This window comes from Copadichromis virginalis, linkage group LG7 (assembly GCF_057382275.1).
Source record: "Copadichromis virginalis isolate Kocher_CV1m ecotype Utaka linkage group LG7, C_Virginalis_male_GT1.1, whole genome shotgun sequence".
In the NCBI taxonomy this organism is placed as follows: Eukaryota; Metazoa; Chordata; class Actinopteri; order Cichliformes; family Cichlidae; genus Copadichromis; species Copadichromis virginalis.
Window position 1 is genome coordinate 28,804,521 of NC_140624.1, and position 140,653 is coordinate 28,945,173.

The 140,653-nt window shown below is 42.7% G+C and overlaps 10 protein-coding genes and 1 long non-coding RNA gene across 23 annotated transcripts in view; 4 read left to right on the top strand and 7 right to left on the bottom strand.

Annotated features, from left to right (window-relative positions):
- Positions 1-20,920: 20,920 nt before the first annotated feature.
- LOC146705252 (uncharacterized) lies at positions 20,921-22,280 on the top strand. Its single transcript, XR_014921319.1, has 2 exons — positions 20,921-21,176; positions 21,894-22,280. It is a non-coding gene; the product is annotated as an uncharacterized LOC146705252 (long non-coding RNA).
- On the bottom strand, positions 21,326-32,699 carry LOC146705253 (sepiapterin reductase-like). Its single transcript, XM_085462898.1, has 4 exons — positions 31,962-32,699; positions 22,611-22,901; positions 21,924-22,134; positions 21,326-21,664 (listed from the first exon to the last, which is right to left on the bottom strand). Exons 1-3 carry the CDS (start codon positions 32,281-32,283, stop codon positions 21,944-21,946), a joined length of 804 nt encoding a protein of 267 aa, XP_085319024.1. The 5' UTR covers positions 32,284-32,699; the 3' UTR covers positions 21,326-21,664; positions 21,924-21,943.
- Positions 24,507-30,625, bottom strand: LOC146705254 (uncharacterized). Of its 2 annotated transcripts, XM_085462896.1 has the most exons (3): positions 27,600-28,919; positions 27,302-27,442; positions 24,507-27,151 (listed from the first exon to the last, which is right to left on the bottom strand). In XM_085462896.1, exons 1-3 carry the CDS (start codon positions 27,832-27,834, stop codon positions 25,914-25,916), a joined length of 1,614 nt encoding a protein of 537 aa, XP_085319022.1. In that variant the 5' UTR covers positions 27,835-28,919; the 3' UTR covers positions 24,507-25,913. The 2 variants fall into 2 exon arrangements, with proteins under 2 accessions (XP_085319022.1, XP_085319023.1); XM_085462897.1 differs by lacking the exons at positions 27,302-27,442; positions 27,600-28,919 and adding an exon at positions 30,463-30,625 and having other exon boundaries at positions 24,507-26,951.
- A 2,069-nt stretch (positions 32,700-34,768) lies between the features above and the next one.
- Positions 34,769-46,186, bottom strand: LOC146705255 (excitatory amino acid transporter 1-like). 2 transcript variants are annotated; one of them, XM_085462899.1, is made up of 11 exons: positions 46,127-46,186; positions 45,815-45,931; positions 44,406-44,548; positions 44,193-44,330; positions 43,099-43,303; positions 42,975-43,017; positions 41,005-41,285; positions 40,666-40,899; positions 39,107-39,301; positions 38,901-39,035; positions 34,769-35,778 (listed from the first exon to the last, which is right to left on the bottom strand). In XM_085462899.1, exons 3-11 carry the CDS (start codon positions 44,542-44,544, stop codon positions 35,568-35,570), a joined length of 1,581 nt encoding a protein of 526 aa, XP_085319025.1. In that variant the 5' UTR covers positions 44,545-44,548; positions 45,815-45,931; positions 46,127-46,186; the 3' UTR covers positions 34,769-35,567. The 2 variants fall into 2 exon arrangements, with proteins under 2 accessions (XP_085319025.1, XP_085319026.1); XM_085462900.1 differs by lacking the exons at positions 45,815-45,931; positions 46,127-46,186 and adding an exon at positions 44,664-45,061.
- A 4,852-nt stretch (positions 46,187-51,038) lies between these two features.
- Positions 51,039-54,155, top strand: LOC146705256 (stanniocalcin-like). Its single transcript, XM_085462906.1, has 5 exons — positions 51,039-51,170; positions 51,688-51,830; positions 51,915-52,022; positions 52,384-52,487; positions 53,607-54,155. Exons 1-5 carry the CDS (start codon positions 51,059-51,061, stop codon positions 53,902-53,904), a joined length of 765 nt encoding a protein of 254 aa, XP_085319032.1. The 5' UTR covers positions 51,039-51,058; the 3' UTR covers positions 53,905-54,155.
- A 1,115-nt stretch (positions 54,156-55,270) lies between these two features.
- Positions 55,271-77,399, top strand: LOC146705257 (uncharacterized). 4 transcript variants are annotated; one of them, XM_085462904.1, is made up of 14 exons: positions 55,271-55,431; positions 55,701-55,876; positions 56,268-56,409; positions 56,525-56,778; positions 56,974-57,098; positions 61,151-61,317; positions 61,412-61,535; positions 61,938-62,134; positions 63,799-63,943; positions 73,376-73,512; positions 73,607-73,730; positions 74,418-74,608; positions 76,084-76,231; positions 76,988-77,399. In XM_085462904.1, exons 5-14 carry the CDS (start codon positions 57,017-57,019, stop codon positions 77,062-77,064), a joined length of 1,392 nt encoding a protein of 463 aa, XP_085319030.1. In that variant the 5' UTR covers positions 55,271-55,431; positions 55,701-55,876; positions 56,268-56,409; positions 56,525-56,778; positions 56,974-57,016; the 3' UTR covers positions 77,065-77,399. The 4 variants fall into 4 exon arrangements, with proteins under 4 accessions (XP_085319030.1, XP_085319029.1, XP_085319031.1 ...); XM_085462903.1 differs by lacking the exon at positions 56,525-56,778; XM_085462905.1 differs by lacking the exon at positions 56,525-56,778 and having other exon boundaries at positions 56,268-56,310.
- Positions 77,400-81,239: 3,840 nt separating this feature from the next.
- LOC146705258 (fibroblast growth factor receptor 1-A-like) lies at positions 81,240-103,571 on the bottom strand. Of its 3 annotated transcripts, none has more exons than XM_085462909.1 (17): positions 103,428-103,571; positions 93,788-93,916; positions 91,461-91,565; positions 91,210-91,382; positions 91,006-91,129; positions 90,673-90,863; positions 90,382-90,526; positions 90,098-90,300; positions 88,630-88,775; positions 88,177-88,298; positions 87,783-87,893; positions 87,490-87,680; positions 86,282-86,404; positions 86,128-86,198; positions 82,495-82,632; positions 81,978-82,083; positions 81,240-81,480 (listed from the first exon to the last, which is right to left on the bottom strand). In XM_085462909.1, the coding sequence occupies exons 1-17, from the start codon at positions 103,543-103,545 to the stop codon at positions 81,385-81,387; spliced, it is 2,292 nt and encodes a 763-aa protein (XP_085319035.1). In that variant the 5' UTR covers positions 103,546-103,571; the 3' UTR covers positions 81,240-81,384. The 3 variants fall into 3 exon arrangements, with proteins under 3 accessions (XP_085319035.1, XP_085319034.1, XP_085319033.1); XM_085462908.1 differs by lacking the exon at positions 103,428-103,571 and adding an exon at positions 94,046-94,184 and having other exon boundaries at positions 90,110-90,300; XM_085462907.1 differs by lacking the exon at positions 103,428-103,571 and adding an exon at positions 94,046-94,184.
- A 2,355-nt stretch (positions 103,572-105,926) lies between these two features.
- On the bottom strand, positions 105,927-111,560 carry LOC146705259 (uncharacterized). 3 transcript variants are annotated; one of them, XM_085462911.1, is made up of 4 exons: positions 111,506-111,560; positions 110,830-110,913; positions 109,939-110,041; positions 105,927-109,024 (listed from the first exon to the last, which is right to left on the bottom strand). In XM_085462911.1, the coding sequence occupies exon 4, from the start codon at positions 107,294-107,296 to the stop codon at positions 106,268-106,270; it is 1,029 nt and encodes a 342-aa protein (XP_085319037.1). In that variant the 5' UTR covers positions 107,297-109,024; positions 109,939-110,041; positions 110,830-110,913; positions 111,506-111,560; the 3' UTR covers positions 105,927-106,267. The 3 variants fall into 3 exon arrangements, with proteins under 3 accessions (XP_085319037.1, XP_085319039.1, XP_085319038.1); XM_085462913.1 differs by lacking the exon at positions 111,506-111,560 and having other exon boundaries at positions 105,927-108,470; positions 108,875-109,024; positions 110,830-111,074; XM_085462912.1 differs by lacking the exons at positions 110,830-110,913; positions 111,506-111,560 and adding an exon at positions 110,474-110,519.
- Positions 111,561-123,736: 12,176 nt separating this feature from the next.
- LOC146705260 (BTB/POZ domain-containing protein KCTD9-like) lies at positions 123,737-130,646 on the bottom strand. 2 transcript variants are annotated; one of them, XM_085462915.1, is made up of 12 exons: positions 130,483-130,646; positions 130,230-130,351; positions 129,881-129,924; positions 128,576-128,669; positions 128,146-128,204; positions 127,948-128,076; positions 127,807-127,874; positions 127,637-127,732; positions 127,219-127,368; positions 126,798-126,903; positions 126,560-126,693; positions 123,737-124,871 (listed from the first exon to the last, which is right to left on the bottom strand). In XM_085462915.1, the coding sequence occupies exons 1-12, from the start codon at positions 130,528-130,530 to the stop codon at positions 124,755-124,757; spliced, it is 1,167 nt and encodes a 388-aa protein (XP_085319041.1). In that variant the 5' UTR covers positions 130,531-130,646; the 3' UTR covers positions 123,737-124,754. The 2 variants fall into 2 exon arrangements, with proteins under 2 accessions (XP_085319041.1, XP_085319040.1); XM_085462914.1 differs by having other exon boundaries at positions 127,948-128,204.
- Positions 130,647-131,426: 780 nt separating this feature from the next.
- On the bottom strand, positions 131,427-136,754 carry LOC146705261 (E3 ubiquitin-protein ligase MARCHF5-like). 3 transcript variants are annotated; one of them, XM_085462918.1, is made up of 7 exons: positions 136,700-136,754; positions 133,716-133,785; positions 133,112-133,311; positions 132,796-132,926; positions 132,557-132,728; positions 131,978-132,144; positions 131,427-131,862 (listed from the first exon to the last, which is right to left on the bottom strand). In XM_085462918.1, exons 2-7 carry the CDS (start codon positions 133,751-133,753, stop codon positions 131,719-131,721), a joined length of 852 nt encoding a protein of 283 aa, XP_085319044.1. In that variant the 5' UTR covers positions 133,754-133,785; positions 136,700-136,754; the 3' UTR covers positions 131,427-131,718. The 3 variants fall into 3 exon arrangements, with proteins under 3 accessions (XP_085319044.1, XP_085319043.1, XP_085319045.1); XM_085462917.1 differs by having other exon boundaries at positions 136,657-136,738; XM_085462919.1 differs by lacking the exon at positions 136,700-136,754 and adding an exon at positions 134,030-134,373.
- Positions 136,755-137,226: 472 nt separating this feature from the next.
- Positions 137,227-140,653, top strand: part of actr1b (actin related protein 1B) — a 6,393-nt gene continuing 2,966 nt past the window's right edge. Inside the window, exons 1-5 of the mRNA XM_085462916.1 lie at positions 137,227-137,445; positions 139,055-139,119; positions 139,208-139,283; positions 139,974-140,099; positions 140,187-140,311. Of these exons, the coding sequence (XP_085319042.1) occupies positions 137,398-137,445; positions 139,055-139,119; positions 139,208-139,283; positions 139,974-140,099; positions 140,187-140,311 (440 nt within the window). The 5' untranslated portion in view covers positions 137,227-137,397. The remainder of the gene's footprint in view (positions 137,446-139,054; positions 139,120-139,207; positions 139,284-139,973; positions 140,100-140,186; positions 140,312-140,653) is intronic.

The window sequence follows — 140,653 nt, forward strand, 5'->3', positions numbered from 1 at the left end:
GTGTGAATGCTTGAAAAGCATTCACAGTATTGTTCTTCTAATTAGTGTGAATGCTTGAAAAGCATTCACAGTATTGTTATTCGAATCTTTATTATTATTATATTTTATTCTGTATTCCGTACGTTTTTTGTAATCCTACTCCTTCAAAACCGTTCAACTTAGAAAAACCATTCAAACACCGTTAGATTCCTATTCTTTTGGACAACACTGCTTCTATTTTTCATATTTTTAACATTTATATTTTTAATTTTATTCAACTTTATTCAACAAAAATTTATAATGTATTTCAATGGGGAGACCCTTCAAATCCTCATTCAACTTACTCATTTTTAAACTCTTACTACTTCCACATACATTGACATAGAGCCACCATTCAAACTTTAAAATGAAGACAAGACATTCAACTATTCAACTTGTATTTATCTTTTCAATATCTATTATACTTTTTCTTCAGTTCCAGTTTAAGTTTCATGATGTTTTTTCACCCGTTTCAGAGTTTATAATGGGTGTGTATGGGACGGAATGTTGGGGCTAGAGTGAGAGAGCTCAACTGCTAGAGTGAGAGGAGCAAAAAAATTAATCTTAAAATCTTTTTTAAAACTGCTGCTGTGTCCACAGCGTTTGCTCTACAGGTATGATTTTACCCTCAAAACGTAGCCATGGCTGTCCTCTTTCATCCAATGTGTTTACTATTGTCCTAGGTGTTATGGTTCTTTCATAAATGTCACCAATGCACAGCCTCCTCCCTCCAACTCTTCCATAGACTCTAATGTTAAAATGGCTCAGAAGGTTCGTTTGAAAATCAGAAGAGCATGGTGTCTTTCCACTGTCACCACGTCCATATAATAAACTCCACAGACATGAAAACTGAGAATTTGGTAGACTAGAAGCTGCTGTCGCTCACGGTGAAAGAATTTCGTCAATACGACTTTTACTTTTCATTTGGGAACGATTTGTTTCGGCCTGACTTTTCTGTTCATTTTAAGGAGCAAAAGTGAGGTGCATGTCTGTGTCGTGTGTATGGAGCCATTGGGTGCAGTCACTATAGCAACCAGGCTCACACCTGCCTGCTTAACGAGCTCTCTCTCTCTCTCTCTCTCTCTCTGCCAAGATTTATCTTAAACACTTCTCTTTCAACTGCTGCTGTGTCCACAGTGTCACAGCCATCATTTTACCCTCAAAACGTCGCCATCGTTGTTCTTTTTCCAACATCTTGTCTTTCAAAGCTCAGAGATGTAAACTTTTTAAACTGTGTGGGTCCAAGTGGAGGGATCACATTTTAGTCATTCAGTGATTCAAAGAATATGACCTTTTAATATTCTTTCAGATGTTTTCTGACTCTAAATGTTCTTTTCTCATTTCTTAGGTTTTTCTAATTTACATTTAAAACATTTTCAGTTTTTTTCCAACTCCTTCTTCTGTGTAACCTTCAGCTTTTAGCAGTTCAGCACCTTTGTTTTCAGGTTAAATTCGTTTTTTTTGTTTTGTTTTTTTTTTAATCTCATTCAATATTTTTAACTCAAAATTCAGCAATTAATTCATTTCAGTGCATACATTCAGATTCAAGCATTCACACTGCAGTTTCTTCAGAAAATGCACTTTCTAGTCTTTATTATTATTCCATTTTTTTATTATTATTATCTATTCCGTACGTTTTTTGAAAGCCTACTCCTTCAAAACCGTTCAACTTAGAAAAACCATTCAAACACCGTTAGATTCCTATTCTTTTGGACAACACTGCTTCTATTTTTCATATTTTTAACATTTATATTTTTAATTTTATTCAACTTTATTCAACAAAAATTTATAATGTATTTCAATGGGGAGACCCTTCAAATCCTCATTCAACTTACTCATTTTTAAACTCTTACTACTTCCACATACATTGACATAGAGCCACCATTCAAACTTTAAAACGAAGACAAGACATTCAACTATTCAACTTGTATTTATCTTTTCAATATCTATTATACTTTTTCTTCAGTTCCAGTTTAAGTTTCATGATGTTTTTTCACCCGTTTCAGAGTTTATAATGGGTGTGTATGGGACGGAATGTTGGGGCTAGAGTGAGAGAGCTCAACTGCTAGAGTGAGAGGAGCAAAAAAATTAATCTTAAAATCTTTTTTAAAACTGCTGCTGTGTCCACAGCGTTTGCTCTACAGCCACCATTTTACCCTCAAAACGTAGCCATCGCTGTCCTCTTTCATCCAATGTGTTTACTATTGTCCTAGGTGTTATGGTTCTTTCATAAATGTCACCAATGCACAGCCTCCTCCCTCCAACTCTTCCATAGACTCTAATGTTAAAATGGCTCAGAAGGTTCTTTTGAAAATCAGAAGAGCATGGTGTCTTTCCACTGTCACCACGTCCATACAATAAACTCCACAGGCATGAAAACTGAGAATTCAGTAGACTAGACATTGCTGTCGCTCACGGTGAAAGAATTTTGTCAATACGACTTGTACTTTTCATATGGGAACGATTTGTTTCGGCCTGACTTTTCTGTTCATTTTAAGCAGCAAAAGTGAGGCGCATGTCTGTGTACGTGTGTATGGAGCCCTTGGGTGCGGTCACTATAGCAACCAGGCTCACACCTGCCTGCTTAACGAGCTCTCTCTCTCTCTCTGCCAAGATTCATCTTAAACACTTCTCTTTCAACTGCTGCTGTGTCCACAGTGTTAAAGCCATCATTTTACCCTCAAAACGTCGCCATCGTTGTTCTTTTTCCAACATCTTGTCTTTCAAAGCTCAGAGATGTAAACTTTTTAAACTGTGTGGGTCCAAGTGGAGGGATCACATTTTAGTCATTCAGTGATTCAAAGAATATGACCTTTTAATATTCATTCAGATGTTTTCTGACTCTAAATGTTCTTTTCTCATTTCTTAGGGTTTTCTAATTTACATTTAAAACATTTTCAGTTTTTTTCCAACTCCTTCTTCTGTGTAACCTTCAGCTTTTAGCAGTTCAGCACCTTTGTTTTCAGGTTAAATTCGTGTTTTTTTTTTTGTTTTTTTTTTAATCTCATTCAATATTTTTAACTCAAAATTCAGCAATTAATTCATTTCAGTGCATACATTCAGATTCAAGCATTCACACTGCAGTTTCTTCAGAAAATGCACTTTCTAGTTATATTTTATTATTTTTCCGTACGTTTTTTGTAAGCCTACTCCTTCAAAACCGTTCAACTTAGAAAAACCATTCAAACATCGTTAGATTCCTATTATTTTGGACAACATTGCTTCTATTTTTCTCATTTTTAACATTTATATTTTTAATTTTATTCAACTTTATTCAACAAAAATTTCCCATGTATTTCAATGGGGAGACCCTTCAAATTCTCATTCAACTTACTCATTTTTAAACTCTTACTACTTCCACATACATTGACATAGAGCCACCATTCAAACTTTAAAACGAAGACAAGACATTCAACTATTCAACTTGTATTTATCTTTTCAATATCTATTATACTTTTTCTTCAGTTCCAGTTTAAGTTTCATGATGTTTTTTCACCCGTTTCAGAGTTTATAATGGGTGTGTATGGGACGGAATGTTGGGGCTAGAGTGAGGCAGCTCAACTGCTAGAGTGAGAGGAGCAAAAAAATTAATCTTAAAATCTTTTTTAAAACTGCTGCTGTGTCCGCAGCGTTTGCTCTACAGGTATGATTTTACCCTCAAAACGTAGCCATGGCTGTCCTCTTTCATCCAATGTGTTTACTATTGTACTAGGTGTTATGGTTCTTTCATAAATGTCACCAATGCACAGCCTCCTCCCTCCAACTCTTCCATAGACTCTAATGTTAAAATGGCTCAGAAGGTTCGTTTGAAAATCAGAAGAGCATGGTGTCTTTCCACTGTCACCACGTCCATATAATAAGCTCCACAGGCATGAAAACTGAGAATTAGGTAGACTAGACATTGCTGTCGCTCACGGTGAAAGAATTTTGTCAATACGACTTTTACTTTTCATTTGGGAGCGATTTGTTTCGGCCTGACTTTTCTGTTCATTTTAAGCAGCAAAAGTGAGGCGCATGTCTGTGTACGTGTGTATGGAGCCATTGGGTGCGGTCACTATAGCAACCAGGCTCACACCTGCCTGCTTAACGAGCTCTGCCTGCCACTGTACCAAGATTCATCTTAAGCACTTCTCTTTCAACTGCTGCTGTGTCCACAGTGTTACAGCCATCATTTTACCCTCAAATTGTCGCCATTATTGTTCTCTTTCCAACACCGTATCTTTCAAAGCTCAGGCATTTAAACTTTTTAAACTGTGTGGATCAAAGTGGAGGGATCACATTTGAGTCATTCAGTGATTCAAAGAATATGACCTTTTGATATTCATTCAGATGTTTTCTGACTCTAAATGTTCTTTTCTCATTTCTTAGGGTTTTCTAATTTACATTTAAAACATTTTCAGTTTTTTTCCAACTCCTCCTTCTGTGTAACCTTCAGCTTTTAGCAGTTCAGCACCTTTGTTTTCAGGTTAAATTCGGGTTTTTTTTGTTTTTTTTTAATCTCATTCAATATTTTTAACTCAAAATTCAGCAATTAATTCATTTCAGTGCATACATTCAGATTCAAGCATTCACACTGCAGTTTCTTCAGAAAATGCACTTTCTAGTTATTATTATTATTATTATATTTTATTCTGTATTCCGTACGTTTTTTGTAATCCTACTCCTTCAAAACCGTTCAACTTAGAAAAACCATTCAAACACCGTTAGATTCCTATTCTTTTGGACAACACTGCTTCCATTTTTCATATTTTTAACATTTATATTTTTAATTTTATTCAACTTTATTCAACAAAAATTTATAATGTATTTCAATGGGGAGACCCTTCAAATCCTCATTCAACTTACTCATTTTTAAACTCTTACTACTTCCACATACATTGACATAGAGCCACCATTCAAACTTTAAAACGAAGACAAGACATTCAACTATTCAACTTGCATTTATCTTTTCAATATCTATTATACTTTTTCTTCAGTTCCAGTTTAAGTTTCATGATGTTTTTTCACCCGTTTCAGAGTTTATAATGGGTGTGTATGGGACGGAATGTTGGGGCTAGAGTGAGACAGCTCAACTGCTAGAGTGAGAGGAGCAAAAAAATTAATCTTAAAATCTTTTTTAAAACTGCTGCTGTGTCCACAGCGTTTGCTCTACAGGTATGATTTTACCCTCAAAACGTAGCCACCGCTGTCCTCTTTCATCCAATGTGTTTACTATTGTACTAGGTGTTATGGTTCTTTCATAAATGTCACCAATGCACAGCCTCCTCCCTCCAACTCTTCCATAGACTCTAATGTTAAAATGGCTCAGAAGGTTCGTTTGAAAATCAGAAGAGCATGGTGTCTTTCCACTGTCACCACGTCCATATAATAAACTCCACAGGCATGAAAACTGAGAATTCGGTAGACTAGAAGCTGCTGTCGCTCACGGTGAAAGAATTTTGTCAATACGACTTGTACTTTTAATTTGGGAACGATTTGTTTCGGCCTGACTTTTCTGTTCATTTTAAGCAGCAAAAGTGAGGTGCATGTCTGTGTCGTGTGTATGGAGCCATTGGGTGCAGTCACTATAGCAACCAGGCTCACACCTGCCTGCTTAACGAGCTCTCTCTGCCACTGTGCCAAAATTCATCTTAAACACTTCTCTTTCAACTGCTGCTGTGTCCACAGTGTTAAAGCCATCATTTTACCCTCAAAACGTCGCCATCGTTGTTCTTTTTCCAACATCTTGTCTTTCAAAGCTCAGAGATGTAAACTTTTTAAACTGTGTGGATCAAAGTGGAGGGATCACATTTGAGTCATTCAGTGATTCAAAGAATATGACCTTTTAATATTCTTTCAGATGTTTTCTGACTCTAAATGTTCTTTTCTCATTTCTTAGGTTTTTCTAATTTACAATTAAAACATTTTCAGTTTTTTTCCAACTCCTTCTTCTGTGTAACCTTCAGCTTTTAGCAGTTCAGCACCTTTGTTTTCAGGTTAAATTCGGGGGTTTTTTTTGTTTTTTTTTAATCTCATTCAATATTTTTAACTCAAAATTCAGCAATTAATTCATTTCAGTGCATACATTCAGATTCAAGCATTCACACTGCAGTTTCTTCAGAAAATGCACTTTCTAGTTAGTGTGAATGCTTGAAAAGCATTCACAGTATTGTTCTTCTAATCTTTATTCTATTTTATTTATTATTATTCTGTATTCCGTACGTTTTTTGTAATCTATCTCCTTCAAAACCGTTCAACTTAGAAAAACCATTCAAACACCGTTAGATTCCTATTCTTTTGGACAACACTGCTTCTATTTTTCTCATTTTTAACATTTATATTTTTAATTTTATTCAACTTTATTTAACAAAAATTTCCCATGTATTTCAATGGGGAGACCCTTCAAATTCTCATTCAAATTCCTCCTCTTTAAACTGTATCTACTTCCACATACATTGACATAGAGCCACCATTCAAACTTTAAAACGAAGACAAGACATTCAACTATTCAACTTGTATTTATCTTTTCAATATCTATTATACTTTTTCTTCAGTTCCAGTTTAAGTTTCATGATGTTTTTTCACCCGTTTCAGAGTTTATAATGGGTGTGTATGGGACGGAATGTTGGGGCTAGAGTGAGACAGCTCAACTGCTAGAGTGAGAGGAGCAAAAAAATTAATCTTAAAATCTTTTTTAAAACTGCTGCTGTGTCTGCAGCGTTTGCTCTACAGGTATGATTTTACCCTCAAAACGTAGCCATCGCTGTCCTCTTTCATCCAATGTGTTTACTATTGTACTAGGTGTTATGGTTCTTTCATAAATGTCACCAATGCACAGCCTCCTCCCTCCAACTCTTCCATAGACTCTAATGTTAAAATGGCTCAGAAGGTTCGTTTGAAAATCAGAAGAGCATGGTGTCTTTCCACTGTCACCACGTCCATATAATAAACTCCACAGGCATGAAAACTGAGAATTCAGTAGACTGGACATTGCTGCCGCTCACGGTGAAAGAATTTTGTCAATACGACTTTTACTTTTCATTTGGGAGCGATTTGTTTAGGGCTGACGTTTCTGTTCATTTTAAGCAGCAAAAGTGAGGCGCATGTCTGTGTACGTGTGTATGGAGCCATTGGGTGCGGTCACTATAGCAACCAGGCTCACACCTGCCTGCTTAACGAGCTCTCTCTCTCACTCTGCCAAGATTCATCTTAAACACTTCTCTTTCAACTGCTGCTGTGTCCACAGTGTTACAGCCATCATTTTACCCTCAAAACGTCGCCATTGTTGTTCTCTTTCCAACACCGTGTCTTTCAAAGCTCAGACTTTTAAATTTTTTAAACTGTGTGGATCGAAGCAGAGGGATCACATTTTAGTCATTCAGTGATTCAAAGAATATGAACTTTTAATATTCATTCAGATGTTTTCTTTTTTGTTTTTAGTCTAAATTACTTTTCTCATTTCTTAGATTTTTCTCATTTACATTTAAAACATTTTCAGCTATTTTCCAACTTCTTCTGTGTAACCTTCAGCTTTTAGCAGTTCAGCACTTTTTGTTTCCGGGTACAAATTTCTGTATTTTTCATCTCATTCAACATTTTTAACTTAAAATTCAGCAATTAATTCATTTCAGTGCATACATTCAGATTCAAGCATTCACACTGCAGTTTCTTCAGAAAATGCACTTTCTAGTTATTATTATTATTATATTTTATTTTTCCGTACGTTTTTTGTAAGCCTACTCCTTCAAAACCGTTCAACTTAGAAAAACCATTCAAACACCGTTAGATTCCTATTCTTTTGGACAACACTGCTTCTATTTTTCATATTTTTAACATTTATATTTTTAATTTTATTCAACTTTATTCAACAAAAATTTATAATGTATTTCAATGGGGAGACCCTTCAAATCCTCATTCAACTTACTCATTTTTAAACTCTTACTACTTCCACATACATTGACATAGAGCCACCATTCAAACTTTAAAACGAAGACAAGACATTCAACTATTCAACTTGTATTTATCTTTTCAATATCTATTATACTTTTTCTTCAGTTCCAGTTTAAGTTTCATGATGTTTTTTCACCCGTTTCAGAGTTTATAATGGGTGTGTATGGGACGGAATGTTGGGGCTAGAGTGAGGCAGCTCAACTGCTAGAGTGAGAGGAGCAAAAAAATTAATCTTAAAATCTTTTTTAAAACTGCTGCTGTGTCCGCAGCGTTTGCTCTACAGGTATGATTTTACCCTCAAAACGTAGCCATGGCTGTCCTCTTTCATCCAATGTGTTTACTATTGTCCTAGGTGTTATGGTTCTTTCATAAATGTCACCAATGCACAGCCTCCTCCCTCCAACTCTTCCATAGACTCTAATGTTAAAATGGCTCAGAAGGTTCGTTTGAAAATCAGAAGAGCATGGTGTTTTTACACTGTCACCACGTCCATATAATAAGCTCCACAGGCATGAAAACTGAGAATTAGGTAGACTAGACATTGCTGTCGCTCACGGTGAAAGAATTTTGTCAATACGACTTTTACTTTTCATTTGGGAGCGATTTGTTTCGGCCTGACTTTTCTGTTCATTTTAAGCAGCAAAAGTGAGGTGCATGTCTGTGTGCGTGTGTATGGAGCCATTGGGTGCGGTCACTATAGCAACCAGGCTCACACCTGCCTGCTTAACGAGCTCTGCCTGCCACTCTGCCAAGATTCATCTTAAACACTTCTCTTTCAACTGCTGCTGTGTCCACAGTGTTACAGCCATCATTTTACCCTCAAAACGTTGCCATCGTTGTTCTTTTTCCAAGATCTTGTCTTTCAAAGCTCAGAGATGTAAACTTTTTAAACTGTGTGGGTCCAAGTGGAGGGATCACATTTTAGTCATTCAGTGATTCAAAGAATATGACCTTTTAATATTCTTTCAGATGTTTTCTGACTCTAAATGTTCTTTTCTCATTTCTTAGGTTTTTCTAATTTACAATTAAAACATTTTCAGCTTTTTTTCCAACTTCTTCTTCTGTGTAACCTTCAGCTTTTAGCAGTTCAGCACTTTTGTTTTCAGGTTAAATTCGGGTTTTTTCTTTTTATCTCATTCAAGATTTTTAACTTAAATTCAGTAATTAATTCATTTCAGTGCATACATTCAGATTCAAGCATTCACACTGCAGTTTCTTCAGAAAATGCACTTTCTAGTTATATTTTATTTTTCCGTACGTTTTTTGAAAGCCTACTCCTTCAAAACCGTTCAACTTAGAAAAACCATTCAAACATCGTTAGATTCCTATTATTTTGGACAACATTGCTTCTATTTTTCTCATTTTTAACATTTATATTTTTAATTTTATTCAACTTTATTCAACAAAAATTTCCCATGTATTTCAATGGGGAGACCCTTCAAATTCTCATTCAACTTACTCATTTTTAAACTCTTACTACTTCAACATACGTTCACATAGAGCCACCATTCAAACTTTAAAACGAAGACAAGACATTCAACTATTCAACTTGTATTTATCTTTTCAATATCTATTATACTTTTTCTTCAGTTCCAGTTTAAGTTTCATGATGTTTTTTCACCCGTTTCAGAGTTTATAATGGGTGTGTATGGGACGGAATGTTGGGGCTAGAGTGAGGCAGCTCAACTGCTAGAGTGAGAGGAGCAAAAAAATTAATCTTAAAATCTTTTTTAAAACTGCTGCTGTGTCCGCAGCGTTTGCTCTACAGGTATGATTTTACCCTCAAAACGTAGCCATCGCTGTCCTCTTTCATCCAATGTGTTTACTATTGTCCTAGGTGTTATGGTTCTTTCATAAATGTCACCAATGCACAGCCTCCTCCCTCCAACTCTTCCATAGACTCTAATGTTAAAATGGCTCAGAAGGTTCGTTTGAAAATCAGAAGAGCATGGTGTCTTTCCACTGTCACCACGTCCATATAATAAACTCCACAGGCATGAAAACTGAGAATTCAGTAGACTAGAAGCTGCTGTCACTCACGGTGAAAGAATTTTGTCAATACGACTTTTACTTTTCATTTGGGAACGATTTGTTTCGGCCTGACTTTTCTGTTCATTTTAAGGAGCAAAAGTGAGGTGCATGTCTGTGTCGTGTGTATGGAGCCATTGGGTGCAGTCACTATAGCAACCAGGCTCACACCTGCCTGCTTAACGAGCTCTGCCTGCCACTGTACCAAGATTCATCTTAAGCACTTCTCTTTCAACTGCTGCTGTGTCCACAGTGTTACAGCCATCATTTTACCCTCAAATTGTCGCCATTATTGTTCTCTTTCCAACACCGTATCTTTCAAAGCTCAGGCATTTAAACTTTTTAAACTGTGTGGATCAAAGTGGAGGGATCACATTTGAGTCATTCAGTGATTCAAAGAATATGACCTTTTAATATTCATTCAGATGTTTTCTGACTCTAAATGTTCTTTTCTCATTTCTTAGGGTTTTCTAATTTACATTTAAAACATTTTCAGTTTTTTTCCAACTTCTTCTTCTGTGTAACCTTCAGCTTTTAGCAGTTCAGCACCTTTGTTTTCAGGTTAAATTCGTTTTTTTTTTGTTTTTTTTTAATCTCATTCAATATTTTTAACTCAAAATTCAGCAATTAATTCATTTCAGTGCATACATTCAGATTCAAGCATTCACACTGCAGTTTCTTCAGAAAATGCACTTTCTAGTTCTTATATTTTATTATCTATTCCGTACGTTTTTTGAAAGCCTACTCCTTCAAAACCATTCAACTTAGAAAAACCATTCAAACACCATTAGATTCCTATTCTTTTGGACATGATTGCTTGTATTTTTCTCATTTTTAACATTTATATTTTTAATTTTATTCAACTTTATTCAACAAAAATTTCCCATGTATTTCAATGGGGAGACCCTTCAAATTCTCATTCAACTTACTCATTTTTAAACTCTTACTACTTCAACATACGTTCACATAGAGCCACCATTCAAACTTTAAAACGAAGACAAGACATTCAACTATTCAACTTGTATTTATCTTTTCAATATCTATTATACTTTTTCTTCAGTTCCAGTTTAAGTTTCATGATGTTTTTTCACCCGTTTCAGAGTTTATAATGGGTGTGTATGGGACGGAATGTTGGGGCTAGAGTGAGGCAGCTCAACTGCTAGAGTGAGAGGAGCAAAAAAAATAATCTTAAAATCTTTTTTAAAACTGCTGCTGTGTCCGCAGCGTTTGCTCTACAGGTATGATTTTACCCTCAAAACGTAGCCATGGCTGTCCTCTTTCATCCAATGTGTTTACTATTGTACTAGGTGTTATGGTTCTTTCATAAATGTCACCAATGCACAGCCTCCTCCCTCCAACTCTTCCATAGACTCTAATGTTAAAATGGCTCAGAAGGTTCGTTTGAAAATCAGAAGAGCATGGTGTCTTTACACTGTCACCACGTCCATATAATAAACTCCACAGACATGAAAACTGAGAATTTGGTAGACTAGACATTGCTGTCGCTCACAGTGAAAGAATTTTGTCAATACGACTTTTACTTTTCATTTGGGAACGATTTGTTTCGGCCTGACTTTTCTGTTCATTTTAAGCAGCAAAAGTGAGGTGCATGTCTGTGTACGTGTGCATGGAGCCATTGGGTGCGGTCACTATAGCAACCAGGCTCACACCTGCCTGCTTAACGAGCTCTCTCTGCCACTCTGCCAAAATTAATCTGAAACACTTCTCTTTCAACTGCTGCTGTGTCCACAGTGTTACAGCGATCATTTTACCCTCAAAACGTCGCCATCGTTGTTCTTTTTCCAACATCTTGTCTTTCAAAGCTCAGAGATGTAAACTTTTTAAACTGTGTGGGTCCAAGTGGAGGGATCACATTTTAGTCATTCAGTGATTCAAAGAATATGACCTTTTAATATTCATTCAGATGTTTTCTGACTCTAAATGTTCTTTTCTCATTTCTTAGGTTTTTCTAATTTACAATTAAAACATTTTCAGCTTTTTTCCAACTTCTTCTTCTGTGTAACCTTCAGCTTTTAGCAGTTCAGCACCTTTGTTTTCAGGTTAAATTCGGGTTTTTTTTTTATCTCATTCAAAATTTTTAACTTAAATTCAGTAATTATTTCATTTCAATGCATACATTCAGATTCAAGCATTCACACTGCAGTTTCTTCAGAAAATGCACTTTCTAGTTTCTTTTTCATATTGTTCCTGAGTGAAATAATTACAATTTTTAACAAAAGTAGAGAGAAAGTTACTTTCAGAATCTATTTCTGGATCTATTATATTATGCTCCTTATATTCACAATCTAGATCAATTACTTTCTGTTGAAGAATTGATTTCAACGTGTCCATGTCATTTCCTGGTGTAATTGATACATTGGTGTCAGTTATACTTGTCCAGATCCTCCATGTTCCTCACTATCAGTACTTTTGCCTCTTCTGGTGTCCCGTTTAGCTTAATGAAAATCTTACAGTTTGTTACCCATGTACGTTGTATTTTACCGTTCTTCTTCAGTTGCCTTGCCTTCCTCGCGATGTCTGCGTTTTTTCGTGTCAGATGCTCATTAATGAAAACGTCCGTGCCTTTCAGTTTGCGTCCTTGTTTCAGCTGTGCGACCTTGTTCTTCCGATTGACAAATCTCATAATGATGGCCGGCAGTCTGTCACTCCTCCTGGGCAGTGAGTGACATACTTCTATGTGCTCCAGGTCCATCTCTATCCCCTTGCTTTGGAGGAAGGACGCCACCTGTTGCTCTACCGAGCGGGTCTCCTCGTCGCTGGGCTCCCCGACGTTCCCGGCCACCGCGCGCGCGTACGAGCGCGGCTTGATTTTAATACCGCTGATGACCACGTCGTTCGTACGGGTGTACTGCTCCAGCTCATCCACCCGCCGCTCGAGATCCATGATCCGTCTGTCCTTCTCGGCATTTTGGAGGCGTAGCTGTTTTACCTCCTCCAGAAGCCCCAGAAGCAGCTCCTGCTGTGCCCTGACTGCGGCCACGTCTCCGCACAGCGCTCCGAGGGAGGTTTTAATGTCCTCAACCTCCTCTGGTGTTGGGCCTTTCTTGGGTGGCATACTGAAGCGAGAGCACGAGGCGGCCACCACGAGGGACCCGGAAGCGGAATTTCTGATGATGGCGCCTGGCTAGGCCTGCTGGCTGATGGTGGAGCCTGGCTGGGTCTGCTGGATGTGGCCTGCTGGCTGATGGTGGAGCCTGGCTGTGGCCTACACCTGCGTGGGATCTCCTCATGAGCATATGACTGTACCCTGGATGATGATATGTGAGGAGCTTGAACTTGATTCGCTAACAGAAACTAATTTGATGCTGGTGCTTTGGAAGAGAGGGACCATTATTCCTGTCCAGAGTGGCAAGTAACTTGCCACTCTTATTATATGAGGAATAATCTCAGGGAGAAAGTGAATATTATCTCTATCCCCATTTGCTGCAGCAAGTGACCTGCTCTCCTCACATATTTCTGTTACCCAGTGTCGTAGGTCAGTCTGGATCTCATCAACTGAATCCACTCTCTCACTTTCCTCTGTCTGTTCATCTGGAATGATGATGGAGTCTTGAGCAATTTGGGCTTTCAGGTATTTCTTGCACCTTTCTGAAGGAAGAGGGGCTCCAGAACTGTCATCACCTTCTGCCTCACTGAGGGCCACAACAGTGATAGCTTGTAGGAGCTGTTTTACATGGTCCAAGCATTGTGACTGAAGAAGTTTTGCTAATGACCTGACAAAGAAATGTTTAACACGTTGTGTTTTCTTCTTCAGGCAGTCCCACTGGCATATAATCTTGGTGCAGTGCTTGAGACTTGAGTCTGAGTGTTTAACCCATTAATATGTACTGTACAGCACTTTAGTCCAGTGTACTGAATGTCTTTAAAGTGCTTTAGAAACATTTTTTTTTAAGTTTTCTTGGATTTGCAAATTTGCAATTGCTGTATTTTTGAAAATGTTTAACACTGAAAAAAAAATCCCTTTGATCCAGACAGTTAGCTATATCATGTATTAACTCAGTAACTAAAACCTCAGGATTTTAAATGTAGGCTTACCTTGTTCAGAAATCAGATTTAACATGCTGTTCTAAGAATCCTTCAGACACAGTAATGCCAAATAATACTTTTTTCTGCCAAAAAAAATGTGTATTCGATGCAAAAGACTGCTAGCGTGTTCGTTTTTCAAAACGTGTTCTTGGGAGTGTAAAATGTTCAAATGTAGTTTTCAAAAAAGTTTTTTTTAATCCACTCTAAAAAAAAATCCTCAAGCATTTGCATCGTAGTTTTATGAACGAAAAGCGACTGAAGTAAAGAAATTGAAGTAAAAAACAAACAAAAACAAACTAGACTCATTACAAATTTAGCTGATTAAATACAATAAGAAGAGTTTTTTTCAACAGAACTTTATTGAACAAATGAACACACAAAGCGAAAAGTCGTTTGAAAAAGACATTTTTCAGCAGTAATACCATAAGAGCACATCTCAGAAACCGCAGCAGCACAAACGCTAATTTTACCTGCACAAATCAGCACAAACATAGCACTAAAAAAGTAGACAATTTTGGTCTGTTTTGGAGCAGTCTGGGGGGATGGTGACCTTTGAATGACCTATAAAATAAAGTTTAATATCTCAGAAACCGCAGCAGCACAAACTCTAATTTTGCCTGCACAAATCTGCACAAACGTAGCACTAACCGCTCCGCCTATTTGCCTTTACGTTTCAAGTGGGTGGGGGGTCGACCCAGCAGTTTCACTCTGCTTGGAAATATCTGTATACCAGGCACGAGCACATGTTCAGCATCTTCAACACTGCTAGTAAAATTGTTAACGATCTGGGCCCTATTTCAGGAAGCCGGTTTAGAAAACTCAGAGTGAAAAACGATACTCAGGGTTGAGTAACCCCGAACTGTCCAACTCGGAATATTCGGTTTCAGAAAGGCTGATAACAATTAGTTCAGTCAACGTGGAGTTGCTTTAACCCCAAGTTAAACGCGCGCACGAGGATACATAAAGCCCTGATTAGTGGAGCACAGATTAAGCGAGTCACCATGGAGACGGAGGGAAAGAAGGCGCGGTCAATGTATTTTACAGCGCTTGAGGCCGAAATTCTGATGGCAGCATATGCCGATAACATGCAAATCCCGCGGAAAAAAAGTAACACAGCCTCAGCTGCAAAAGAAAGGGAGCATGCATGGCAAAACATAGCCGACAGAGTCAATGCGTGAGTGTTAATTTAAACATTGATCTAGGGATTTCCACCCATTTAACACGTTATTTTATTACATTTTATTTTATATTTCATACATTTTATTTTGTGATGTGATGTGAGCGCAGGTGCAACCCAACAGGCCCCAAACGTTCCTGGCAGCAAGTAAAAATGAAATATAAAAATATAGTCCAAACAGGTAAGGTGTAATTGTATTATGAGCCATAGTGCTTGGTCTGTTTGTCCGATGTAAATCAATTGCAGTTAGAGGCTACATTAATTTCCCCTCTGTAAGCACTTATTGAAATTATCTGAGCACATTACAAGTACATATTTGCTTACTCTGTGTGCTCAAATGTGACCCGTTATAGCCAACAGAAAAAAAAGCGGAGGCCCGAAAAACAGGTGGAGGTCGTCCACCACCACCACTCACAGAGGCTGAGCAGTTGGCTTCCACATTTGTGATAATGTTGGCAGCATCACATATGATCTTCACAGTGCAGAGAACACAAATTAGCATCCATTACTATAATGAAATAATTTGTTAGTTTGAAATGCTACAGGGAACTATGTACCTGCACATTAATGCTGTGGAAAGACTTCCTGTTCACATAGTCTCCTTCATTTACTGAAGGAGCAATGATTGGAATGTGAGTGCCATCTGTACAGCCAATCACGCCTGGGAACCGTGGGAATAAATGTAAAATTTAAGTAGTAGTCCAAGTATCACCACATCATGAATTAAGTTTTGTTCATCCTGTTACCTGCAATTTTGTGGAATCCCTCTTTGATGAATCTTGTGGGTCTATGACCGGGGAACACCACAAACGAGTACAGGAGACGTTTCAGTGCAACTGTAACATTCCTGACTGCCCAACAGACGGTAGCCTTGGAAACGTGCTCAGCATCGCCAATATTATACAGAAAGCTCCCGTTTGCAAAAAACCGAAGTGCAATACAAATAATATGTACAGAACTGAGAGGATGTCCGCGATGTGTCACATGAGCAATATTAGGCCTGAGGATGTTATTCAAATAAATTATAGATTGTGCTGAAAAACGGTAACGTTCACACAGGAAATCATCAGGAAATGATAAAATGTCCGAACGCGCTCTAATCACTCTCTCCCGGCGGAGAGCTCTGCGGAGAATTTGGGCTTCACGATCTACTGGCTCTTCAAGGAAGGAGCACGCCATGTCCGACACTTCCTACTGTCAGGTTTCCGACAAAGGGGCGGAGACAGTCAGGGTTAGTTGTAGTAAACCTGCTAGGGGGCAGGTTAGCTTCACGGAGTGTGTCGTCATAGTAACTCACTCAGGCTTCATCTAAACTCGCTTTGTGAAACCGAAAACCCAGAGTTTTCGTTAACTCAGGGTATACTTACTCAGAGTTTGCACTAAACCGGCTTCCTGAAACAGGGCCCAGGACTACTTAGGACTTAACCAAGACAGAACCAGAATCAGAACTAGATGATAGTAGCACTAAAAATCATCATAGACCTGCACTACACTTATTTTTTAATTCTACTAAAGTCCACTATTTAGATTGAGAAAAGTTTATATAATTATTTAGCCTTGTTGTGCAAACAAGCCTGCATAACTTAATAAATATAGAATTTGAAAAATAACAAACCTAAAAAGAAACACTAGGTACCAGATACATGAGTACCTATGATACGGTGATACTTTTGGTAAACGACCATTTGACTAACATGTGTCTCACCTGCTCTTGTTCCCTCTCTCTCCCTCTCTCTCCCTCTTTGTGCTGACAATCATCAAATATACAGTTGAAACCAGATATTTACTCTTCAGATAAAAACACTTTTTTAATTGTAACATCAAATCAGACTAAATGTTTATTTTTTTAGATAAATATAAAAAACATATTTGTTAACTTTAAGAGTAAAGAGAGAAACTGTCTGTATTTCTTAATTGCAAATGGCACCAAATTGTATTCAAAAGTGAGCCACACTTATGGAGCTCCACAATTCTTTTCCTGGTGTTTTGGTTGACATCTCTTAATTTTCCCATGTCACAGAAACAGGCTCTGTGTTTTGCCTTATATGCATCCACAGCTGTGCCACCAATTTACTCACATGGACTCTACTAACCTATCAGAAGCTTCTTCAGCTCAGAATGGAATCGTCTGGAGTTTCTTATTAATTAACAATAAACTTAGTGTACATGTACTCCTAAATCTGATGAAAGTGATAAAAAAAATAGACAGCTCTGTCTCTCTTTATTCTGACATTTAACTAATTCAAAAGACATTTCAATATTTATCTAAAACAAAAGTTTACTCTAAATTGATGTTGTACAGTAAAAATGTTTTATGTTTTCTCCCTAAAGTGTATGTAAATATCTGGTTACAAATGTGAATATCCTGCTGTGTACTGAAATCCCTCTTATTTTGCATAGAAATATACTGAACAACATACAAAGCATAATATATAAAATAACATTTACCTGAGTTTTTTCTTTGAAAGAAGCCTCTAATGTCCATTCTTATATTTCAGTACATAACTGAAATCGATTTAGTCGGGGAGGGTAAGAACTGAAAATATGAAATAAACACACGTAAGCTAAGACTCTCTAAAGAAACAGCATTTGTTCGGCTTTTCATTTCGCCATTTGTTGATTCGCTTGAAGAGCAAGTAACGTAATATTGGTCAAGTGATCAGTTTGACATCAATCTTTCGTGATTCACCGTCATATTTACATTATCTGTACGGTACGAATGATTTGCTTTGGTAACTGGTCAAACTTTAGCTCTCCTTAGTATGGCTGGCTCCGTTTCTCAAACAGCGCACTCACAGGCAGCAGCTGCCCCGCCCCCTCGCTCAGTCGCTTAGTGCCTGAGCTCGGATCATACCAATATCAGGGGGGATTCACGCACAGTCGTAAATTCCCACAGTGTGCACTATGTGCTTCGAATATTGTGTGTACTTTTTGTTTTATATAGTTGTCAGCCAGGCATCTAACTATGAAAAAATTACACCCCAAAAGACCCCGGGCTTCTGACAAAACAACCCGGGCTTAAGCCCAGTAAGCCACCCCCACGCTCCGCCCCTGGTCTGCATCACATGTATTCTGGAAGTTCACGTCCACACAGGGTACCCAACCCTTTAATCCCTGTAGGTCACTCTGTGGGTGGAAGGTGGGATGATGTCACGCAGGGCTGCACGATTAATCGTTAGAAAATCGCGATGTCGATTCATACTTATGTGCGATCTCATTTCCAAATGACGATTTAAAAAAAAAAAAAAAAAAAAGACGACAACGACGATTGTACCGCATTTTGATCCAGGACGTAATCTGCATGAAAACAAGGCTCACTCTTCCTGCTCAACAAATGACAAGGGCGGAGCCTTATACCACGTGATACAGAAGCTGTGCCGTGTGATGCTAAAATTAGCAGGGAAAAAACAACGGAGAGCACGTCAGGGATGACGAGAAAGTGACAGGAGAAAATCCGTCCCGGTCAACCACCCAAACATCAATAACGGGAACCTTATACAGCGCTTCCCTATACCCGTCGAACTCCCGCAGGCACAAAGAAATTACGGAGGCTATCACTTATCACCTGACCAAAGATATGGCTCCCATCAACACTGTGCAAAACGAGGGATTTAGGAAAATGATCAACACCCTAGACAAACACTACACAGTGCCGTCCTGCAACTGTTTTTCTATTGTTGCACTACCTGCTCTATACACGCAGCGTCCAGCAACGGAGACGGAATTTCAAGCAGTACAACATTTTGCGGCAACAACAAAACCTGAGACATTTGTTGTTTTTATGTTTATTTATTGTTTTTATGTTCAGTCTCAACTGTTACGAAGTTGATGTGCAGTTAATAAGTGCAATAAATATTTATACTGGAAATATTTATACTGGAATTTATACTGGAATTTATACTGTATACTGGAATTATTATACTGGAATTTATACTGTATACAATAAATATTTATACTGGAAAAGAAAATCGTGAGAGAATCGTGATCTCAATTCTAAGCCAAAAAATCGTGATTCTCATTTTATGCAAAATCGTGCAGCCCTAATGTCACATCTACTTTCAGGTTTCTGCAGCTAGGTGGATAGTCAGCTGTTTTCTGTCCCGATGACAAACAACGTTTCCTCCGCCATTGGAGGAAATGTTGTTTGAGGGTCGTCTGGCGATTCCTGCAGACGGTGATCGGCGCCATCAGTGGAGAAACTATCATGCCTGGTTGATGATGATTGAGGTGTCCTGCTGCTGCAGATAATAATCAATAATCAGTAAACCCCCAAGCCCCACCATGACGTGACAAACGCATCTGTGTATGTGTGCGCGCGTGTAAAGTTAAAGTTGCTGCTCGGGGTAAACGTGTTGAGAAGAATTACAGTCTAACTCAGAACAGCAGGGGAAGCCAGTGAGCAGCTGTCATTAGCTGAGTACGTTTAATCAGGTTTTTATGCTGCGTCTGTTTGTAGGTTTGAAGGTGAACATGTGGAAGAACCCACACTGAGTCAGTGAGATCCAGATGTTCACCTGGGCAGATGTTCAGGAGCAGCCTGGTCAGCGGTTTGCCCTCGGAGAAGGCATCAGAGAGACTTTGTGATGTTGGAGATCTGCAGCTATCGATTATTTTGGTAATGAAGTAATTGGACAAGGAACACTTTTGTCTTCTTAATGAGGAATAATAAACATTAAGAGAAAAAAACAGAATGAACTGCTCTTTTCTATTTTAAAAACGGCAATGTTTTAAAGTTTAACTGTAAACAATATCTATGAAAAATTGTTTTAATTTTAATCTGTTTCAGATTACAATTTAATTTAATTAAACATCGACTTAAATGCAAAATATATAAGATATATACACAACCTTAACTAGGCCATTAAAATGTACCTTTTCTCTTGGAAGGCTTTATGTTAATAGGAGGCAAGTTTCTGTTGTGATGGTGTAGACATGAATAATTCAGTGTTTAACCTAAAATCCTTCCGGTCAGTAGCTCACAGTTTTACTAGCTCACATTAATTTTTATTGTCTTGTGAAAAAAGCTTTTATTTTTTAGGTTTTTCAAAACAATACAATATTATATATTTTTCCACTTTTAATCTGAAAAATGTTACAAAGCCTTCAAATTAATCTGGTCTAGTACACCCCACACCCTCCTTTAGACTCACCCTTGTTTGCTTCCATTTAAAATATGATGGCTCTATGATTTAAACATGCATCAGGCTAAGTTCACAGCTCATCTCCAGATTTCAATAAAACTTCTGGAGCAGATTTGTCTTTGTGTGAAACAAACTGTGTCAAAGTTTACTGGTCGGGCGCTCCTGCAGCGGTCTCTCACTAAAGGGTTTAATGGTGGTCACAGGAACAGCTGCTGTTATCTTTCACTTCGCCTGAGCTCCGCCTCTTTGCTCTTTGGTGTGTAAACAGACTTTGCCTCCACATTAAACTGTGCCAGAGTCCTCACCACTGCCGCTGTGGTGTTCTCAGTGTTTCTGGGTAAAACTGTATTACTCGATAAATCGTTTCAGGCTTACACATGGCTCATTATTTTTAAATTATTTATTGTTATTTTGTATTTTTATTTTAAAATGAAATTTTCCATTATTAGTTTCTTTATGGAGAGTCCTGTGTGACCCGACCAACGCACACACTGTGTGTGGGTCGCACACAGGACATCAGTCAGCTGACAGTCATGCTTTGCAGTCACACTGAGGTCAAAGGTTAGTTTGGAGCAGAGAATATAGTGATCAAAGTGGAATAACTCTGCTGGGAAGACAAAGTAGTCACAGCTGTGAACAGGTGACAGGAAGTGCTCCTAGCTAAAAACCCTAGTCAGACTTAAGCCCAGCTTTGCTACCATATCAAGACGACTCATTCATCATCTTTTTCGTCCTGTAATGACAACGAGGAGGTGGAGAACACCTGAGCTGCAGCCATTCCTGTTCTCGGTCGTGTTAAAAGTACCTGCACTCACCTGCTGTAGTTGAGCGTGAAGGTGAGTGTGGTCAAGGGCTGCATCTCTGCTGTTAACCTCAGGATTTGATCACTTCCTGTTTGTGTGATGCTGTCTGAATAAAGAGTTTGTAATTTATGGAAGAAAACAAACAAACAAACAAACAAACAAAAAAACAACAACACACAAACTGACCACACAGCTACTCTCAGATTTATTTCTAACTTGACCAATATCAAGTTTACAAAAGTGAACTCATCACAAAAGAAGTTACATGTCAGATGCACCAAGCAGCACGAACACCAAACGGATCCACTTAAAGCTCTTTAACAAGTAAGGCACCTGAAAACGGCTTCAACACAGCACGGGAATCAAGATGTGATGAGATCATCACAGGGAACCAGCATGAGATATCAGCGCCCTCTGCTGAGGTCATGCTGTTGCCATCTTTTTATACAGTCTGTGGAATGTGTATGGGTCGACCCGAGCTTACGTTAGGGCCTGCGCCGATGTCATCAGGAAACTGTGGGCTAAAAGAAAAAGAAAAAAAAAAATCAAGGAAAAAAAACCCAACAACAACAACAACAACTAAAAAAACATGAACATTTTGCTCAGAAACCACACACGCAGCCAGCACGTGGGCAACGTGACAGTGTTTATTCAGCCCAACATTTTAATTTTGTAGAAGCTTTATCTTCTTCCTGTTTATTTTCTTCCCTGAACTTTTCACTGTTTTACTGAAGCTCTTTCTAACCTCAGGTTATAGTGAACCAGAACAGCGGGACGCACCTGTGCTACCTGCTCCGAGTCTACAGGTCGTAGACATCGACGTGAGCACCGGAGGTGTAGCTGTCCTCCAGAAGCAGCTTCATCAGCTTGGCGCAGGACGCCTCACAGCTCAGCAGCTTGCCTTCGGCGAACTGGTCACTAAAGAACTTCCTGATGCTGGGGTCAGCTGACCTGGAGCGAGCCTCCACCTGCATGGCCGTATCCAGCGGTCCTGGAGTGGTCACAAAACAAGAAGTGATGACATGGACAGCATGAAGCCTGCTACTGCTCAGCATGGCTAATGAATCATTATGACAGATTTCTTCAGCTCGGTCTGGTATGGCAGGCCAGAGAGGTCAAAACTAAACCGCTTTCAAACCCCCCCCCCCCAAAAAAAAAACACATTTAAAAACATTTAAAACTTATTTTAAAATTTTAATTTTGTCCTTTTTCACAATGAATTCATTTTATTTTGTTTACAGTCTGAATTTTATTTTTTAAATTTTTTTTTTACTATTCAGCTAAAAGCCATGGAAGTATTTTATTAAACCCACATTCGTAATCTGTGTCCTCACATCCTTCAGTTTGATTTGAATTTTGACCCTTTCAGCCCTCCATACTCACATCTGAAGTATTTTGCCTTCAGTGAGCTTCTTGTCTTTTCATGGAAAACCGAACCAGCTCAGCAGGCCACGCCCCCTGCCTCACCTGGTGAATAGCTGAGCACCCGGACGTCCGGCTCCTCCAGTGCCAGCACCTGGAACATCATGTCCCGGGCAGCCTTCCCAGTGCAGTAGAGTGCCCAGGATGGGAAAGGCTTGATGGCGCAGAGTGAGCTGATGTTCACCACGGTGCGCCTCAGACCTGGGCGCTGCGGGAATGCCTGCAGCACCCGGGCGGTGAGGCACCAGGCGGAGCTCACGTTCAGCGACAGGTACGAGTCCACCTCGGCGAGGTCGCTGAAACTCACAGCGAAGCGTGACACGTCACCCAGAGAGGCTGGAGGAGGTGAGGTAATGAAGGTCAGAGGTGAAACCAGCATGAATCACAGAGGTTTAAAGAGTTCATGCATTAAAACATCAGGAAGCAGAAACATTAAAATTCATTTGGATTATTTAACAAAATCAATAACAACATGTTCAAAAAAAAGTGATTAGGAAGAAGCAAAAACTTACAGAATCCCCCCAACATTCCACCCTTTAGCATCCAGTAATCATAACAGGGACTTGATAAAAGACTATGAAGAGGGGGTTTAAAAGCAATCAATTTTGAAATAATGAATGGCATTTTAAAGATTAATTGGCTCCGATCTTTCTTAAAAAATAATAATGAGATCTGGTTCTTGATACCATCTCTTATTTTCAACAAAGTTGGGGGGATCCAATTCCTTTTAGTATGTGATTTTGAAATTTCTAAACTACCCATAAAACTTTCCAAATTTCATCAACAAGTTTTGTTAAATTGGAAATTAATGTTTAAAAATAACTTTAGTCCCCACAACGTTACATTGTGGAATAATAGGGTGATATTGAATCGGGGGAAATCTATGTTTGTGGAAGAATGGATGACAAAATAAATTTGGTCTGTGACACATAATGGATGGAAATGGACATATACTTGAATTAAACAGGCTTAATGAGAAATATGACATGAGTTGCTCGTTCGAGTTCTATAAAAAGGTTTCACAGAATATCCCAATAGTCCTTGTAAATACGATAAAGAACAATTTTTCAAATATAGGGCTTTGGAGTTGACGTCACGCCGCAATGCATTGTGGGAGCGCAGCTCCATTTTGGGGGTCTACGATCCAAACAAACACACTGTATTGGAACGGCGACTACGACAAGAAACATGCTTAAAAGCAGCTCGAAAGAAAACGGATGGTATAGAGATCGATTGCGTCCAGAGGCGAAGCAGCGGTATTTGAAAAAAATAGAGTGCATCGCAAATCTGGACCCATACGACATACGGCAGTGGAGTAAAGACCCAGACGACTTACCGCCACTGTCCTACCCCGATATCTTCACCTATCTTGTTTGTGGAGTAAGTGCTTACACTGCGAACCAGTTTCGTAATTACAAGTCACTGGAGGCGCACATCCAATTTACAAATGGCTGGGTGCAAGATTTGGCTATTTTCAAGCCGCCAAAATCTGAGTACGTCGTCATTCATACCAAGGTAAGTCAGCTGGAGTGCATCGAGTGACATAGCCATTTTCCACCCCCCACCATAATTAATGTTATACCTCTATCATTGAACTGCTAAAATATCGTTATCATATTATGTGCCCATAATTGTATAGTAGATGCAAATTAACACATTGATAATCGGGCAAATTATTAACGCCAATCAGTGTCCTCCCTGTCTCATTTCATTTATTGTCTTTACATCAACCTTGTCCTTGCATGTTACAGGTACTGCACTCCCAAAGATTGAATGAACCTGCATTACGACCATGGGTAATTGTAAGCACCACAGGGAAGGTCGAAACTGCACACTGCACCTGTATGGCCGGAGTTGCTGAGACCTGCACCCATGTCGCTGCACTTCTGTTTAAAGTGGAGGCAACAGTGAGGATACGTGGCACAAAGACAGTCACAGATGAACCAGCTTACTGGGTTTTGCCAGGGAACACAACCAAGATACAGCCAGAGGTTGGCCATAACATTGACTTTACATCTTCAGCAGCACAAAAAAAGACTCTTGATGAAAATATAAACGGACCGTCTGTGGTGAAAGGCAGAAGAAGCCGTCGTTCAAAAAGAAAGATTCCCTCTGCTACGTTTGAGGAGTTGTCACCAGTGTTAGACACACTTCAAAAACACAATAAAGCAGTGTGTTTGTCTGGATTGGAGAAATACTACACATCACACACTGTACAGTCATCCACATTACCACTGTCTCTGGCGTGTTTGCACAGCACAGGTGCACAGTCCCTTGGCCTTACCGAGCTACAACTGCACTGCGTAAAGTACATAAACACAGCAAAAGTTACTGAAGAACAGGCAGAAGCTATTGAGGTACGCACAAGACTGCAACACAAGAGCCCAGAATGGTATGCTTGGCGTGCTGGGAGGATCACAGCTTCAATGATGCACGCTGTGTTTGCCACCACTGTAGAAAAACCCGCCATTACTGTGATTAATCGTGTTTGCTACCCTGTTAACTCTGTCTGTAATGTGCAAACAACTTGGGGACTGGAGCATGAACAGGATGCTCGACATGCCTACACCCAGACAATGTCAGCATGTCACAAAAACCTACAGGTCCGTATGTGTGGTTTTCTTGTTAACATGGCTTTTCCTGAAGTAGGAGCATCTCCTGATGGACTAACCACGTGTGAATGCTGTGGGAAGGGGTGCCTAGAAATTAAATGTCCATTTAAATATCGATGTGACAGCATTCAGCAAGCGTTGAATGCACATGACAAAGACTTCTGCCTCGAGTTGACAGCAAAAGGACTTAACTTGAAGAAGACACATCGCTTCTACTCACAAGTGCAAACACAGGTCTTTGTGGCCAACGCAAAGCACTGTGACCTCGTGGTATGGACACAAAAAGACATGGCAATTTTACGCATCTTCCCAGATGTGCACTTCTGGGAATCACATTTAAAGAAAGCTCAGGAGTTCTTTCAGAAGGTGTGCCTTCCTGAACTTGTAGGAAAACATTTCTCTAAGCGAAATGCAGCCCCGAGTGGTCACAACGTTTTTTCTTCTGGTGTCTAGTTTTTTGTCAGAAGTGCATTGAAATATGTATAACTTGATTTCAAACGTGCAGCACTTACCATGTACCAATTGTCAAAGTGTGAAATAAAGAGTGCAAAGCAGTTATTTGTTATCTTGCTTTTATTATAACGTAATTTTAGTGAAACAAAGAGTTCAAAGTGATGATAAACTTTCGCTTATAGTATACAGGTACAGAAATGGTTACATAACGCAATGTCAATGTGTTCATACAGTCACACATACAAAAAACTAAAAAGGTTTTCCTTTTTTAAACAATTATTAATTAACAAGTACAAGTCTCAATTGTGCCTGGTTTCACTACCACACTGGGGCACATGTTAACCAAAACACAACACACCCTCACAATTTTATCAAGGAATGTAACGTCTTCACCCTCACATGGAAGAAGAGAACGGATGGGCATGGTAGTATGTAGCATTTTGAATTTGTTGCGCAAACTGCCAATTACTCGTTCAACATGGATTCTTAGGTGTGCAATGGCTCGTGTATTTTCTATGTCCTTGGCATCTAGTTGACAGAAGCCCCTTGTAAATGCTGGGATCTTTACCTCCGCACACATCATTCCCACCGCATCTCTGATGTCAAAGCCTCTGTCAGCCAAAACTACATCCCCTGGTAACAGCTTGTTAAGTATGCCACATTGCTTTGTGATGTGTTTATCTGATGCACGGCCCCCCCACCCCTTAGAAATGAATGAAATTGCACCTTGTGGAGTAATCCCGATCAGATATTTCATGGTGTGTGTACCCTTGTAGTGTGAGTACGTTTGAGCACGAGCCTTTAAATTAGATGGTCGTTCTGTACGAATTTCAAAACAGTCTACAATGATGGCTACACGATTTCCAAAAGTGTCCGTAAATTGTGGTGGCATTGTTGCTTGCAAACAGTGCCTCTCTGGCCAGTGTACAAGTATTCCAAAGCGGGCATACAACACGTCAATTGTATCAGAAAAGACAGAAGAAAGAGTTTTGTGGGAGACATTGAATAGATAACTAAGATGCTGAACAGGAAGATCAAGTCTAAGTCGCATAAGTGTGAGTAAAAGCATTTGGAAATGTGACAGTTTCTTTGATGCTGGTAGGAAAACTTTTACATTCTCGAGCACGGACATAAAAATAGCAAAACAAGTAAAACCGGTGTAATATTTCACTTTTTCCGTGTCACCCTTTAAAAAGTTTTCATTCAGCTCTGTCTTGTCCAACTTTGATTTAAGCTTTCTGTTCTCCTCCAGCAGCCGGTTTATTTCTGCTCTGCTCTGTACACAGCGCACACAATCATTTGTCAGTTGTTGATCTTCTGTCTGTTTCTCTCTGATATCAATGTTTTCTGCATCTGCACCCGTTACCTCTGCTTCTACTTGTCCAGCACAAATTTGGCCCTCAGCCAAAATAACAAGGTTGTTATGGTGTTGCTCTTCTGTGGTGTCCATCTCTGGCTGCTCTTCTGTGGTAACTTCTGCTGAGGCTTCACCTTCACACTCTGCTGCTCCATTGTCAAAGCCTGTCCAATAAAAAGAGTGCAAATACACAAGGGAAGTTTTAAATGGTTTATACATTAAGGCCGTATGAATACTCAAAAATGTTTGTGTTAATTGACTAAGATCAACTTTTAAAATAAGAGACTGTGGCTGGGCGTGCGGTTGTCGTTTACCTCCAAATAGTACTTTATTTTGTTGACGTTGTGTTCGCCTCCTGTGACGGTCTGAATGTGATGTTCGGGTTTCGGAGTGCCCCATGTGTAGCGTTGGTACCCAGTCTGGATTTGTTTGATCCATTTCATAGGCAGGCTTCCCTACAGTTGTGCGAAACAATTAGCGAATCGTTACATAGCACATATGTCTGCAAAGTCACTCCATTCGATGTTTGATCGCAATTTCTATAACTTCCGAGACCACCAACGGTAATATTATTCAGCTTTGAAGTGTGATAAGAACATATTTAGAACTTACCGGAATGAAAATGTCGTGAGCACACCAGCTGATATCTGGAGACGTAACAGAACTTGATATCAACTCGTCTCACGGCTGCTATCCAGGCTAGACGCCTTCGTTTGGTAACATCCGATACATGAGCTCCTTCATGTTGCTTCCAGGTTGGGAAAGCATAAAAAGACAATCCAACCTTATTCCCGTGCCGGTCGTAAGATCGAACATTGCAGCCGAGCACACAGCAAGTACGAACCATGGCTATGCTATCGCTTCTAGCTTGGACCCCCAAAATGGTGAATCGGGCTAAAATCCTTTCCACGCCCACCCCCGTGACATCACGCTCCAAAGCCCTATACAGACTCCAAATTTACATAAAATTAAACTAGATGGACTTGACTTGGTTAATGAAACATGCAATAATCAATTTAGATTATAACAAATCTGAGATCTCGTTGATCAGAACCAAATATTTAAAATTTCCAATTCCCCCAAATTTAAAGAAGTCCATTTTAGAACTACAAAAAATATTTACCCCTCCAATGAATTTATGAGAGACAGATTTAAATTTGTGTTAGACAACTGTTATATTTGTAAAACAACTTTGGAAACAACAGAGCACATGTTCTATGGATGGGTGACAATCCAGAATTTATGGAAATCTCTCCATGTCCTAAATATTGATTTTTGGTCTTTTCAAAATATTCAAATTGGAGTAATCCTTAAGGACAAAAATAGTGAGTTTTTAGTTAACAATCTCATTATTATAACTAAGTATTACATTCATAAATGCCGATATGCTAAATCCCCCCCTTCATGGCCTGCTCTTAAAAACGAACTCTCCCTGTTCCGTAAATCTCTTAAGCTAATAAATAAGCCCCAAGCAATCAAACTGCATAGATTTTTAGAAGAGTTTGATTTTTCTTAGCCCCTTATTTAAGTTATGCGTCTTGTTTATGGAACCTCACTTTTAGAGATTTTATGATCCCCCTTGTCTCCTTTATTTCTGTTCCTTGTTTTTCCATTCTTTTTTATTGTTATTTATTTATTTTTGTATTGGTTATTCATCTTTTTATATTATTATTATGTAGATGTGTGTATAAATGTGTACGTATGCATTTACACACACACACACACACACACACACACACACACACACACACACACACACACACACACACAGACCGCGAAGGCCGGGTCCTCCGAAGGATGCAGCCGACGTTTCGGGACACAGCTACAGTCCTCCTCCCTGAATTTGCCTCCTCACTGGAGGTTTGAATTCCATTCCCTCACATTTAAGGCATTCATGAAATATTAACTACAAACTGATACAAACGTGTCGGTCACGTCATCTAAACCGCAGACCAGGCACGTGCAGAGGGGGGGGGGGCTAGAGGGGCTTGAGCACCCGCCCCTTTCCTGATGGGTGCCCAAAGTGCCCTTTTGTTGAGGCAACTTTTTAAAAAAAAAATTAATTATTATTATTTTTTAATGTGTGTGTGCGTGCGGAGTCCTGTCTGTGCCCCTCAACAATAATATTTAACTATTAATCACAGTTTTGCTAAATAAAAGGATCTGGCTTGCATCAGTCACATGATCACATTTAACCAATGATCGCCCTTGACGGCAGAACGCGCTGGTTACGAGCCGGGAACGAGCTCACAAAGAGCACGCGCATTTTTTCCGGTCCGGAGCTGTAGGAGAAACACAAGTTAACTCAGAGAAACAGACTGATGCGACAAAACCAGTAAGTAGGTGTACAGCGTACACTGTAGTGTATAGCACCCAGGAGTATTAGCTTATTAAGTACACGTTGGTAAGCTGTCTTGTTGCAACTGACGAACTGAAACAAACGAGCATGCTGTGTGTGCAACAGCGCGACAAACATTACCTGTCCTTTTATTAACTACACAAGTAGTGCTGGTCATAGCTGCTGGCTACCTGTGTAAGGCTGTCATGGGTCTGTAGCTCTGTCACCGTTTTAGGGAACATATTTAGTTTTAAAGTATTTAGAAACATATTTAGTTTTAAAGTAAGTTACAGGGCTTTTCCTGCCTTTCTGGAGGGATTATATTTCACTAAAAAACGATCTAATATGCATGTCCACATTAGGGCTGCCACAAACGATTATTTTGATAGTCGACTAGTCACCGATTATTTTTGCGATTAGTCGATTAATCAGATCATCATCCATTGGACGTAAAACGTACAGCTTATTGCACCAGCAGCATCTGCTCATATATAACTATCATTAGCTTACAGCTTTAAGTGTTTAAGGTCTGTGCTAACTAAAAATAAAGACAAGATGATAGTTTGTTTCAGTGAAGTTTAATAAACTCCTTGCTATCTAAAATATAACAGGACACCGGAGTATATTCTCCAGCATCTCACACTTCTGATAATCAGTTGTCTGCTTGACGTTTATTCAGCTGTGTAAAAACTATAACTTTAATCTCAGCCAAACAGATTTACTCAGGAACAAATAAAATACTAAAAAAAAAGCAAAAAAAAAAAAAAGCCAAACAATAACATTTTTAAGTTATCTAAGTGACTCATATGTTTAACCTGAGTAGCGAAAGACGGCGGTGGGTTTGAAAACAATTTGCCGGGAGTCCGGTGTTCTCACGGCTCTAGTGACCTAGCCCCCGGCTAGCTATCGAGCTAGTGGGTAACAGACGTCTCCGAAAACGTCGGAGCGCTTTTGAAAATATGCGGTGTCTTGATAAACTGAGCAGATATTTGAGGTTTACACAGCTACATTCTCGCCTGAAAATATGTTAAACGTTTATTTTGTGACCCAGAAAGAATAATAAGAGTAATATCAAAACTAACTAGCTGCCGCCATTGTTGGAAACTGAGCTGGGCTGCGCTATGAATTCTGGGACACAGCTGCTTCTTCGGGGTTTAACGGCAGCTGGCATCCTTGTACATGCAGTGCTGCCATCTTCTGTTTCAATCCGTTATTACACTCTTAAATCCCACTACATATTCCTGCGTCTTTTGTGATCTTACAAAGCTTCAAACGACGCGTCGACTATTAAATCAGTCGTCGACGATTTTGATAGTAGACATAATCGTGACTAGTCGACTAATCGTGGCAGCCCTAGTCCACATAATAATTATTATAATTATAATATATTAAAAAACACACGCTGTATTTTAAAGAACATACATTAAGAAGCAGATTATATAAGATTTATATTTTAAATAAGACAAAATTTGGATTTTACAGCAGTAAAATGATTGTATCTCTACAGTTTAAAAATGTAATAAGCTTTGCCCTGCACAGAGTGGATAGTGAAACAAATGGAATCATCATAATGACATTATTTCATATTTATTACTTCCCTCTCCTCATTGCTTTATTATTGTAGCTCTAGTAATAATAAAAAAAGAAAAAAAGATTCTGGATCAGCACCATGATGCCCATAGTATATACAGTATTCTGAAGAAGGTCTAAAATGTCACTGTGTGTGCGTGCATGTGTGTGTTTTATTTAGATGAATTTAAAAAAAATATTACTCATGATATAACATTGTCCAGACATGCCTGGTAAGGACATGAGGAGGAAACAGCAGGAGCTGTGTGAGGCTACTAAAGGCAGTGCTATAACATTTTTCTGTCATCATTTTATTATAGATTAAGTGTAAGAGTTGTTAGGTGTGGATAATTAGATTATAGTTTATTGCAATAGCAAGTTGTGCCTTGTTCTCACATAGCAAGTGGAGAGTGATATATGAAATGATGGGATGGAAGGAAGAAGAGAAGCAAAGAGTGAATCACAGGCAGAGCCTAAATTATTTCTCACAGTTTTTGTTGCCTTATGGTTCCAAGCGCTGTCACCAATCTTTGCATTTTGTTATTATCTCATGACACTTGTTTAATCAGCTACCATCTCTCCTATGGACTTTTTAATGTCTACAGTCTCAGATCAACACAGCCCTGCCCTCCAGCACTATCAGCAGCAACCTCTCAACAGCAACATTGTACCCATCAGGTAAAGCATCGGCTACGTTTGCTTTGCCTTGTTGCCCATATTAGATTCTTGATGAATGTGTGTTGTTGTTATGCAGCCTGGTTCAATGTGCCCCTTTAAACCTCTCTGCACAGCCCTGCCGCAGACCACATAACTTCACTTCCAAAAACAAACATTTAATTTACAAAACTGATTTTGTTTTTCTTCCAAGTCACTGAGCTAATTTACCACAGGCAGCGAGACAGGCTGCGCATCTGATTGGACGAAGTGAGGGCGTTACAGGTGCCTCCTCTTCAGACATCACTTAGCAGCACAGCCGTGTAATAATAATAATAATAATAATAATGATGATGATGACTTTCTGCCAAACACACACTAAACACACGTGACTCCACGCAGCCCGTCCTCACCTGCGTTGTTGACCAGCATCACGTGATCCATCTGCTCGATAAGCGCGTCTTTCGCGGCTCTGATAATTGCCTCTAGCCCCTCCGTCCGACCCACGTCAGCCACTACGCTCTCCACCCTGAGCCCGGCTCGGCCCGCCTCTGAGGCGGCCAGCTCTGCCTGCACATCATGAAGGTCCTCACCGGAGCGAGCCGCCAGCACGAGTCCGGAGCCCGCCGTCACCAGCCGTGACAGCTCCCGGGACACTGCCCGGCCGAAGCCCCTGGAGGCCCCGGTGATGATGCACAACGCTCGGCCCAGACTCGCAGACTCCGCGGAAGACATTGTGGTTAGTGATGGGACGTTCTGTATCGAGGCTTCGGAGCGTGTGTCGAGTAATGGAGGGGGCGTTTCCGCGAAGCGCGTATCGAGGCTTGCTTCATTTATGGGAGGAGCTGAAAATGATGACGTCCGAAGCCTCGCTGCCCGGCTGTACCACGTGACTGGTTCATGAAGCGGTTCGAACTTTGCCGCAAATAATCATTTTCCATACTGCCAGCATAAATATACACAATATACTGCCATCACTACACTATAGGTGTTTTACACACTCCTTTTGTTGTTGACATTTACAGGCTGTGTGCAAAATGCCACACTCTTCAAATTCATGCCAGCTATTATTTTTACGTCCAGTAGGTGTCCTGCTAGAGCAAATGAAGCTTCATGAAGCTTCGCGTTGGGGTGAACCAATTGGATGAAAAGCTTCAGTGCTTCATGGGGCTTCATCTGCCCATCACTAATTGTGGTGATGATGATTCTTCTTCTCCTGGGCTTATATGGCTTCAGTCCGGCGGCACTCTGGCGCCACCTCTCGGCTTCATCTGTCTGCACCTTGAAAGAGTTCATTCACTGAGGCGCGTGATCCCCCCCCCACACACACACACACGATGACCCGGAGTCAGAGTTATGAAAGACGAAGCTGAACATCATGAGATCATATATGAACGGAGTGCTGAACACAAGCTCACGTCTTTAAAGTTTCACAATTATTAAGATTGTTATTATTGCACATTTCCAGTTTGGACCCAGAGTTCACAGTGCAACACCCTGTCAAACTCAGAGTATGATGGTGGCTAGTTGCAGTCCAAGATGAATGTAAACAGCTGCAAAACTAACTTTTAGTCTGTATTTGTGACTGAGTAAATAAAACAGAGACAGAGCAGTGGCCGGGCTCTGTGCGTGGACGTGCTGCAGTGTGTTGAAGCACAGGAAACAGGTATACGAATGGCTACAGACCAAACCTGTAAGTCACAGGTTGCCCCACCCCAAATCCTACCCGCACTTCCTGTTCATCTCTGACACAGGTGGGATCTGCTTTCAAAAGAAACTTCCTGTTTTTTTCAGGCTTTAATCAGCAACTGAGTCCAGAAACAGCTTACTGAGGTCATAGGTTAGCTGAGCAGGACTCTCATTACCTCATTAATTTCAGAGGAGTTGCTTCCTGCTGGACATTAGGGAGAGTGGGTCAGGGGAGGTCAGTTCATCTTCTGTATACAGGCTTTAGGCCCACACTCAGCAGCTCCAGTGGGAAACATCCCTCTTAGTTTGGATTTATTATTATTACAGCTTTGAAATTCATATGAGTTGTTCGCACTAAAGTAAAAAGCACCATCACTTCATGTGGAGACCCTGTCGGCGCCAGCTGCGGTTGCAAGGCTGGAGCCGATCAAAAAAACACCCTGATGACGACTGTGTTTAGACTGTTCCCCCCATTCCATGCAAGGCCACCTGGGTTGGGTGGAAGACTGTTCATCCCCCCTCCCTTTCCAAACGCCTTCCATGCTTATTCCTTTCCGATGCTGACGGTGGATCAAGGAGACCAGCGCACGCAGGCCCGGATGTACTGTCTAAATCGACTGTCTCACCCTTTACCCACCCCTGTTGCTTCTCATGTGTTTCTTTGGTGTATTTTTTTCATGTGTTATGTGCAGAGGTGTTTTTTTCTGTTCTCAAACTGATCTCCCTGTTGGAGCTCAGTCTGGGGGGAGTTATTTTTTCTCCTTATCTTTCCTCATGTGGTGCATTTTCCATTGTTATACCTCTCTGACCTGTCTTCCCCATGTGATTTTTTGTGTAATGTATGTATGGTCGGAGGGTAAGATGGCGCCGCCATTGCATGCAATAGGTCGGCAACCTTATGAAATTATGAAATTTACCCTTGTGGGACTAATAAAGGTATATCAAATCAAATTACGAGACTCGAGCCGGTGACTGAAGGACTGCAGACTTATCTTCTGAAATATGGACGGAGCTTTAATCCAGGAGTTTAATCAGATCCTGCAACCTCTCTGATGGCCAGCAGGGGGAAACAGGAAGTTTATTTTGAAAGTGACCAATCAGAGTCAGAGAGCAGCAGGAACGAGGAGAGGGTTTATATACTTCCTCAGGCCAAATTTTTTAAATATTTATTCATACAGTGCTTTATTCTAATGATAATGAGAGTCGGTGTAACGAGGGCCACACAACACTTTACAACACACCCAGCAGCAGTTAAGAAGCATTTAGCAGAAAGCCAAAAATATGCCACAGATGAAGGTTTGTGAGATGTTTTTATAGTTGTTATAGCTGCCGGCTGCTCGTCCTGATTAGTTACGAGCTTCCTCATGATCGTCAGTTTGTGTCTCCGGTTTGCAAATTGTTCCAAAACCCTCAATGTGCATGACACACTTCATTTGACACGCATGCAAACAAAGCAGCCTTTGTATTTCATACCACACAGATTTTATTATTTCATGTTCCATATTTCAGATGAAAGGACACAGACAGGAAGTGATTTGCTCTGTTTATTTCACTGAAGTCAGAATAAACAAAACACCAATTTACAGCTTTATGATGAAATCATTAACGTTAACACGTTTATGTTTCATGTCTAACGTACATTAGCACTTTATAAAAACCTCAGTGAGTCTTGCTGACTCACACACAGAGTGCAAAGGTTTAGGTGTGTGCATGAGGCGGTATCACTAAGCTATAAAATAATAATAATAATCACAATATCAGTATGCTAAAGTCAGGAAGATAAAGCAACTCTTTTAGGATTTTAAATTAGGTCAAAATCACCGACTATATGTAAAAGATTGGAACTTCATTCTTGGTAACAACCAACAGGGAGCAACTCTTGTTTCACAGATGTATGTATTGATATGCCCCTCCTCCTCCCTTCACCTTTGACCTCAGTGAATGGTTTATTACCGAGTCGTGTTTAATAAATCGTGAGATTAATGAAGGTCTAGAGTCAAACTAGTGATGACTGTTTCTATCTTTTTATACAGTCTGTGACTGAAACCACAGAGTGTGATTATATTTTTCAGTTTAACAGATGAGCTTTGTCCCCACTTCCTTTTATTGGGGGTCCTTTTATATGGCCGACGCCCAGCCTGTAATTAGAGCAGCAAACACAAGTCGGACACTAGCTAACTATGTGACACACTGATGGATGATGTGGTTTTGGCCTCTGGGATGGACCAGTAAAGGAATGTTAACAAAGCCACGATGTGAAGTCATGACAGTAGATCCGGTCCCCGCTCTGGGAGTCGGGAACCCTACATGCGCACCTGCCGACCTCAGAGCTACATGTTGGATTCGCTGTGGCCGCGTTTGTCATTCTCGAAGTCGCTGTCCTGGGAGATGAGTTTGTAAGGTTTCTTTCTCTCCTTCTCCTCCAGCACTGAGTTTCCCATCTCCACATCTTTGCTGCGGAGCTCGTGTCGGGACAGGAACTCGACAATGCCAGCGCCAATCGAGTCGCCCAGGACATTGGTGGTAGTGCGCAGACGATCCCTATAAGAAACCAGAGGTCAGAGGGCAAAGACACACAAAGGGCGAGCACGTGTGCTTTCAGACTGTCCATTCAAAGGAAGAAATCTTTAAAAGATCCACAGAAACACCTTCATTAATCTCCTGATTTATAAAACAATAATTGTGTTCTGGAAGCCTGCTGAAAGCAGAATAAACAGTTTTTATTCTGTGGAAATGGATGCTGCAGAGGTTGTTCCTGTTCGGAAACACTAAGCTTTCTGGAACTTTGTGGATTTAATCTTTATCACAGGTCTACAGTCTGTGAATGAGCTTTCAGAGCGGAGCACGTGAAAGGATTGGCCTACTTTCAAACGTCCTGCACACCTCTCTGAACTTTCTGCTTCCTGCAGGCTTCCATACGCTCTCATTACACAGACGTATGAGTGTCTGAAGCTGCAAACAGCAAAACACGGAGAACACCAGTTGGTCTGAGAGCCAGCTGGTTTTCTGGTTAGGGTATAAAAACAGCAACCACAGACCAAAAAGCTGAACATAGCAGCTGAACAAATCTTAGAAATATGGTATCTAACCAGATTCTTACTCTGGATGGCATTACCTTGGCCTCCAGTAACGCTGTGAGGAACCTTGGAGTCATTTTTGACCAGGACATGTCCTTCAATACACGTATTAAACAAATATGTAGAACTGTTTTCTTCCATTTGTGCAATATCTCTAAAATTAGGAATATCCTGTCTCAGAGTGATGCTGAAAAAGTACTTAATGCATTTATCGCATTTATTACTTCTAGGCTGGACTACTGTAATTCGTTATTCGCTCTTCCCTGAAAAGCCTTCAGCTAATCCAAAATGCTGCAGCAAGAGTCCTGACAGGGACTAGAAAGAGAGAGCAGATTTCTCCTGTATTGGCTTCACTTAATTAGCTCCCTGTAAAATCTGGAATTTAAAATCCTGCTCCTCACATACAAGGTCTTAAATAATCAGGCCCCATCTTATCTTAATGACCTTGTAGTACCATATCACCCTATTAGAGCACTTCGCTCTTGCACTGCAGGCTTTCTTGTTGTTCCTAGAGTATTTAAAAGTAGAATGGGAGGGAGAGCCTTCAGTTTTCAGGCCCCTCTTCTGTGGAACCAGCTTCTAGTTTGGATTCAGGAGACAGACACTATCTCTACTTTTAAGATTAGGCTTAAAACTTTCACCAGGCTGCTGGGGGATTCCCATGATGCACTGAGTGTTTCTTCTTTACGCATCAAATGTTAATAGACCTTTCTGCATTTAATCATACTTGTTTTTACTCTCTGGCTCTCTTCCACAGCATGTCCTTGTCCTGTCTTCCTCCCCTCACCCCAAACGGTGGTGGCAGATTGCCGCCCCTCCCTGAGCCTGGTTCTGCTGGAAGTTAAAACTTTTCCTTCCCAGTGTCACCAAAGTGCTTGCTCATAGGGGGTCATATGATTGTTGGAGTTTTCTCTGTTTTCTTTGTATTATTGTAAAATATTATACTACTACTAATAACGCAATATAAAGTGCCTTGAGGCAACTGTTGTGATTTGGTGCTGTAAAAGTTGAATTAAATTGAATTGAATAGATGGTTGGATGGACAGATGAATGGATGGGCGATAGATATTCGGACTTTGTGGCATAAACCAGGATAACTGAGCAGAGTTGGCATATCAGGCTCTTCACGTCCTTCTGTTCCAGGTGGAAAGTCCTCCTGAAGCATCCTAGTTAGAGCAGAGTTTTTTCTTATTACCCCAGTTAGCTGAGTAATTTCAGGGAAGGGTATTCTAATTGAAACGATTAATTTGGGAAACCTAATTATGTTTCTATGTTAAAACTCACTGCAAAAATATTTAATACAAAAGGGAAGATGTGGAGCGAGACTCATGGGAGCGGGAAAAATGTGTCACTAGGTGGTTGTAGACATGGAGCTGTATTTGACCTTTAAATGAGAGATAATTCATGTACGGGTACTTTACACAACAGCGTTTATACTTGATAAGACTCCTTTCACATTAGCACTGAAAAAGAGTGGTTTCAAAAGCGAAGGTTCTGGAAAGCTACTGATTACAGAGTGGTGAAATAATGTTATTGTTAAGGTAACATCAACACTAACCTCCCTGTGGATCCAATCATCCAGGTACTCAAATCCCACAAAGCTGATCTTGTTCATTAAACAGTTTGTTAAACAGTAGCTTTATTGAATGTATGTGTATGCAATGTTTTCTAATGTCGTCTACTGTAAGGATGTCTAACTCACATTACTTGATGGATCACTTTGATTTTAAATGGATCACACCAGTGAAACTCGCCTTTCTGTCAGTGTAAGGAGGTTTACCTGCGCGTTTAATGCCTGAAATATTTTAGTATAAGAAAAAGAAGTGTAAGTTTAACAGGATGTCTCAGTTTTTCTGCTTTTCTGCATGATAAATAAAAGTGGCCGTAGAAAATGAAAGAAATATGCCACAATGCAGCTTAAATTGTAAGAACTAAATGGGTAAAACAACAGAGAAGGTTCTGCTAGCTGATTGCCCAGAGTGAGCTGTAGTGATCAAATACAACATTTTTCGTAGTTTCTTTCTTTCTGTCTTTAGTACCATCATAAACACCTTGAGGCAACTGCTGTGATTTTGCATGATATGAATACAATTGAATTGAATATAAATTTGAAATTTCTATCGTAGATGGTGAAAAACAAGATGTTTTCTGATAATGTTTATCTCTTACTTAGATACTTTGGTGTAGTATGAATGGCCATATCAGTAGGAAAGGCTGTGAAACTTGTAAAACATATGAAAATACTGTTAAAAGTCCAAAATCTATGCTTTCCTTCACATTTTCCAAAGCCATCCAGTGGCCTTGTGTTTAAAGGCCTTGGTCTTGGCGAAGCATGTGTAATGGTCCGAGTACAGAGCCCCGTGAAACACCAAGACTCTCTGTTCAAACTGGAATCTGTGGGATAAATCGGAGTCTAACCAGCACAGCGGAGGTCCTTTAAGCACTAAAACAGTGAAGCCACCGGCGATGAAGACAAACACAACAAAGTGCTGATGAAGATCAGCACTTGTGAAGGTCTTGTTGCCTACATTTACATGATGAGTGAGCTGGTCTACCAACAGTGATTACCAACAAGAAGGTACTTACAGGAACCAATCAACTGCAATGATGAGAGTGATGTCATCAGTGGGAAGTCCGACGGAGGTCAGCACAATCACCATGGTAACCAGACCTGCCTGAGGGATGCCGGCAGCACCAATGCTGGCTGCAGTTGCTGTGATACTTTTAGAAGGAGAAAGAGACATAAATCCACAGAGTTTGAGTATGAAGACGCCTGTTAGGACTTTAGTTACCTGATGGTGATAATCTGTCCAAAGTTCATCTCCATGTTGTTGACCTGAGCAATGAAGATGGCTGCCAATGCTTCATACAGTGCGGTTCCGTCCATGTTGATGGTGGCGCCCACGGGCAGCACAAAGCGAGTGATCCTCTTATCGATTCTGTTGTTTTCTTCCAGACATTTAAAGGTGACTGGCAGCGTGGCCGAGCTGCATGATAGCAGAGAGGAGGAGGATTTTAAAGCATCCAGAGAAACAGACAAAAGTGTTTCAGACACACTATTATAGTGCTCAGCACCGAGAGCGGGTTCATTTTTTACGCCTCATTTACAGACATCTCTAGTTGAAACAATAAATGTGGTAAAAATAACGGAACATGTCAACAAGAAGAACAAGATCGTGTTTTAGAAAGAGGTTTTCACAGAACAATAACCAGCTCATATATCTACGACAACAGCTGCAACTACGTACTGCTCCTGGAACTAAACCATTTACTGCAACTACAGCAGCAAAACAACTGCTGACATTACCCAAACCACTGCAACTGAACAGCAACAACACACCCTACAGCATGTAGCATGTCAACTAAACTGAAAACTGCAACCAACCACCTACAACCAGTTAACCAACTATTCAACTAAACCACCTCTGAACAATGACGGCCATACTGAGATAAGTTGCTTTGGATATGCTACTGTCAGCTGCTGTTAGCTTCTGTTAACTGCTTTTAGCTGCTGTTAGTGAAACAGATTTTGCAGTAGATTTAAACTTATTGCACGCTGAGCACATTAGAAGGAAAGTGTCATTTTTAGTACATCTGATCCTAACATTAGCTAGCATGATGTTAGAAGCAGCTGTTTTTGTTTAGCTGACTCATTTTCAGCTGTCTGGAGATGGAAGGATCATATATCTAATAACCACATCCACAAAAACGGGAGATGTCCTTCCACAGCTTCCACAAACCGGTGCCCGCTCCTACGTAACAGATGAATCTTAAGTTTATGAGAACAGATCACTTTGTCAGAAAATCTAATTACGGACTAATCAGTGCATATTTATGAGTATAGTATACTTTTTTTGTAAGTAACCTCAAACATGAACAAACCTTGACAAAGTTAAAGCCTGAAAACTAAATGGTGAGATGGAAGACATTTATTTGGATCTTTGAGGGCCCTCAGATATGAATTAATGTGTGATTGACAGAAATTATTTAAGATGAGTTTCACCCAAACGATCCAGTTTACATGTACCTGAAGTCCATATAAACTGGACCATCTTAGTTGTAGTTTTTTAAGTTTCAGCCACATTTGGCTCACTCATTAGACAACGAAACCAACCAACGCAACTTACATCAACCATTACATCTACAGCTACAACTACAGCTGTTTACAACAATGACTGCAACTAGAATGCACCAGTTAAGGTCAAATATTTCTGTCTTTTGAGTAACTTGGCTCATCTTCTCTGGCAAAAGTATATTTAATGAACAAAAAGAAAATTGGTGTGTTTTGGTGTTTCTGTCAATAGAAAACACCAAAACTTCCATTTGTTGAAGTTTGGTAGAAGTTGCTCACCTGGAGGAGGTCCCCAGAGCCGTTACCAAAGCTTGCAGGAGCCCTGCGATGAAGATGAAGGGGTTCTGGCGAGTAATGACAAAATAAAGAGTGGGCAGAATAAGAACAGCATGGATCATCAAGCCGATGATGACCGTGATGGTATACATGCCCAGCTGGCCACCCATCTGGGTCAGATCGTCCATCTCCACAATCTTTCCTGCAATCAGGAACAAGATGCCAATGGGGGCATACCTGAGAAGAAGTGAAGAGTGGTGCGTTACTGCAGATAACTTTCATGGTGGACAGGGAACTGCTTTTTATTCAAAACATTTCCCAGTGAAATCTCAGATGTTTTACCACATAATGATGGCGACCAGGCGCATGATGGCTTCGTTCAGGCTGTCAAAAAAATCCCGCAGGAGCTGGCCCTGCTCTTTCATGTTGCCAATGATTAGACCAAAGCACATGGAGAAGACCACCAGCCCGAGAGCATTGACCCCGTTCACTTGACCTGGCACCGGGATAACTTCCTCTCTTGTGATCTCCATGGTCTCCTGGGTGCCGTTGGTTGAGTTAAAGAGGGTGTCATTCACAGTCACCGTCACATGAACTGTTCGTTTTCCATATTTGGTTTTGAACTGGAGAATGGGAGAATTAAAGGAATAAGGTTAGACGAGCGGAACAGTTCAGCACGCAACAAATCAGAGAGTTTAGATGTAAATGGCTTAAAAGTGTTTATATTGTTTTAAAAATAGGCGCAGTAATATTACTCTGACGTTGTCTCGTCCACCATCATTTAGTAACCAAAAACGATGCATTTTATTTCTTCTTTGCGAATATTTGATCAATATTTATTGAGAAACCATTTGAACTGATTGCTATTCTCTGTCTAAACAGCATCAACATCAGCCTGTCTACAGCTCAGACTTAGCCATCAAATCATGACCGTTTTTTCCAGGAGACCAGGAGATAACGTTATTCAGGAAGTATTACTAGAAGAGAAAAAAAAATCAGTAAGATTTATAATTTCTATTCAAAGCCCTTCTTCACCATCACAAGTAAACCCTCTGGGGTTTGAGTTTGGTTAATGTGCACCCGTGTTTAGAGAGTTTTAATTTTTAGAGGGAAAAATCTGCCCCTAACTGCTTTTTTATCTCATATCAGGATTAAAAATGGACTCCAGTTTGAGTGTCCCTGTTAAGCATTAATTTCTCATCAGGTTCCTCTTCCGAGTGAGCGTGGTTTGGTTCTGATCTACTGATAATCAAGACCAGCTCTTATACAAAAACCTCTCCACCGTCAACATCTGCACAACTTTTATTTAGAAACTTTTTGCAACCAGAAGTTGTCTCTCTCTGTAAAATCAATGAATCTCGGAGTCTCTCACTGATGGATCATTAAAACATGATTGTACACGCGTGTCTTCAACCCCGCTGCTTCAGCAGCAGCAAAACATGCCAGGTTACAAAAATCGAGGGGTGCACGACCTGCAGAAACAACAGTAAACCAGCAGCTTCATCAGTGGATATGAGGCCACTTTTGTCGTACGGCGCCATTAGCCAGTGTGAGAGTGGTGAAGAAGAGCAAGAAGAGTTCTTTAACTTTTCTCATGAATGTAAATGTCAATTATTTAAATGAAACTTTTTAAACAAAGCTAAGTGTTTTTTGGACTGCTGGTAAAGTCATCTTCAGTGCTTTCACTTAAAAGTGTACGTCACTTTAATGTTCAGGCTGGATCTGACTGCAGTGCATACCAGCTCAGCCTGATGGCACGGTCAGGGAGGCTGTATAAAGTGAGACATTCATGTGAATGGACCTGAAATCACAGCACAGCCATCGTCTCACTTCTGTGTCTGCTGATTTTGTCAGATGAAGCTCTGAGTTTGACATGTTTGGAGCTGTTCTGTTGTCTCCTGGAAACCAGTGAGAGGTAAACTTCTGCACCTCAGCATCTCTATGTGAATGAGAGGGTGAAGAAGAGGTGAGAGGTGAAAAGGAGCGAGCTGTGGGTTCATTTCGGGTTCATGCTGAAAGATTCTTGGAGCTGTAATCGTTCAGTGAGCTGGAGTTGGCAGGAAGGAAAATTTCAGACCCAGTGAGAGCTTCAGGGTGACATCAGGTTAAAAAGACTAGTAGCATGTCAAGTTTCATCAGTGCTTAAAGACTGAGCTTTGTTCAGCTGAAATTTCCAAGCACTCTGTACACACCAACATGTAGTTGGAATAAACGATCTATGATCCAGCTGGAGAGATTAACATGCCAACATTTCTGTTCCAGTGATAACAGCTGCAGGAGCTAGTTTACCAGGTATAAAAGATAAAGCTCACCTGTTGCGTGCAGGCTTGGACCAAGTTTGGTGGGAACATATTTCTGAAATGAGAAAACAGGCCATTCTGAGACAGCGTGGACTAACTTCAGTTAAAACTGTGACTGCATCACTGTTGTAGCTACCTGATCAGGTCCAGGAAGGCATCGGCAGGACTGACTTGCTCGATGGTCTGCTGCTTCCCAAACTCATCTTTAGAGCCTTTTCCCGGGTGGATGATGAGCACGATGATGATACCGATGAACACTGCGATAATGGTTGTGGTCATGTAGTAAATCACGGCTCTCATGCCCATCTTTCCTGAGGCTTTGCTGTCCAAAGCTGCCATTCCTGATGGAAAGAGGGCGGGATATGTTTGATCATTAACACAGTTTTTCCAGATCATAGTAGGAATGTTATGAATTAATCGTCTAACAACATATGAGTTTAATGGATGAACATTTGATGGTTTAAAAAACAAATCCTGTCAGAGAAAAACAGGTATTCAGTGAGAGAGGAGAGGGATGACTTATTTTAGTATTAATGGTTAATGGTAATGACTGACTTAGAATTCAGCTACATATTCCAACCCTGGAGGTCGATGCTTGGTTACAGCAGAAAAAAAAGTTCAATTTTGCCTCTTTTGTTAGTGAATCAGTGGGAACCTCTTCATCACCAGACCGGGCTGAAGGCTGACTCTCAGTGAGTATTAGTTTGTAGGGACGACCTCCCTCTGACCCACCTCCATCAGCTCAGCTGGGACACTGCTGATCTTTTCATGGTGTGAAAATTACTACATTTTGTGTCTGTCAGGTTATTACAGCCCAGCATGTACAGTGATTATGTTGTGAAGTCACACAGTAATGCACACCATCCATCAGTGCTTACCTGTAATGTAAAGAGATTTTCACAATCCTCAAAGATTTCTTGAGGTGAAAATGCTAGGAAAATGATTTTAACATAACCCAAACCCCACCTAACCCAGAGGGAGCTTAGTAAAACCAACAAAGCGTTTAGGCCTAATTTAGAGGTAACAGCCAAAGTCCTGACGGTTTGCTGATGATGTTAAGAGGTTTTAAGGAAACAGCTTAATAACAAATCATACCGAGGTTAAAGGTGAACGTAGCTGATGACACTTTACAGCAGTTGTCGCCATCACAGTTACAAACCACTTTTCTGACTGGTTGGTCACCATTTCTTTTCCAAACTTGGAGGATGACCACTGAGCTGTGCACTGTACCTGTTATTAGACTGGAGATCAGCAAAGGCAGGACCAACATCTGCAGCATCCTCATCAGCAGCTCTCCAGGGAAGGAGAAGTACTTCACTTCTCGATAGGTCATTTTGTAGGGGCGCAGCGCGAATCCGAGAACGATTCCTGCAGTCAGAGCACGTTCCTATTAACAACTACAAAACTGAAGAGATGTCTCTGTTTTGCAGCAGGTGTACATACCTACAATAACTGCTCCAACTGTGAAGAGCACAAAGGAGTTCTTCTTCAGGAAGGCCTGGACGTCCTCTTTAGAGATCTCCTCCACTTTTCTCTTGGCCTTCATGGTGCGAATGTGAATGCTTTCCCTGATGCGCTGCATCCTGCTGAAAATATGAAAAATGGAAGCATGATGTCTCTAGGTTCGTGAACCAAGATGGTTTCAGAACTCACCAGCACTGAAGCACTGGCTCATTACTGAGGCTTCCGTCAAGGATCCACCTTCTTATATTTTCACCAGGCCTGGATCAACTCCTCAGCCCATACGCTGCTGTGGGTGCCAGTGGTTGTCGAATTTCCTTCACAACTCGTTTCCATGCATTGCGATTGTTGGCGATTGTCCTGGTCTCGTCGAGATTTATTCTGCGATCTCCGATGTCATCTTTGAGCTGTTTTAGCCATGTTTTCTTCTGTGCCGTTCGTTGGATTCTCCACTGTGTTGGTCGTTTTACGCCAGAGGAGTTGGGTACTTGGGTTTGTTTAATATCCAGCCCATTGTATAGAATTATTTCCCTACTTCGAAACAACTAAATATCTTTTAACATAAAAAAATGCAAGGTCCCAATTAATGTGTGAGATTTCATCTGAGAGGTAACATGATCTAATTTCTAAAACTGTGCCTGTGCCACAGCATGTGGCTGAAACACAAACTGCCCCAACCTGAGACGGGACACCTATGACCTGATAGGTGCTGAGAGGGGAACCCTGTCACATCAAAAGCCTCAATTATACGTCTGTGATCTTGCTTGGGTACGAGTGACGTAAATGTTGTCATCTGATCGTGAGTGTGAGGGTCTGTGTGTACTTCCCACTTTGGGACCACAAACTCATCTTTGGAGAATTTACAGTACAATTCATCCCAGGCAATGGACATCAAACATCAGATAAGCGGCACTGAGACTCCAGCTGCCATGTCCGCAGAGTAATCAAGGCAATATTCATCACTGATGATAATCTGAATCCCTAACTGTTCTCCCAAGGCTTCAAAATCAGATGACAGAAAACATAATAACTCTATCAGACATAAAAGACATATTTTTCCTAGACCCAAGTACTTTTTTGCTCCAAAGTTAGGGTGACTTAGCCCTCTGAAGTATTTCTATTACCATTCTGTATTTCATTATCTCTTTCCTCTCTGAGGTCTAAGTTATCGTCAGTAATGACCATCCCCAACCCTAACCCCGGGAGATAATAATGCATCTCGTTTTTAATTACATTTTTGGCAATTAGAGAGCAAACAAATTAATTATTCCAGCTGAAATTGAAAAAGTTTACCATCGCATGAGGAAAGGTTAAGGTAGGGTTACCATCTATGATGGCTTAGATTCAGGCGTTTTAATCCAAATCAGAGATAGATGCTGCTCTTCACCTACCTGTTGGGTGTGGCGTTGGCCCTTCAGACGCTGAGGTTGACCCGGCAGGGAGAGAAAGCAGCAGAGGGACAGAGAGTCTGAACGATGAAGCTCCTCGGTGTGGGAACCAGAACTCGACTGCAACCAGAAAAGACAGGAGGGGGCATCCAGAGGAGGGGGGCGGGTGAGATAATGATCCTCCCATAATAACACTGTTAGCCCTGTGACACACTTTCAGGTAAAGCCCAGGTGGATGAAAAAGTTTCTGAGAAACATCACAGGATTGTTTCACTGACACATTATCTGCCTTTGAAAGTTCCAGCTCTTCCTCACCTCCAAACGCTCTTCCTCACCTCTTCTGCACTCCTCTCCTTCTTCAGCTTGAAGTGTGACTTTGATGCTCGGTTAGCATCCACATATTTATGTGAAAGGATGCCAATCAAACAATAAGCCGCACCTCCCTCGGGACGTGGTATAGTTTGAGGTTACTCCTTGGAGTAAACGACGCACCACAATTAGCTGAACAAACTGAAGCTGAGATGAAGAGCGACCTGACTGTATGGAAACATGTTCCTGCGGGAGGATGAGTATAATTAGTGAAGAATACCCCTGAAATCAGGTCGCCTAGCCTCCTACAAACACTGTTCCCCGGTCACTGTGGCAGCAGTGAATGAAGCAGGAACATCGGCCTGTGACAGCTTTACTACACTCGCTACTATTTTTAATACTGCCCTTCGATACCTAAAAACAGGCTGAGCTCAAAGCAGGATCTGACCGACAGAAACAACAGCATCAGCTGATCATCTCAGAGAACCGGCTCTGATCTCTGACACGATGAGGTTGTTAGTGAAGCTGGAGGCGAAGCTTCGGACTGCAGGCTGGGTTTACTTTATGCTGCTCTTGTTTCTCAGACCGAAACTTCTTCATTAAAGCCAGAAACGGTAACATCTTGTGAAAATTGGTTTCATTTTTAGATCGCTGTCAGAAACTCTTCATCCAGTTGTAATGAAACTGGAGTCGTATGGATCCCACAATGTGTGACCTTTGACCTCTACTCTGGCCATGGAACTCACACTAAATATCTTTTTTGAGGTTTGACACACACACACACACACACACACACACACACACACACACACACACACACACACACACACACACCATACTGACAGTTAACCCCGCCTCCCTTCATTGCTGTGATTGGCTGCCCAGTATGCCACCCTGCCCTTAGACTTGGTGTTTCTCAGCTTACGTCACTTCTTCTCGTGCTTTTTAAATGTGTGCAGTAACAAAACGTTGTGCTGTGTTTCTTGTTAGATAAATGTTTTCAGCAGGAAGTGAGTTAAACACCTGAGGATGATGATGTTAGAGTGGGGGGTTGGACACGTTTACCCTTTGATGGTGCTCGGACCTGTGCAGAGGACAGATGAGGCTGCAGGATGTTTCCTTGATACCGAGCTTCATGCTTCATATCATATACTGTGATGAAGATGAGGAGTTCTGTATTCAGCAGGAGCTTCGTCCCTGAACATGATCCTGACCCCGGGTTCACCTGCATCGCTCACACTGCATCAGACAGGAAGCGCTTACACACAGAGCAGCTGCTGCTGTGAGTGAGGCTCAGGTAGAGCGGCTTCATAAGAACCTTTTACTCCTCCTCCTCTTCATCCCTGCCCTGAATGAGAACATCAGACTGTGTACAACACAAGAACAAAGCTTCAGACAGCAGACAGTTCACTCTGACCTCTGACCTTGCTCTCTGTTTCCTGGGAACAGAGTGAGAAAAGAGTGAGCAAAGCCTGAAAATTCACACACCCGAGTTTTTGTTGAACCTCCTGACAAATGAAATATAAACCTTGCACCTGTTTCACATCTATGGGCATTTTTGTACCTTTTTAAAAACTTTCCAGAAAAACTTATTTCAGTTTTTCTGAAAAAGAAATCACACTGCTGATGCGGAAGTCTCCATAACTCCCCCAAACTCTCCAAAGCTCCCATATAAAATATAAATCTCCTGGTGTTCAGGGCCACGCTCAGGTGAGGGGCTGCTCTCAAGTGCTGCCGTTTTTATGGCAGCAGGTTTTCCGTGGGGGGAGTTGATGAAGCATGATGGGTGCAGATGGTTATCAGCACCTTTGACCTCCGTGCTGATGAAGTCAGCAGAGCCGTGCAGGTTCACTGGTTCCTCTGGTCAAGCGTGCCTCCATCTAAACGTGGGAGCTGATAAGACACGTCGATTTTTCCACACCACCCACAAAACGCTGATGAGACAAAGAGCGAGTTTAACTAGATCCAAAAAAGAGAAGCCGAGCACTTCAGACGAACAAGACGAGGAGCAGAGACCTCTGATCACCTGTCCGTGGTTTCTGCTTTTATGGATAATCAAATAATGAAATGAAGGTCTTTGTTTTCACTGGTTCTCACTTTAAAGACATGTTTCATGATTGCTGTGTATAGGTTTTTTTTCCCTTGTGCTTTTCTCGTCTTTAACAAAAGTTTAATTATTGATTACTGAGTGAAACACATCTGACTCTCATTATGATGCATCAATTATCAACCAAGTTAAAATGGTTTCATGAGTTTTTAGATGAGATTCTGACATTTCTGTGGATGGCACACATACCTATATTTAAATAACAGATCTGGCAATACATCACGTTAAACCAGATGTTCTCCCTCTCGCCCTGGTACCGGGGGCACTGGGATTCAAACAATTAAAATGCATTGATACGCTTTTAAGCAGAAAACAGTAAACTTATTTTAAGACAATCATGCAGAAGCTCTCAATGTGGTGGGCTACATTTGGCCTGCAGCCTTCAGTTTGAGATGTGCTGTCAGGTAAGGACCTATAATAACACAGAGAAACCAAGAGCAAGAGCTTGGCGACAGCGGGAAGGAAAAACTCCTTTCAAGCAAGAAGAAACCTCCAGCAGAACCAGGTTCACGAGGGACGGCGACTGGCTGCTGGTGAAAACAATAACATGATTGATTTTATACACAAAACCTGATTAAATATAATTTCCTCATCAACAGCACATTGCTTATTGAAATCTGATTAGATTATCAACAGATCACCATAAAGATACACAAACTTGGGCCCACTTGCTACATTTGCCAAACCTGTCAGGAACCTTGGTGTAACTCTTGACTCAGCTCTGACTAAATCTCTGGTCTGCTCCTGTTTTTATCACCTGAGAAACATTGCTAAGCTGAGTCCATTGTATCAGGCTCAGAATTAGAAATTGTCATTCATGCATTTGTTTCATCTCGTCTGGATTATTGTAATTCTTTGTTTACTTGTTTATGTAAAGCCTCTTTGGAGCATCTGTAAGTTGTTCAGAACGCTGCTGCAAAGCTTCTGACCAAGTCCTCCAAGTACTTCCATGTCACACCCCTACTGATCCAGCTGCACTGGCTCCCTATTAAATTCAGAATCCACTTTAAGGTTTTGACCTTGACTTTCAGGGCTCTGCATGGACAAAAACCAACATATATCAGTGAACTTTTACATCCATACATTCCCAGCAGGTCCCTGAGGTCATGTGATCAGGGCTTGCTGGTTGTCCAACACATGAGGCTGAAAACAAAAGGCGACAAAGCTTTTGGAACTGTGGCCCCCAGACTGTGAAACTCTCTCCCTTTGAGCCTGAGATCTGTGGACTCAGTGGTCGCTTTTAAAAAACAGCTAAAAACTCATCTTTTTAAACTTGCTTTTGGTTGATTTTTATTTTTATGTTTTAGCTTCTGTGAAGCACTTTGTGGTTTTTATCTTGAAAGGTGCTATATAAATTAAATTTTACTTTTTTATTTACTTTACAGCAATCACACACACACAAAGCACGGATCCCATGTACAGGACATGCCGATCCGATACGGAAACTGGACATCTCACAGATTCCCAAAGTCCAGATTCCATCGCTCTTCAATCAAAATTCACTGAACCAGCAGCAAAAGTAGATCAAAACTACACTACAGGTCAACACCCCCCCACCCCCACCCCTCAAGAAAGCCTAATTTTTACCATTCAGTACTAAAGCAATTTCAAGTTTCACAAATTATGCCAAAATGCAAAACGCTCAGCTGTGTCTAATAAAACCTCTGTCATCATTAATAATAAGTTACCAGTAAAAATCTGTTTAAATAACATAAAGGTTAATAAGTGTCAGGTGAATGATGTCTTTTTTTAAAATAAAGTGCTCATAAATGTTTTCATGTTGTTTTAAACTGAAGGAGAAAACAGAAAGTAGGCTAAGCTTCAGCATCAGGACGACCAGGACGGGACCACCAGACGCCATTCAAAAATCTGCGAAATGTACCTGGACAGACCTGTGAGCAAGTACTAAGTACTTTTACTTTACTCCAGTTCTCGATCCTAGTTTGTGTGTGTCGGTGTGTAAGTGCGTGCTTGTTTGTTTTCTCTCACAGGAAATCTGGAAACGTGACTGGAATTAAACACATCCACTTCCCACGGTAAAGATAACACATCACAGTCACGTCACAGCAGCAGCATAGCGAAACCTTCCGCTTTAATTCCACCGTTAGTGTTAGAGTGAGCGAGGCTGACCTCGTGAATGTGACCTTATCCCGAGTTGATAGGAGACATTAGGCTCGTTTATCCTGATGCTTTTATTCTGATGCGTCACACGTGAGAACGTGTTGACATGTAAACACAGGTGAACCTCCGGATGTTGATCTTCGGTGTTTAGATTCAGGGTTCAGGACTACCACAGGCACAGGCTGTCGCTGACCTGCCGGGAGTCCGTCTGAGTCTCCAATATTGAAATAATATTTATTTAATATTTTTGCAGCATTGAATTAAAAGTATGAATGCAGCAGTGCTGGTGGAGGGTTCGGCTCATTTAACCTTCCACAATGTGAACAGCTGTTCGCTCCGATCAGTTGACCCCATGTTATCATGTTAAAGCTCTGCTGTACCTGACACCATATTCATGTTCAGGTGTGCTGAGGTGACACTTGAGCTCAGGAGAGTTTCTGTCACATTAAATCAAACCTGAAGTCCAAACTTTATGCGCTGAGTTCACTGCTGCTCGGAAATTCCTCCTCTGCGTGTGGAAATAACCAATTAACTCCGCAAGTTCATTACTCCTCAATAAACCATTAACAGCCCCCCCAACCGAAACCTTCCGCTCTGATTGGTCCGAGCCCCGCTGACTGTGTATAAATGCAGGAGACTCAGCTGGAGACAGCAGACACACAGCACGTTCTCCTCCTGCTGCTTCATCTTTATCCTCAGTGTGAGGCACCATGCTCCGCGGCTCCGCTCTGCTCCTCCTCCTCCTCTGCTCCTCCTCCGCCTTCGAGCCTCTGCCGGAGGAGGCGGCTCCCCGCCGGGCCCGTTTCTCCGCCAACAGCCCGAGTGAGTACTTGTGTTACTGCACTCACAGTAGTCTGCTACAAGTACAAGTACTGCAGTGAACGCATTAATGTTTGGAGTCTGTACCTGATTATTACCGGATCAATAAGCTGATATTTGATCGGTTATTGGCTTTAAATCTTCTAAACACAGCAGCAGGTGTTCTTCATCCTCTCACTTCTGTCTGTCGTTGAAGTATTATTAGCATAAAAACTGTCTTTTAAAAGAAAGCTGAAGTTTGATCAGCGACCATTAATGGACTCATGTATTGTTTTTTGAAGGGGTGGGGGGGTGATCATCTCAGTTCCAGTATGGAGTACTGATAACTTTAGAAAACTTCCTGCCCTCCCTATTTGTAAAAACATAATTTATGCGTCACTTTTTTCTATTCAAATCATATTTTCCTTCCATTTGTTTGCATCATATTCAAGTCACATCTGTCCCATATGCGACTGCTTGATGGGTCAATCATCTGGAAAGCTCTGTGAGTCCAGTGTGAAGCATGTTTGTGTGTTTGCAGCTGATGTGGCCAGATGTTTGAGCGGCGCCGTGACCGTCGGCTGTGGGTTCTTCTCCTGTCTGGAAAACTCCACCTGCGACACCGACGGGATGCACGAGCTCTGCGAGCTGTTCCTGCACACCGCCGCAAGCTTCAACACCGAGGTTAGTGACTTACTGTCCACCTGTCCTCCACCTGTCCTCCACCTGTCCTCCACCTGTCGTCTGACCTCAATGTTCTCTCCACAGGGTAAGACGTTCGTCAAGAAGAGTCTGCACTGCATGTCTCAGGGAATTTCGGGCAAAGTCTTCCAGTCCATCCGCCGCTGCAACATCTTCCAGAGGATGATCGCTGAGGTTTGCCAGCTCACAAACTTCTATGCTGCCTTATAAAAATCACTTCAGTTCTTTTTTATTTAGCTTTTGCTCATGAAGTTAAAGCTCCGTATTATATAGATATTAAAAATCCCAAGGAATGTCTCACAGCAGCAGCTGGTGAAGGTGGGGAAGACAAACTCTCCTTTAACTGGAGACAACTCCAGCAGAACCAGGCTAACCTGTTCAGTGTCTCCATCAGTTTATATATGAAAACACCTGTATCACTGTTAGCTTTAACCCCATCCTTTTAGTGTTGTAGCATCCTGTTACCTCTGCAGGTTAGAGGAGAGGAGAAAGTGCTTCTATGATCCTAAGTCAGTGTTTGTCCATCTCATCGAAGGTTCAAGAAGAGTGCTACACCAGCCTGGACATCTGCACTGTGGCTAGGACTAACCCTGACGCCATTGGAGAGGTGGTGCAGGTGCCTACTCATTTTCCCAACAGGTGAGCACCCAGTACACATACAAAATGGTGAGGCAATGCTCGCACCTGCTTTAGAGTGGAGATGCTAAAGCAATAGCACGATAACATACATGGTACCTAATTTAGCTTCTTAGCATGTTTTATAAATCTATAATTATAAAATTGGCCTTAAAGTAAAGTTGCAGCTACACCTAAAAAGTACATGCTACTGCCCCTCAGCTAGTTTCTGGAGGATGGCCAGTTATAAAAGGGGGACATTTAGGGAGGAGTTCTTAGAGAACTTTGGGCTCATACAGTAAATTTCAGTGTGTGGTTTGACAGACATGGTATTCAAGAGTCCCATCTGTCCTCTCACGTGCTGTTGCATGGTACATATTTGCTGCTGACCACTGTGTTTTCATACTGTACATTTTTACTATATAGTTTACTGTGGACACTGTTAAGTGGAGCCTGGAGTAAAACCTTCATGTGATGTTTGTATAGTGGTGGCAATTAAAAATATTGTTGTAAGAACGTAAAAATATCTTAAGAACAAGTTTAAGAGGAATCATTATATTAGCTCCTGTCTCTTTAAGAACTCTTAAAAAAGCCCTTTTTCTTCTGATTGGACACCTTCCGGAAGCCTGCTGAGGGGCGACTCCTGGTGCTTGTGAACTGTATTACTCACTAACAAAGAATTCGTTTTACATTAAAGTTATTTCTCAGTTATAATTTGAGTTTCATCTGGAAATTCCAGAACTTTCTTTTTCTTCTTACAGTTTGTGATATTTGTTCAATTGTGTTATTGAATTAGATTTTTTAAAAAAAAATTAAGAATCTAATGTTCAGACGTATTCTGTGTTGTGTTTTAGTATTATTTAGGTAATGATTTCAGGCTTTCATCTTTGATAGTTTTTGATATATTCATGTTCAAACATGGCCTCAGTCTCAATGTGCAGAAAAAACAGGCCTGAAATGGGTCGACGGACAATTTTTAAGAAATCTTCAGCCGTTAAAAACTTTTTTTGATGTATGAAACTAAACTTTTACACCACTTATTATAAATGTTAAAATTTTGTACTGTAAAATTTTGATGCAAATCTGAAACTGTCAAGCAGAAGGCCAAGGTCTGAGATGAACATGTGTCTGTTTGGCCTGCAGGTACTACAGCACCCTGCTCCAGACGCTGCAGGCCTGCGACGAGCAGACGGTGGTGGCGGTGAGGGCCGGGATCGTGTCCCGGTTGGGCCCCGACATGGAAATCTTCCTCCAGCTCATCCAGAACAAACCCTGCACCGCAGAATCCGGCTCAGCCGCCTACAATAACCCCTCAAGCTGGAGGAACATGCCCGTGTTCAACATCCAGCCGGGCTTCAGAGGCCGAGACCCCACTCACCTGTTCGCCAGGAGGTCCGTAGACAGCCAGGAGGAAGAAGACGGAGTTAAAGCCCACGAGTAGTTGACGCAGCTTGATATAAACACACAGCCAGCCCTGACTACACAAACATCAGTCCAGCCACCGACTGACTATAAAAGCAACTTATTATTATAATGCATATTTATTTTTATTAAGTTAATTTATGCAGGAGGACAAGAGGCCGCGGAGGTGAGGAGATGCTCTCACGCTGGCCGTGGAGCTCATTTACTCCGTGTTGCTCATCTGTGCTGTCTCTGGTTCTGTGTTAGAAATAAACAATGTGATGTGATGGCTTTCGGCTCCTGTCATGTTCTTGTATGAATCCGACTTCCTCTGGGTGGGCGGGGCTTCAGTAGAGTGACAGTGCTGAGCGTGGAGAAACATGAATCGTTCTGGGTCAGTTTGAAACCTTTTATTGACACTGGAATGAGTTCAGGAAGGGCAACAAAAAATAGAACCTCAACTTAAAACAGAGGCCATTGAATAAACTAGAACAAAGCAGAGCTGCAAACCTGAAGCTCAGCTGCCCGACAGTTCAGGAGGAATCGTTATTGAGCTAAGATGATGCCGTTCAAAATCACAAAGCAACAAAGCGTGACACGCAACAGCCGGCCATTTTTATTTATACAGAATGTTTAAAACAACAGAAGCATGTCATGCAGTGCCATTAAAAAGTGTTTATGTTTATTCAGTATTCACATTTAAAGCTATATAGATTCATTCAAGTTGAAATGATTGGTGATACCGGTCCTGTATTTACTGTTTATACGATCATTCTCATGTAAGACCCTGCAATTCACCTTCAAACAGCTTAGAAAGGCCCTGGAGGGATCTGATTGGCTGCAGGGCAGCCAATAGGAAAGTGGAGCAAGCCCAGAGAGCAGGAGGAAAGCAGCACAGCTCACATTCAGATAAAATACAGTAAAATATGTAACATAAGGTCAAATGCGGTGGTATTTTTACTTTTATTTAGTGCTCCTTCACACTCCCAAAGACATCTCTGGTATTAGGAGGGAGCGGACGTGGGATCAGGGTTTTCTGATCAAATGACAACGGCTCAGAGAAAACTGTGAAGCTGCTCCCAAATAGGAAATGACTCACAGAAATGTAGAGACCAGCAATCACAGACAGTCAGTGACGTTCAGCACATACGAGATTAAAAAAAACAACAACTCTGCCAAAGCAAAGTGGGCGGGTCCCAAGAACTCAACTTCAAGGCGAACAATTCAAGCAACTACCAATGAGGGCACAGGATACTGGTAACTGACACATGCTAGTGTCTAAAAAACACACTAGAGGAAGCTTCGATGTGTACTTCCTGCTCCTGCTCAGCGTGTTCCCTCTGTGTTTACCTTCCACTCCTGGAATTTCCAGTATTCTCCGCTTCCTTTGGATTTTGGACTTTGTTTTGTCTGTTTCTGGATTTGTTCATGTGGATTTGACCTTTGTTGTGCTATATCTGCATTCGTGGCCCTTTGATGATATTAATCCTGCTCAAAAATGTAAAAGAATACCAGCGAAACATTTTAAAGTTACATTCTTAGGTACTATTGAAGTACTGTGAATACTGTGAGTAATGCTGCTTTAATATGATGTATTTTTAGTGTCATAGTTGCCCCCACCTGCTGTTATTGAGGGAGCAGCTGTAACAGTCATAGGTTTTGCATTAAAATGAATTTACAGTTTTGTCCCTATTAGTGAAAACGCATAAAGTGCACTGTTATATAATGAGTGTATTTAATAGAGACCGCCTGGCAGATTGTGGTCACTGAGTAAACAGGGACTCCAGAGTAAATATGACCTTGTGTAGGCGTTTCATCTCCGTGTTTCTCTTACAGTAAATGGACGACCCTCGTCCCGCCCTCAGGGGGCATCTGTAATCACACCACCAGGGTTTTAACCATAACTAGAGCCGCTGGTTCAGGCGTAGACGTGCTACGGGACACTTCTGTCGAGGTTGGAGCCTAAATCCCAGGACAAACTAACGTGTCAGTCCTCTCTGTTTCCACTGACGGTGAGTCATCTGCTGCATGAATGACTACAGGTACCACTGCTGTGACCTTTGACCCCACCAGTGCTCAGTCAGGCTGTTTGCTTTTGCTCTGCTCCATCATTTAACTAAAAATAAAATATTAAAGTTAGATGAAAGTGAAAACAAAGTGAAAGCTATAATAAATTTAAAAACAAATAAAGAAATACACAGTGAGTCCAGCTTCTCTAAATCATGCCATAAATGCCATTTCTGTGTTGTGCTGATAATGTTATATATTCTTATATTCAATAAGGAATTAAACATATGTCACACAGAGATGTGGCTTTCCGCTTTCATTAAACCAGGGTTATTATGTTCTAATATTTATTATTATTATTATTTTATTTAGCTTCAAGTTTCCTTTTTATTTCAGCTCTGATGGAGTTTGTTTGATTGTCTGGTTATAATCACAGACGGTAAGTCTGTCAGATTTAAGACATGTAGAACAACATAACAGTAACCCAAAGACTCCAGTGGAGATCCCAGCCACACAAACATCTGCACGAAGCCTCTCGGTAAGTTTACTGTACAATAAAAATAAAATAAATACAGTAAAAGCAAAGAGATCAGTTCATATCAGTGAGAGGTTAAACAAAAGGAGATGATTCAAAGGCCTCTGACCTTCAACAGCCAGCACACTCTGATCCTGTTAACGAACACAGATAGACTGAACAGCTGTTTGCACAGAGGGTGAGTGGAGCGCCCTCTGTTTTCAATGATGCTGCAGATGTGTTACAGTCACCTAAAGTCATCCTGTCTTCCTTCTCTCACCCCAACCGGTCGCAGCAGATGGCCGCCCCTCCCTGAGCCTGGTTCTGCCGGAGGTTTCTTCCTGTTAAAAGGGAGTTTTTCCTTCCCACTGTTGCCAAAGTGCTTGCTCATAGGTGGTCATATGATTGTTGGGTTTTTCTCTGTATCTATTATTATAGGATATACAGTACAATATAAACTGCCTTGAGGCGACTGCTGTTGTGATTTGGCGCTATATAAATAAAATTGAATTGAATTGAATTGAATTGAATTGAATTGAAGACTTAGTGACATAATGGTGGTTGAGTTTGGTTTTGTTGTTGCTACAGAGTGCTCAGAGTGTGGACGTCCCTGTAAGTTGATGCTTAGGACATGATGCGTTTCTGGTCCCTGCTGCTGCTGGTTCACTTCTCTCTGGCTCAGTCTGGTCTGGACTCAGAGTACACAGACACAGGTAAGAAGCGTCATGGGCGCTCTGTCTAAATGTGCTTTTGCTGACAAGCATTCTTCAAGAAAAACCATCCCAGTGTTTGCCACCTACCATTGTTCACTCCCAAACACAAACATAATGAGACAGGCAGGGCTGGACTGCGACAAAAAATCGGCCTGGGCGTTTTGACTAGAGACCAGCCCACCAGGTATTATAGGAAAAGCCATAAAGCCTTTGAATGAAAACAAACGCTGTTGTGACAGTGATGTACAGTCTTGTTGGTATATGTATGATTTCTATACATTTTACATCAGATGAAAACTTTGGTTGTAAGATTCAGATAATTATTTAATAAAAGCGAGACATTTTAAATGAGAATAAGAAAGAAAAGTATTTCTTTGTGCCCCCCTCTCCCTGCTAATGCCCTACCTGGCCCCCAGGCAAAACTTTGCCAGACCCGACCCTGCACAGTTACCAGCCGTCAGCTACAAAGGATCCTGGTGTTATTTGTCTCTCAGAAACAGTTCATAACTTCCCTTCAACTCATTCTTGTCACCTAAAAGGTAAACCTGTTTCTCCATCACCTGTTCAGCTCTGATGAGTCAGTAAGGACGTCTCCTGGTTTCATCTTCATGTTTCCCTCTTACCACATATCCAAACCGATATCATGACCAGCAGCTTTACAGCTGTGGCTCCAGCTGATACTAGAAATTAATATTAAATAAATTCTAACAACAGCTAATCAACCTTAAACGTGCTGCTGTTGTTTAGCTCGACATCCGCTGGTTTCCTGTTTCTGGCTCAAAGTGAGCAATAAACAAACAAGAGAGACGATCAGCTGATCATTGATCAGTTTCATGATTGAAGTAGCAACAGGAGAAGTAGTCTGCGTTTAATATGGCTTTTGTGTTGTTAACATGTTTAATGTTATGTATTTTCTTCTATTTAATCTCAAAAAGCTCCTAAAAACAGTCAGTGATCACCAGAGGTGGGTCGAGTATCCAAAAATTGTACTCAAGTAAGAGTAGCATTACTTTAAAATATTATTACTCAAGTAAAAGTGAAAAGTAGTTGTCAAAAAAGTTACTCAAGTAAGAGTAAAAAAGTACTTGGTGAAAAGACTAATCAAGTAGTGAGTAACTGTTTGAAATGTCCGATTTGTTTTATAAATAAATGCTATCAGACAAACAAAAATAAATAAATATACAAATTTTAGTATTTTAAAAAGGAATGTATGTAAAAACATCAACAAATTAAGGCACAACAACAGTTTTTTACAACATAAAGCTATTTTCACCAATACCTACGGTGAATAATTTAAATAATTAAACAGTGCAAACCATTTCCAGTGACAAGATAAACTTTATATTCATTTTTGCTCCAAATGGCACAGCAGCCTCAGAGAAAACATTAGAACGATGCATCTTCAACATATGCACATACAAGGCAGCTCAGTTTACCATAAATTGTATGGGTGTGCATCTATTTCTGCATATTTAGCAAAAATGTGCCATTTCTTCACTCACTCAGTGAGGTGATGGTTAAGCTTCAGCAGCAGTTTGCTCTCAAGGTTCTTTCTTTGAAGCTGTAACTGTTTAGCAGTGAACAGGAATCCTGCAGGACTAAGAAGTCCTTCACAAGCTCCAGATGCAAGAAGAGCTGTATTGATTTTGATCAAAAGCTTCTTGATGTGGGGAAAGCCATGCAATAAATCCACACCTCCAGTGAATGGACATGAAAGGTACCTCTCCAGCTCCCCTGCTTCTGGCTTTCCCAACCCCATGGATCCATCATATTGTACGAACGTGATAATTATGTATATTGTAATAACGTGATATTCTATCGTTCAAACGTGAAATGTATATTGTTAGAACAATATACTTTTCACTCTATATCACGTTATAACGTGATATAGCTCTATACATAACTATATATACATATATACATACATATAAATATACATAACTGTTTTTGGGGTAAATAAAATGCAAGTAGGGATTGAAACTGCAGAATTAATGAATGCTGGAAATGCTAGCACTTGATATAGTGTTTTGATTTTGCTGCCACTGGTACCCACAATGCAATGCGTGAAAGTCACTTGGTCTGTCGGTCCAGCCCGTCGATCTCTATTCTTCCCATTCCTTGCTCAGACGAGCTGTCTGGCAGAAATTGAGGAAGTCTTTTGCTTTCTTGGCCATGCAGCTCTTTTCAGCAAACTACCACTTTCCCTAACAGCCGCATTAGGGGTGGGCGGTATAAACGGTATTCGGTAGAAACGATATGAATTTGGCCAACGGTAGAGATTTTGACTATTCTGCTCTACCGCAATAGCGCATGTTGATGGTGTCATCAAGCTGCGCCTGTTATGGTCAAAGCATCACAGCGGTTGCAAGCAATATCATCTGCAAATTATGCCAGGCGACAGTAATAGCGAAGAGATGAAGCACGTTTTCGAATATGAGTAAAGCCAAAAACTGCGCTTCCTCCACAACCGTACTTTTGATTCATTAATGTTGAATTCTCTCACAGCTGCTCTATTCCTATGTTGCTGCAGTATATTAATGACTAACCTCGTATTGTGGATGGATTATCTCAGTTGTTCTCCTGACTGAAGTTTGGTCTTTTTACAGCATCCTGCCATGCGATTGCATTTGTCCCTAACCATTGGGAACCCCCACTTTTATCGAGTGGGAAAAAGTTAGCTTCACTGTGTTTATGTTATGCTAACATAGCTGTATCGCTAGCGATCACGTAGCACATCATTATATACCAGCTAGTCCAACTTCAGTAACCCTAAAAAAGTCACTGCTGTTTAGTTTTCTGCCTTCATTTATGTCGGGAGTGAAAGCAGAGCTGTGTGTTTACATTTTTTCAAAAATCTCTCAGTCAGAACATGCTATATCATGTTTAAGTGGAAACTAGCGAGCTAACTTCCTGCTAACTTCTAACTCCGTTAAATTTAATAAATTCTATTTTCATGGATGCCTGGATGTTAAACTTAATTGTTACACCTGGTAAAGCATCAACGCTGATCATTTTATCAAAGATGAAAGAATTTAGACAGTTTTTAACTCTCAGTGATGCAGCAGTGTTCTTTTGACTTTGGGACCTGAAGTGGAAAGTTTTGGACCCAGATTACTCCGCGAGGCTCCTGACTATGGTAGCCATAATGCTCAGACAATCCATCAAGTGGTGCGGCTTCGTAGCTTACCAAATTGGTACTAAAACATTTTTGACAGATTTTTAAGTGACATGTACCACATAAAATTGGTTCGAGGTCAGTAAGCACAACCAGAATTCATACAGGCGCAATGGATTATAAGATGCACTGTTGATTTTTGAGAAAATTAAAGGATTTTAAGTGCGCCTAATAGTGCGGAAAATACGGTATACAGAAGAAAAGAAGATATTGCTAAACATATTGTTACCGCACATGCTTCAAATTATACCGCAATATGGATTTTAGGTCAATTTGCCCAGCCCTAAGCCCCATCCACATGCACCTTCACTCTTTGGTTTAGTCTAGTTTTGAAAGATTATGCCAACTCTTATAACTAACTTTGTGTGAAACAAATGTTATTAAATGACCAACTTACCAGGTCCCAGATACAATAAAAAGAACAGAGGAGGCAAACAGATGTTCTGTGGTTATTTGTTTATTGCTTGACTTGAGGCAGTGCTTGGGGATCAGGAAAGGGCTCCGAAGCTTGACTGAATGTCAAAAATGGGAAAGCCTCCAAAGATAAATGTTCAGATACAGCTCTTGTTGATTCTTTGACTGTCCTGTCTCCTGTCCCAGAACTGGGACCTGGGATGGCACACTACTGGAAAGGCCTGATGTTTAATTGGTATTGGCTCGAAAGCTCTGACTTATCCAATAGCAATACATCTTTCAACATTTTTCAGTGTCAGTAAATTTATTTATCTTCAAACACTTCAAACATTTATCACCATAAAATGTTTGAATTGAACAAGGTGGACACTGGGAATGTCTCAGTAATAATGGAAGGTGTTTAGTGGCAAAGAGTTCTTCACTGTAAACTGATGAGGTTTACCTCGTGGTGTCTCCTCACCAGGGATGGCTCCACAGTGGGTACAGCCAGAAATGAAGAAGCTCTATGCTGCGTTTGTCTCCAACATGATAAAAATGCAATGCAAAGCAACAGGACACCCGGTTCCCGCAATACAATGGTACAAGAACGGGAAACTGTTCAGGAGGGATCACAGAATCGGAGGCTTTCAGGTGTGTTTCTGGCTGTAAAGTGGAAATTGTAGAGGCACAACCAGATTTTAAACTTTACTTTATTTTCTGTCTTTACCTGTGCTCAATCTTTCAGATCAGAGAACACACGGGGACTCTAATAATGACGTCATTGGTTCCCTCAGATAAAGGGAACTACACCTGTTTGGTGGAGAATAAATATGGGCGCCTCCAACACACCTACCAGCTGAATGTACTTGGTAAGAGAGATTATCTGGCACACAGGGTCGTAATGTTAGTTTAACATAAAATGACAGAAAGGTCTCGGTCCAAACCAGTCTTGTTATTTTTCTTCAGTGTCCTTCCATGAATGGGTAACAGTATTCATGTCACCCATGACATGAATACTGTTACCCATTCATACTGATTGTGAATGGTACTGTGACCGATAGAACCAGAACACTCAAAAGTTCATTATTAACATTTTGCTCACAAACTGTTTCACTGCTAAATGTAAAAAGCCATTCTAGACTACAGTTAGAAAATCAATCCGCAGGTACGTCCTCCAGGTGTTACTGGTGACATGCTGTTCTCCTCTCTGTGGATATCTAACTCATTCGCAAAGATTACCCCTGTCTTCATCTCCAACCCACCTGTTTCAGAGCGTCCTAGCAGTCCTAGCAGGCCCATCCTGCAGCAAGGGCTGCCGGCCAACCAGACGGCAGCTGTTGGCAGCGACGTGGAGTTTGTGTGCCGCGTTTTCAGCGACATACAACCTCACATGCAGTGGCTCAAACACATCATCATCAACGGCAGCAGTGTGGGACCGAACGGGCTGCCCTATGTTCGTGTTCTTAAAGTACGTACCAACACCACCAAATTCAGCTTTAGACCAGTTTTAGTAATTTTCTTTTGTTAGCTTTATTTTGCTGTGTGACACTCTTTACATCTATAATGAAGGAGGATAAATCTGATCTCTGTCAGAGCCCTTAGAATATGTTTCGTGAAATAAGCAGATCTTGGCTTAATTGGCTAAGTGATGAGGGTGAATTTGGTAGTACACACCTCTCCAATTAGAAGGAATACACTTTGTATCCCGGTGGTTTTCCCAGTGCTGGGAATGAGAGGTATATTGCGTGTGCATGTCATAATAAAGCTGCTGTGGCAGAATATACATCAGAAGTCCCCAAAATTTGCAATTTGTCTTGAAATCTTTGTTTTTCCTACATGAATAGATGATCCCAGTAGTCTTGGCTCGAGACAGGTGAAAACCCCCCCACAACACTTCTGTCCTGCAGTAATACCAACTGTCCACTATTAGCTGGCATGATGGAGTAACGAGTCAGTCATGTGACCAAAAACTATCAATCAGATGTGCAAATATCTGTGCAGTTATGAACAAAAAAAAATAAACAAACATAAAACCAAACAAATACGAAAATATATCATTATGAATATGAGCAGCTTAAAAACAGAAGAAAACCCTGAGATACATTTCAAAGAAATACACTTAAATTTGTTAAACATCATGACATAATACAAAGGCGCTTGGCACCCACTGCCTAGTACCCACTGCCTAGTTTTAGTCCACAGCATTCTTAAAACCGCCTGCTCCTGTAAGGAGCTGCATTGGGATCCCTTTCCCAGCACAAGACTAATCCAGGAGGTTGGTCTAACAGAGGAGGTTGCTAAGATAGTGTGAGATGAAGGCACATAATCTGCTGCTCCCAAAGGAACAGATCAAGAAAAAAGAAGACTTTCACTCAGGTGTGTCAACCTCTCATAATTTCCAGCCTCTGAAAACTGTGTGAACAGAACTGGGTAAAGTTGGGTTTTTTTAAAAGACATTTGCAATAACAACATATGGGAACATCACTTTTTGAATCATTGTTCTAACAGCTTACTGCCATTCAGGAAGCAATGTCCTGCTGGGAAAGCTGTTGAATTATGGATGAAAGCTGAGTTAGCTGACTAGACCTCCGATTCATCAGTCCAGTCTCAGCAACAGGAAATCTAACTGAACTGGAAATAAAGCTGAACCAAATCTTTATGCTTCAATTTATGATTTTGTGTTTTTAAATCCTTATATTTTCTCAGATTTGTGACAGGTATAAAGTACCCCCACACACAGCATGACACATTAACAGGTGTTTTATTTCCAGCTGTTTCTGACACGCTTACATGGCTTTAAAGCTGCCTCCTCCGGCTTTCAAACCACACAGCTCAGACAGGTGATGAAGAGCAGCTGTGTGGGTAAGCCTCCCCTGACACCACACTCTGAACCCACTTCTCCACCCCCCTGAAATCACTCTGATTTTTCAGAGTGATCTTAGTCTCCTGCACTAGACTGTTGAAGTGGTAAAATTAAAGTTTGCATCCATGAACTGAATTCACTGACTTCGTGAGAGATTTAAGTTTGACTTTTGAGTTTCAGTTTGCTGATGGTGAGGAATTTAACTCAGCTCTGACCTTTGAGGGACACTGATGAAGGATGACACAGATTTTTGTGTGTTTCTCTCTCAGACTGCTGGTTTGAACACCACAGACAAAGAAATTGAGGTGTTGACTCTGAGGAACATAACCCTGGACGATGCTGGAGAGTACACCTGTCTGGCTGGAAACTCTGTTGGGTTTGCCTACAGATCTGCATGGCTCACTGTCTATGATGGTACATGAAGATCTGTACAGGATAGAATACAGAGATATGATGTCAGATCTCTCCTTCTCTGTTAATATTAATATATTGAATAAATATTTGTTCTATGATTCAATGAAAGTATTGAATGAGGGACACAAAATGTTTAGAAGTTGTCAGATGACAAGCAAAGAATCTAAACTGGTAGTTAACCAGTTAATGTTAGTTAATGGGACCACTGTTCGGGTTTGCTCTGGCTTACATGGGTTTTTGGAGACCGGGGCCCTATTTCAGAAAGCCGGTTTAGTGCAAACTCTGAGTAAGTATACCCTGAGTTAATGAAAACTCTGGGTTTTCGGTTTCACAAAGCGAGTTTAGATTAATTCTGAGTGAGTTACTATGACGACACACTCCGTGAAGCTAACCTGCCCCCTAGCAGGTTTACTTCTACTAACCCTGACCTTCTCCGCCTCTTTGTCGGAAACCTGACTGTAGGAAGTGTCAGACATGGCGTGCTCCTTCCTTGAAGAGCCAGTAGATGTTGAAGCCCAAATTCTCCGCAGAGCTCTCCGCCGGGAGAGAGTGATTAGAGCGCGTTCGGACATTTTATCATTTCCTGATGATTTCCTGTGTGAACGTTACCGTTTTTCAGCACAATCTATAATTTATTTGAATAACATCCTCAGGCCTAATATTGCTCATGTGACACATCGCGGACATCCTCTCAGTTCTGTACATATTATTTGTATTGCACTTCGGTTTTTTGCAAACGGGAGCTTTCTGTATAATATTGGTGACGCTGAGCACGTTTCCAAGGCTACCGTCTGTCGGGCAGTCAGGAATGTTACAGTTGCACTGAAACGTCTCCTGCACTCGTTTGTGGTGTTCCCCGGTCATAGACCCACAAGATTTATCAAAGAGGGATTCCACAAAATTGCAGGTATCAGGATGAACAAAACTTAATTCATGATGTGGTGCTACTTGAACTACTACTTAAATTTTACATTTATTCTCACGGTTCCCAGGCGTGATTGGCTGTATAGATGGCACTCACATTCCAATCATTGCTCCTTCAGTAAATGAAGGAGACTATGTGAACAGGAAGTCTTTCCACAGCATTAATGTGCAGGTACATAGTTCCCTGTAGCATTTCAAACTAACAAATTATTTCATTATAGTAATGGATGCTAATTTGTGTTCTCTGCACTGTGAAGATCATATGTGATGCTGCCAACATTATCACAAATGTGGAAGCCAAGTGGCCAGCCTCTGTGAGTGGTGGTGGTGGAGGACCTCCACCTGTTTTTCGGGCCTCCGCTTTTTTTCTGTTGGCTATAACGGGTCACATTTGAGCATACAGAGTAAGCAAATATGTACTTGTAATGTGCTCAGATAATTTCAATAAGTGCTTACAGAAAGAAAATTAATGTAGCCTCTAACTGCAATTGATTTACATCGGACAAACAGACCAAGCACTATGGCTCATAATACAATTACACCTTACCTGTTTGGACTATATTTTTATATTTCATTTTTACTTGCTGCCAGGAATGTTTGGGGCCTGTTGGGTTGCACCTGCGCTCACATCACTTAACAAAATAAAATGTATAAAATATAAAATAAAATAATATATGATAAAATAACGTGTTAAATGGGTGGAAATCCCTAGATCAATGTTTATATTAACACTCACGCATTGACTCTGTCGGCTATGTTTTGCCATGCATGCTCCCTTTCTTTTGCAGCTGAGGCTGTGTTACTTTTTTTCCGCAAAATTTGCATGTTATCGGCATATGCTGCCATCAGAATTTCGGCCTCAAGCGCTGTAAAATACATTGACCGCGCCTTCTTTCCCTCCGTCTCCATGGTGACTCGCTTAATCTGTGCTCCACTAATCAGGGCTTTATGTATCCTCGTGCGCGCGCTTAACTTGGGGTTAAAGCAACTCCGCGTTGACTGAACTAATTGTTATCAGCCTTTCTGAAACCGAATATTCCGAGTTGGACAGTTCGGGGTTACTCAACCCTGAGTGTCGTTTTTCACTCTGAGTTTTCTAAACCGGCTTCCTGAAATAGGGCCCTAACAATTAGTTCAGTCAACGTGGAGTTGCTTCAACCCCAAGTTAAGCGCGCGCACGAGGATACATAAAGCCCTGATTAGTGGAGCACAGATTAAGCGAGTCACCATGGAGACGGAGGGAAAGAAGGCGCGGTCAATGTATTTTACAGCGCTTGAGGCCGAAATTCTGATGGCAGCATATGCCGATAACATGCAAATTCCGCGGAAAAAAAAAAGTAACACAGGCTCAGCTGCAAAAGAAAGGGAGCATGCATGGCAAAACATAGCCGACAGAGTCAATGCGTGAGTGTTAATTTAAACATTGATCTAGGGATTTCCACCCATTTAACACGTTATTTTATTATTTTTTATTTCATTTTTTATTTCATACATTTGATTTTGTGATGTGATTTGAGCGCAGGTGCAACCCAACAGGCCCCAAACGTTCCTGGCAGCAAGTAAAAATGAAATATAAAAATATAGTCCAAACAGGTAAGGTGTAATTGTATTATGAGCCATAGTGCTTGGTCTGTTTGTCCGATGTAAATCAATTGCAGTTAGAGGCTACACTCATTTCCCCTCTGTAAGCACTTATTGAAATTATCTGAGCACATTACAAGTACACATTTGCTTACTCTGTATGCTCAAATGTGACCCGTTATAGCCAACAGAAGAAGAAGCGGAGGCCCGAAAAACAGGTGGGGGTCCTCCACCACCACCACTCACAGAGGCTGAGCAGTTGGCTTCCACATTTGTGATAATGTTGGCAGCATCACATATGATCTTCACAGTGCAGAGAACACAAATTAGCATCCATCACTATAATGAAATAATTTGTTAGTTTGAAATGCTACAGGGAACTATGTACCTGTACATTAATGCTGTGGAAAGACTTCCTGTTCACATAGTCTCCTTCATTTACTGAAGGAGCAATGATTGGAATGTGAGTGCCATCTATACAGCCAATCACGCCTGGGAACCGTGAGAACAAATGTAAAATTTAAGTAGTAGTTCAAGTATCACCACATCATACATTAAGTTTTGTTCATCCTGATACCTGCAATTTTGTGGCATCCCTCTTTGATGAATCTTGTGGGTCTATGACCGGGGAACACCACAAACGAGTACAGGAGACGTTTCAGTGCAACTGTAACATTCCTGACTGCCCGACAGACGGTAGCCTTGGAAACGTGCTCAGCGTCACCAATATTATACAGAAAGCTCCCGTTTGCAAAAAACCGAAGTGCAATACAAATAATATGTACAGAACTGAGAGGATGTCCGCGATGTGTCACATGAGCAATATTAGGCCTGAGGATGTTATTCAAATAAATTATAGATTGTGCTGAAAAACGGTAACGTTCACACAGGAAATCATCAGGAAATGATAAAATGTCCGAACGCGCTCTAATCACTCTCTCCCGGCGGAGAGCTCTGCGGAGAATTTGTGCTTCAACATCTACTGGCTCTTCAAGGAAGGAGCACGCCATGTCTGACACTTCCTACAGTCAGGTTTCTGACAAAGAGGCGGAGAAGGTCAGGGTTAGTTGAAGTAAACCTGCTAGGGGGCAGGTTAGCTTCACGGAGTGTGTCGTCATAGTAACTCACTCAGAATTAATCTAAACTCGCTTTGTGAAACCGAAAACCCAGAGTTTTCATTAACTCAGGGTATACTTACTCAGAGTTTGCACTAAACCGGCTTCCTGAAATAGGGCCAAGGTCAGTTAGTTCATAAACAGTAAAAACATTGAGTGTCACGGCTGGGGCAGCAGTCGTGTGGTGTTACGAGAAAAGGACCCAAAATGCAGGTACAGGCTAGGGTGCGAGTGAGTGTTTATTTAAAGTGATGGCGAAGTACAAATACAGGAAATAAGGAACAGGGAGATACTAAAACCTAGACTGGGAAAAACTAATAAACAAACCTGAAAACATAAGGACACGGGACGATACGTGGAGATGACACGGAGGAAGCAAGGCAGAGAGACGTGGAGAAACACTGAATAACAGAGACAAACTGACAAGGAACACAGGCAGGCACACACTATAAATACACACAAGGTAATGCGGGAATGACACACCAGAGGGGAACACAGCTGAACCTAATTAGACACGACAAGACACAGACCTTCAAAGTAAAACAGGAACAAGCTGTTCTACAACACTAACTTAGGGGCACGAACAGAGCACAGAAGGGAGAACATTAAAACACTAAACACAAGAACCAAACCCTAAGAACTAATACAAAATAAGAATTAACACAAAATCAGAAGAAACTAGAAAATAATAATAAACTCAAAACGCTGGGTCACCGGCCCAGGACCATTCCATACAGTCTGATAAGGTGTGTCACCCTATTTCATAGAAATATATGCATTTCCCTGTTAACCTCTCAACATCCACCAAGTAATTCGCAAACCACCTAAGTTTATGGGTAGGGGTGGAGTTTGTCAAACGCAAAATCTGGAACAGGCCAGAGTTAACTCAAACCCCACCTTATAATAAGGCTGTTGAAACACAATGTTACACAATACAAAATCCACAGAGCAATGTGCAGAACAGGATTCAGAGTTTACAGGGAGGAACTAGGATAGCTTAACAGAAGCTGAGGCAAAGACTGAGGGCCGAGGACCACTCTGAGTATACAGCAGGGCAACTGGGAGAAGTGAAAACACCTGGGGAACAAGAACAGGGGTCCGTTCTTCGTACCTCGCTAAGTGGATTTGATTGTTGACGATTTCGCGTGATCTTGGATCGTTCGGTTCTCCGAAGCTCATCCGGGACTTGCTGTCATAGCAACAGATCCATAAGCGTAAACCTGCTCGGGAGCAGGTTTACTTTATGTAAACAGGATTAGATCGCGGCCACTCAGGTATGTCCGCTTCATTTATATGAAAGCAACAGCGATATTTTACCACTGTTTGTCCATAAATATATATTATCAATGTAACTAAAGATAATGCAGTATTTGATTCTTTTATTGATTTCATACAGATACATACAGGTCATTTCCTAAAAAAAGGGAAATGTACTATTAACATTCTATTAGGGGAGACCGGGGATAGTTGTAACGTGGGTCAGTTGTAACACTTCCAATTTCTCCAATCAGGGCTAAGTTTCAAATGATGTGACTCATCCTGTACATGCCCAATTCAGTTCTGCTATCACATGTGAAAAATCAGCACATTTTGTCAAACACAGACAATTTAACATGAAAAAAAGTAAATTGTATGCCAAAAAGTAAGTTTTTCTACTTTATTTCAATTTGTAATAGCATTATCTGCTTTGCAGTTAAACTCATCAAACTTAAATTGTGTTATTTGTATGTCTATGGGGATATATTCTGTGTAGGTCTTTAGTGCTAATGTTTTAGCCGTTGGCTGTAATGTTAGCTAGTTCATGGCTATAGGAGTCTGGGTCAGTTGTAACAATAATGCAGATGTTACAACTTACCACACTATTACTTTAACTTATATTAAACAAGTTGGGGCAACGACATCAGCAGAGAGAGGTTCACTGGTCGCTTTTGTATATGCGGTAATGCCATTGGCAACACAATTACTTCACTGTTTGTGTTCCCACACATACATTATGCAGACCACTGTGTCAGAGATGGACCAGTAGGAAGTATTGGTAGTGGAAATAAATCAGGATGGGTGCAAGAAACAGATTTCCTCATCTTTCTGAAGCACTCTGCAAACCACACCAAGGTAAGCCATGATAAAAAGTAATGGAATTGCGATGCTGGTGAACATCTACATTTTTTTTTTAGCTTCATTGTTATGTTCAAAATTGGTGCAAGAGTTGTAGGTTATAATGCCCACTGAGCCAATGAGGCCAAACTCAAGGAAGACCAACCAAAATTAATGAAATATTCAGTTGCAGAAAATTCCATAATTTGTCTTTTTTGGGGGTTGGAATATGTTCAAAAGCTAGATTTCTGCATTCTGTCACACACACACACAGAGCTACATAAATGGATGTAAGTGCATTCATGTGTTGAATAAACAAAGATTACATGTTAATGTTTTGTTAGTACCCTTATTTCATTGTGTTACATTTTACCCCAGGATATGTTACAACTAACCCAGACTATGGGGTTAATTGTAACATTTCACTCTTCGTGTTTGAGATCATACCATGCAATGGGTAATTGTGCTGCAGAGAAAATAGCTGCACTATTTAATAGAAGAGACATGTAAATACTTTGCATTACATTTTGAATCCACTACCTTAAAAGAGCTCCAATTTACAGACAGAAATATCAAAAATGTTACAACTATCCCCGGTCTCCCCTACATGTATGTGATTATTACAGATGTAATTCATATTTTAGAGTAGTAATAGTAAATTACTTCGCGTAATCAAGATGAGAGACCACGGCTATAAAAGCGAAGGTGGATTTGGGAAGTCTGTCGCAGCCATGTCCTGTCTGTATACGCGAGCAACCCATTGCGGAAGGTGCAAGATTATTGATAAGGAGAGTCCTCAGAATTCAGCGTATATTGCGGGATAGACAGGATCCTTTAGCTCAGCGCGACAGTGTGCTCATAGAGAGATATCGATTTTCCCGTGAGGGTATTATTTACTTAACCAACTTGTTGACGAGGGGGTGCAGGACCACCACCTGTCTTTTTGTGCTCTGCCCTTTTCTTGGTTGCTGTTATAAACAAACAAACAGATTATTCCAGGGTCTCTTTTCAAGAGACTAAAAGCAATATAAGTGATAAATATTACCATTCTGTAGAATATTCTTATATTCCACTTTTACTTGTTCCCATGTTCTAGTGGGTCCTGTTGTGGCTCTAATGTGAAAGAGATATCCTCTTTCACATTAGAGCCACAACATGTAAGGGGTAATGTAAGTAATGTAATGTACTATAATATAATATAATATAATATAATATAATATAATATAATATAATATAATATAATATAATATAATATAATATAATATAATATAATAAATTTACCCTACCACCTACTGATGATGGCCAGAGGGGCCGATGGCGCGATATGGCAGCCTGGCTTCTGTCAGTCTGCCCCAGGGCAGCTGTGGCTACAACCGTAGCTGCCTCCACCAGTGTGTGAATGTGAGAGTGACTGAATAGTGGTATTGAAAAGCGCTATATAAATCCAATCCATTATTATTATTATTATTATTATTATTATTATTATTATTATTATTATTATTATTATTATTATTATTATTATTATTATTAAATTACTTACTAGTTTAATTTGTCAGCAACTTTCTGCCAGCCCTCTCTCCTTGCTTTTGCAGCCTTTGCAGTGTTCCCTTGCGTTTTAATTAAACTCTGAAACTCCTGAAATCCCTCACTCAAGAGTTCTTGCTCTGCTGCCGAAAAATACCGAGCGCGCTCCTTCGACATTTTCGCCGACCAATCAAAGGGTTGCCGATCAATGTTTCTACTATCGATGCGTAGCCCCTGTTAAGCTACCCAGTGATCTCACATTACTTCATCCAGCTGTACTAATCGTCAACAACAGGTGTGCTCGGAGAACCGGAATAGCGAGCTCAAAGTTGGCGCGATAATTTGATCTTGGATGTAGTAAGCGAGGTACGAAGAACGGACCACAGCCCTAAGCGTTACCAAACCCAGCAAGGACAAGAGCCGGGAACCATGGCGCAAATGGGAAAACCTATCAGAATTACCACTGTACCAAATGTAACACCTCAGGTTTTTGAGAGTTGTTAGCTCCAAGTGAACCCGGTGCATTTATTTACAGTGAAAAATGTAAAACACAGTTCAAACCAGTCAGGGCAGCTGGAAGGTCTTATACACCTCCCTGCACTTAATCATTACTTTGTGGAGGAATGTAAGGATGACACGAGAGCTCATCACATTTTATATCAACTTTAATCTCAGCTTCACTCAACCCCAGTGACTTCACAAGGCGGCAAAACATCTCCTAGAATCCAAAACATCACTCCTCCCTCTTCCCTTCTCGCTGGGTATGAGTGGAATCCCCTGGTGGTTTGCCACAACTTATTATTAATCTCTGTCTCTCTTCCACAGCATGTTTTAGTTCTGTCTTCCTTCTCTCACCCCAACCGCAGCAGATGGCCGCCCCTCCCTGAGCCTGGTTCTGCTGGAGGTTTCTTCCTGTTAAAAGGGAGTTTTTCCTTCCCCTTATCACCAAGTGCTTGCTCACAGGAGGTCAGTTGATGGTTGAGGTTTTCCTGTATTATTGTACGGCCTTTACCTTACAATATAAAGCACCTTGAGGAGGGAGGGGTCTGCAAAATGCCGGATGGCTCTTGGGCGCCTAGGACCCTGTTCTCGACCTGGAAGATGGTTTCTTTGGGGTGCAAATTTGTGCTCCTTAAGCATGTTGTGTGTCACAGAAGGCAGTTTTTTATGATCCTCAAAAACGGCCAGAGCACCTGGCTGGCAACCGCTCAACCCTGCAGAGCCAGCTGGGGCCACGGGAGCCCTGTGTTGCTGAGGTGGACCCCAATGCCGAGGCGCAAGTTGAAAATTGCCCCCTTATGAGCAGTGAGAGGTCTGATGTAAATGACAATCTGCGGAGCACTGACATCATAGAGACTCATATGAATAATGACCAGTCTGCAGGTATTTTTGACATAAATCAAAAAAATCAAACAACTTTTGAGTTTGTGTGTGAGGATTTTGTGAAGATGACAATATGTTTGAAAATGTTAAAGCCTGAAGAAAGTGTGGAGGATTATGTGGCAGTGCTTTATCAAAGGTGCCCAATTCAGCAGGGTTTTATTAATTTCAATTAAATTCTATTTTATTTAAGAAGTGCCAAATCACAACAGCAGTCACCTCAAGGTGCTCTATATTGTAGGGTAAGACCTGTAATAATACAGAGAAACCCCCAAAATCAGACAACTTTCTTTGAGGAAGTGCTTGGTGACAAGGGGAAGAAAAACTCCCTCTTAAATGGAAGAAAGTTCCAGAAGAACCAGGGTCAGGGAGGGGCAGCTATCTGCCGTGACAAAGACACACTGTGGAAGAGAGCCAGAGATCAAAATTAAAATTAGATTAATACAAAAGCATTTGAAGTGAGCAAGGTCTCCACTGGTCTCTAGCACTACCTTTATATTGGATGATATATAATCTGGATTTGTTTTAACCAAGTATGATAGACTTGTTGATCATTTTATCACGGGAAAATGCATGGATTTCTCTTTTATGTGCAAAGGTTCAGCCTGTGCACATTCATGAGCACCTTTTTTTAAATGACGCTCTTTAATTGTGAAATCCTCTGAATAATACTTAAAGAAAAGTGGACAACCCGGGGAATGTTGCAGTGAGAAGCTGCATGCTAACCCTCAAGCTGATCCTCTTAGTTTCAGTCTTTGTGTTGGAAAGATGCATACGCAGTATTAATCATGATGTTTTCCTTATGTTGTCTCAGAATCACTGCCACCGCAGTGGGTGAGGCCGGACAAGAGACACATCTACAGAGTTCCTGTCGGGAAGACGGTGAAGTTTCACTGCCAAGCGACAGGAAAGCCGCTTCCTGCCCTGCGATGGTACAAGAACGGAAAAGAGGTCAGGATGGACCAACGAGTCAAAGGCCTCTAGAAACAACTTCAGCTTGTAAAGCTTTACTTCACCCTTTCTGTATCTTTCTTTAATCTTGCAGATCAGAGACCACACATGGACTCTAATAAAGGAGTCAGTGGTTCCCTCTGATGAAGGGAACTACACCTGTGTGGTGCAGTATAGACACGGGACCCTCCAACACACCTATCAGCTGAATGTAATTGGTAAGATTATCTGCAGCATGTATACACGGCATACAGCATGCTTTATTGCAAAAACCAGATGGTTCCAGTACTTTGGACTGTGTGTGTCGACCATAACGCTGACCTTCGGTGGGTGTGTCCGAACTTTTCACTGGTCCTGTACAACCGCCCACACCATCAAGGAGGTTGCATGACTGATGGAGGCGGTTTGGCCTTAACAAGTAAAAATAAAATTACAGCACTTTAAGAAGTATAAGAGTGGAAATGCTGGAGTGAATAAAGTGCTGATTTGCTGTAGAGGTGTCCCAAGGGTATTCTTTGTTTAAACCGCATTAAAGCTCACTGAACAAAGTCAACAACAATATATCAAATACACCTAACATTAAAATGTGACCATGTGAAAGAAACACAGAACTCCCTCCAAATCTGAGATTGCAAATATAACCACATAAAAAGTCAATATCACTAAACTATGGCACAGTGAGCTTTAGTAATAACATTAATGCATTTTCTAAGTACTTACTAAGTGGACAAACACATTGTCAGTAAACTACAAAACGTACAGAGTTTCATAAAGACTTTATCCAGACTAAACATCCTCATGTTGCAGGCAAACAGAATGGCTATCGGTCTCCTCCTGCTCTCTGTGGACATTAGTCGTTTGTATGATCTTGCATCATGCTAACCTTAAACCTTGTTTTGTTACAGAGCGTTCTCCTCAAAAGCCAGACCTGCATGCTGGGCTGCAGGGTAACCGGATCGCTGTTGTTGGTAGTGATGTGGAGCTTGTGTGCGCAGTGATGGGTGACCCACAGCCTTACATACGGTGGTTCAAACACATCGTGATCAATGGCAGCAAAGAAGACATAGAAATATTTCCCTTTGTTCGTCCTCCCAAAGTACGTACACCACAATCAGGCAGCACTACAGGCTTATGTTAGAATTATTTTATGTCTCCAAAGTGTTTTGAAGCTAGATTAATGTTATTCTGGTCCATGGTGGGGTAAGGGTTAACGTCATCAAACCGTGATCTTTTTCTAAACCCAAGCTCGTAGTTTTTGTGCATGAGTGTAACAGGCAGAAAAAATGAATGGGAACTGCACCTCCAGCTCCAAAGATGCACATTCTCTGTCATCACATCTGCAACCACTTGAGTGAAGACTGGAGCTGAGCTGTCATCTGCTTTGTGGCTAGGGAGGGTACCAGGCAGGCCTGACACATTCAAACATAAAAAAAAAATACCATTTATAGGCAACAGTCAGGAAGATCGACAGTTGCAACCTCCAGAATTAAAATGGTATTTCGAGGATGGGACACTGAGCCCAAATGGGACAATTTCTATTAAATTATCCCATTTGGGCTTAAACCTCTCTATTAAAGAGGTGTCTTATTGGAGCTGCAACATCAACCCTCAAACCACCTGGTGGACACCAGAGATGCAGTAGAAGGAGTCCTATCAAATTTTAGTTAGCTTGTGAGCCTCTGGAGGCAGCTGACATGTATGGGAGGGTAGAGTATAGCTTTGGGTGTCACTAAAACAAAAACTCACATGTTGGTGAAGCCATGAAGCAGGACATTTAGTCGCTCTCAAACCATCCAAAGATCAGCTGCTGACCTTAAATGGGGTCACCTTCCTCCACCTTTTCTGTAGAGGAAGGTGAGGGGACAAGGGTGACAAATCACCTATTAGCAGTCAGATGCTATGCTGGTGTACTGGCAAAGACTCCATCTGTTTGCTCAAATTCAGATTCATCAGGAAGGCAGGGATGAGAATCAGCACCTCCAAATTTGACGCAACAGTTTTTATCCAGAAGATGTTGGATTGCCCACTCTGGTTAGTTTCCTTCCAAACCAGAGTAAAGTGAAGTAGGGCATTCATAGAGAGTTTGGTGAAATGTCTGCTGTGCTGGGTGAAGGTAAAGCCGTTGATTTACTTGTAATCTATATTTTTACCATGATCTGTGATGATGAGCTGTGGCCTTGGACCAAAGGCATAAGAGTGCAGACAAATGTGGTGGAAAAGAACTCCCTCTGAAGGATGTCTCGGCTCAGGAGGGTTCCAGAGATGATGGATGGGTAGAAGTTAAGACTTGTATAATGTGTTACAGTTTACTGCGCTCTTACCTGCATATCACCACGATATGCCACTAAACCATGGGATTACTTTTCCTTCTTTTCCTTTCCCACACATGGACCGAGTCTAGTCCCATACTAAAAGAAAAGTAAACTAACTGGTGTAAACTGGCCTTTAGTGTCACACTCTTAAAGTTCTCTCAGACTCCTGACCCAGTGTTTAGAGCTGTATCGACCAGCTTTGATTGGAACCTTTTGAGTGAAACATGTTGGGTGATATCCATGTCCCTCTCCCTCACAGGATGAGGATCTGAATGCGATGGATTATGAGGTAGAATCACTGCTGACTCTGAGAAACGTAACTCTGGCTGATGCTGGAGAGTACACCTGCCTGGCAAGCAACTCTGAAGGAGTCTCTCGTCACACTGTATGGCTCATAGTGATCGATGGTATGTGACCTAATCTCTCTCTGTTCACCTGTTCATGCCCACCTGGTCTCTGGTGAGCTGCTTCTGGGTAGGATTATGGTTAGGGTTTCATGTTAACCACATGCTGGTTACCTCCCAAATCAAGTCATTTTGATGCTGTAGTTCGTCTATTATAAAATAAACGGGCAGACAGGAAGCTAGATGTTAAATGCTTATTATTTGTGTTGTAATTTGGTAATGGCGAAAACAAAGGCCTAATTTTTAGAAAAGACAAGATATTAAATAAGGACTGTTAGTTTATTATGAGTTAATTTTACAGACTACCCAAACTAATTACCAATTAGAAAGAAATAACCAATCATTGGTAGCTACATCACATCAACATTGCTAATGGATGCCTGTATAATAGAAGGTGTGCAACGATTATTTCCCAGAGGGCGATTCTGTTTACCTGATGTTTGCATTGGGGTGGGATCGGTCCTGACTCTAAACACTGATCTGTGGGCCGACCTGTTCAGTGTTTAGCAAACACTGCGTTAGGGATTAGGGAAAAGCACTGCTGATGCTTTCCCCTATGGTTTCACGATGGTTGGGAACCTTTTGTTACATTTTAATGGAGGTGGTAATTCCCCCCCAAAATGGCATTTCTCTTTACCGAGCTTATCATACCTTACACAGAGAGCGCCATCTCTCAGAGGAGGGAGCCCTCAGCTGTGAGATTTCTGTGAAGCGAGCAGATCTGGTTTTAAATGCTTTTTTCCTCGCTTCACTCTGCAGAAGCATCGCTGCGGCTCCTCCAGAGGTCTTCTCCAGTCCACTGCTCTTCAGCCCACACATGTCAGTACTGGACCTAGTTTATGTCAGTGGTCCTCTCAAGTTCTGTTAAAAAGTCTGTTGTTTATCTTCAGTTCTGGTGGTGGATGTTCAGAGTTTCAGATAATAATCTCAGCACAGTCATCCATGTGAGCCCAAAGTTCAGACAGTTGCAGTCATTGCTGCAGACTTTTTTCAGACTTCACCTGAGCGTTGAAGCCTCCTGCTGTGTAGCTGCTGGTGGATGGATGGAGGTTTGTGCTTCGCTGATCTGGATTCTGCAGCTCTTTTCTGACTACATTTGACCTCTTTCACATTGGCTCCTTTATGTGTAATGACATGTGTTATAAGAATAAATCTTTCATTTGATACTTTGTTTACTGTGCATCGTGTTTTTTTAAAATCACCCTCACAGATTACTAAAGGAAACTCATAAACACTGAATGATCCTCTCATTGATTACCACTTTACTGACAGCATTTATACCAGTAATCAATAATCAATAATTACCCAATAACCCACATTCGTCCAAAGTCTCATTCTCAGGACTCTTTAAAATGTAAAGAGAGCATTAGAGATCTGATATCGATCTGCAGCAGATCCTACCGATAGGTAGCTAAAGAACAGCACATTCATCGACTTCTGATCACAGATATTATTGATTATTGGAGGAAACTGCTTCACTGATCACAGCAGTGATTGATTCCCTGCTGCTTCTGTTGGACTTCTTAGATAAGCATGACTGTATGTGTGCTCGTTCCTGTGGGGAGGCAGGTCCTTTGATTCTGTGGTGTTTTTGTGGTTGTTTACGTGAAGTTTATAATTTAGCTCATATGTTACATTTAACATCTGCAAGGAAACACAAGCTGTGAAGCCAGTAAAATCCCCAAAATGTCATGCTAAATACTTATTTTGTCAAATCTTATAGTGAGAAATACTTCTCTCAATAGGTTATAATAGGTTACATTGACACCTTCTGGTTTAAATTGGTATTACAGCAGTGTCCAGCCTAATTTATGTTGTTGTGTCTGCAGTTGTTTCTTCATTAATTTCTTTAGGGATTATTACAGTATTCTGATTCTGATGAATTAAGAGCTTATTGTAAGGACCTTTAAACAACATGATCACTTCACTACTTCTAATAAATAACTGAGCTTGTTTACATGAACAACCTGGTTTCATGTTATAAATTCAATAAAATGGTAATATGGATTTGGATTATCAATCACTTTTTTATTTTGTTTTTGATCGAAGTCCTATGGGCAGAAATCTGTGCCATCAGAAACTGAATTTGAATAAGTTCAATTTGAATTTGAATTGCTCAGATTGAATCTGAATTGTAACTTGAATAAATGCTTTTGAAAACTGAATTTGAATTAGTCTAATTTGAAATTGAATTTATATTTTGAAAATGAATTGATTTGCTTTGAAACTGCATTTTATCCTTTAAAAATTCAGCTCTCGAATAATTTCAGTTTCACTTCTCACCATTCAGTTTCAGTTCTACAATTCAGTTTTTTGGAACTTACATCCGGTTCCGGTTCAAGCGCAGATTAATAGAACTACGTTTTACTAGCGGACCGAAAGTGTTACCGACGGGAATCTACAGCGTCTTGAGCTGAATTAAGACTTCAGAAGTCATTCGTCATGTCGAATGACCAGCGGATAAACTCTCAGGTTGGTAATAAATGTATTACATGTATAAGAACAAGCGTCATGTTAACAAAAGATAGCCGTAAGGTAACTGTTATGCTTATTGCAGCTGCTAGCTAAAAACGCTAATTTAGCGTAGTTTGCCCTGAATTCAGCTTTGACAAACAAATATGATCGACTGTTTCTAGTAGAATTCCAAAGCTGTCTTTGGAAAATGATTTTTAATTTAGTGATGATCATTTTCAAACCATAAATTCAATTTCAAATTAGACTAATTCAAATTCAGTTTTCAAAAGCATTTATTCAAGTTACAATTCAGATTCAATCTGAGCAATTCAAATTCAAATTGAACTTATTCAAATTCAGTTTCTGATGGCACAGATTTCTGCCCATAGATTTGTTCTGTAAAAACTGAAACTAGTAAGATGGATATCGATATCAAAGCTGTACTTTGTGGCCTGCTAAGCCCACAGGGCTGGTGCCGATCAAATCTTCATCTGTTGAAGATACAGTTAAACTCTGAGTCACAGAGAATGTTTTGCTCTTTATGGTTTATGGTGTCCTTCATCACTGTTTTTCAGTGAAATGTTGGTTTTCCTGATTTTTCTGACACCACATGAAAGAACCTTCGTTCACAGGTAACCCAGAGTCACATCCACACTCCTGTAGGTGTAATGTGAGCAACCCTCAGCCATCTGTCACTGAAGGTAACGATGGGTCTTCAGCTCACTAGTCTGGATGATTAGCCTCCATCAGGCTTTTCCTGGAACCAGAAACAGAGCGCTCTGTTTTTACCGAAGTTTCTGCCTCTGCACAAGTGAAACGAGAGGGTTAGACCCCAAGAGAACAGGTGAGGTGAATGAAGTTTAAGGTCAGAGTTTTACTCTGTTATATTTAACGTTGCAAGATCAGATCAATGATACAGAACATGAAGAACAAACTGAAGCATGATTAGAGGATCTAATGTTGCCTTTACTAAAGCAAACCCTACACCACCTTCATCTTAGCCCAGTATTTGTAACCTCACCATCATTGACACACTTACACACACCTGAGATAAGCTCTTTAAGCATGACCATGACCATCTCCTCATCTGATCAAAGAAAAGGATCACTTTTATAAGTTCACCACCTCTTTTCATCTTCATACACAAACTGAATCCACAGACTGTACAGGTGTATGACACACACATAAATACCTGCTAATCAGTGTGACATCCAATCAAAATCCTCAGATGTTACTCAGCAAACCTGGGGTTCCACCTTCTTGGACAGTCTGTTAGTACAGTAACCTCACAGCTGCCATATTATTGATCAGATGATGTCATTAAAAATGCTCCAACAGCACAAACATGGTCCAGTTCAGGTGAAGTTAGCAGACAGCTAGCAGCTACAGCCGGCTGTGTCACCATCCACCCATCAGTCAAAAAGGCCACGCCCCTAACAATGCAAACTCCCCATGAAGAGGAAATTATTTAAAAATGATCAACAGAGACCAAGCAGTTTGTGTATTGTAAAAGTGTAAATGTGTAAACCTGTTTATTTGTACTGTAAAGGTTTAACATGGGAGTGTATGGAAACCACTCAGTGCAGCACTGAGTGGTTTCTGCTGGACACCGGAGGAAGTGCAAGAATATTGCAATAGCTGTTTATGAATTACAGATAACTTTAGTCCCACAAAAATAAAATAGACCTGTTGAGATGAGATTTCCTCTTACTTTTTTACCTGCTGATCAGTTATGCTAAGCTAAGCTAAGCTGAGCACAAATGTGAATAACTGAATCTGAAATGTTTCCTGTGCTGCGATCATCACATCTTACCAGCAGAGCTCCCTCTGGAGAGGATTTAGACATTCATGGAAGCCTGGGGGGAAACTGATGGTATTAGCGCAGGAAACAGGAAAGACAGGCTGAAGCAGACAGACAAGCACCTGAAACACCATCAGGTTTCCTCTCTGTGGGAGCAAAACACCATGTTTGTGTGAGCCATGATGAAGACTCTCCTCATCAATGGGGCCTCCACTTCTGAGGCCGTCCTTCTGCGCCACACCATCTCAAACCCAATATCATTCAAATATATATTCAGACAGAACTTTATAAGAAACCATTTATGAACGCGCTTGCAACCGATCCTCTCGTCTGCACCAGGATGATGTGATCAAAGTTATTACAGCTCAAACTAAAGCTGACCTTAGTTATTATGACGAAAAACAAAGACTAGGAAAAAAAAATCAATCATCAGAGACATTTTCTAATGTCCGTGCTTCCTTAGACTCATCGTTTCACTTTCTGAGGAAACAAACAGCTGCTCATGAAGTTATTCTAAAGAATAACTCACATTTAATTCACAACGCATTAAAAACTCTGGTATTTTAATATGTTAATCAGTTATTTTACAGATCCAAGAAAGAAAATCCATAAACGAGGCATTCAGGAGCATCAGGGAGATTTGAGTTTTACACATTTATACATTTATACAGACTCTCGCTCCCACCTTGACCCTTTCATGTCCCGTTTCTCAGATGAGACAAACTTTATGTACAATATTCACACTGAGGACATCTCGTCAGTCCGTGCTGTTTCCTGATCTCAGCTCAGTCCAGCTGTTCTTCACATCAGGCCGCAGCCAAGCAGCTCGTCCCAGGGCCACCACCGCCGTGCAGGAAATGGGAGGAAGATGATTCAGGAAGGAGAATGGCTCCCGGGAGGATTATGTGGAGATGGAGGAGTAAGCTGAGGAGGCGCTGACCGGGGAGTACTGGACCGGAGTGTACTGGATCAGAGGGACGGCCAGGTCCAGGTACTCCTGCAGAGGCAGAATCACACGTTAGAACAGGAAGTGGAAGCTCTGGAGACTTTAGCTCTGTCACATGACACCAAAACTCGCTTCTAACTTTTCTTTGTTCAACGTCACATCAATGCTCTCTCGCCAAGAGACCCACGCCGCTTCAAATAAATGAATACAATCATGACGTTTTTGAAAGTTCAAAGCAAAGCTGCAGTTCCTCTGATGTCCAGCAGAGGCTTCAGCACTGAGGCAGTCACACAGCTCTGCGTTAGCCAACTGCAACTAAGATGAGAGGAAACCAACACAGACTGTGGTATAAATTTCACAGGAGCTCACAGATAACTTTAAATTTACAGAAATAATAAAATATCTGTCTCAGTCTTCCTGATGGTTAGCGAGTGCTCCACCCATCAGTTAAATGTTTAAAGAGGAACGAGAGGGACCAACTGAAGAGAAACAGCTGAAGTGGAGGACATTTGCAGGTTTTACTCCTTAACAAAGAAACGACAAGTCACCTGGTTGGCCATGATGGAGACAGTTCGATCCAAATCCTCGACCAGCTGCTGGAAGGTCGGCCTGCGGGACGGGACGGCATGCCAGCAGTCCCGCATCATCAGATACCTGAGACCATGCAACACACGCTTTACTGCGCAGGTCGGATCAACACATCAACGAACACAATACCAAATAAAACAAAATATCCTCTTTTGATCACACATGTTTGCAGCTGTGTCTCTGACTTTGTGTTTCCTTATTTACATGAAGTCACGTGCGACTACACAAGCGACCTTCAGATTTGGCAGAAGGTTTGTTAGCTGCAGCTGTCTGGAGATACTTGTTTGACTAGATTCAAGTGAATTTAGAGCATAAAAGTGGTAAATGTTGGATTTTTAAAGTCGGCTCATCCTCCAGGTCTCATGTTTTCAGATATTGGCATTTAATGAAGCTGTCTCTTCTGCTGAGTTTTCCAGGAATGACCGGCTCCTCTGCTTAAGTGTCAGACTGAAGTGTTTGATGTGATGATATACTCACAGCTCCTGAGGGCACGCCGATGGTTTCTCCATGCGGTGTCCCTCCTTCAGCAGCTTGAAGAGCTCCTCGACAGGGACGCCGGGGTACGGAGACCCCCCGAGGGTGAAGATCTCCCACAGCAGGACCCCGAACGACCAGCTGTGAACACAGAGATAAACGAGCAGCTCTGTAATTTTCTCCCAACTGTCACATGAAAATAACTCATAAAAATCCTCATTTATTAATAATTGAAATATTAAATAGCTATTTCTCTATTCCTCTATATCACCATTTCTATCTCTCTGCTTCAGCTGAAGACAACATCTGAACCATCAAACATGTAAACATTAACCCATGATCTTTAGCACCAACATCTAATTTCACACTCCATAGATCGGAGCTGTCAAACAGCTACTTGCTGCTTTAACATCACCTTCTGCTGGGGTGGAGGTCCACTCCAGGCTGGGATGAGTTTCACGAGTCGGAGGAGAGCAAAGCGGGTGATTGACAGACATTTGTGTCGAGCTTTGAGAGCAAAGTTGCAGATTTACAGCTCGTTCTACGTTCCTGCCCTCACCCGTGAGCACGAGCGTGGGAATGAGCTTCCAGAGGGGCTCCAGGGACGGGAGTTCAGGAGGAGCTCAGAGCAGATTTGCTCCTCCACATAAAAAGGAGGCAGGTTCAGCATCTGAACAGGACGCCTCCTCATGATGAGTTTCTGGTCTAATCGGAGGAGACCCCAGTGCAGACCCAGGACACGCCGGGCTGTAGAGGCGGGCGGACTGACCAAGTATCGACAGTATCGGTGGCAACACAGGTATTGGCATCAGATCAGTACTTAAGTTTGTTCAGTGTTGTACCCATTCATCAGACAACAGGCATGTCTGCAGCCACCTCCCTGCTCTGCTGTGATTAGTCGCCCTGCGGTCACATGAGCAGCACTGAGCAGAGCTGTGCAGGCTGCAGTGCGTGTAGAGCTACTTCACAGCTGTACATGAAAACACTGCAAACACGATGCTGCTGGAAGGAAACCCCTCACACACACCCGGCACAAAGGTCAGAGGTCACAGTACTTCAGACAGACAAAGAATATCCAAGTGGCTCACACAGAGGTGAAAGTGATGTTTCAGTCATGACATCAGTCATGACTGAGAGTTGAGAGTCAGCATCAGCTAATGTTAAAGTGTTTTTGGCCATTATACTATATCTCACAAAAGTGAGTACACCCCTCACATTTTCCTGTTTTATTGTATCTTTTCATAGGAGATATGACACTTTGATACAATGTAAAGTAGTCAGTGTGCAGCTTGTACTACAGTGTCAATTTGCTGTCCCCTCAAAATAACTCAACATACAGCCATTATTGCCTAAACCGCTGGCAACAAAAGTGAGTACAGCCCTAAGTGAAAATGTCTAAATTGTGCTTAATTTGCCATTTTCCCTCCCTGGTGTCATGTGACTTGTTAGAGTTACAAGGTCTCAGGTGCAAATTGGAAGGTGTCTTGAATTTGGTGTTATTGCTCTCACACTCTCTCATACTGGTCACTGGAAGTCTAACATGGCACATCAGGCCAAAGAATTCTCTGAGGATCTGAAAAAAAGGATTGTTATTCTACATAAAGATGGCCTAGGCTATAAGAATATTGACAACATCCTGAAACTGAGCTGCAGCATGGTGGCCAAGACCATATGGCAGTCTAACAGGACAGGTTCCAGTCAAAACAAACCTCTCCATGGTCGAACAAAGAAGTTGAGTGCACGTGCCCTGCGTCATATCCAGAGGTTGTCTTTTAAAAATAGATGTGTGAATGCTGACAGCATTGCTGCAGAGGTTGAAGGCATGGAGGGTCAGCCTGTCAGTGCTCAGACCATACGGCACACACTGCATCAAATGGCTGTTGTCCCAGAAGGAAGCCTCTTCTAAAGATAATGCACAAGAAGGTTTGCAAACACTTTGCTGAAGACAAGCAGACTAAGAACATGGATTACCTGTGGTCTGATAAGACCAAGATAAACTTATTTGGTTCAGATGGAGTCAGGGATGTGTGGCGGCAACCAGGTGAGGAGTACAAAGACAAGGGTGTCTTACCTACAGTCAAGCATGTTGGTGGGATTGTCATTGTTTGGGGCTGCATGAGTGCTGCTGGCACTGAGGAGCTACAGTTAATTGAGGGAACCATGAATGCCAACATGTAACTTACTAAAGCAGAGCACGATCCCCTCCCTTCAGAAACTGGGCCACAGGAAGGATTCCAACATGACAACAACCACAAACACACCTCCAAAAAGACCAGTGGCTGGCTAAATAAACTGAGGGTAAAGGTACTTGACTGGCCAAGCATGTCTCCAGACTTAAACCCTATTGAGCATCTGTGGGGCATCCTCAAATGGAAGGTGGAGGAGCACAAGGTCTCTAACATCCACCACCTCCATGATGGAGGAGTGGAAGAGGATTCTAGCAGCACCCTGTGAAGCTCTAGTGAACTCCATGACCAACAGAGTTAAGGCAGTGTTGGAAAATAATGATAGTTACACAAAAAATTGACACTTTGGCCCCAGTTTGGACATTTTCACCTAGGGCTGTACTCACTTTTGTTACTAGCGGTTTAGACATTAATGGCTGTGTGTTGAGTTATTTTGAGATTACAGCAAATTTACACCGTTATACAAGCTGCACACTAACTACTTTACATTGTGTCATATCTTTAATGTTGTCCCATGAAAAGATACAATAAAATATTTCAACAAATTTAAGGGGTGTACTCACTTTTGTGAGCTACTGTAGCTGTTACTGTAGCAGCATATTTTCAGCTCACTGAAGTGTGTTAAATCATTTTTTAAATATATATATATATATATATATATATATACACATATATATATATATATATATATATATATACATATATATATATACATACATATATATATATACATATACATATATATATATATATATATATATATACATACATATACATATATATATATATATATATATATATATATATATATATATATATATATATATATATATATATATATATATATATATATATATATATATATATATATATATATATATATATATATATATATATATATATATATATATATATATATATACATACACACACACACTCCAAACATGAGCTATGAAACACGTCTGTGCTGACTGTCCGCTTTGTTTCCAGCCTGCAGCACAGTTAAACTACAGACGCTGAGATAGACACCTCTACATTCAGCTCAGTTTCAAAATAAAAGCCAGAAGGTCTGTTTTTACTGTGTTAACTTCTTAGTTTGAAAGTAAAAGTCACAGTGATTTAATGATCTTTTCGCAAACTGATGATGGTTTGTCATAAATCAGTACGCACCGCGCTCCCCGACATCAGCTGCCTCTATAAGTTAAATATATCGGCATCAGTAATATTAGCCCTGTATTTACTTTGTATCACATAGCACTACTGGGGAGGAGGAGGAAGACAGAACGGGGTCTAGGCATCTCTGCTGAGACTGCTTCTCCCTACCAGTGTAAATTATTTTAAAAACACACATGATGTGATGAGCTCAAAAAACAGGAAGCCGTAAAATGCTGTAAAATCACAGGAAGAGGAAGTCTTGGTTCAAATGCTCGGTAGGCTTCAGAGGACTCACACGTCACTCTGGTGTGTGTAGATTCGGTCAAACAAAGCTTCCGGCGCCATCCACTTCACTGGCAACCGACCCTGCGGACACAATCAAACCCAAAGATCAGCACCCTGTCACCTTTGGCTTTCACCCCGCCAAAATAAAAGTCTGTCCAACTTACATTGGTGGTCTTCTTGTAGTAGTCGATGTGGTGGATGTCTCGAGCCAGACCGAAGTCGGCGATCTTCATTACGCTGTCTTCGGTGACTAGAACGTTCCGGGCCGCCAAGTCTCTGTGAATGCACTGAAGCACAGGGGAGGGTCAGCCTTTACATCATGACACCGAGAATTCAACCGACAACCCAATGCACTCACAACACAGCTACCCCCCTCCCCCTTTTATTCTTAAAGAATAAAGGCTGGAGACTGTTACGGATTCAAATATTGGGGATGGATACAAGAGGAAAACCAAAATAACAACACTGGTCCGGCCGGGTTGAGTCAAACGATGATTTAATGATCACACGTGTGGGAGATGGACACCGTACGCAGACAGCATCAGATCTCAAAATGGTGGAGCATTGATCAAACTCTTATAGCCTCTAGTGGCCCCCACCTAATCATAAAAGCCTAAACATTCACATGCTTTCTCTCACACAGCGCCTAAGCTATGACCTTGGCTCCCTGTTTATCTGCTCCTGCTGAGATGGGGCAGAAAACTCCAGTATGTTCTGTTCTCTTCTAATCAGACAAATAAGGCGATGACTTTCTGCGAACAGTATTTCTTATAACTCAGCAGTATAATGCATCATAAAACAATATCATTCATTCACAATAAATCAGCAGTCTAATGTAATGCAAATCAGTTTAACAAATGTAATAGTTACCACCTTCTTCTAATTCAGGAGAATAATGCAAACTAAAACTACATAATAATTCACAATCTTTAATTAGGGGTCTAACATGGCATAAAATAATATTATAATCCCACAAGACCCCTTCTGTTCATCCAGCTCCATATTTTTAGTAAGTTTGCACCAAGACCCAGCACAAGACAAAAAAATGATGATCAGTTATAATTGTAGGGTCTTTATCTCACAATATAAAACACCTGGAGGCACCTGTTACTGTGCTTGGTGCTACTTAAATGAAATGGAATTAAACTGAAGCACGATTCTTCTGAGCAGCAGAGTCCAGGCATAAAAGTATGGAGATGGGTGTACCTAATAAAGTGGCTGTGAGTATATTTCTGCACTGCGTGTGTCAGATTTCTCGTCAGACGCTCTGTGTTTACTGGCAAAAGAAAACCGATGCCCACAGAGTTCACAAGATCGTTCAAGCATGAAAAGGAGCAGAGTCTGCGCCCTGATGATGTAAAGTCTCTCTGACCTTCTTTGATGCGAGGTATGCCATCCCTCGGGCCACCTGGTACGCTGCCGACACCAGCTCCCTGACCTCCAGGCTGCCCAGTGACGCCTGCCTGGAGCTGCTCCAGTATTCCACCCCGACCGGCCGGCGAGCTCGCAGATACTCCCTCAGATTACCCTGCGCAGCGTACTCCACCACCACATAGAGAGGACCTGCTCCGGGTCATGGCGAACCCCAGGAGAATGAAAGAAACGCATTAGTAGCAAATACTCACACGGCAGGAATTTAAAGACCTCAGACGTGGCGGTGCTCACCGTCCTGCGTGCAGGCGCCCACCAGGTTAATGATGTTCTTGTGTTTGCCGATCATCTTCATCATTTCCATTTCAGAGATGAGGTCAGACAGATCCTTCTCCGTGGCATCGGCTGCACGTAGCAACAACACGTAATCTTTCAGCGACAACCTCAATGTCATGCCCCCTGCAGCTCACACTTGCACAAGTTTCCACATTTATATTTGGAGCTCTGCTGAGACTTCACTGAGCACCACCACAGTCAGAACTTTACTTCCTTATAAAGTAATTTGCATTTATTTTATTAGGGGCACACACACAAGCTGGAATGGAGAAGCTAGGGTGGAGGTGGGTTGCAAAGAGGCAGCTGCAGGGGGAATCTTTCACCCTAAACTGCTGCCTGCAAGTTCTCTCACCTTTGAGCATCTTCACGGCGACTTTGGTGACCCGTGTCGGTTTGTTTTTGTCGATCCCGATGGCCTCGGCCAGAACCACCTGACCGAAGCAGCCTTCGCCCAGAGGCTTCCCCAGAGTCAGCCTGAGGACGACAAACAAACGGTCAGCAGATACAGGAGCACGCTGATCTCACGCTCACTTTCATTATATTTAAACCTTAAGAACAGACCGAGAAGACGAGGCTGACGTAATTTCAGAAACATGCTGTGCAGCTGACAGTGAGCTCTCCAACTCAGTCTGTAAGCTGGTTGTTTGGTCGTGTTAGTGATAGGTCAAAGGTCACAGAGACAGGCAGGTTACATTAGAATGTAACAGATGAAGAAATAACAGTGCAGTCTTTGCCCTGATGTCAATTGCTGCAGCAATCTCAGGTGCAGATTGGGAGGGGCGAGGGGCAGAAAAGGCGTGGTTACCGGTCACGAGGCAGCTCCCACGCAGGGTCATAGGGAAGTTCGTACTGGGACGCGCCCACCAGGACGGTGGTGGCCGCGCTGGAGAGACGAGACTGACGCATCAAACACATCCCCGATTGCAGTGAGGACGACGACTCGACTGACACCTGTGGACGCAGAATTCAATTCTATTTTATTTATACAGCACCAAATCACAACAACAGTAACCTCAAGGTGCTTTATGTTGTAAAGTAAAGACTTTACAATAATACAAAGGAAACAAAAAAATAACCCTATGACCCCTGTGAGCAAGCGCTTGGCAACAATGGGAAGGAAAAACTTCCTTTTAACAGGAAGAAACCTCCAGCAGAACCAGGTTAAGGGAGGGGCAGACAGTTGGGGAGGAAGATGAGACAAAGACATGCTGTAGAAGAGAGCCAAAGATGAATGATAACTAATGATTCAATGCAGAGAGGTACAAACAAATGTGAGTAAAGAAACACTCAGTGCATCATGGGAATCCCCCAGCAGCCTACACCTATTGCAGCATAACTAAGGGAGGATTCACGGTCACGTGATCCAGCCCTAACTATATTCTTTATTAAAAAGGAAAGTTTGAAGCAGTGCTGTCAGCGTTAATCTCGTTAGAATGATGCTAACGCCATAACCGCATTAATGCAGCAAATCTCCGTTAGCGAGTTAGCGCGGATCGCCCCATGCATGGGGCTGCATCATGGTGCAGCCATGGGCTAACAGAGATTTGCTGCGTTAATGCAGTTATGGCGTTAGCATCATTCTAACGAGATTAACGGTGACAGCGTGAGGAGCAGGATTTTGAATTCTGGATTTAACAGGGAGCCAATGAAGAGAAGAAAATATAGGAGAAATCTGCTCTCTCTTTCTAGTTCCTGTCTGTACTCTTGCTGCAGCATTTGGGATCAACTGAAGTCTTTTCAGGGAGTTTTTAGGACATCCTGATAATAATGAATTACAGTTTTTATTTGCCAAGGTAATGCCATCCAGAGTAAGAATGGAAGGGAGTCTAAAAGACACATTGATGGTTTCGAGGTAGTAATTACTGAAGTTAACTCAGAAAGATCAACTGGAGAACAATACTAAACAAATATCAATTGTAGTGAAAATAGCTGTAGATAACGTGAAATGTGAAATGATTCTGAGTAATTTTATCTATAATAGTTAAAATTTTATTTGTGAAGAAGTTCATGAAGTCATTACTAGTTAACTTACTCAAGGGATGGTTGGCTCAACAGAGCTCTGACTTTTTTGTCAGCCTGGCTACAGTGCTGAAGAGAAACCTGGGGTTGTTCTTATTTTCTTCAATCAATGAAATAGTAAAATGTTCTGGCTTTGCAGAGCAGCAAACTATTTCTCCGGGCTAAATGATGATCTTCTAAATTTGTGATATGCAATTTCCTCTCCAGCGCGTTTGAGAGCACATCTTAAAAAGGAGAGAGCGAGGGCGCCTCACCTGTCTCCTCACCTGTCTCTTCAGAGGCATGCTCTTGGCTAATTTCTGCACGACCAGCTGGTTGCTGAAGTCACTTTTCTTCGGCACACAGCAGAGCCTGCAGATGACTGCTGTGGCGGTGAGGACGACGATGATGAAAAACCCAAGGCAGTAGATGAAGATCTCCAGGTACGCCTGCGAGGTCAGTGGGGAGGGCGGAGGGTCTGAGGAGAGATCACATCGGGAACATTAACAGAGATTTGAGCTCGTTTCTGTGCGTGGCAAACCTGCGAACCTTCACATACCATCGACCACAGTGAGCCACGCAGAGTGGTGCGACACCCCAATGGAGTTGGCGGCCAGGCAGGTGTACTCTCCAGAGTCTTCCAGAGTTACACTCCTCAGATTCAGCACCTCCATCTCTCTGTCTGTGGTGTTCATATTAGCAGTCTAAGAGAGACAAAGGGAGCGGCGCTCCTGGGATTATTCAGGTTGATGTAAAGCGCTGCTATCCAGGCAGCACACAGGTATCCCCTGAGGTGTGATCGGGGAATAAAGGGAACAAGTTTGACTACATTTATATCAGCTTTCCATACTTTGAGAACACGAGCGTAGGGCAGTCCGTCCGGTCCCACTTTGCTGCCGTTGATGACGATGTGTTTGAGCCACTGGATGTGAGGCTGTGGGTCGCTGAAGACGCGGCACACAAAATCCACGTTGCTGCCAACCACTGCCGTCTGGTTGGCCGGCAGCCCGGCCTGCAGGATGGGCCTGTGAGGAGAGCGCTCTGAAACAGGTAGGATGGAGATAAAGAGAGAGGTAAAATAAGAGGACAAGAATGATGATTTGCTGTGTTTTTGTTCAGTTTGGAGGAATATGGGGTTTCACAGAGCTTCAGCTGTGCCTGAAATGTTCACCATCACTCTTACCGACTACATCCAGCTGGTAAGTGTGTCGCAGGCTTCCATATTCGTTCTCCACCACACAGGTGTAGTTCCCTTTATCAGAAGGAACCACTGACTCCATAATTAGACTCCACATGTGGTCTCTGATCTGAAGGACAGAACACAGGTAAACCAAAGGGATGAAAAGGAAAACTAACTCTGAAGCTTCCTCTGATGTCACAAACTCACCTTGTAGCCTCCGATTCGTTGGTCCTTCCTCAGCTCGTTCCCGTTCTTGTACCAGCGCAGGGAGGGAAGCGGATTTCCCATTGCTTGGCATCGAAACTTCACCGTTGTGCTTGCAGGAACGGCGTGAAGCAGCTTCTCCATCTTGTCTGGCATCACCCACTGCGGCTCCAGCGCTAATGAGGAGACACAGCCACGTAAGCATCGTGATTACAAACACCTGTCTGAGAGAGAGAGAGCAGTTTGAAGCTTACGCTGCTGCAGCTTCTCGCTGCTCGTCGACAGCTCGTCGGACAGCTTGTTTTCCTCTGACGAAGATTCGTCATCTTCTTCGTCTTCGGAGGATTTCACTGCGTCTGCTTTAAAATAAAAGGCAGTTTGTTTAAAACATGCAGCTTTTACAGTTCTGCATTAACCTCAATGACCACACATGATGTGTATCACAGGAAGATGACTGAGAGCATCTCAGAGGACATCAGACGCTCTGATTCCACATTCAGAAGAATAAACTAACATCCGCCCTTTTTAGACATGAATCGGAATCAAAACACTTTAGTAATCCCAGAAGCAGTGATGTCACAACGCTCCAAGACAGAACAGAAACTATATACGATATAAAAGCATTCTAATTTTAAATATCCCAGTATGTTACACAAATCAAATATATGGTTGACACTGAGGTGCCCCTCTTGATGCTTTGATTCTGTGGAAAAGCTCATACCAGAAGAAGTGTAATGAAGTGTAATGCCAAAATGAATCAGTGAGATTTTATGGGAAACATAAGCTTGTGAAATGGGCACATTTAACATGTGGCTGAAATAAACTGCTAACTGTAAACAGGGCAACAGCTTTAGAAGACTTTCGTTCCAGATCAGGAGGTCAGTTTTCAACAAGACAAACCTACAGCAGCTGGTTTCAGACAGAGGACCGAGGCCCAGGGTCAGATAAAGAGGGATTATTATGAACTGTGAATCATGCAGAGCAGCTCTGGGAGAGTCTGAGAATGAAACCTGGAGCAGGAAGTGAGCAGAACAGTTTTAGCTTAAACACTTCAAAGAAATATCCTCAGCTGTTTCATATTCTCTGACCAGCGGTCACAAACAGAAAACCAAACCAGCATCAGGAGCCTGGAAGGCCTTCTGCTGTAGACTGATGGTGTAAGAGGCTCTGTGGCTCTGAAAGTACAGCTCCTGGTAAAGACATCAGAGAAGAACAGTGAGACAGGGCCGGGCTCGAGGGACGCTGTTTACGAGAAACCAGCTCAGGATCATTTTCTGTTACTGCGTCTGCCACAAGGAGGCGTGGCTTCAACCTGAGCCGAGCAAAACAAGAAACTACAGATTCAAACACTCAGCTGGAGTCCAGATGGTTGGACCGGCACATACCCACCCACATACACACAAACACACACACACCCACACACCACCCGAGGCAAGTGTGTTTGTTGTGTTTGTGCTGCACAGCGCTTCATGTGTTCTCACAGGGCCAGTCTGAGCGCTGTCCTCGCTCTCACCAGGAAAAAATCACTCTAAACGTTTTCAGATGCCTTGCAGCCACAAACAACCAAACCTTGAAAAGTCACTTTCCTTTTACAGAACTTCTCTCATTGGAAACTTTTAGGAGCTTTTATATAACATGGAGACAGAAACACCGCGACCACAGTCAAGATCAGATGTGAACGAGCCTCAAACAAAGGAGGGCGAGGCCCAAACAAGTGCTGCAGCACTTAAAAAGAGGCTAACGTACCGGCGCTGCCAGGAACCCGATTTATCATCAGAGCGCCACGCTGAGCACCAGGCTTTAACCATGAACTGTGGTTATTCAGATAACCACAGCCCTCTGCTTCAGGCTAAAAATAGTAATAAAAGCCAGTGACAGTGACATTAAAAAAAGCCAATTAAAAGAAACAAGTTATTGTGTCTCAGATTCTCTGTTAAGGAATATTTGTGAGTTTATAGCGTTTTGTTTTCATTTCAGTTTTTCAGAAAAGTGTTTATGTGTTTATCATAACTCCCACATTTAACAGCGTCTGAAGCTGCAGCCACGCTGAAGACACCCCGCTTTACTTCACTGCAGAAATTCACCTGCACATGCTTCAGTTTGGTTTCATAAATTAATAAAATGCATAAATTAAATATCCTGCTTCAGAGTCTCCAAGAAGAGAGATGCACTTCTCTGACAAATCTTCAACTGAATTTTAGTTAGTTTAGTAATATCTTCCTTAAACACCAGGGTCTTACAGCAGGGCTGTCACAGCTCAGAGCTCAGCCTCAGTGTTTACATGTATGAATGGCTCTAACTGCTTCAAGCCTCCATCAGGAGGCTACATCGTCTCGTTCCATGCTGGGATCCTGGATCCAGTTAAACTGAAATGCTAAAGCCAGCTGTCTGACTGTGAGGATTTGCTGCTGCTCGCTGGTGTCAGTTATACTGACGTGTCTGAGTTTGGGACATTAAACACGGCTTTAATTCTAGTTTAAATGAAGCAAACTCAGGTTAAACTGTAGGAGGTGTCTGAAAAGTGACTTTAGATACGTCTTTCAGTCATGGTGTCCACCCTCAGACCTCAGATGCTCCTCACCTGTGCGCGTGTCCTCTGTGGCTGGCCTGGACTGAGCCGGAGGGTCGTGAACCAGCAGAACTAGCAGAACCAGCAGGAGGCAGTGAGGGCAGGACATCGTGTCCAACACAGCGACGTGCTCCGAACACACTGCAGCGACAACAGACACACAATGTCAGACTTCCTGCTTTCTCTGAGAGTCAGACTAGTGCAGGTCACCGAGGATGGAAATCTGCCTGCTTCAGATATCTGTCAGTTTGAAGTTAAAAGGATACGTACTGTATGATGTGAATGATTGGTGAGCAGAAGAATCCGAAATGTGCAAAATGCTGCCACAGGGAGGGTTTGTTCCAGTTTTAAAAGTTTTTTTCTACCTTATAAAAGTTTAAAAATACAGAAAACAGTGCATCAACTTAAACTTAATACACTTTTTATCATTAATATCATTTAGTTTGTTTAAATGTACGATCGTAAAATGAAAACAGGAAGTCAATAAAACAAACGAGCTGTGATGAAACGTGAAAAGAAGATGAGTGAAGCTCACTCACATGCACTACAGCATCATTCATGTTTTGGCTACGGCTGCTGATGACCTTTGACCCCTCCGAGGTGACTCACACAGCACAAACTGCATACAATGATTGTGGTCATGAATAAACTTTCTAAAGCTCCAACCTCAACGCTCCGCAACATTTAGGAACTTTGTTTAAATTCCGGGTCTGTGCCAGGAAACCAACCAATTGAAATTAACTTCACCAATTTTGGAGTCTGATATCAGCCAGAGCTTTTGATGGATACCAGAAGAGTTTGGTTGATGTGCAGCTGCTAAGAGATATTTAACCAAATATCAATGAGTGTGAATAGACACACTGCCAAAAGCGCACGCACACACACACACACACACACACACACACACACACACACACACACACACACCTTGAGTGACATCCACCTGTCCATAGGGTTTAATATAACAGCTGAAGGGTTTCCACAGGTTTAGGAGTGTTTATGGGAATTTCTGACCATTCTTCCAAAGGCACATTGTGAGGTCAGACACTGATGTTGGAAGAGAATGCTTGGCTCTCAGTGTCTACTCTAATTTATTCCAAAGGTGTTCTGTTGGGTTGAGGTCAGAACTCAAGTTCTTCCACACCGAACTCGCTCATCCATGTCTTTATGGCTTTTGCACTGATGTGCAATCATACTGAAACAGGAAGCTCCATCCCCAAACTATTCCCTGTGCCAAACAGTTTGGAGGTCTGTAGCGACTAACTCGACAGAAAGTTCCTCTGTGCACTTTGATCCTCAGCATCCACTGACCCCGCTCTGTGAGTTTACGTGGCCAATCACTCAGTGGCTGAGCTGCTGCCGTTCCTAATCACTTCCACTCTGTTATAATCCCACTAACAGCTGACTGGAATATTTAGTAGAGGAAACGTCACGCTAGACTTGTTGCAAAGGTAACATCCTATCACAGTACCACGGTGGAGTTCACTGAGCTCCTGAGAGTGACCCATTCCTCCACAGATCTTTGTAGAAACAGTCTGCATGCCTAGGTGTTTGATTTTGTACACTTATGGGCATGGAAGTGATGGAACACCAATGATCTGGATGGGTGACTGAACACTCTTGGCAATATAGCGTATGTACCTGTGTGGATCAGAGAAAACCCAAACTTTTTCTTTAAAGTCGTTAAAGATGCATGCTGCACAGCTATTCCATTGGAAAAAGAACAGTTCAAAGGATGACCCTGACATTCATGCCTGAGGTGAGTAGACGAGACTGAAGGAGCTGAAGCAGCAGGAATGAACAGCTCCTCCTGACTGACCAAGACAAGCAGCATCTGACAGGACGCCTCCAGGCTCATTTGTTTCAGCCCCAACCAACCGGGATGAGACCCCCGTGTGAAGACACCATTCATACAACACACATACACACTCACACCAGCATTGTTGCACTGGGAGTCAAACAGTGAAGCATCCTGTCACTGAGGTCTTCGTGGCCCATCCTCTCTGAGTTTCAGAGCTGAGATGTGGTCCTGTGTGAGCCTCAGCTCCATCCAAAGTATCGCTGAACTCTGATTATTGTTGATTTTTATTGATTATTGTTGATTGTCTGTAATATCTGTGGTGCAGCTCTCTTCAGTTTTGGTGCTTTCTTTATTGTCTTTAACTAAAAAAATCTTTAAACATGAAAACTGGATCCAGATAAATCTCTACGACTTCCTCTCCTCATTTCTGAGCCCGGATGATGACTTTTTCCTCAACCCAAGTGTGAACTCGGGTGTGATGGGTCAGCTCAGTCGAGGCAGTGCTGATGGATGATGAGGGTGGTTTCTTAAACCAGCCTGATGCTTTCATTAGGAGTCATTTTGGAAGCTGCCTCCACGTCACTAACATCAGTCAGAGCAGACCCTCTGAATGAAACCTTACCTGCACTAGACTGTGTACACCGTCTATCTGACACATCCACTCCCAAAACAGCTTCACCCTAACACCACCCTGATCTACAGCTTCAGCTCAAACACCACCCTAACCCTCTCCACTCCATCCTTACAGTCTGAACATCACATATTCTTATTTATGAGTGTTTACAGAAGGAACCGACTCACAGACACCTACACCACCTGCATCACCATCCACACCATCACAGACTCACAGACAGAATGATCATTTTAATGTGGTCAGAGGTAAATAACCTTAAAGCTTGAATCAGTGCCTGAGCTCGTGGTTACTCATGATTATTAGGGTTAGTCTAGTTCAGAAATATTCTTCATGCTATAATAAAAATATGGCGTGTGTGTCTAGAAACTTCCAGCTGCTCACATGAGAGGAAGCTGCGGTTCTCCTGCAGGGATCTGAGGATGGAAGGAACGATTTGGAGCTTTCAGCTACTGGCATGATGCAGAACCACCCTGTGTAGCTCCTGTCCTGTGCAATGAATCCAGTTTTAACTTGAAAAACTATTTTGGCTTCCTGCAATGACTGAGCATGACTAAGGCGTCTCCCTGGTGTCATGGTAACGCTATGACCTCAGAGAAACCCACCTGAGTGTCAATCTGACCCTGGCCAAAGCGAGGCTGACGCACCGGCACTACCAGGAACCCGATTTATCATCACTGAGCCACGCTGAGCACCAGGCTTTTACCAATCTGGGATTTCTGAGACTAATCTGGTTGGTGGAGAGCGAGCAAACAGCCAGTCACAAAGCAGTGCGCTTCAGTCTCTGACACAAACGCCAAAACATGCTTCACACCCCATCAGACACCTGAAGTCACGCCTACTGCTCGCAAATTTCAAGATTAAAGCGGAGTGATGATGATGATGGTAGTGATGAGATCACTGTGAACCTGTTTACAGACACAAACAGGAACAGGAAACTGTAACAAGCTCCAACTACACCTTCACAGGCTCAGGTGTTCTGTTCTGACCTCACTGGTGATGATGACGGTGATGATGATGATTGTGTGTGTGCTGGCAAAGAGGAGGACTCACACACAGCCTGCAGCTGTCACTGACCCACTAACACAGACAAAATATTAGGAACACCTGTGCCTAATAAGCTTTTGGTCCTCACACTGCAGCAAAGCCCAACCTGTGAGGGTCCCTGTGGTATCTAACACAGGACGCTAGCAGCAGATACTCAAATACTTCGAGTCCTGTGTACTGTGAGTCAGAGTACTGCAATTCAGACCTCTCCCAGTTCAGCATCAGTCTCTGCTCCGCTCTCAGCACAAGAAAAAGTGTGTGACTTCTGCTTTACACTGATCTACTCCACCCACACAAACCAACACCATCACAACTCTGGTGCCAGCCTCCTGATTTCAAACTAATCATTTTACATTAAACTGTTCATTTTTCTTCATGTAATAAAGCCTGAGACAGACAGACACACACACACACACACACACACATACAGTAAACCCCTGGTCGGAGCATCTGGTCCGGTGTGCGTGTCAGAGAGAGAGAGTACACCTGTACCTGTGAGCAGGTGAAGCTGTGAAGCTTCAGAGCCCTGCGAGTACAAACATATCTGAGCTGACCTCAGAATAGTGAGCCCCCTCCCTCCTCAGAGCAGTAGTACCTCTGTTTTTCGCAGTACTTACAGACACACAGATCCCGGTAGACCTCAGATCAGAGTACCTGTGGAGCTCCACGGTCTGCGGAGTTAGTTAGTACCGGGACTGGGCACCAACAGCAGCCTGCCCGCTATTCCGTCTGCGGCTCTAGTTCACGTTAAAGCCCCGGCGGAGTGATCCAAACTCCTCTTGCTCTTCGCTCTAGAGCCGCGCGTGCAGAGCACAGTCCCTCACGGTGTTTGTCGGCGCACGGTCAGCGGGAAGGCCCGCCCACAGGGGGAGTTTCTTACCCTCCTCCCCAGCGCACCGTGGAGGGCTGGTTTTAACGGTGCTGTGGGGACGCGTGTGGGGACAGAAAGGTCCCCACACTTGTAACTTCCAGCATGGGACATCGGGCTATTGGGTGTGTTTATAGCTAGGTTTAAACATAGCCAGACTAATCTAAGTGGCCCGGGTCAAACACTTGGCTCCCTCTTAGACACACAGAAAGAAAACAAAACCTTTACGTCATTGGATTAAGAAACTTCATCCGTCAGTGTTGTTGTGGTTGGGCGGTACAGTTTTACATGACCATTTACAGTTTCTGGAAATTCTGCAAAGTTTTGTGGCTTCAGTTTTGACTTCAGTGTGGAGACATGTTTTTACGAAAGTGTCAGATCTTCATCATCATCATCATCACCATCATCATTATCTTTATTTATAAAGCACTTTAAAAATAACCACAGATGACACAAAATGCTGTACATTAGAACTAAATAATCACAATTATAAGATATAAATAAAAGCCAATTTAAAAAAAATTCATTAGTTAATAAATTATTTAATTAAAAGATAAACTAAGTCTCACTGCAGTCAAAAGCCAAGGAATAAAAATGGGTTTTAAGTAGTGCTGACAGCACTAGTTTTAAGATGTGTTCTAAAAGAGGGCTCTCTATTGTGCAAGGGCAAGTTATTCCATAAGTTAGGAGATCTGTCTCACAGCATTAAACTGTTATTTATGAAGTGAGTGTTAAAAAACAAGTACAGTTTAAATCCATGTTTATGTCATGTTACCTCTTTGGATCACTTTCCTGTGATCATAATCAGCTGTTTAGTCTTGCCTCAGTTACATCACCATAAGCTCTCACACAGCCAAGCTTCAGTCACTTCAGAGCCCTTCACACTGATTTAAATTCTCTCCTGGAAGCCTAAATTACCTTAAAGTTGACCCAAGTCTTCACTTTTTGATTTTATTATCTGCTCGATAGGCAGTGTTGGGGAGTAACGGAATACATGTACCACCGTTACGTATTTAAAATACAAAATATGAGTAACTGTATTCCGTTACAGTTACCGTTTAAAAAGGTGGTATTTAGAATACAGTTACTTTGTTGAAATAAATGGATTACACTGCAGTACTTTCCTGTTTCATATTGTCGCGGGTCAGGACTGTTTGGGTTTTGTTTGACAGCTGTGTTCTGTTATTGCAGGCGGCAGCGTTATGGTTGCCAAGGTTACAGGGTGACACACTCTCTCTCTGCGACTGTGTGTTTCCTGGGTGAGAGAGCGCCTTTTTGTTGTTGTTGTTGTGCTAAGCTAACAGGCAGAATGCTACAAGCATAGCCCTAAAGAATGTAGCATCATGGGCAGTGTAGTCCGTGCTGCAGGGAGAATGGACTGCCATACACGTTATGGGTCTGTGAGCAAGAGAGGGAGAAAAAGGAAAACTACGGGCTGTCATCGAACAGAAACGGGAGGTGGAAGCATGTAAATATAATAATAACCACTGCAGCCAAGAAGAGTGCCTGACGAGCCCAGTTGAAAGTAAGCTATTAAGACTCGACTGTCGTGTTTTCCTCCGAAACAATAAGTTCCGTTGGAACCTTCCAACGCCTCTCTCTGTCTCTCGCAAGCAAAGTTGACCCACACAACAAAGTAAAGCTATTTTTCGGCTACGAGCCCAACACGGAACCCACGGTATTAGCCAGAGGTCCCTTTACTACGGTTCGGAGCCGCGGACTTTCAGTAATAGTAATAAATCACATTCATGTAGTTGTAAACAGCTGTTGGTCTTCCTTGGTCTCTTGTGTTCTGGGGGCCTCTGGATGTCTGGAGTTTTGATCTCCTCCATACCTGCTTCATACCCTGGAGGACGGGGCTGTGGCTCCCCACACTCCCTAGCAGATCGTTACATGGAGAAACCTTTGGAATACAAGCATGCTGATCCACACAGGTGTACACACGGGTATTCACAGACGCGGACTACAGCTTTCTTGGCTGCTGCCTCAAAGCACATTGTGCGCTGTCTATCTTGCGTGCTGCACAATATCGTTTATTATTTAGTATCTACTGATATCTACTGCTAGCTAGTTTATTGTGATGGTGCTGTTTTTTTTTATTATGTTGCTCTTTGTTGTTTGCTTTCTCTTCTGTTTTTTTTCTCCATACAGGTGACCCGGGTGTTTTTTTTTTTTTTGTTGTTTGGTTTTTTTTTTTCTTCTTTCTTCCCCCCCTTTCTCACCGTCTCTTCTCTCCTTTGGTTTTCTTTCTCTCCCTCTCTTTCTATCATTCTTTCTCCCTGTCCTATCCCCCAGTCATGTCTGTCCCGTTTGTAGCAACTGAAAATAAAATAAATTCATAATTATAATAAAGGTCAATCAAATGGACCAATATGGCAAGGCCATGATGATCCACTTGGTAAAATAAATCCGCTTGGCATCTTTCTTGGCCTTAAGACAACAATTCTGATGGCTAAAGATCGAAACGGGACACACAAAAAAACAAAAAAAAAAACAAAACAAAAAAAAAAAAAAAACAGCATGATAATATCTTAAGTAATCCAAAGTATTCAGAATACGTTACTCTCATTGAGTAATGTAACGGAATACGTTACAAAATACATTTTGGGGCATGTATTCTGTAATCTGTAGAGGAATACATTTTAAAAGTAACCTTCCCAACACTGTGGATAGGAGCTTTCCATTTTGTCCCCGCAAAGTCACTGCAAACTGACTGTCCCCATAACACTGATAAACACCTACACTACACACACTCACACAGATGGTTTCCATTGTGAATTCATTGGCAGATTGGTATAATGTGTGTTTGAGAGTGTCAGGCTGTGAACAATGACTCTGACTCTGTGTGTGTGTGTGTGTGTGTGTGTGTGTGTGTGTGTGTGTGTGTGTGTGTGTGTGTGTGTGTGTGGGGGACAGAGGCAGTATTGTGAGTCCATCCAGTCACACAAAGTAAGGTCAGAGTTATTAGAGGAGTGGGCAGGATGGATGCTCCACTGTCATAAACATTTGGGAACAGCTCATAAATCAGAGTATTCACCATAACAATGCACTTACGTCTTTTTAGATAAAAAGCCGTTAAAAAAAAAAAACTACTTTGTGAAAGTACTCCTGTTCTAGTGTGGCTATAAGCATTTTACCAGAAAGTCTCCAGCCCAAAGTTAAAGATAAAGACTTACATTACCATTAGCATATATTAAATATTTAATATTTTAAATGATCTATTCTTTCCTCTCTGAGGGCTGCAGGCCCTCTTGTTGTTTTTATCTTATGATGATAATAATAATAATAATAAACTTTATTTATAAAGCACACTTAAAAACCAAGGGTATGCCAAGGTGCTTAACAAGTAACATAGAGAACAGAAGTTAGATAATAGAAATAGGACCAAACAAGTACTAAGTATGCAAGCAGGTAGCTGTCACTGATACATAGGAAAGCAACAGGTACAGAGCAAACAAGAAGTTAAATGAGCATAAAAGTGCATAATATAAAATCATAAAAGAAATATTAACTAGAGGGAAAGGCAAGATTGAATAAGTGGGTTTTTAGTCATGATTTGAACAGTGCAATGGAATCAGACGCGCGGAGGTCGAGAAGAAGGGTATTCCACAGTACCGGGGCAGCCAGAGCAAACACACGGTCACCCCGGGACTTCAGCCGAGATCTGGGTTGGGTCAGAAGTAGTTGAGTGGCAGATCTAAGTGTTCTCGCAGGAGTATGTGATTTGAGAAGTTCACTAAGATAACTTGGCGCTAATTTATTAATAGTTTTGAATGTAAGGAGTTATATTTTAAATTGAATACTGTACTTTATGGGCAGCCAATGCAAGCTAGCTAGAACAGGAGTAATAGGGCAAAATTTCCTGGTACCAGTCAAGAGGCGGGCTGCTGCATTTTGGACTGTTTGCAGTCTAAGAAGAAGAGAAGAGGGAAGACTGTAGTACAAGGAGTTACAATAATCCAACCTGGAGGTCACAAAAGCGTGAATAAGCTTCTCCAGGTCCTCATGCGGAACATAATGCCTAGCCTTAGAGATAAGGCGCAGTTGGTGGAAGCTAGATCTCACTACAGCAGACACTTGCTTATTGAGTTTGAGCAAGCTATCCAGCAGTGCAATGCGCCGCAGCGCGCGTGCACAAAAAGGTCCAAACGCAGACTCAAGCGCTAGCAGAAAATGACACTTTATTATAACAACAAAAGGCAACCCGGGAAAACCAGAGGAGCAAAACGAGGAACTAAAAAACCCGGGGAAACAATGACGCGAGGAAGCTGGAATCGGGACTGTGGGAGGCTGCAACAGAAAAGGAAGAAGATTACTAGGGAGCCGGGAAGCTCCAGGATCTTGGACAGGAACGAAAGTTTCTCTTATCTTTGGTTCATTTGCAGGAGCCAGCACAGGTGCTGATATCAGGTGCTTTCCAGGTGCTTCAGCCACTGTTTGTAGTCCCACTCACTGATTCCTGTCCTTATATGTTAGAAACGGCATCTCCTCCACCTCTCAGTACTCTCCACAGACTGTATATAAAGGACGCACATGTGCTTCATGTGGGATGGACTTGACTGCAGACAGATTGGCTAACCGTGCATGCTTTTAGCTACAAACATAAGGCCTGGGGCCAGAATTGGCCTGCCAAAGAATTCAGTCTGACCCAATGTATGGCTTTCAAAAATGTGAAGGTGGCCAGAAATTTTGGTCTTTGAACTGTTTTTATAAGTTTTACAGCTTTTCTCCTGACAGTAACCTCAATCATGGTCAAATACACCAAAACAACAAAGTAATAGATGTAAATGTTTAAAATTACTGTAATTTTAAACAGTTACTGAGCTCAGACATCAGCTGACAAGCAGGATCATTTACTCACAGACTACACAGTCAAACCACAGGAGTCACCCCCTGCTGTTGTTGTGCGGTATTTTCTGTTGTGTTGCATTCAGGGCCCATGGAAACCATACAACCTTGCAGCTCCAGTCTGACTTATGGTTGTGTCTTTTTAGATCAACACAGAGACGTTTTGGACTTAAAGTTCACTTCAGAAGGATTTAGGTTAAACATGTGGACCAATGAAGAAGAGCATCTCTGACCAGAGCTTTACTGACCCACAACACAGCATGTGCTAGTCTCTCAGTGAAGGTACTGAAAGTGTGATATGGCCACTGTCCTGTCAGCTGAGACAGTATGGTCAGCACTGTACTGAGAGACAGATGTTTGATTTTTTCCTGTCCTAACTGTATAACTTTGCTGTGCTCATTCAGAAAAATCCTCTGAATAACCACAAAAAGCTCTGAAAGTGCTAAAAGCTGCTGACCTTGGATCGAAGCCAGCAGTGAGAAAATTCCTGTATTTATAACAGAAGCCACACAGGAGACGAGGGAAGTTTTCTCTGGATGGTGTCCATGCATTAATGCCCTGCAGGGTTGAGGCATCCTGAGGAGGATGTGGGTTTGATTCCTGGTAAAGTGTGGTCACGGGGCTCTCAGTGGTTTCTCTGCACCTGCTTTACAAACATAGGACGGACTTTGGACTTCACAGCACTGGTTAATGTCTGACTGCTGGTTAATAAAAAGCTCCGCAGTCACAATATGAAAGGTTCATATCCTCTCTCTGTGCATTACTCTCTTCTTGCCTGAGCCAACTTGTTTTCTCAGCATTACTTATGTTCTTTTACCTGAAGAATCTGAGCTTTTAGCCCAACTTTAGTTAAAAAAAAAAAGTCTGCAGTGGAGCCCTAAAGAATAATGTGCAAATATGTCTCCTTTAAACTGAATCCGGTCATGTTTATGTATCCCAGCTGTGTTCCTTTCATGGATAACATCAATGAATTGCTCTGCCAGCCTCTCTGAGTCAGCAGTCAGTCCCGCAGCCTGGCCACTTGGATCCAGTCATTATTCTGGACTTTGCCTTGAGAGCCAGAGCAGCCCCAGCCCGGCACTAACTACCGAGCCTGTCAAACCACACAGTCAGACCCACCCAAACCCAGAGCCAAACCAGAGCACACCAGAGCCAGGACGCACCAGGCCAAGAGGAAAACGAAAAAGGCACCAAAGCACAGGATGAGCGTGCACTCTGCTGCAGGTCTGCAACACTTTTCTGAGCAGGAAAAAGTGTTTGTGGATGATCAGGAAAACTCGGCAACACCCTAGTTCATGATCCAAGAAACTAAACATTATGAAACAGTACGTTTCCACACTTACAGTAAAGCAGTCAGAGGTGGAAGCAAAGTACACTTACCTGATTACTGTACTTCAGCTGCATATTCTGGTATTTACTCGAGTATTTATTTTAGTCCCACCATTAAACGCAAACATCTCAATGTCCTCTCTTCTCATTTTTCCAACCAGGCTCATTACTTTAGTTTTAAGACACCGAAGGGGAGTTTTTATTTTCCCCTCCAAACTGTCACAGTACGGCTGTGTGCAGGCAAAAGTAGGACCCAAACGCAAACTCAGAGACAAAAGGTAAACTCAAAAAACACAGCTTTATTGCTGGCGTGGAGTGGGACACGAAAAACAATACAAAATAAACTAAACTGGGAAAACTAAAGCACAAGGAGCCACAGGGGGAGAAAAAAAAAAAAAAAAAAAAAAAAAAAAAAAAAAAAAAATCACACAGCTATGATGGAGACTACGACACTGACAAAGAGAAACACAGGGCTTAAATACACAGAGGGATAACGAGGGAATGAGACACAGAAGGAGGGCACAGCTGGGAGAAATCAGGACTGGACGAGACCGAGACGCAAAACTAGAAACACTCACATGAGGCATGGACCTTCAAAGTAAAACAGGAAGTATCACACAGAGACGCGAACTAGACACAGTGGAGACAGCAACTAAGAAACAGAGACAAACCATAAGGCAGAGGTCTAAGAACCAAAATACACAGAGGGAAATACTCAGCTTTGAACACAAGAGACTAGACTAGAGGGAGTAACAAAAGACCAACCATGAGAACATAATGCACAATGCAGGGTGACAGAAAACAAGAAACTCAAATATGCAAAGACACACCATAAACAGAACAGAGGGGGCACAGAGAGACATGAAGGGCAGGGGAGACTTAACATGGGTTGAAACACAAGGGGGAACTAATAAGCAAATCAACATAGGAGGCCTAATGAGCTAAACATACTATAAACATCAAAATGAACTAAAACTCAAAACACTGGGTCCTAAGACCCAGGATCGTGACAGAGCCCCCCCTTCAAGGGCGGATTCCAGACGCCCAAAACCAGGAAAAACAAAACAAAACCAAAAACAACCCACCCAGGGCGGGCGGCGGGGGTCCAGGACGGAGGGCCAGAAACAAAGCCACAAAAACACAATGTCCATCAAAAACACAGGAGCGCAGGGAACAGTTCACAACTCCTCAGGGGGCCGACCCGGAGGGTGACGGTCCAGAAGTCCATAGTTCATTTGATCAAGGGGCCGTCCGTGCGGACGGCAACGGCGGCGACATGGAAACGGTTCAGGGGGCCGACCTCGACGGCGGTGACGTGGAAACAGGTCAGGGGGCCGGCCGTGCGGAAGGCGACGGGGTGGAAACAGTTCAGGGGGCCGGCCGTGCGGAAGGCGACGGGGTGGAAACAGTTCAGGGCGTGAGGCTGGACAGGCTCCTCGGGCCCTCCAGCTGATGCGGCGTGAGGCTGGACGGGCCCCTCGGGCCCTCCAGCGGACGCGGCGTGAGGCTGGACGGGCCCCTCGGGCCCTCCAGCGGACGAGGCGTGAGGCTGGACGGGCCCCTCGGGCCCTCCAGCGGACGAGGCGTGAGGCTGGTGTGGTTCTCCGGAACCACCAGCTGACGTGGCATGACCAGTAGGTGCAGAGACCACCGGCTGAACAGAAGGCTGAGTGGGTGACGGAACAGATGACTGAGCTGAACAATGGGGAGCTGGCTGAGCTGCACAGTGGGCTAAGGGCTGAGCTAACGGAAGCACGGGAAAGTGTACTATGGACTGGGTGGCTAACAGCGCTAATGACTGAGCTAAAGACTGAAAGGCATGCAGTAGTGATGGTGGTGTGGATTGCAGACCGAATTCTCCTGAGCCCTTAGTAGAAACAGGGACGGGCGCAGGCACATGCCGGACACTAGCCACTCCCACCCGAGGAGTAGGTACGGGTGCGGAGACGGGCTGTATCCTGGCTGACCTCACCCTGGGGACCGGAACAGGCACCGGCAACGGCTGGGCAACTGCCCTTCCCACCCGAGGAGCTGGTACGGGTGCAGAAAGGGACAGAGCCTCAGCCGGCCTGGAAACCAGAGCGGGGACCAACTGGGCCTCAGCCTCCCCCACCCGAGGAACTGGTACGGGTGCAGAGGTACGCTGGGCCCGAGCTGCCCCGGGAGGAGAAACACGAGCAGGAAAAGGAGCAGGCTCAGAAAAAACAGTCTTAGAAACAGCAGGCTCAGGGTCGACAAAAACAGATCAAAAATGAACCCGCCGTCCACTTCATGTTTTGCAGTCTTAGTATTAGCAGTCCTTGTTTTAATAGTTTTTGAAATCCTTGGGTTGACAGTTGTAGAGTGAGCTGACTTGGGGATGACTGAACCGGACCTGACAAAACCCGAACAGACGGAACCGGAACTGAGTGTGTTTGACCTGGTAGAGTGGTTCACAGTTTTCCCTTTAACAGCATTTACAGCCTTTGGCGAGTGCTTATTGTCTGTGATTTCTCCCTGTTCAGAGGGAGCAAAATGAAAAAACTTCTCCCAGTCTATGTCATCGTCCATCAGGGACACATCGACAGGATCAGGAGTGTGTCTATTGTTCTTAATGTCCAGAGAAGCGGAAGAAGGATAATCAGTGTTACTCACCACCGGGAGTTGCTTAACATGGTCCATCTTATTGCGGCGTGTGCGCCGCTTCCTACGGGGAGGGGAAGCGGGCGGAGAGAATAGCCGAGCCTCCGGCGTGCAGAACGGCGACACGGAGGCTGGAGCGTGGGCAATTGAAGGGACGCGGAGAATTCCCACCTGAAGCGGCCGCGGCTTGGGTGCAGGTGAAGCGGCAGGTGGGGGCTTTCGGCAGCTCCGGGGACCACCGAGAGCCAGCCGCGTTCCTCGGAAAATCCGCCCGTAGTCAGGAGTGCGCCACGGCCTCAAGCGGAGCTCCTCCTCTAGCTCAGCAAAGGCAGCATCCTGACGCTCACGCAGCTGAGAGCGGTTTGCTGGGTCCATGTAATGGTCGTAGTCTTCTGTCACAGTACGGCTGTGTGCAGGCAAAAGTAGGACCCAAACGCAAACTCACAGAGACAAAAGGTAAACTCAAAAAACACAGCTTTATTGCTGGCGTGGAGTGGGACACGAAAAACAATACAAAATAAACTAAACTGGGAAAACTAAAGCACAAGGAGCCACAGGGAAAAATCACACAGCTATGATGGAGACTACAACACTGACAAAGAGAAACACAGGGCTTAAATACACAGAGGGATAACGAGGGAATGAGACACAGAAGGAGGGCACAGCTGGGAGAAATCAGGACTGGACGAGACAGAGACGCAAAACTAGAAACACTCACATGAGGCATGGACCTTCAAAGTAAAACAGGAAGTATCACACAGAGACGCGAACTAGACACAGTGGAGACAGCAACTAAGAAACAGAGACAAACCATAAGGCAGAGGTCTAAGAACCAAAATACACAGAGGGAAATACTCAGCTTTGAACACAAGAGACTAGACTAGAGGGAGTAACAAAAGACCAACCATGAGAACATAATGCACAATGCAGGGTGACAGAAAACAAGAAACTCAAACATGCAAAGACACACCATAAACAGAACAGAGGGGGCACAGAGAGACATGAAGGGCAGGGGAGACTTAACATGGGTTGAAACACAAGGGGGAACTAATAAGCAAATCAACATAGGAGGCCTAATGAGCTAAACATACTATAAACATCAAAATGAACTAAAACTCAAAACACTGGGTCCTAAGACCCAGGATCGTGACACAAACATTGTAAGTGACTCGCAGGAGGAACAAAAACACAGAAGATGATCTTGTTGGAACATCCATCACTGCTTTTCATACTGAAGCAGTCAGCAGAGTATACAGAGTATTTTTAACACAGGTACATGCATGCATAGTCTGTACAGCACAACTGACCACAGTGATTTAGAGGACCTAAAAACAGGCAAACAAAACACAAAGATAATTTTTTATTAGATTTACAGCCTCAAAGTGACAAAGTATAGAGTGCACATCACAGGAAACAACACAAGGATAAAAGAGCTGAAGTAAAAAACTGCAAACATTAAACAGAAGATTTAGGTTCCATCCCCGTCTGCTCCCGTCTGCATGACATATATCCTCGGACAAGACCAAAACCAAGCTGCATCCAACAGAGTCTGAATGTGTGAAAGAGGCCAAAGTTGTGTAAAGTGCTTTGAGTGCTCAGAGTAGAAAAGCACTGCAGAACCAGTCCCTAAACTCAAAGCAGCTCAATGTTCAGTTTATTTATGCAATAAAAATAAAATCCTGAGAGCGCCCATAAAAATTAAAAACAAAAAACAAAAACAAACAGAAAACTGTAAACACCTTACAATGAATCTGATGCAGTTAAATTCATACTCATTTAGAGTGCGTTATACTGTCATAAAGAAAGGCTGCACACGTTTCCTGCCATGTGTTTGTGGATGCAGATGTTTGACCCTAAATATGCTCACAGGTGTTGTTGAATAAAAGGTTTCTTTAAGATCGTGGTGAGTTTAATGTACGTGGACTTGCGTTTGTGGCCTGGAAAATATTTCACCTGTGGCTATGATTTTGAGTCTCTGTCCTGCTGGAACACTCAAACTTCATGTCAGAGTTTTCCTGCTGTGGTGTTTCTGCTCATCTTGCACAGCTGGATGTTTCATAGTGTGCTGCATGTTTGGGGTTGTTCTTTCCAGGTCCTCTTCAGCTGCGGGAAGCCAACAAACCATGTTATGCAAATTAGAGCTGAAGTGACCTTGAAGGCTGAGACAGACCGTCTGAGCAGCTCAGAGGTCATTTCACAGCCAGTGTAACAATTAAGTTTAACATCCAGGCATCCATGAAATCCGAATTTATGAAATTTAATGCCGTTAGAAGTTAGCAGGGAGTTAGCTTGCTAGCTTCCATCTAAATATAACACACCATGTTCTGACTGAGGGATTTCCGAAACAAATTAAGACGTACAGCTCTATCACTCCCGACATAAATGAAGACAGGAAAGTAAACAGCAGTGATGTTCTTAGGGTTACTGAAGTTGGGCTAGCTGGTATATAATGATGTGCTACACGATCGCTAGTGACACAGCTATGTTAGTATAATATAAACACTCAAGCTGGAGGGTGAATGCTAACTTTTTTCCACTCAATAAAAGTTAACGTGAGGGTTCCCGAAGGTTCGGGACAAATGCAATCGCATGGCAGGATGCTGTAAACAGACCAAACTTCAGCCAGGAGAACAACTGAGATAATCTATCCACAATACGAGGTTAGTCATTAATATATTGCTGCATGGGCTGTGCTGTAGTTAAATCGTAAGGTTTTAAAAATGGCGCTTTAAAATGAATAGCGATAATAATAAAAACCGTGAGAGGCTGACAGTGATCACTGACTGGTTTAGGGGCTTGTTGAGATTAAATAGAACAAGATACAAAGCATTAAAACATAAATACACAACAGCCTTATTAAACGCAGGGTAGTTTGGGCCCAGAAGCAGAATTCATCACGTCATCACTTAAAAACCGGATATAAAAGGTTACGTTTAAAAAAAAATTAATGAAAACGTGTTAATCAACAGATGAGCACAGAGAGTACATCTCGTCCTCAGGTTCAGGCTCAGGCTCACCTTCACCGGCACAGTTATGATCCAGGTTCTGTACCATCATCTCCATCCAGCAGACTATTCAGATATGCATAAACCCAGCAATAACAGAGATGTTGAAAATCATCTGAGGTGGAAACAAAAACATGGAGTTTCAGTAAAACCTTCTGTCAGGACACTGCAGCAGCTCTGTAATATCACCAGACTGAGCATCAGCCAGTGTGAGCCACACAATGCACACAGGTGTTGGGTGAAAACACACGTACATTAAAGGCAGGTCTAGTTTAGACTTGTGTAATGCATTTGCTTCAAGTTAAAGCCATGGTTTTCAAAATAAAAGCACTGTAGAGACGTTTATGTGGAGGTCTGATTTGAAAAAAGAATTTGCCATTGTTTGTGTGTCAGTGTGTTAGTGTGTGTGTGTATGTGTGCTAGTGTGCTAGTGTGTGTGCTGAAACTCTGGACCTGCCTGCAGGTTTTCTGGAGTTCAGCAGAGTCAGAGTGTAATTTTGGCTGCTCTGTAATCACAGAGCTCCTGCAGGGCGGCGTGATAACGCACCATAATGCTGCCTCAGTGTCATCCTCCCTGTGTGGGCTCTCATCGCATGTAATTCACCTCTGAGTGTGTGTGAGTGTTTTTGTGTGTGGTTCTTTCAGCGCATGTCCTGAGGTCACATGGGCTGCAGACTTGTCCTCAGACTGATTAAAGGTTAGTTTAAAGAACAGATTCAGTCTCAAAAGTCTCCAGAGTGCAGGAAGGGAGGCGTCTGAGGAACTGCTACACCCAGGAGTACAAGTACATTCTAAGTACTGTAAGGACTGCAGTGTATTTTATCAAAGTATCAGACAGTACTTCAGGAAAGATTAAATTCAAAGTGAACAGCAGGTTTGTCTGTGGGTGTGCAGATGAAGTACCTCAGGTTTGTACTGCAGTACTCGCAGTAGTGAATGTAGCTGCTGTAGTTTCCCAGATCTTCAGAGTTGTTCCAGTTGTTCAGTCTGCAGAGAGGACAAGGTCTAACTATCCCTGACCCTCCGCTTTCACTGCAGTCAGCACAAAGTGTGTGAACCTCACGCACACTCAAACACAAAAACACAGACACACACACACACACACACACACACACACACACAGATAGCCTCCTCCCTCCATAAAGAAAGTCAGACGCACCGCAGAGTCAGGAATGTGGAGTTTACATGGGCAGCTTTATTTGGCCTGAAGAAAATGTTCCAGAAGCCACATCCCACACACACACACACACACACACACACACACACACACACACACACACACACACACACACACAATAAAAGCTCCATCTGCTATTAACATTTAATAATTCAGTTCATCGGCACAGAGCAAAAAGTTTGTGGGAGGAACTCAGCTGAAAACTCAAGTCAGGTTTCATGAAAGACACAAAACAGAGAAAGCCAGCCAACAAACACAGAGGATAGAAAACAACCATAAAGAGGAAAAAAGCTCCAACCAGAAACAAAGAAAAGCCCACAAAAAAACAGCAGACAGACAAGGACACAAGCCTCCACCCACACTGAGGCATCACGGCAACCAAACTAAGGAGAAGGGTCCTACCTGAACACTTGCAGACAGTGACTGAAGCAGTAAAAAGCTTAGTGCCAAACCCTGCAGTTCCTCTAGTTCCCAGGAGAGGCAGCAGTGAGTTCACTCCCATAGACTCCCATGTTAAAACTAATAAACATATGTACAGCTTGATACACAAACTGTTCCGATCTTTATTGATAATTTTCCCCTTCCTTCATAACATTTTCAGAACTCACATTAACACTTAAAGTTTGATGGAGAGGTGGATGGTGACACAGGTCGATGTAGCTGCTAGCTAGCTTCACCTGAACTAGACCCCTGGGCCGTGTTTGCGCTGTTGGACATCATGTGACCAATAATATGGCTGCTGTGAGGTTACTCTACTAGCAGACCGTCCAAGAAGGCTCCACTTCAGTAGTGAGTGAAATTTGAGTTTGATTGGATGTTACATGTTATGTTAGCAGGAAGGTGTGTCTGTGTGATGCTCCCACACAGTCTAGGATGCTAGACATACAAAATCCATCCATACAAAGTAGTCACATCCAGTGAACGACATCATGATAGTTGTGTCCATCTTTTATATACAGTGCAGGAAAGCACCTGCTCTGCTGGGATTTGGAAAACAAATATGAATCCAGTGGATTATTTTGTCTGTATGACATCACCATATTAATAACAACATTTTCTCTCATTTCTGAGGAGTGTTGTGGATTCTCCACATAACTGAGGTGTCCACAGACTTCTGAAGGTGGAGTTTCCTCTCTCAGAACTTTTGGCAGCGGTAAACGAACATATGCTGCTTGATTTGGAGTGCTTTTGTGAAGTTGACATTCACTTTGTTTTGGTCTTAGAAACACATCTGATTTGTAGGCATGTACCAGCCAATGTGACCAAAGAGATTCAAAGAGACACAAAACAGTCAAAAATCCACAAAAATTACAACAAACGGGTTTAAAACAGACACCAAAGAAGCAAACCAGATGAAAACAGCAAAGAAGAAGGAGGTAAGAAGGAACACTCTGACATGTTGTTGTTCCACTGATGTCATGGCAACACACGTGGCACTGACTCACGTCATATTGAGCACATGTCTGCGTGGGCTGCTGTCATCTCACACACACACACACACACACACACACACACACACACACACACACACACACACACACACACACACACACACACACACACACACACACACACAGTGATGTAAATCGGGGATGTAGATGACATCACTCAGAATAACAAGCTGGGGAACTTTGGTATTGATCATGTTTTGAAGGATCACACAGAAAGGAAGTGATGCGTGAGGGCAGGTGGCAGATGTGCAGCATCTGCAGACCCTGAGCGACACCTGCAGCGAGCAGCCGTGAATGTTGTCGGTCTTTAACCCCAGCCCTGCTGAAAGCTCAGTGAGCAGTCAGTCACGTGATAACCACAGCCTCATCCAGGTCACAAACAGGACGTTGTTGACGGTCATGTGGCAGGAAGTTTTCGGCTCTTCCTGATGAAGACGGTGGACCTACATAAACGGGTCAGGAGCACATTGCTGTGCTCACAGCATTCAAACTCAAACACTTCCACCCACGCCGAGCATTTTCTCCCCTCCTCAGAGCTGACCGTCCAAACAGAAACCAGCTCTGTCTCCATGAAAACACCCACAGCTTCCTCTGCTGCATCGCCACAGGAGCGCATGGATCCAGATCATGACGTCAGTCCACAGCCTTTACACTGTGAGTCTCTCTGCACTAATGGCTCCACCCACTCCAACCTTCTGACCCGGAGCTCCATGGTTAATTCAAAAACGACTCAAACAGGAAGAGGAAGCACTGTGTTTGTTTGTAACCTGTGGTTTACACATGTGCATTGAAGTCTGATTGGACACAATGCTCTTGTCTCTTAACCACAAACCACCAATCAAGCTCCTCCACCACCAGCCTAATTTCCCCATCTAAACATTGTCCGATATGTTTGGACGAGAATGAGGAGATGCAGCAACGCTGAGAAACGCCTCCTTCACCACCACCACCACCACCACCATCATCATCATCATATTCTGGCTCCAGCGGGCTCACACTGCTTTCTGAGGACCTCCTGTTTACAGGAACAGACCACAGACAGAAACCAGATCCTGAAACAGGCATCAACAGGACGCTGCTGGGTCGGGTCAGGAGACCTTTTTTAATATCTTAGATTATCTTGCTCAGCTTTAAGCAGTGACTTTTTCTACATTACTCACTAAAAGTGACATTCACTCAATGATCTTAAACATTTCCCCTGAGTTGAGTTTGTGAAGAAGTCTGAGATGAGAAGACGAGGTCTGACAGCAGTACAGGAGGCCATCCACACCCATTGTGAGCAACCGTCGCTGAGCAGAACTGGTGGCCTATGAAACCAGCCGTCAGCAGTCCTGAAACCCCATCCCATGCAGTTCAATCCTGACTTATGATCAGAGACCTGCGAATACATACGAGTAACAACGACAGGTGAAACAAACAATCGTGGCACGAGCATCTACCAGCAGTGCTGAAGTCTACCGCTGACTGACAGGCGAGGTGGTGGTAGATCCATCTGAGGATTACCTACTTAAACCCGAGCCTGGAGTGGTGACCAGCCTTTAGCTTCAAAGTCCACAGTTTGAATGGACTGAGTGATTGACTCATCAGCTGTTTTAAAACAGATCACACCGAACTAAAAGGTGAAGAAAGCAATTGAAACAACTCAAATTCTCAAGTGAATAAACCTCATCCAAGGAGGTCATCAATCACGCCAACCCTGCGTCTCTGAGGCCGGGATGGGAACAACTGGGAACAGATCAGAGGGAAGACGTGATGGTGTCTGCAGATTGTGCTGCTGTTTGAAAGACTTCCCGTTGAAGAACTTCAAGGATTTCAGTGTGGTTACTGTGGTTTTCTGTAGCAACAGTACACACCTGCATTTTTACAAACTCACAGCTGCACTCTTATTACTCAGGAACAATCGTCTTGATACATGCTTAATCATCCAGGTGACTTCTTGAGTTTCAGCTGACTGCAGGGTTCCAACCTTATAAACAGTACATTTGCATAATGACTGAAACTAGCACCACTGATGAACAATGAGGTCAGTTTCCATCTGTGAATCGGGGAAACCTGTGAAATCTGCGAAACCTTACAAAGTGAAATATGTAAAATTTGTAAGGTTGGGGAAACCTGCAGTCAGCTGAAACTCAAGAAGTCACTTGATTGACGATGGAACATTTCTCCCACTTAATATCCAGATGACCAGAAACTTTTTTGATGACTCAGGAAAAATAATGTCTACAAATACATCTCACCAGGTTTATTTGTGGAGTTCATTTCAGGTTTTCCCTAAAGAAAATTGGCCACAAAAATATTGTTTCCATAAACTTTTCATAATTTCTTTTTCTTCTTCTGAGGAAATTGAATTCACTGTTTTTTACGACCTGCTGAAACCTTACAAATGAACCGCGATGCAACAAACTGCTGCTCAGCTCATAATCATGTTCATGCAGGACAACAAGAACACCACCAACCTGTGACTCTTTAAATCTTTTACTCACAGTAAATCATCACTCAGGGTGGTGATGCTGCCCTCTGCAGGCAAACCCAGGTTTTACATCCAGCAGCACTTTTAAAAATGTCCAGTAATCATACGTCATCAGTTTGTTTTAAAACATATTTACATTTCCCAGGATATTAAAGGAGTACAAAACTATAAAGAAGAATTTACTCAAAAAAAAAAAACACATTTGATTTCATTCAAACGTCTTACAAACTCAGAAGGTATGACACACTGAGACACACTAAACTGGTTTAAAGTAACTCCCCTCCCTTCATACATGGAGCAAAACACTGAGTTTCACCTGCTGAGAATGACAGTTGCCCCAACATTTTAAGGGTGAACATGAAGTTTTGGCTCTTCCTGAGCGCTGCAGCTCAAACCTGTAATCACCTCTGTTACCATCACAGGCCTGACTCGTGTTATCTATACCCAAAGATGTCTTTCATCTCACTGATTCATTGTTTAATATAAGATACACAAATACAAATGTAAACAGCATGATAGAAAATCTTCATCACCTCATTGTGATGAGAGCGGATCTGCTTCACGGAAGCTTCAACAAGTTTTGGTGTTTTGAAAGTCTGAGAGTCATAGTGAGGTTGGAGGTGTTTCTCACAGTAGGAGGCCCCACAGACCCTGGTGGCTTTACGTTTCCTCCCACTGCAAACATCACAGGCCACATCTTCAGGTCCAGCAGCGTGGAGCTCAGGCTTTCTCAGCTCCTCCACTAAAGCTGCTAGTCCAAGCACCCCCACAGGCTAGCCAGTACCGGTCAACCATACAGCCTCCATTGGAACAAAACCAATAGGAAACCCTACTAACTCCTCCCGGGACCCCTCAAGAGATCAGTCGCTGCCTGCAAGAAGAAAAATCCTTCCAGAATGGAAGAGTTAATAACACAGAACAATCCATTTATATCAATAATATCAGTGATGATAATGTAATTAGTACATTTTTATAAATCCAGTCAGTGATTAAAATATTCTCAGAAAGGAAAATTACTTGTGTCCAATTCAATCTCATGCAAAATCAAGATACTACAGTTACATCTAATGAGTTAATGAATAGAGACCATGGTTCGATAACAGAGGCAACAGAGCTCAATTAGGAGATTCAACCAATCATTAATGCTAAAGGATTGTTTATTTTGCTAATTAATAGGTATTATTTTCTCACCAATGGCTAGAGTGGTGAGTATGTGTTTAGCTTTTTTGGTTGGATGACTGAGGTTTTCTCAGTAAACACAAATGAGGAGATAATGGGACTCTGCAGCCAAACATGGAGGTATGTGTTTGAGTAATTTCACAACAAAAATGCCAAACAGGCGAGCAGATCCATAGTGCAAGAAATATGTGTCTGTGGTGTTTTGAGAACACTGAGTGCAAATATCAGAATCAGAGAAGCCCATTTTATTCACCCTGTGATGTGTGATATGAGTTCTGTGGAAGATTTGAACTGAAAGGGTTGTAAATTTGTTTTTTGTGATTACAATTGTATGTTTACAAATCTGTGTCCAAAAATCTGATTCTGAGGACTGCTGAGAGTATATTTGGAGATGGGTAAACTGATACAGTGAAATTAATCTATTCAGTTTGGAGAGTTTCTTGTTTTTTGGATGAATGACTTTCCAAAGAGCTGCAAAAAAAGGAAGGACCAGCTGACTTTGTCAAAGGCTTTTTCTACAATCACACTTGTGTGGGCTGGTGAGGCACAAGGGAAAGGTTCAGCAGGTGGAGACCACAGACTGCTGCTCTCTCCTGGCTCGTTCTTCTTTTAGCAGATACGATGATTTTCTAAGTTTGTGCTTGTTGAGTCTCTACTAAAAACTTTGCTCCTTTGCCACCTGACAGCCAATTAAGTCCACAGGGAACGGTTCTGGCTCCGTTCCTCTTCACCATCTACACGGCAGACTTCTCCCACAACTCCACCAAGTGCTTCCTGCAGAAGTTCTCTGATGACTCAGCAATAGTCGGCCTCATCACTGATGAGGACGACAAGGACTACAGAGGACTGACTCACGACTTTGTGGACTGGTGCCAGCTGAACTACCTCCAGATCAATGCCAGTAAAACCAAGGAGCTGGTGGTAGACTTCCGCAGGCACAAACAAATTCAAATTTTTTATTTGTCACGTACACAGTCATACACAGTACGATATTCAGTGAAATGCTTAGACAACTGCTCGTGACTTAAAGAAAAAAAAGGAAAGGGCTATGAATAATGTTAAGGAAAATGTTTTAAAACACTTCTTCAGTAAAGACTCAGAGAAGAGAAACACACAGAACTTCTTGCTAGCAAGGGCAGTCTCCAGACAGAGAGACTCGCGCTAAGAAACTGCCCCTGTCTTTATTTTATACTTCAGTGTGTGTGTGTGTGTGTGTGTGTGTGTGTGTGTGTGTGTGTCCTGCTGATCAAACGGTCATGAAAGCACAAAAGGTACATCCTTGGTCACAAAGAGGGTAGTCTCCCCCACCCTAGATGGTTCACCCTAGATAACACGGTGAGGAAGTCCAGCAGTTAAAACACTTAGACTAGAACAGACGTAGCTACGTTAATCCTACCATAAAACAATAAAACAAGGTACGACCTCTCCCATGCTTCTAGGATGTGGGGGTGAACACCCTAGAATGTTACAGACCTCCTAGGATGAGACATTCTTTCAATATGCCACCAACTATATACTTCTACACACAAGTGATTACATGCAGTATTCTACCATATGCAAACTTCTATCACTAAAAGATTATACTGACTACTAAATACAATTTTCCCTTGACAAATAAGATAGGAAATAAATATTGAAAAATTAAAAAGTGTAAATTTAACTAGGAAGGAATAAAATATAAGAATAAAAAATATAAAATATAAAAAATGAAATAACTGTACAACACAATTTAGAATGAAGGGTAAATTTAACTGGGAAAGAATAAGATAAAATATATAAATTAAAGTTGAAAATAAAATAACTGTACAACAAAATACACAATATAGAACTAAATAAGAATGTATGAAGAAATATAAATAAATAAATAAATATATACACAATAACAGCAGCTGTACAAGTATTAACTGGAAATGAAGAATATAGTGACCAGTGTTGTGCAATCCACATTATGTCTTGTGCAGTGCAAATATGCTTAAAGTGATTTAAGTGATGAAGTGAAAACAATGTCCAGAAAGTCCAGTGTGTGTGTAAGAACTGTATGTGTGGGTCAGTACTGTGTGGTGGTGTGATTAAGAGACCGTATCGCCTGCGGGAAGAAGCTCCTCCTCAGTCTCTCTGTGTTGGTCTTCAGGGAGCGGAATCGCTTTCCTGACCTCAACAGAGAGAACAGTCTGTTGTTGGGATGGCTGAGGTCCTTCACGATCTTCCTGGCCTTGGTCCAGCACCGCCTGCTGTAGATTGAGTGCAGGTCAGGGAGCTCGGAGCGGATGGTGCGCTCAGCTGACCGCACAATCCTCTGTAGAGCTCGTCTGTCCTGCATGGTGCTGTTCCCGAACCAGGTTAAGATGTTTCCCGCCAGGATGCTCTCTATGGTGCACGAGTAAAAGTTCCTGAGCACCTTGGAGGGCAGTTGGAAGTCTCTCAAGCGTCTGAGGTGGTAGAGACGCTGACGGGCCTTTTTCACCACGGTGTTGATGTGACAGGACCATGACAGGTCCTGCGTGATGTGAACTCCGAGGTATTTGAAGCTGTCCACTCTCTCCACTGGGCACTCGTTGATGACGGGGGTCTGGTAGTTCCTCTCCTGCTTAGTGCTGAAGTCCACTATCAGCTCCTTTGTCTTACTGACGTTTAGAAGGAGGTTGTTCCTCTGGCACCAGTTCTCCAGATTCCTAATCTCCTTCAGGTAGGCCGTCTCGTTGTTATCAGAGATCAGGCCCACCACGACGGTGTCGTCAGCAAACTTGATGGTGGTGGTGGAGCTGGTAGTGGCCACACAGTCATATGTGTACAGAGAGTACAGCAGGGGGCTCAGAACACACCCCTGGGGGGCTCAGAACACACCCCTGGGGGGCTCCAGTGCTGAGAGTGGTGGAGGCTGAGACATGTCCGCCCATCCTTACTGCCTGTGGTCTGCCAGTTAGGAAGTTGGAGATCCACTGACACATAGATGAGCTGAGTCCCAGATGCTCCAGCTTGGTGGTGAGTGTGGAGGGAATTATGGTATTAAATGCAGAGCTGTAGTCTATGAAGAGCATTTTAACATAATTCCCCCTTCTAGTGTCCAAGTGAGTGAGTGATGTGTGGAGGAGATGAGAGATGGCATCGTCTGTGGAACGATTTGGACGGTAAGCGAACTGTAGTGGGTCCAGTGTGTCTGGTAGTGAAGAAATGATGAAGTCTCTGACCAGGCGTTCAAAGCACTTCATCACTACTGAGGTGAGGGCTACAGGGCGATAGTCATTGAGAGAAGCAGGGTGGGGTTTCTTCGGGACAGGAACAATGATGGACTCTTTGAAGCATGTGGGGATCACCGACTGAGATAAAGAGATGTTGAATATCTCAGTGAACACAGGAGCTAGCTGGTATGCGCAGTCTCTTAGAATACGACCTGGGATGCCGTCTGGTCCTGCTGCTTTCCTGGTGTTCACTCTCTTGAAGGCTCTCCTTACTTCATGCTCGGAGATAACGAGCACGTTTCCGGTGCTGGCAGTATCTTCCTGTCTGCAGCTGTTAGCGCCGCTAGTACTAGCATTGTTGGAGACCTTAGCTGCAGCCTCGAAGCGAGCATAGAAAGTGTTCAGCTCGTCTGCCAGAGTCACGGCCGCGTTCGTCATACCGGTTGTTGGTGCTTTATAGTCCGTTATTGTCCTTAGTCCCCGCCACAGGCTCCTAGAGTCACTCTGTTGGAGTTGTGACTCTAGTTTCCTCCCGTAGCGCTGCTTCGCTTCTTTCACCGCCCTCCACAAACATCCTCCACTGCAACCACTGAACATCCGAGGTATGGACATCGAGGCTGTGGACAGCTACAGGTACCTTGGTGTTCATCTGAACAACAAACTGGACTGGACTCATAACTCAGATGCCCTCTACAGGAAAGGGCAGAGCAGGCTGTACCTGCTGTGGAGACTCAGGTTGTTTGGAGTGGAGGGCCCACTCCTGAATCAGAATCAGAATCAGAATACTTTATTGATCCCTGGGGGAAATTATTTTTTGTTACAGTGCTCCATTTTAAACCAACATTAAGACAAGACAGACAATACGCTAACTAAGAATAGTACAATATATACATATATATACATACATACATACATAAGTCACTTATAAATAAATAGTTGGAAAAGAAACATGTGTAGTTGTAGCAGCAAACAGTGTGTTAAGTGGATGCGTTGTACAGGGAGATGGCCACAGGCAGGAATGATTTCCTGTGTCGTTCAGTGGTGCTTTTCGGTAATCTCAGTCTCTCACTGAACGAGCTCCTGTGACTGACCAACATGTCATGGAGTGGGTGGGAGGTGTTATCCAACATTGTCTTTATCTTGGACAGCATCTGCCTCTCCGACACCACCTTGAGGGAGTCCAGCTCCATCCCCACAACATTGCTGGCCTTACGGATCAGTTTATTAAGTCTGTTGGCATCTGCGACCCTCAGCCTGCTCCCCCAGCATGCAACAGCATAGAGGATCGCACTGGCCACAACAGACTCATAGAAAATCCTGAGCATTTTCTGGCAGATGTTGAAGGACCTCAGTCGCCTCAAAAAATAGAGACGACTCTGGCCCTTCCTGTAAAGTGCTGTGGTGTTTTTAGCCCAGTTCAGTTTATTGTCAATGTGTACTCCAAGGTATTTATAGTCCTCCACAATGTCAACACTGACCCCCTGGATTGAAACAGGGGTCAAGTGTTTCCTGGTCTTCCTGAAGTCCACGATCAGTTCCTTGGTCTTTGCCACGTTGAGCTGCAGATGATTCTGCTCACACCACGTGACAAAGGAGTCGACCACAGCCCGGTACTCTGTCTCATCATCCCTGCTGATGCATCCAACCACCGCAGAGTCATCAGAAAACTTCTGAAGATGGCAGGTCTCTGTGCAGTGGCTGAAGTCTGTGGTGTAGAGGGTGAAGAGGAAGGGGGAGAGGACAGTCCCCTGTGGTGCCCCTGTGTTGCTAATCACCTTGTCAGACACACACTGTGGGAGACGTACATATTGTGGTCTTCCTGTCAGGTAATCAACAATCCAGGACACCAGAGAAGCATCCACCTGCATCGCTGCTAACTTATCACCCAGGAGGGTCGGCCTGATGGTGTTGAAAGCACTGGAAAAGTCAAAAAACATGACCCTCACAGTGCTCGCCGGCTGGTCCAGATGGGTGTAGACACGATTGAGCAGGTAGATGATGGCGTCCTCTGTTCCGAGACGAGGCTGATAAGCGAACTGAAGGGGATCCAGATGTTGTCTTACTATGGGTCGCAGCTGGTCCAGGATGAGCCTTTCCAGGGTCTTCATGATGTGGGAGGTCAGTGCCACGGGCCTGTAATCCTGGGGGCCACTGGGACGAGGCGTCTTTGGTACAGGGACGAGGCATGATGTCTTCCACATCACCGGGACCCTCTGCAGACTCAGACTCAGCATAAACAGTTTATGAAAGACTCCACACAGCTGGGGGGCACAGGCCTTGAGGACAAGGGGACTCACTCCGTCTGGTCCAGCAGACTTGCCTGAGTGAAGTCTCCTCATTTGCATCTCAACAGGGTATTGAGTGAAGGTGATGGGTGGGGGAGGGGTGTCAGGAATCTCACAGGAGGCAACATGTGAAGAGAGAGGCTGGCACAGTGGTGTGGCTCTGGATTCCAGGCTGACTGCAGGTGAGGTTGTGGGGGTGGGAGCAGACACTGTGGTGTCGAATCTATTGAAAAACAGATTCAACTCATTGGCTCTATTCTCACCTCCCTCAGCTCCCCTGCTGTTGGTTGGCCTGAATCCAGTGATGGTCAGGCCAACCAACAGCAGGGGAGCTGAGGGAGGTGAGAATAGAGCCAATGAGTTGAATCTGTTTTTCAATAGATTCGACACCACAGTGTCTGCTCCCACCCCCACAACCTCACCTGCAGTCAGCCTGGAATCCAGAGCCACACCACTGTGCCAGCCTCTCTCTTCACATGTTGCCTCCTGTGAGATTCCTGACACCCCTCCACAGAAGACCTATGACTCTGTGGTGGCCTCAGCCATCTTCTATGGTGTGGTCTGCTGGGGCGGCAGCATCTCTGCTGGGGACAGGAAGAGACTGAACAGGCTGATCAGAAGGGCCAGCTCTGTTCTGGGATGCCCTCTGGACCCAGTGGAGGTGGTGAGTGACAGCTGGTGGTTAAGCTGTCATCCCTCTTGGACAACATCTCCCACCCCATGCAAGAGACTGTGACAGAACTGAGCAGCTCCTTCAGTGGGAGACTGTGGCACCCACGGTGTGGGACGGAGAGATTTCGCAGGTCTTTCCTCCCCACTGCTGTCAGACTCCACAACAAAGACTTTTGCAGCTGATCAACAAACCCACATATGTGCAATAGACTGCTATATGTGCAATTCTTCTGATGAAGTTGTATTTTTGTATTGTCCTACTCCGTTGTATATAGTATTTGTATTTCTATTTTATTCTATTGTATATATTATTCTATTCTATTTTATTCTATTGTATATAGTATTTTATTCTATTGTATTTTATTGCATTCCAGTGTTTTCTAATTTCTGCTACATAACTTTGCACTTTTGCTGTAACAAAACAAATTCCCCACCTGTGGGACTAATAAAGGTCATCTTATCTTAAGTCCTTTCCCACTGGGTTCACCCAAAAACAGCTATACTAGTTTTGTTTTAATTACAACATGCTGAGGTCGCCTGCTGACATCAGTTTTCATGGATCATTTGTGTTGATATCAATATGGAAATCTAGTGTTGTATATAAATCTTTGTGAAGTCATAATGTTGCACTGAAAAAAATGTTTTAAAGCAGGGATGTACCCCAAGGACTAACACATTGTTGTGAAGTTGAGAGATGACTCAGTATAAACTAAAGCGTTTACTTAATCGCTGATTACATGCTAACCTGTGTATTTTATTATCTGTACACATATGACAGGAGCACATTGGCTGAAATCTTTGGTTCCTATAAGCTGTAAAAACACAGATTTTTAAAAAAAGAAATAAGGCGTGCTGTTCAGCTCTCTCAGTGTCCTTTCATGATATTACTCAGTGTGGTTTCTTGGAACTTTTTTCAAGGTGAACTTTGAAACAATGGTCAAATGCTTAGCCAACCTAATGAAAAATGAAATCAGCTGCAGCTCTTACCATGTCTGCCATGTGAAAATAATTACTGCAGACACCAGACTGCTAGCAAACAGAGCAGATTACATCCTGCATCCATTCAGGGAGAAAATGAAGAGTCATTTAAATCGTGTGGGGTTTTTTGTACGTGTGAATCCTGAATGTGCTCATCGATGTCAGATGGCACACTGATGAGGCACGAGCATCAGACAGGTCTGAGATTTATCCTCCATGCTTTCAGACTCTGCCAACGGCATTAAGGTGCAAACTTTCTGAGAAAAACCTACTAACATCAAAGTTAAAGAAAAACCAAAGAAAATAAGAATAAACTGAAATAAGAAAACAGGAACCTGTAATCACTGATTTGGTTCATGCAGATAGAAACATCCAATTCGGACATTTCAGTTCTGGTCCAATAAACACACAGAGGGTGATAAACTTAAGAAACAACAGATTTATTAAACATAATGAAGAGCAGAGGAGACACCCTGCCTCACTCCTGACAGTCACTAAAATCTCAGAAACACTGACGTTTATGTTTTATTACAACAACACCTGTTTCTGCTTCTTATTAAAGGCTCATTCCAGTTTATTTCAGCCTGCTGCACCTCCCACGCCGAGGGGAAATCAGCCGCTCAGAGGTGACATGAGGAAGGTAAAGCTGGTCCCAGCACCACACTGAAGGGGGTGATCAGGATTGACTTCTCATTCATCCTCATTTTTCTTCCATGAAACTCTTTGACATGAAATTCTGTTTGCATCTACATGATACAGGGAAATGCTCACTGATTTGAAGCAGGTATAATGAAAAATAAGACCAAGAGTAGATCCTTGAGGAACATCACAGAGCTCAGGAGCTGCACTGAGGCCTAGTTTGTGATGAAGGTTTTTTTTTTTATGAACTGTCAGTGATGCAAAGAATAGGTCCCCTTTAAAATATACTATATACAATCCTCAACCACAAACCTGCGTTACATTTACAAAAAATAAATAAAATTAAGAAATACTGCACGCATCAGAACTTCAGACGTGTCTGAAAATGCTGAAATAAAGCTGACGTTATGAGCAGCCACAACATTCAAGCCTCTGCAAAACACCGAACATCTCACTGGGATCCAACGGGTCCTGGTGTTCAGGTGGACGTTTCTGACACGGTCCACTCGCCCAAGCATCACAGTAAGCCAAGCATGGCACGCCCCTGGTGGCAGCAGTTTCCCACAACAACATCAAACTGCTCAGCAGCAGCTAAGAGAACAAAGAGCCTAAACTGGGTTTAAGGAGGTTAAAGCAGAACGAAGAGGAGCCACCGCCTGTGAAGAAGCTTCAGAGTAGGAACAGCAGGTTTTAATTTTGTGGCTCACCCACTTTTTTGGGTCGAGAGCAGAAAAAAAAAAGTTTGGCATTCAATGGTCGGTGTGGCACTGTGAGTGTACATGGTTATGGAAAACGGGTTCACCGCACGCTCTGAGACATGTGTAGAGGCGTAAGCATCTCCTCAAAGATGGCACCCTTCACGTTGGAGCCCCGCAGGTTCGCCTCCTGAAGGTCGCAGCCGGACAGGTCGCAGTTCTGCAGGAACAAGAGAGAAAATGAACCTGAAAGCATCACGGACAGCCCGTGCATTTCTGGAGCTCATTGAAGTTTTTATGCATTTGTGTCTCCTCCACCTCCTGAAGATTTCTTAAGTTGAATAAATGGAGCCAATTAAATTATATTAGTCATGCTTCTCTCCAGGTACTCCGGCTTCCTCCCACAGTCCAACGGTGTGCAGTTAGTGGGGTTAGGTTAACTGTAGAGCTGGGCAATAGAACGATGATATGTATTGCAAAATAACTTTTTCTCGATAGAAAAATTAAACTATTGCGATAGACCTCACCGCTCGTCCTCTTAACAAAAAAAAAAAAAAAAAAAGGAAGAACAGCCAATCCAAATAAACTAGCGCAGAGCCAAACCAATCACAGCCGCAGCGTCACATCAGGTGACTTGTTATGTACAGCACAAGTGCCAAGCCGCACATGTGTATTTGTTTGGGAAGCAGCCAGCCGCCGTGCCGCCCGGGTAACTGAGGAAATGATTGTGCCGACTAGAGAAAAATCAACCGAGAGCGTGACCGAAGGTTACCGAAGAGGAAACATGATGGTTCCAAGGCCGGAGAGATTGTCGAACGGAAGAGCCATAGAAGTTCCGTAGTGTGAAGGTATTTCGGCTATTTCAAGTCTGACAAAAAAAACCAGTAGCGTGCACTGTAAATTGTGCCGAAAGCAAGTCTGGAAATACAATAAACCGGTGCATGCTCAATCTCTGACTGGAAGCGCTAATTCGTCATTCGGCTTTTGTCAGACTAAAGTAACTGTTAAAACTGTTTGAAAAGCTCAGCTATACAACAAGGAGAGATCGAGAATTTCCTTTTAGTTCTCAGTTTATTTGATATTGACAAAAGTTAGTCAGTTTTGTCTGTTCTTCTGTAAAACAAACTAAGATTTATTTTTAGAATTAATATTTTGTTTCTAAGTGGAATTGACAATTTAGTCTGTTTCGTTTGTTCTATTTTGAAACTTAAACGCTTTAGCGGCTGCCTTTTGTGTAGTTTGCAATATTTGCCTTTATTTATCTGAAAAAGTCTCATGTTCCTTAAGTACATCTACCCTGTTGAACTTATTATGGGAAATGAATATTTAAATCAAAACAATACTCGTGAGCAACGGTACATTTAAATCTTACAAATATAGTTATTTGGCTGATATCGTGATAGATATCGTTATCGCCTGAAATGAAAAAACATATCGTGATATGAAAAAACCTTATATCGCCCAGCTCTATTTAACTGGTGATTATAAATTGCCCATAGATGTGAATGGTTGTCTGTCTCTGTGTTAGACTGGCAACCTGTCCAGGGCATACCCCGCCTCTCTCTCCAAGACAGCTGGGATAGGCTGCCCCCCGTAACCCTCAGTGGGATCATTAGAAGAGAATGGAAGTGATCATGTCTGACTGAAGCTGCGTCATCAGCTTTTTAATGTTACAGGTCAGATTAAATCACATCTTTAGCATTTGGACCGAGCACGAGTCCATGGCTCAGTCAGTCTTCCCGCACAGAAAATACATCTGATTCAGCGTGGCACAGGCACTTGCACAGTGTGATGTGTTTAGGAAGCGAGACATTTATCAAGCTCATCAATGTGAACAGGACACACAGGTCAGATCTGTTTTGAACTCCAGCCTCACGTGTGAGTGTGCGTGTGCATGTCTGTACGGACCTCGAGGTCAGTCCCAGCCAGAGTCGCCCCCCGCAGGTTACAGTTCTTCAATTTGGCATTCTTTAGCGTGGCGACTCTCAGGTTGATGCCCGTCATCTGACTTCCCTCCATGTCCACACCCTTCAGGTTGGCCCCTGACCCAACACACACACAAAAATATAAATCTCTCTCTCTCTCTCTCCACGACAACCAGTGTCTGTGCGTTTATCTATAGATGGTTTGTGATTGGCTGCTTCACCCTCCAGGTTGGCCTTGACTCCTGCAGGATCCTCAAAGTTGCAGCCTCGCAACGACGCTCCTTCAGCGTTGGTGCACAGCATCTTCACGCCCTGCAGGTTGGCGCCCTGCACACACACACACACACACACACACGATTCTGACAGAGGAATCAAAGCCAGATACAGCAGACACCTGTCCCACCTGCCGATCTGAACCCAGAAGAGTGATCAGAAACAAGTGTCAAAGTGCTGCAGGTCATTCAGACTGTGACAAATGATCACCCAGGTGCTCAGACACCAGGTTGAATCATCAGATTGTGAAAATTAAACTGATCTGGGTTCAGTTTCTAACAGAGCTGTGGAGATCTCCTGGGCTGTTGAAACTTTGAGGGCTCAGAGTTATTGTACACGACAATTAGGTGATGGTGGGCGGCGACTCACGTCAAGGCAGGCCGCGGACAGGTCGGCTCGCTCCAGGTTGGCCCCGCTCAGGTTAGCGTGGGTCAGGTTGGCTCCTCTCAGGTTGGCCATCTTAAAGTTAATGTAACGCAAATCCAGACGAGAAAGGTCGGCACCGGTGAAGTTCAGACCCTGAAACAAAACCCACAGAGCGCCCACTGTTACTCAAGTTACCTGTGGTGTCTTCAAATGCCTGACCAAGCCAAGATAATCTGAGCACAGGTGATCACGCCCCCTCACCTGTCAGGTAGCTGCTGTGGGTAACCAGCAGGTAGGGAGTGTTAACTCGACCAAACACAGAATGGCCGATTCACAGAGGAACTGTTTGGTTCCCAGGGGTTAATCTCAGCTAATGCTGTTGTTACCATGACAACCAGGTACACAGACACACAGTGCTCACCTGACAGCGCAGCTCGGACTTTGTGGTCGTGGCCAACAGGAACCTGATGAACTCTTTCCGGGTCAAAGGTGAGTGATCGTCAGGAGGCTGAGAGGACTGAACACAAAATACCAATCACAGCAGAGTACGCGCACGCGCACACACGCACGCACGCACGCACGCACACCCACCTTTATAAGGGCCTCCAGCTGTTCGGCAAGCTGCTCGATCCCAAAGAAGCGGGCTTCCTCGAGCACACCTGCACAGGTAAGAACACTGTTAGCAGGCTGTGTCTATGGGCTGAACGGGCGCTGTGAATTTATGTGGCGTACCGAGGGGGTTGATCCCCTCGTTGATGATGAGCTGTCCGTGCCGCAGGTAGTTCAGGATGGGCTCGAAGTAGTCCGGGCTGCGGTCGATCAGGTATGCGCCCTGGCGGTCACGCTTGTTCGCCCACACGTCTGAAACGTGCGCATGATTAAAGCACGCTGCACATGCACCACTTCCTGCTGAAGTGAAGCTGTGCTCACCTTTCTCTCTGAACATGTGGGCCAGCATACTCTCCGGCTCCTTACTGACTAACGTGCTCCTGAGCAAGCAAACACACACAAGATACAGATTAACAATGACCTTTAACCCTCCACGTCAGGGAGGTTCAGCTTCACAGAAACAAAATCATGAAATTTGTAATAAAGCTCAGGACAAGCTGATCAGCAGCCTCTGATCACCATCAGCAGCCTTCAGGTGAGTGACAGAATAATCTGGATATTCTGCATCGCTGTGGAACAACAGCGGCCCCAGCATGTCACTCTGCACATTACAGCACCTCCAACTCCACTTTTAAAGATTTTGACTTTGACAGCTGAGCGTCATTAAAGACTGATTATTAAGGTCATCACGAAAACAAAAACAGCCGATTTAAATCAGTGTAAAACCTGCCGTGACGACGGTTATGCTTACCGCGTCGTCGTAAAGCAGCGTCCACCGACGTTGAGAGTCAGCCAATCAGTGTGAGTCTGATCCTTATCAGGGCCTCTGGGGTCATCCTGAGGATCTGGACAGGTGAGCGCACAAGTAGCATTAGTGCAATAAACATGAGTCCAATCAGCTCTTTTACCAGCAGACACCAACAGGAAGTCTGCACAAAAGGTGGGTGGGGCTTATGTGTCAGATTAGGGACATCATTTGGATGTCAGAGTAGAAAAGAAAAAAAAAAAAAAAAAACAACAAACAAAAAAAAAAAAAAAAAAAAAAAACCCCAAAACAAATCAAATCACTTTTATTGTCACATCACATGTGCAGGCACACTGGCACAGCACATGCGAGCGAAATTCTTGTGTGCAAGCCCCACAAGCAACAGAGATGTGCAAACACAACAACACAAACGAGCAAAATACAAGAATGGCCAACCTGAAACTAATAAATATATGTACAATATATAATAGTGTATGCATTTCTGGATGTGTATACTAAATATTTTCCTACGTGTGTGTACATATACACATATACACATATATATACACACACACACACACACACACACACACACACACACTTTTACAAATTAAATAGTAAAAAAATAAAAATAAAAAATAATAATAATAATAATAATAATAATAATAATAATAATAATAATAAAATATATAAAACATACAGAGTTGAATATGTGCAAAACAAGTGGCATTTATATACAGTGTGGAGTGCATAATGTTGAAGTTCCAGTAGTGAAGCTGAGGTGTCTATGACGTGTTCAGCAGTCTGATGGCCTGATGGAAAAAGCTGTCTCTCAGTCTGCTGGTACGGGACCGGGTGCTGCAGAACCTCCTTCCTGATGGAAGCAGTCTGAACAGTTTATGGCTGGGGTGACTGGAGTCCTTGATGATCCTCCCCGCTTTCCTCAGGCACCGCTTCCTGTAGATGTCTTGGAGGGAGGGAAGCTCACCTCCAATTATCCGTTCAGAGCACCGCACTACTCGCTGGAGAGCTTTGCAGTTGTAGGCGGTGCTGTTGCCATACCAGGTGGTGATGCATCCAGTGAGGATGCTCTCAATGGCACAGTGATAGAAGGTCCTGAGGATGCGGGGGCTCATGCCGAATCTTTTCAGTCTCCTGAGAAAGAAGAGGCGCTGCTGCGCCTTCTTCACTGTTTTGTTTGTGTGTACAAGTTCAGAGCATGTGCAGGAACTTCTGCACACTCTGAGCTCAGAGTCAAAAACACCCCAGCAGCACACCTCTGACCCCTGGGCTGCAGGTCATCACACTCACCTTCAAATGAGTCTCCCTCAGAAACGTAGAGCACATCATCGTCTCTGCACACACAAACATAGGAAACAGTGATGGTCGGGCTGTCTCAAAACAAACAAACACACAAAAAAGGCAGGCATATACTTGCATATTAAATAAACATAGAAAAATAAGGTATAAATAAACAAAAGTGTGGAATCATTAAAATGATCTAAAATTAAAAAGGGATTATATCTATGTGCCCGGTTTTTATTGTCACTTGCGTCACTTTTTGCCCTCCACAGGAACATTTCACCGCTCACAGGTGGAAACACCTTGAACGCCTCTGCAGTTCCGTGGATTCACTGTTACACCTGCACAGGCCCCTCACCTGATCAGCGCGATGTCGTCGATGAGACCGCCGTTCCCGTTGTACACATTGGAGGCTCGAATCCCCAGCTTGGAGCCGGCCACACACAGCAGGTCCTCCAGCGATCCGTACACGGCCACCACCTGCGCGCTCGCGGACAAAACGCACCGTTACCGCTTCCGCCCGCCGAGAGATCCGGGGGCGTGCTGGAGCGGGAACAGGCCATTTTTGTCCCCGCCAGCACACAGACTCCCGCCTCACGGTTATAGCTTACCTTCCCGTTCGTGCACGTGCCGTTAACGAACAGCGTGACTCTCCTCATAGCGAACAGCTTCAGTCGAACCGGCCGCTCCCGCCCGGGAAAGGAGCTCCTTCGGCCACAGCAACAAGCGCTCTCCCTTTCCTCTTCCACAATCCGCTCAGACACCCAGCGAGCCAATCAGCGGGCCAGACTGGAGACCGACAGCCAATCAGTGAACAGGGGGCGGGGCCCGTGAGTTTCCGTAAAGAAACTCACGGATTGAGGGACAATTAAAGTATATTTTATCTTAAAGATTTAAAAAAAAAAAAAAAAAGTATCCAACTAACAAATTAAAAGTAACAGAATTTATATTTAGAATCAATATTTAGAATCAAATAGAAAAAAGTGAAGCAAATAACTGAACACGAAAAATAAAACAAAGTTAGAAATGTATCAAATGATTAAAATAAAAGCAATGCAGACCTACACAATTTAAAAGTGAAAGCAGAAGCAACACCCCTCAGACACTTCGCTGATACTGGTTTGAACTTCTAAGTTTAATTCTTCAGCATGCTGCTGGAAACTGGTTGACTTTGACATTACATCATTATGACATAGTCATACAGCTGCTGCATGTGTCAGCTGCCTCCATGCCAACAGTAAAAATGTGACTGGAGGCCACCTGAGTGCAGCTTACTCCCCATCATGTTTGAGATCTGAGCTCAGTGAAATCAGAAGATGGGTCACTGAGGCCATAGAGGGATGGCGTTGTCAGCCACAACCCTCAGGTAGGCTGCGAGCCCCCTCCCCCCCGAACACGGTGCTTTCAAGTGTCACGTTAAAGTTTTGAAAGGGTCAATTTGAAGCACACAAGCTCTTTAGAGTTGCATGTGATGTAATATTACTGAGTGGAGGTTTTCATTATACCTGTATAAATAATAATAAATCAAAGGCTGTGAATAAAGATGACAGACATCCCTGATTTAAAGAAAAAGCTTTATTAAAAATAATCCATATGGAGCTGCTGACAGACTGCAATCAGAGCAATCAGCTAGTTAAAATACACCAGAAACACCATAGTCCAGTTACAGTCTAGTTCTGACCCACTGGGTTCCATAACGGTGTGAGCAGTTCAGCTTGAGGTCGTATTGCAGATCATTTGAGCAGTGTGAGGCAAGACGCAGTATCAGTGTTCACACTATCTGGTAAAGACAGTTTAAACTCCTCCAGGATTTAGTTAAAAACAATTCTGCACCATCATCTCCGCCTCTAATTGCCGCTGCCATCCCTGTGGCGCTCTGCTCTCTGAACGTCACCATAGTTGAGGATGCGCCTGCCGGCATGCATGATGAACAGCTGCTTTGTGAAGTACACCTTCAGCACACCTTTGAGCAGCACGTAAGCACTGCCACCCTGTGGAGCAGACACCAGTAAACCAGTCAGTACCACCGGCTTCTTAGCCAACCAATAATCTCAAAGCGTGTTACAGAGCACATCATTCTCCAATCAGAGGTCAGAGTACATTCACCAGCAAAGCGCGCTGCAGGTGAGAGGTCACAGACGGGAACAGTAGCTGCCCAGTTAGAACAGCAATGGAGGGAAACATGAGTGCGCCACAAAGCATCCTGGAGGTCAGGAACTGACGCTTCCCTCTGGGCTCATCCACGGGAATGGGGGGCAGGTACTGCTGATTATCTGTGGGGAGGGGCAGACTCACCTTTAAACAACAAGCTCTGACAGAGCAATTCCTCATGATAGCGAGCAGAGTCAAACAGTAACACTGACGTTGCAGCGACAGATGTCTAAACTAGGACAAGAACATCAGCACAGCACCCCCCTCTGACTGCCTGCAGTACTGCACATGCCATTTACAGCAAACCTTGACGGACTTTACAAGGTCATTTGTCCCGTGGCAGCAAATATGGCACAACTTAGAATTCAGTTTTATTTATAACCAGTGAATAACAAGGAAATTTTATACCATAAAGAATATAAATTCATGAGTTAATCAGCACACCTGAAAGAATATAAAAGGTCTTAAAACATTTAACTTTAAGTGAAACTGCTCATGCATCTGCACTGCGACATATTCCGGGTGTGCATGTACCTGACGGCAGCTTTGGTTCGTAGCAGCATTTCTGCCACAGCTTCAAGACGCAGTCATTCCAGCGGACGGTCTTCCCAAGAATGAGCAGTACAGGGATGGCGGGCAGGCCGGAGAGCAGGAGCACAGGCCTTGCTCCCCGTATAGCCATCATACCATTTGCCCGTCCCATAACCTGCAGAACACGAGGTGTTGAGGACTCTGCCAATGTGATGCCCTTACAAGACGTTCCCTCTGTGTACCTGCACGACAGTCACAGCGCCGTAGCTCAGAGCTGTCCAGTACGCCGTCCCAACCAGCAACCCAAGGGTCCCATATGGACCGATGGCTGTCAACGTTCTGTCCACCACTCGCAGAAAGTCCACCAGTGGGCCTGAGGAGACACAACCCAGGATCAACGTTAACCCACTACGCATTCTCCACTGACAGGACACACCACCCTTCCTACACCTGTTAAACACCATGTGTTCAGTTTCTCCTTTTGCCTGAAGGGGTAGTAGAGAGCTCCACCACACCTCTGAGGACCTATGATATGACCCTGAATAAGTTGACACTCACCCATCTGTGGGAAGATGACAGAGTACGCCACCTCACACAGCTGACATCTGATTGGCTGCTGGCTCACTCTCAGTCTAGTGTCCAGCCAGTACTGCAAGCAGGTCAGGTGCACCCACTTAGTGCTTCCTCTGCACCTGCAGGGACTCAGCCACTCAGCACCGGGGTCATCCTGCTCTGTGGCAAAACACACCCAGCAGTGCCTGAAATGAGACATGAATGAACCTCAGCTTCAAGTTCGCTCATGAAACAGTTAAAAGGTGTTAAAACACACAAGGCCTCACTGCAGCTGCACGACTTGTACACAAGACGGCAGTATAGCCCCTAAATTACCCAGAGTCACCACACATGAAAGAGTTCAGCCTGAAAATGAGCCGAGCAGCAGAACAAAAATAAAATTAGAAAAAGTTAAAATTTTACAAAAATGTCTTCATAACAATTCTCAAGGAAAACAAAATGTATTAAAATTTAGAATTACAATCAGCATCTTAATTGCAACAACTGAAAGAAAGTTACTGGAACATCTGCATACACAAAAAAGTGAAAGAGTTATTTTAACTTCTTTCAGCTTTGTGGAATTAAAGTTCATTCTGAGGATAAATCTTACTTCTCAGATGGCTGCAGAGCCATGATGTTACCAGGCATAGTCTGAACCACAGCAGGCTGCTCCACTCAGTCTGGAGTTAAAGGTGACATCGTTAAACAGATAAGGGAAATTTAAAAAAAAAAAAAAATTTAAAGAAAAAGCTGCGACTGTCAAAAGATTTAAACTTAGGCATCATTTTAATGACGCAGGAGAGAAACAGACAATGCTACAGAAATACTCAAGAAAACTGCTAACATGCATTTAACCTACATCTTAATTGTAATCGGTTGGAGTAAACTTCTTTAAACTGCAAGGGGGGAGGCAATAACACAAACCTTTAACACTTCCAAAGAAACCATCAGAGAAGCAGCACAGAGTGAAAACACGCTCTAATCAAAAACTGATGATCAGGCAAACTCCAAAAACACGGCAGTGTCAGGGCGTGACACGTTTGCAAATAATCAGAGTTCAAAACCCACACCTGCGTCTAAAAACAGACCACCATGTCCATCCATCTATATTAAACGTGCCAGCGTGAGGTGGTAGCGAGTACATTAGAAAATGAAATACAATGAAACTTTAAAAAAAAAAAAAAAAAGTACCGACACGGAGAATGCGTTTTGTTTATTTGGACACGGAGAAAGTACGTTCAAATTAAATGTCTGATGTTTAAAAAAGTGACAGCAAAGCCCCTTAGCCTCGGACTGCGGCTAAGCTAATGGCAGGATGTGGGTCAACGAGTGCCCAGATTTCTGACAGGGATCCGAACCACCAACCCCGAGGTCCGTCAGAACCTCACACCTATGCTCAATCACATCTCCACTGTCTGTGAGCACTCATCCAGCCAGCAGCATCACGCCTCCTCCTCCCCACTCTCCAAAACTCGTTTGAAAGCCGTTTACAGAATTCAACCTTCACTTTGTAAAAAGAGCTCTGGCGGGAAGTTACGACTATATCACACCGGAAGCAGCCTTCACACTTTTGTTTCATTAAACCTGTACTCTCTAGGAACATAAACACACTTAAGAGTTTTTATTAGTGATGGCCCGCTTGAAGCTGACGCTCCGGAGCGTGTGTCGAAAAAAAAAAAAACAACACACTGGTTCAGAAGCACTGTGTCGAGGCTTGCTTCGTTTGGCAAAAGTCACGTGACCAGTGACGTCCGAAGCTTCATTACGCACGTAACTGCTTCGGTACCTGATTCAAACGGATATAAGGAAGTGAATCATCCACGGGATTCGTGGAGTGTGTTGATGGTGACAGATAGCGACGAGGTGATCATTCCACTGACAGATATGGAGCCAGCGAGGAAGAGAGGACGTTCTGGCGTGTGGGAATATTTTGAGTTGATTTTGCTCAATTCATTTTATCTGCCGAAGTGAAAAACTTGAAATGTCCAAAATCATGTTTTCATACTGTAAATATCATTACAGCATATGACTTTAGGAACACTTCCATGTGAATTAAAGCTGATGAAGACTACAAAAATGTATTTGACACTATACGTACATTACATTGCTACACAGTTTAGAAAATCATTTTGTTTATTGTTTTTAGGTGATAGTCTGCACGACCCAGGAATGCCTGCATATCTACCAGCTTGCAGTGTAGTTCCTGCACTCCACAGCCTCTTCTGTTCCATGCAAGTGGATTTTCTCCAGGGCAGGAGAAACTATTTCTAAGAAAAGAAACAGACTCAGCCAGCGCACAGTAACACTAATCCTCTTTTTAACTGTAAATAACAAAAGGGCTACCTTACATTGATCATGTTTTTACTTTGCAAGTTCTTGATTAGGGGTGGGTTTTGATTATCGCTTTTCTGATTACAATCCATGCTAAAGTGAATAAAGTGATATTGATTCATTAAAATCCCGTGTCGATTTGTAAATTAACGTTATTATGCCTGAAACGCCAGCATCTCAGGTTAAACCTCACAACATGTCGTCAAACACCATGCAGCTAAAACAGTAACTGGGAGCAGGTTTACGGATTCTGCATACAAACGTAAACACAGAGCGCGGACCCGACGCGTCAGAGTCAGATTTTGGTGTGTCGTTGGGTCCGCGCTGTTTGCCTCTTTTTTTTTTTCGCTGGCTTCTGCAGCTGCAGGTTTCATAACTCTCTGTTTACATCTCTAATTAAGTCTCACATGTGTCAGCTTTCTTTTAATAGATACGAAATTATGGATATATACTGTTAAATGATCAGAATTGTAATATTTCTGACTGAGGCAAAACTTTCCAGATTCCAATCAAATTGAATCGGATCCTGTATCGAATCAAAATGATTCTACAAATCAGTGACGATGCAGCCGTACTCCGCTTCCTAAGCATTTTCCCTTTCCAGTTCACAATCAATCCCACCCCTAGGTCAAAAATATGTATAGGAATTGGCCTAATCTAATATTTTGTATGAACCTGTCCAGCTGTCCAGTGATTAAACGACAAGTAGATGGAGGCAGGACTTCACAGCAGGGGCATACTCCATAATGTGCTGTGCATTCTCATATGTATATTATATATATTGCTCACTTATTGTATTTACCAACACCACACCATAGTGCATGTTTAAATAGGGAAAGTTTATTGATCAAAATGTATTACGCAGATACGCATTACATTTTTTTCAGCCCCCAATCGAGAAAACAAAACCAATTACATGTTCAAAGCAACGGAACGGTGGCCCAATATCAGAGAGAACTCCACTCTTGAGTGAGCAGTGATAATTGAGCAGTCCGTTTTATTTTGCAGATTCAAGCTGCTCTTCAAAATTTTCACCACCAGATGTCACCGGAGAGGACTGTGTTGAAAAGCTTCGAGTAATGAACCGTTTTTCAATACAAGCTTCAGTGCTTCGGAAAGCTTCATTTGGCCATCACTAGTTTTTATAATTTAGCTAACAGCACCTTAGCTACTAACCTACATATCGCGCTGGCACAATACAGCACTTCTACAAAGCTTACCTGTTAAAACAGCGCGTGCCACTGCCGTAAACCCTCCACTCACCTGAGAAATGCATACCGCTCGAGCCCAGTGTCAGCTGTGTTTTTATCATTCCCCAGGCCCCGTGGACCCGCCCACTTTGGCTTTTTTCTAGCTTTCTGATTGGCTGGATCCCGTGACACTGGTAATGCCTTGAGGGTACCCGGAAAACGTATTTAAAGCTGCATTTGTCGACTTTTAGTGCAACTACTGGACTTTTTTTTTTTATTACGAGCAACATGAAGTGTTTATCTTTTATGTTGTCACTTTCGGTGAATATATTGTCATCCTTTTTACCGACTAATAAAATGTAAATGTAGATTAAATAAAATAATTTTTAGCTGATATTATCGTTAGAAAACACTGCTAAAAACCTCTGTGTAGTAAAGCGCTTTAATTGCATTATTTGTTAAATGTGATAGTTAACTGTGATCTGCCAGCAGACCAGCAGAAACGCTGCCACTCGTTGACAGCGTATAGACATGCTGATTGGCTCTCCGTGATGCCAGTCAGGATCTCTGGAGCTTGATTGGCTGTCTGCACCGTGAGCCCGCCTCGGTGCTGTGGTTGTTGTGGACGGGGCGGCAGCAGCGGCAGAGGAGCGTCGACAGGCGTAGAGCGGAGCTGCTAACCGGCGCTGATTTTTTACATGATTAAAACACTAAACGGGCACGAAGACTCACGCGGATCGATAGAAACACACCTGAAGCGCACGTGCGGTCATGGAGTCCTATGACATTTTAGCTAACCAACCGGTGGTGATTGATAATGTAAGTATGATGATGTCATTCATCCACACCCAGCCCGAGGCCGCGGGCTAACCGTTAGCCTGCCGCTATTGTGTCGGAGCTAATAGGTCGGTGCTCACCTTTCCTGGAGGTGCAGCGGGGTTCCTCTTTCCTCTATGTTCCCTCTATGACGCTGCCAGCTCGCCTCCTCTGGCCGGCTCACTTCTGCAGCTGTTAGCCGCTAGCCGGATCCGCTGCTAGCTCCGGGCAGCAGCAGGTTAGTGGAGCCGGATCCGGGGCGTGTTAGCTGTCCGTAGTGCTGTAGCGGCATCAGCTCACTCCTCCACCCGGCTCTGCTGCTAAATAACCAGCAGACAGGTTGCGGGAGTCACCCCGAAGCCCCACATGTAGTACAGCAGACGGCTGCTAGCATGTTAGCATGGCCGTGACACTGTCAATAACCGAGAGGAGCTTCATCATCACATAGAGCTAACCTTAATTCCGTCAATGAAAGTTAAAACCTGACTATTTTTTTTATTTCTCAGTGACGTGCCCTGTGACGTGCAGCTCTCAGCTGGAGCTGTGTCTGATTTAAACGTAATGAATCCAGTGTATGTTCCACTCATGCCTCTTCACCCGCTCAGGCCATCAGTCTGAGCAAAGATGTTTCAGCTCCTGTCTCTTTAAGCCTATTGTTTTCTCATTGGATGATCTCAAGAAGCCAGCTGAGGCGCTCTGAGCGTTGTCTACAAAGACTGCCTGACCTGTGAGCAGGAGTCTCAGTTTAGTGTGTTTCAGGTTCAGAGACTGAAGGTTTCTCATCTTGGGCTGATTCTGTGAATTTAGGGAGGACCCCCTCCTGGGGTCATGAAAGGAGGAGCCTCACAGACCTGCAGGTTGTACAAAGAGAGCAAGTTTACAGTCACTTACTCAGACTCACTCGAAATTGGCATATTTTGTCTACAAGAAGCGGAAAGGTGGCAACCAGGAAGGCAATGCTTTGGCAGCTGTTGTATTTCAAACCAAAACCAAAGGTGGGGTGCCTAAACTCCACCGGGTGTGAGATTAATGGTGGGACGAGCTCCACCCCAAGGCTTCCACCTGCAGGGATTATTTGCGATCTAAAAGTTAAAATAAGGTTTCATGTGCATGTGTGGGTGTGAGAGTGCGCTGATGAAGAGTTCAGAAACACAAATCAATAGGTCAAAGATCAAGCCTCAAACAGTAATCACAGTGAAGCTGATAGTTGGTGCGTCTAATGAACAGTTTTCAGTTCAGTTTATTTCAGTGTTGGTACGTTTCACAGATTTTACTTGGTTGTCTTTACTCAGGTTTTACTTCACTGAGAAGGTTTTGGTATCGAGCTTTAGACCGCTGAGCTTCTCTGAGTTCTTTGTGAGACATGGTTTCAGATCTTTGGGATAATTAAGCTGCCGCTGTCGGGGTTTGGCGTCTGGCACTCCTTCCTGTTCGCTCACTCACAGCAGGAACTGAAGATTTGTGCAGCAGAAACAACTTTTTTTTACTCGGAGGACAAAGTGTCTGTTGAAGCAGAGGAGCTGGGACTGCTTCCAGCCTCGGGCGGCATCTCATGACCTCTCAGCTTCTTTAACCCTGTGATGCTCAAACGTCATCTTTCTTTTCCTTGCAGGGGTCGGGGGTCATCAAGGCCGGCTTTGCGGGAGACCAGATCCCCAAGTACTGCTTCCCCAACTAGTAAGTTAACGGAGACTCCATGATCTCTGTTGCTGTTTAACCAAGCCTGCAGCTCACTCTCTCAGTGCTCTGTGTGTTTCATGTGCAGCGTTGGGCGTCCGAAGCATGTGCGCGTGATGGCGGGAGCCCTGGAGGGAGACCTCTTCATCGGGCCCAAGGCCGAGGTACCGCTGCTCCTCCTCACTGCCGATTAAACTACATCCCTGCTGACACTCACTGCCCTCTTATGATGCTGTTATTATTATTATTATTATTATTATTATTATCATTATCATTATCATCATCATCATTGTAATTATTATTATCATAATTATCATTTTTATTATCATTATTGTTGATGTTGTTGTTATTGTGTGGAGCTTCGATGGGCCACACCTTCATCACAAACGCTCCTTTAAAGTCGACTCTTTATTGTTCCTGCTGAGGTCGGTGCAGAGGCAATCAAACCTGAGCTTGCAGACCTTGGTGAGGCAGTGTCATCTTTACCGAAAGGCGTTTAATGTGTGAGAGCACGTAAATGTCATGTATTTAGTAACCTTATGATGGCGATTGAAGGTGATGAAGGATGTGATGTGTGGCCATGCTTGAGCTGCTCATCTCTAGCAGCTTCAGGAGGTCCAGCAGCTCTGCTCTCACTGGAGGAGGAACAGGAAGTTATTGCCCTGCAGGATCAATAAAGTTTCTTGTTTTGAATACAGGGTTTGTTTGTTTTGTTTTTTGTTTTGTTTTTTCCAGATAATTGTCACATGACCTTCTCACAGCATCTGCAGCTCTCTTTTTTCCATCAGATCAAAGCATGTGACTGTATCACATTTTCAGGGAATAATAAACTCTCCCCCTCCTCCTCCCGTCAGGAGCACAGGGGCCTGCTGTCGGTGCGGTACCCGATGGAGCATGGCATCGTGACCGACTGGAATGACATGGAGCGGATCTGGCAGTACGTTTACTCCAAGGAGCAGCTGCAGACATTCTCCGAGGAGGTGAGCTCCTCTCCGGCTCTCTCACTTCCACACACGAGCTTGTCGCGACACCGCTAACCCTGTGTTTTTTTTTTTAACCTTTCCCAGCATCCTGTGCTGCTCACAGAGGCTCCTCTGAACCCGAGCAAGAACAGGGAGAAGGCGGCTGAAGTGTTCTTCGAGACTTTCAACGTGCCGGCACTCTTCATCTCCATGCAGGCCGTGCTCAGTCTGTAAGAACTCACTTCCTGTTTGTGTCCTCCTGTTGCTGACTCAGCATTGAGCTGAGGGCTGCGTGAACCTCAGCCTCATGTTTGCTCAAGAAACAGTTAAAGGTGTTAAACACACATGAGGGCTCACTGAAGACTCTCTGCAGTTGCATGGCTCCCACACAAGGTGGCAGTATAGGCCCTAAATTACCCTGAGTCACTGCAAGCTCTCTCTCACTCAAACACACACACACACACACACACACACACACACACACACACACACACACACACACACACACACAGGGTTCTGTTCTGATTGTAGGTGTGTGTTCCTCATTTAAGGGGAGGACCCTGACCGCCATC

Coding starts and splice junctions, on each gene's coding strand:
- LOC146705254 (XM_085462896.1), bottom strand. CDS start 27,834: ATGGTTCGTACTTGCTGTGTGCTCGGCTGCAATGTTCGATCTTACGAC. Junction 27,443..27,599: donor CTCACGACATTTTCATTCCG/GTAAGTTCTAAA, acceptor GCACAACTGTAG/GGAAGCCTGCCTATGAAATG. Junction 27,152..27,301: donor AAATAAAGTACTATTTGGAG/GTAAACGACAAC, acceptor TTTATTGGACAG/GCTTTGACAATGGAGCAGCA.
- LOC146705253 (XM_085462898.1), bottom strand. CDS start 32,283: ATGTCTTCCGCGGAGTCTGCGAGTCTGGGCCGAGCGTTGTGCATCATC. Junction 22,902..31,961: donor GATGCTGGTCAACAACGCAG/GTGAGGACGGGC, acceptor CACCTCCTCCAG/CCTCTCTGGGTGACGTGTCA. Junction 22,135..22,610: donor GGTGCTCAGCTATTCACCAG/GTGAGGCAGGGG, acceptor TGACCACTCCAG/GACCGCTGGATACGGCCATG.
- LOC146705255 (XM_085462899.1), bottom strand. CDS start 44,544: ATGCAGCGCATCAGGGAAAGCATTCACATTCGCACCATGAAGGCCAAG. Junction 43,304..44,192: donor GATCTCCAGTCTAATAACAG/GTACAGTGCACA, acceptor TCTTTCCATCAG/GAATGGCAGCTTTGGACAGC. Junction 39,302..40,665: donor GCTCTGGGGACCTCCTCCAG/GTGAGCAACTTC, acceptor GCTATCATGCAG/CTCGGCCACGCTGCCAGTCA.
- LOC146705256 (XM_085462906.1), top strand. CDS start 51,059: ATGCTCCGCGGCTCCGCTCTGCTCCTCCTCCTCCTCTGCTCCTCCTCC. Junction 51,171..51,687: donor TTTCTCCGCCAACAGCCCGA/GTGAGTACTTGT, acceptor GTGTGTTTGCAG/CTGATGTGGCCAGATGTTTG. Junction 51,831..51,914: donor CCGCAAGCTTCAACACCGAG/GTTAGTGACTTA, acceptor TTCTCTCCACAG/GGTAAGACGTTCGTCAAGAA.
- LOC146705257 (XM_085462904.1), top strand. CDS start 57,017: ATGATGCGTTTCTGGTCCCTGCTGCTGCTGGTTCACTTCTCTCTGGCT. Junction 63,944..73,375: donor ATGGCTCACTGTCTATGATG/GTACATGAAGAT, acceptor ATGTTGTCTCAG/AATCACTGCCACCGCAGTGG. Junction 73,513..73,606: donor GGTACAAGAACGGAAAAGAG/GTCAGGATGGAC, acceptor TTAATCTTGCAG/ATCAGAGACCACACATGGAC.
- LOC146705258 (XM_085462909.1), bottom strand. CDS start 103,545: ATGCCTCAACCCTGCAGGGCATTAATGCATGGACACCATCCAGAGAAA. Junction 93,917..103,427: donor ACTGCTGGCTTCGATCCAAG/GTCAGCAGCTTT, acceptor TTGTCGCTGCAG/TGTGTTCGGAGCACGTCGCT. Junction 91,566..93,787: donor CACAGAGGACACGCGCACAG/GTGAGGAGCATC, acceptor TTTATTTTAAAG/CAGACGCAGTGAAATCCTCC.
- LOC146705259 (XM_085462911.1), bottom strand. CDS start 107,296: ATGGACCCAGCAAACCGCTCTCAGCTGCGTGAGCGTCAGGATGCTGCC.
- LOC146705260 (XM_085462914.1), bottom strand. CDS start 130,530: ATGAGGAGAGTCACGCTGTTCGTTAACGGCACGTGCACGAACGGGAAG. Junction 130,352..130,482: donor GCACGTGCACGAACGGGAAG/GTAAGCTATAAC, acceptor GCGAGCGCGCAG/GTGGTGGCCGTGTACGGATC. Junction 128,670..129,880: donor TGAGGGAGACTCATTTGAAG/GTGAGTGTGATG, acceptor TCACCTGTCCAG/ATCCTCAGGATGACCCCAGA.
- LOC146705261 (XM_085462918.1), bottom strand. CDS start 133,753: ATGCCTGGTAACATCATGGCTCTGCAGCCATCTGAGAA. Junction 133,312..133,715: donor GCTCTGCAGCCATCTGAGAA/GTAAGATTTATC, acceptor GTCTCATTTCAG/GCACTGCTGGGTGTGTTTTG. Junction 132,729..132,795: donor GCGCTGTGACTGTCGTGCAG/GTACACAGAGGG, acceptor CGTGTTCTGCAG/GTTATGGGACGGGCAAATGG.